Source organism: Fundulus heteroclitus, chromosome 23 (assembly GCF_011125445.2).
Source record: "Fundulus heteroclitus isolate FHET01 chromosome 23, MU-UCD_Fhet_4.1, whole genome shotgun sequence".
In the NCBI taxonomy this organism is placed as follows: Eukaryota; Metazoa; Chordata; class Actinopteri; order Cyprinodontiformes; family Fundulidae; genus Fundulus; species Fundulus heteroclitus.
The window spans coordinates 1,023,716-1,139,040 of record NC_046383.1 but is presented as its reverse complement, the minus strand read 5'-3'; the positions used below and the strand labels follow the sequence as shown (position 1 = coordinate 1,139,040).

The following is a 115,325-nucleotide window of genomic DNA, read 5'->3' as shown; positions in this document are numbered from 1 at the left end:
TCCAGCAGCATAACTACAGAGATAGCTCAAGGTAACATAAGCCACTCTAACTATAAGCTTTGTCAAAAAGGAAAGTTTTAAGATTAGTCTTAAAAGTAGACAGGGTGTCTGCCTCACGGACCAAAACTGGGAGTTGGTTCCACAGGAGAGGAGCCTGATAGCTAAAGGATCTGCCTCCCATTCTACTTTTAGAGACTCTAGGAACCACCAGCAGACCTGCAGTCAGAGCAAAGTGCTCTGTTAGGAACATACGGGGTAATCATCAGGTCTCTGAGGTGTGATGGAGCTTGATTATTAAGGGCTTTAAACGTGAGAAGGAGAATTTTGAATTATATTCTTGATTCAACAGGAAGCCAATGAAGGAAAGCTAAAATAGGAGAAATATGATCTCTCTTTTTAATCTTCATCAGAACTGCAGCTGCAGTTGTCAAATGTTTAATTGATCACTGTTGGGTGACCAACGATTCCATGTGGTCAAATGCTGACACATCATCAAAGCCACGCTCCCCTAGGAACAGGAAGATCACTTTTTTCCCGGTTGGAAAGGTCCTCTCCAACATTTGCGTGGCTTATCTTCTTCACAGTGCAATATCATAGCCCGTATATATATATATATATATATATATATATATATATATATATATATATATATATATATATATATATATATATATATAGGGTGTATTCGGATTTCTTTTATATTTTTCACTATCATGTGTTTTTGTTTGCTTCCTGCAATATCAGTGCACATAGGCAAACAGGAGTACTCTCTTTTGAATAAAAACTAAAACAGGAGAATATTTTACCTCCAATAATGACCACAGTGAGCTGCATGGTCTTCAACCCCGCTGATACATGTGTAGATTGATTAGAAAAATATTACAGTGGCTACATTTTAAACTCTGAAAAGTCTTGGGCAAAACCAAACTACGAAAAGCAAGAAATTTAAACTTTTGCTTGAACACAGATTGGTTAAAGGAGGATCTGGACTCTTAATCGCTTAAAAGTGGATTAATTTAGCTTTCCTCAACAGGTTTGAAAAACAGAAAAAAAAAACACCAACAGGGGGCGTCAAAGGATTTTGGAAAAACAATTCAGCATCTTCTGCTTACAGCTTGTCTGCCAAAATTGAAAGCAACAGCATCTACATCAAGGCGATGTACAGGTTTCAGTTAACTGAAAAGAATAAAAGAATAAAATCGGCCAACAGGTGGCACTAAAGGGTTTTTGTTCACAAGTACTGCACCTTGGGCCTACGGGGAGGCGTCCAAAACATAATGCAGTTGAATATACATACCTTGTCTCTATTCAACTTCTGATATTCTGATAGCAAGACCTCAAGACTAGGTATGGACGGTGCGTGTCTGTGTATTTGGATTTCTTTGATATTTCTCAGCATCATGTGTTTTTGTTTACTTTTTTCTATTTTAGTGCATATAGGCTAACAGGAATACTCTCTTTTGAATGAAAACCAAAACAGGAGAATATATCAGCTCCATATTGACCACAGTGAGCTGCATATACACTCTACAACCCTGCCGATTAATGTGTAGTTTGATTAGAAAAATATACAGTGACTACATTTTAAATTCAAAACAAAACTTTGAAAAGCAAGTTCAAACCTTAGTTTAAACATGGTTTATTACAGATTGGTTAAAGCATTATCTGGAATCATGTTAACCACTTAAAAGTGGATTCATTTACCTTTAATCACCAGATTTAAAAATAAATAAAAATACTGCACATAAATACATTTTACTGAAATGGAGGTGAACGTTTCAGGTCGCTGGCTGAGAGAAAAATAACTACCAACAGGGGGCGCCCAGGGATTAAAAAAATAATTCCGCGTCTTGCGTTTACCTGTCAAAACTCAATGCAACAGCAACCACATTAAGGGGGTGTATCAGTTACAGCTAAATGAAAAAAGAAAAAAAAAAAGAAAAAAAAAAAAAAAAAAGAGAGAGAGAGAGAGAGAGAGAGAGAGAGAGAGAGAGAGAGAGAGAGAGAATAATAAAATGGATCAACAGGTGGCACTGATGGACTTTTGAACTTCAGCACCTTGGGCCTACAGGGTGGCTTCCAAAATATAATGCAACAGCAACTACATGTTTTCAATCCAAAAATGCATTTTCTAGAAAGAAACACCAGAATTATTATTAACATAAACGCTGCAAGTTATGCATAAAAATACGGACTAGTGAATTGCTGTTTTAGGGCATGTTTGACACTGGTAATAACATAAAGATTTATTTCAAGTTTGAAGATAAAGAAGTAAAAAAAACAAACCAACGCTAACTTAAAACACCATAAGATATAAAACTGTTGTGTTATTTGCTTCAGAAGATGTTTAGTTTGACAACGAGACATGTCATTACAGCATCATTAAGAACATGTATAATAAATATTTCCTTTTACAGTCCCACAGAGGGAAAATTCGTCTTGCCATTTAAGCCCTCCCTTAGGGAGCAGTGGGCGGCTTACACTCAGGGTCTTGTTTAGGGCCTCGTGGTGGCAGCCTGCGGAGATCAGACCGGGTTCTTGCAGCCTTCTCAGAACGCGAGTGCAGTGCCTTAACTACTAGGCCAACACACTCCCCCACTGAAAAAGATTTCAGTCAGAGACTGAATAATACAACTTCTGCCTTCTAATGTCCACAATTGCTCAAAATTCATTTAAAAAAACAAATCAAATCAAATAAAACGTCTTAATTTTAATTTAACTAATGTGATGCAGTCAAATACATGTAATGAATACATTGATGGTGCTTCAGCTGATTTTCACACAGACCAGCCAACAGCACAGTGACAAACAAAAAGCACTGATGGAAAATGCACCACCAGTGTGGTTGTGTGGTCAGCATGAGGTGTGAATTCACATCAGGTTATTGAGATTCCGCTTCGGTGTGGTACGGCTAACACATATATACAGTTTTTTTTTTTAGCACCGGAGTGTATTAAAATAAACGCACATAACGCTTTGTGCTTCAACAGTGGCGAGCGGAATGTTTCCATTGCGGTAAATGCGGCTGTGGGTCTGTACTGCAGTCGCTATTTAGAGACGCAAAGTGCTGCTTAGTCACTATTGTGACCCACATGCTTATAAAAGGTGCAAAGAGCTGGATTACTAATCAGATTGTTGATCGTTCTCAGTCAGAAGTTTCAATCTTAAAAACACCCAGCAGACCGTCTGCAGGCCTTTATACAAAAGGCGGGCCTGCGATATGACTACCAAGAAGCTGAGAAACTATATCACCCATTTTCTGTACCTTGCCTAGACAGGTTCACGGTGCACCAGAGCCTATATAAGCAATTCAACAGATTGGGCAAGGGGTCACAAAAAGACATGTTGGTTTTAAGACGAGCATGCACAGGGAAATCATGCAAACCTTGCAGTACGGCAGTTCCAATCGAAACCTTGCTTGATGCAACAAGGCTGGACAAAACAGGAAACTATGTGCTTTCTTGCCAAAACACAGAAAAGAAGGTCAATGTTATTTTAAAGTCCATTTTCTTCAGTAATCATCCTGTTTTGGATCATTTTAGTATCCGTCGCTCTAATACCCACTGGACGGTTTCAGGGCCTATGGTCACTTTCTGACAATGCGGACAACAGATAAGGGAGTGGGTCGTCATCACTGGTTTTCCATGCAACACTGTTACGGTAGATCTTGTAGCACCTTATCATTTAATCACACCCACTAGGATCACACAGACCTCAAACATGACCTCATTTGAGCAATTACAAAACTGACCAAAATGTTTCTTAAACTCGCCAAGAAAATAGAAAAACAAACGACAACTGATGTTAGTTGATGTGGTTGTAATTATATTTTAGTTCATTGGTTTATACAGAAAAAAATGTTCTTCTGCAGACCGTCAGGTAAGTAGTTTAAGCTAAATTTAGTTTCACGAAACGTCTGGTGCACTGCCGCTACATATCCTGTTGACGCACAGAAGTTTGCACATTCTGAGTAAATATGCCGTGTGGTCTTCCAGAAGCATAGAAATGGCCAGCCACAGCCTACATCTTGCAGCTCATCCACCGCTTGTGGCTTTGTTTCTTGTTTCACAGGTAGCGAAGTGCAGACATTTGGCTCATGCAAACAAACATGTTTTCACATTTGCATTTGATTTAGTACACCTTTGGGGTCAGAGCGACAGAGTTAAAAAAAAAAAAGCAAACTTCCCATGGAGAAATACCTTTAAAGATGTATGGTGGACAGCTGTTGCACGCACTGCCTGTGAAAAGCATTTGATTGTTTAGACATTGCATGACCTGAGTCAGCAAAACATTTTCGCCAAAGCTGTCTCTTTCATTATGTACCTTTCCTTCTACGACCATGCAAACAAATCATTGTGCAATCCCCTGCACAATCTAGTTGTAGTTGACCTGTTTTGCAGCCTCTTCAATCGTCGTTCAGAATGAGCACATTGCAGTAGACAAAGTGTGGTTAAACATTCTGTTGTTTTATGTTGCTGTTTGATGCTTTTGAAATGGAAAGGTCAGCCTGACGGTCCCGTCAACCAACCTTCAGTTCCAGAAAGTCCCCTGTGGGAAATTTAATTGCTGTATAAACGTAGAGGCACAGCTGTAATAATCTTGTGCTAACCTCAACTGCATTAACGCCACAACTTTTAGGGATGAGACAGTCGGCCTGTGGGGAGAAACATGATTGGTACCCCTGGCCTAGTTAATGTGTTTATCATCATGTTAATCCTTTGAAATAAATATTTGTTGAAAAAAAATAGATGGACGTCAATCACATGCTTATTCCGGAACACTATGCACGCAAACCAATCAGACATAACATCATGACCTATGACTTTTTAGTATAGCATAGTCTTCATGACTCTTCATTCAGTAAAAACAACTTCCATCCATTAGATTACACAGAAATAACATTTGTGTCTCTCTGAGGGCATCTGTTTGTAAGATGTTCATAGATCTTTTGGCCTATGTGGGTTTTTCGGGTGGAGCTTCCTTCAAAATGACATTCAAGGAGTTTGAAGGCCACATGAACACCTCATGTCCTTTACTGTGGCATTTTACGCTGAGTAGTTTTTTTTTAAGGCTTGATGCTTTCATGCTAAGGATTGGTTGCAATTGTAGGGGAGGCTCCCCTCATGATGGGCTGTGTTACTACTCAGAGAAGGTTGGTAGTGTTTAAGTAACATCCTTATTGACAATGACTTTATGCTAAAAGCAATTGCTGTTTCACCGCTCTTTTTGAATTCATGATTTAAATATAAAATCTACTGCAAAGATAAAAATCTAATTTTACCGTCAGAATAATGGGATTAGGATTTTTTTTACACTCTTTCTGGCAGAACCTTAGACATAGACAGACTTTACTGTCATTCAGCTGCACATTCACAATGCACATTTGAGGAAAATTTTGTTGCACGGCTCCGAGTAAAAACAGAAGACAAATGAGAAACATTATAAATATGAGTATTTGTCATTTGTCAGGAATGTAGCAGCAAACCCAAAAATACATTTTATATGAACAGATATGTTATGTGTAGGACAATTTGAATAGCGCAGGCATATGTAGGTGTATTGTAACAATGAATGGACCATGTGATTGTGCAGATAGTGCAGTTAGTGCAATTTAGTTCACAGTGTCCATAAAGTGACTAGTCTTCTATGTATGGGGTGGTGGTTGGGGGTTATTGGGAGCCAGGGTAGCCAGTTGCTCTACTGAGAAAAAAAAAAAAAATTGGCCCCTATTTAGCTACCAAATGCCATTTGGTGTGCATTTCATAAATTAGTTTACGTGGCTTATTTGGGTTTTGTAGTTTTATTGCAAATTACTGGCGTAGCACGACCTGTGCATGTGTTGTCAAGGTCTGGTTAACTTTTGCAACAGATCTTGGATTCAGAGATAAAAGCATGACTCGCGTGCTCTGAAGTGGTAAGGCCAAGTAGCATGCAGGCTCACAGCAATCTTTCATCAAAGCACACATTTGTCAACCTGATTTGCTTTCAGCACATCATTTGATCAACACGGCATGCCTGCAACCTTGAAGATGCAACGCATATTTTTTTTACATAGCAAAAAAGAAACTTAACTTATGTACCCACCATAGGTGCAGCTCCACCAACGTTTCTTGGTTTGGCTTGCCCACCCGCCGCGGCTCCTCCCTACTCGGTTTACCTTCAAACCGTTTGTGTTTTTACTGGCCTAGAAATGCCTGTAAGAGGGATAAGCCTCTTGGGGGTGGCTTTAGGCCCCATCCTCCCCGCCCAACACTCTATTTTCAAATTGTATATGCAAAATTCTTGGATTGGATATTTTTTAAGGATAAAGTAATCCAGCGGGATAAATATCTGGATCACACATCAGCTTAAACTAATAATAAAATAAGTCACATCTTCTCTACTTCTGCAGGCAGACGTTCTCAACGGTTCTCAGTGTGCATGTGAGACAAAGAGATAAGCAGAGAAGAGACGAGCTCGCTGTTTGCTCCAGTTTGTCTCACAGAGTTACGATTTACAGCCATCTAAGTTACTGTAAGTAAACGTTATTTATACAGCACCTTTCACATGATAAAAACCACAAAGTGCTTCACAATAAAATCAACCATGAAACAACAAAAAAGAAAAATGCAAAAAGATAAAACAGGATGAATGCAACTAGCTTTTAACTAGCATAAAACTAGTTAAAAACTAATTGAAAAACAGTCGTAACATGTGGATCTTCAACTGCTTCTTAAAATAATGAACAGAGTCAAGACAGCACACAGATAAAGGCAACCCATCCCACAGTCTGGGGGCCACAGCTTTAAAAGGCCGATCCCCTCTGATCCTGAAATTAGTTTGTGGAATCATTAACAGCCTTTAGCTGGAGGATCTCAAACTATGAGAAGGGGAATATGGTTGTAAAAGGTTGAGGCTTACCTGATAGACTGACAACATTGTGAAGCTTCTTAATCAAAATACTGTGATCGACAGTATCAAAGACAGATGTAAGATCCAGGAGAACCATTACTGTTGATGCTCCAGAGTCTGGAGACATTAAAATGTCACTAGAAACTTTAAATAAGGCAGTTTCAGTGGAAACTGCCTTACTCAACTGCACTGACGTTCTTAAATACCAAGCCGCACATACACATGCAGAATAAACAAGAACTCTTCTTGAAAATATAAGACTTTACCAAATGAAATACTTGAACTTCAAGTTAAAATACGTCAGTGGAAAAACTCTTTAACTGGCCCTGTAACATTAATCTAAACTACTAAGTAAAAAATGAAAGAATAAAGTTTATGAATCAAGGATTGGTTTGAGAAATTTGCAATGAGGCCAAATTAGCTTTAAAAGCTAAGAAAGAACCACAAATGCTAGATATTCCCAGCTGTCCTAGAGATCACCCTACCAGGCAGATCAACACACACATTTGAAGATGGACTTTGTTAATGCAAATACTAAGAAGTCCGGTACCCCAGATCATGTGGTCTAAGGTATCCCGCTAGTTCTATTTGGTCATTTATTAATTAATTAATTTATTTGTATTACTTATTTATATATATATATATATATATATATATATATATATATATATATAGTTATTTATCTATTTATAAAGGTATCAACAATGATACAATGAAACATTTTTTCCTTTCAATATTGGTGCTCTGTAGTGTAAGTGAATAACCCAGTGGTATGTCACATATCTCTAATGGAGCCTTAGTTTACCTTTTCTTCTCGAGACTCGTCAAGTTTCAGATCATGCTAAGCTGCGTTTCCGGTGGGATGGTCAAATGTTTCATTAATCCTGATTCGAAAGTCAATCAATTTTACTTGTTCTGATATAGTCTCTGACATTAATGGAAGATATATAATCGTTACTGGCCAGTTATGGACTACTCCTGTTGCTCTCCAGGTACGGTCCTAACAGAAACAATGAGGCCTTTTTCCAGTTAGTATTTTCTAAATTAACCAACATGCACTGCAGGACTGTCCATTGATGCTGCCAAATGTGTGAAAACAACAGGCATTTGGTGGGGGAGTGTCAACTTCAGCATTATTGTTTATTACTGATTATTGTTCAGCAGCAGCCTCCGGATCAGCCACAGGGTGGCTCAGAGGTGGCTACACCATTTTCTGTGACCCATCATATTCTGTGACTCCTGGGGTTCTGATCGTTTATAATACTTGGTTTAATTTAAAAAGGAACAACGGTAGAAGAAGGTGTGGGTACGGCTTAATTTCCTTATAAAGATTGAAATGATTCAGTTATGAAATGATCCAATAGAAAAGTGCAAACTAAAGCTTATTTTAAATTACAGTAAAGGTATAGTTGGACTTTTAAAACCCAGTCATCTTTGATCAGACGTGACTAAAATTTAGTATAGTTCAAAGAGTTTTAAAGCGCTGCTCAAGCAGAGTGAATATGAAGCTCAAGACAAGAGCGGACTAAAAAAACTAAAAATGCTTACATGGACAATTTATATGTTTTGGTCTGCACCTGTCTCTCTGTATTTTCTTTCTCTCTCCTTTCTTCTCTCTCTTTCTCAAGTAGCAGAGCCACGACCCCCCCAACCATTGTCAAAATAGGCAGGAAACGCCCCCATTATTCATTTGAGAAATTGGGTCCCTTTATGGTAAGCTGCACTGCTAAGCATCAGCTATTTTACTGCTTACCTGGCTCTGGATGAGCATCATTCACCTGTGATTACAGTCCAGCTGCAGCTTGTTCCAGTCTCATCCTCAGAGTTTTAAAAATATTTACTCATAATATCCCTCAAGGTTTTGCTTTCATGTTCTCTAATCTTTTCTTTCCTGTGCACCCAACCTCTGAAAACTGGAAATTGTGATATTTTACTTGACGTAGTTATGGCACCAGTTAAATAAAACACACTACTTACATAAAACAATATGCATATAAAGGTTTTTATTAACTCAACTATGATTTTTTTTAACATAAATAATAATATTTTGAAAAAAAAAAAGACTCTTTATATTTTCATGATCAGAGCCACAATTCTGGGCCCTGGAGTGCTGACCTGTTTGTTCCCCCTGTCAGCAGGTGTGTTTTATAGATCCATATAAAGTGGAGCAGGTGAGTTGAGTTATAATGTGATGACTTAAGAAATTTAAAGCAGGTATGTAGACCTGATTTTTATCATGTTTGAGCACACTGAGGTTGCAATGAGTGCATCTCCATTAGCTGTTATGTTACTATCCCGGTAACCTATTTTGTTGCACTGATTTCACCCCCACCTCTCAGACATTGCTCGGTAGAAAAAAAAGCATATTTCACTCCTTTTCAGAGACATTAGTTGTGTCTGTAATAGTCCCCTTAGATTACAATTTTAGGTTACATTAACTGAGTTGGGTTAGTTTTCCAGTTGAAATGTTCCTGATGTAACACTGATGATCTAAACAGGGCTCTCCTGTTTGGATCCAAAGAGGTTTCATTGTTGCAGCCTGACCACACTTAACACATTTATTTGTTGTAGTCGAGAACAATTCAGGTCGTCAGTAAAGGTTTTGATGTCATTAAGTTAAAAGCAGTAGAAAACAACTTTTTTTATAAAATGAATGCACGTATAAATTCTATTTTTTGCTATTTTATAAGTTAATCTTGAATGAAACGTTTAAAAATAGTGCTTCATTCAAAAAGCTCTGTTAGGTAAAAGCTTTAGCAAGCTGTAAGTTATAGTGCTGAGTAAACATGTTAAACAACTTAAAGTCAGCACAGTTGGTTGAGAAATTTTAATTGTTCCTTTTATTATCGCGTTTTGCCACTCTCTTGACTGCAGGGTTTTTAGTCAATTTTAAAATATATACCAAAAAGTTTTTTTTGGTGATTAAACAAACAAAAAACTAAAAGAAATAACATCTTTACCTTATACAAACAGAAAAGTGTAAATAAGGTAACATTATAAGGACAAGTTGATGCTATGGCCCATTGATGAACATTTAATTTGGATACGACTAAAAATTAAATAACATCATCTTCCTATTAAAGCAAAGTTTTATTCTCTGATTAAAAATAAATAAACATTGTAAAAAATATAAATTTGAAAGAAGACATCCCTGAAATCCCATACAAGACTCGTATATGGTGAGTTAACCAAACCTTTGCATTGTTAATCTATTTTTTGTTTAAAATAATTAAAACCTATAAATGTAACCTGTTTAAAAAAAGCACAAAATTTAAAAACATCCTTACTGGGATGAAAATGGGTCATTGTTTTGCTGATTTGTGGAGTTTGCGTTCTCTACGTATTAGCCAATCAGAGTGATTTCCACCTCAACAACTTTGATATACCTCAATAGTCAAACTGAGTGAAAAGCCATCAGTTGTACAAGAGAAAGCTGACAGGATGGCAATGGTCAGAGGACTGGCTGCTTTCGTTCTTCTAAGCATAATGAGTGAGTTTAAAGAAGATAATTATTAATATGTGAAAATACAAAGAAGAAAAAGAAAAGACATTCAGTAGGTCCTCTGGATGGGTTTTTCTTTGTTAAAACGTTTTGTCTTCTCCAAAAGATTTCATCAGTTTGGAGAGTTTACCTTTAACTCTTCAGACTGACAAAGTCTCTCGAAGAGGAATCAAAACTTTCCAGTAAAAAAGAAAGAAAGAAACATCTGGAAGACCTACTCAATTTCAATTTTTTTCCTTTTCTTTACCTGGATTATTGAGATGCATCAGGAAAAGTTTTCGTTTTGTTTTCAGATTGTTTTAGAGTACTTTTCGATTGTTGTTATGTGGTTTTATTATTATTATTATTATTATTATTATTATTATTATTATTATTATTATTATTATTATTATTTTTTTATTTTTTATTTTTTTTCCCTTTAGGTGTGATTGAAACCATAAAGGTTCCTGACATCGCTCTGATTGAAGCTGGACTCGGTCAAACTGTGACTCTGAACTGTAATGCAGCTGGGTTTGAAAATGGGTTGTTTTTTTGGTACAAGATGAATTATGGCTATATGGTTCAAACAGTTGCTACAGGCAGTTTTGGCAGCTTTAGGCTTCACGAACACTTTAACAATACAAGATTTGAAGTTAAAAACACGGGGAACATGCATTATCTCACCATCAGGAATGTCAGCAAAGAGGACGAAGCAACATATTTATGTCAGGCAGGAGCAGCGTACAAACTGACATTTGTCAATGGCACAAATTTGGCTGTGAATGGTAAGATAACTTCATTTCAGTCTTTTTGCTGTCTTTTGGAATCATGCCTAATCAAAACAAGTTTTTAATTGATGGTTGGACCATTATTTTTGCTTTTTGAAACCCAGATTCCCAGAACAAGAAGTCTTCCTATGTGAAACAAACTTCAGGCATTAAGTCTGTTTCGCTTGGAACCCAACTGACTCTGCAGTGTTCACTTCTGTCAGAGAAAAAAGAAAAAGAAAACATGGACCTGTGTACCGATGAACACAAAGTGTTCTGGTTCAGAGCAGAATCAGAATCTAATCCAGGATTCATCTATGCTGATAAAAAGCGTTGCAACACACAAGCAGGAGGCAGCTGTGAATACCGCCTGTCTAAAACTATCCAGAGCCCCTCGGATACTGGAACATACTACTGTGCTGTGGTCATATGTGGGGAGATCCTGTTTGGAGAAGGAACCAAAGTGGAGACAAGTATGTATTTAGGCCTATTGTATCTGTCTAAAAGGATTAGAAATAGAAAAAAGTATTTGAAGTGAATAACAAATTAATTGCTTTAAGCCAGTTTCACAAATATCTAAAAATTGGATTGAAAAAATTGTGAAGACCTGCCCCCCAAGAGCAATAACAACCCTAGGTTGTGAGTCACTTGGCCCATATAAAAATTGTAGAAATAATTACTAATAGTTTTTATTAGTAATTATTTTCCTTGTCTAAACTCTGCAGTATTTCATTACACTTTATTGAGTTTGCAATGTAGTTGAGTACACAGTTACCACAGTGATGCTGTTTGATATTAGCTGACTTATTTTCAGGTATTGTGTTAATACACACCATGCCAAATATGACTGCAAATAATTCAGCATTAACCTTATTTTGTAACTTTTGACAGCAGAGTAATGGTAAACATTTAGCACATAAAACGCTTACATAAAACTCACTGTCCCTTTAGTAGATTTAAGAAGGCTGTTAAGATGTAACATACTAAATTACATGTAATGTATATATTATTTTACTTTTAGGACAAACGTTTTGCCTGTATGCTATTCTGCTCAGCGGACTTTTGGCCTGTTCTATCCTTGTAAACATCACTTTGATTCTCAAAAGAAGAAACCCAAAGCGGCTTCAGGAAATTCATAAAGGTAAGTTTGTGGTTTACCATATCCACACTGATTTAATTAATTAATAGCACAGTTCTTAAGCCTTATACATCAGGGCCAGATTTCAGGAGCTATTGGCAAAACATTACACACACATTGAAAATGACCCATAATTTTACAGTTGCTACTCCAGCCATGTGGGGATGTAAAGTAGCCACTAAAACACCAAATATAAAGACCCCCCCCCCCCCCCCCCCCCAAAAAAAAAAAACAGCTCCAAAAGTCAGGGTACTAAATCAGTCACCTTCATCTGGTGCATGTAAAGGTCTTTTTCCACGCCTACACTCAGACTGACTAATGAGCATTTTGTTATCGAAGACTAGAAGGAAAAAAATAGGTTAGCTAAAATGGCGATATTATCTATTTTTGATGTTTTAGTCCTAACACAGTGTTAAAGTCTTATATTTACCATATAAGATTGTAACATTATTGGGAGATTTTACCTGAAAATCGAAAGGATGATTATTGCAATTAATGTCTTTCTCTTTTAAACAGATGTAACAGCAACGACTCTTACTGAACTGGATGAGGATCAACCATGCAATATGGTAAAATAACTTTCGAAATATTCACAGCATAATACGTGAACTTGGTTTTTAGGATTACTTTGCCAAATTTTCTAGAGGTTATTTGTACATTTCTAACCTTAAATTATCGTTAATATGTTCTGTGATAAACACAATAAAAACATATATAAATTTTTAAAACAGCATCACAGACACTCCACCACTGAAGGGCAGCAAATGTTAGATGTGGCTCTAATGTGGGCTTTAAAATTGTGCAGGGAAGTATGTTTTTGTCTTCACTGCATGCAGAACAAAATAACATATGTAGGCTATAGCTCGGCTTCTTAGTTAACAAATGAATGAAAATCTTTGCTTACTAACAAAACTGTGAGAATATTGATAACCATAATTATTTGCGTACAATAATCCTGATATATATAGTCATAATTTTAATGGATTACAAATCAGTTAGATGATAAAATAAGGATTTGTGCCACTTTTCAGCACAGCGGTAATATATTTTCTCATTGGTCAAATGGGGACATCAGAGACCGAGGCTTTCTTACTCAAGACTGAGAAATCTATTAACTATTTAACATCCTTTGTGTAGCTCCTGTGACTGTTTTATGGAGATGTGACATAAATATAAAACAGTCATAAATAGGTCACATCTGGACAGCTTTGTCACTCTGGTTTTTTGCGATGAGTTTTTAATCAACTAATAGCCAAAGTGAGTTCAAAGTCAACTGTAACTTGTCCATTTTGCAGAAATTGATTTCACATTATACTGCAGTGACTCATATACATTTTAGATTTATTTCATTTATTACACTCAGAGAAAAGGGGGCAGAATACTTTTGCACACTGCACTTTTTAGTTTTTTTTTATTTGCAAAAATATGTTTTAAATCATGTATGATTTTCTTTCTTCTTTACTTTGTGTTGGTCTTTCACATAAGATTCCAATAAAATGTATTGGAGAGGAACTTGTTCGGATGAGTGACCATATGCTGAAACGCGTTCCTTACAGACAACTTAAAAAAAAAATTAAGAGAACAGAGTCTTCAATGATTCTCCTTAAAAAAGAAGTAAAACTAAATGAAAAAGCATTGAGGAAACAGCACTTTCATTTGCCAAAAGTAGCAACAATAGCTTCTTTCATGATTCTGTCCAGGAGGGCAACATTCCCTAGCATGGAAAAATGGAGGCAGAAATAGTTTTCATAGAAAGTAAAACAGAAAGCAACTATTTAAAGGTAACAGAGCGGCAATAGCTCCGTTAATGGATGTGTTTTGAAAAGAAACGTAGCACGTATCTTTTCAAAACAAAGAAGAAATATTAGAGGACAAACAGATATTGGCAGAAACATCTCAGTAAATTACTCTTTCTAAGAAAAAAAGATATAGCTAAATGCAGAAGCACTTGACCAGACATGCTTTCTATGGAAAGAAAAACAAAGACAAAACACAACATTACTGACATAATTAATAGCAAACAATGTATCAATGAAGAAGGGAAAAAAAATTGCAGTGTGGGGAGAGGATGAACATCTAGAGAAAAATACTGAGGAAATAAAACCTGTTTTATTTTGTTCAACATGTGGTGGTTATTGTAGATTAGTTTTATGTGTGAATTTGTTTAGACAAAGTGCATTCACAGCAGCATCTTAAAATCATTGCATCTAAAATGTCATTAACTGCATTGTTACGTTAAACTAAAACATTTATGTATGAGTAAACTGGATAAATAGAAAGTTAGGTATCTTTGGAATGATTGAGTGCTGATTGTAATTAAAAGTTTGTTCATTTTTCAAACGAAACCCTAAACTCTAACAAATTTTAGCAGGATGGCGAAGAGGATGGGATGAACTATGTGGCGCTAAATTTCCCGTCACGAAAACCTACAAGATGGAAGAGTAAGAGGGAGACATCGGAGGACTGCACATATTCAAACATCAATCCGTCCATAAAAGGCAGCGTCCATCAATAGGGTTCATCTAAAATGAACATATGTGCAAATATTTGACTTCTCTATATTTGATGGTAATTGATCTTGAGGGCAGATCAAATAACCTGTTTGGTGCAATTTTGTTGTAAATAGTCATGTGAGAAGCTTAGAGTGACTTTTTTCTTGTTCTTTAAACTGGACATATGTTATATATTTTTAGCAGACCGATTTTATGCTGTTTTGATAAAGTTGAAATTGAATCAACTGAAATGTGAATAAGCTTGACTTAATCGAAAGTAGAAGAAGAAACACCACGTCTTTTTCATTTAGAAAGTCATTAGCCTTTTAGTAAGCATTTTTTATAGTGCAACAGTAAGAAGAAATAGAACATTTTATTTTTATCGCAGTTTCTTGTTCTGTGTGCTGTGTTAAGAGGATTTAAATGTGTCTCGAACCCCATATGAACCCCAGTGTTTTCCCTGCTATACATTAAAGACTGGAGCTGAATATCAGCAGATCTTAATGCCGCTAATTTTTAGATGGTATTGTCTCATGTTACATTATTTTATACAGTTACATTTATTTTAAGACAAAACATAAGTATCTGTATCTAAACTGCTGTTTAATGCATTTTTTATAGTAAACTATTGTTGATTTGTTTTGACAGTCATACCTGGCTATTTCTCTCTCGTTTTTTGGCACCTTTGCATCTTGCTTCCACCTGTGACTCCTGAGCCATTTTTTTTGTTTTCCCATCTGTCATTCTGTCCTGCCAAGACCTCCTAAGTTTTTATTGTTTTCTTTTATTCATATAAATTTTGTATCGATTGGATGATTTTCATTGCATTGATAATTTTATAACCCCTACTGGTTTAGTATGGGTCACTAAAGTCTCATACTTCTTTTAAACCTGCTGTCGTGGTTATGATATGGAAGGGCAGCCTTTTAAGGGTGCACTCAATTTCTCTCCCATTGGCCACCTTGGTGAAAGAAGCACATGGAGCAGGAATAAAGCTATTAACCTCCTGGAATGGTACATTTGAGCCAACAAATTCTTACAACCTGGCACAAAATGCAGCCCATCAGTATGAGCTCTTCCTGCTGCTTGTTTTTACAGCTGATTTTACAAAAATCCAATGGAGCTTCAACAAATCACTGGAGCTGTATGAATTTCCTTCCTGCTTCCAAGCTCTACAATCATCCCAGTCCCCAAAAAAACTCTCCACCTCCGGACTAAACGATTACAGACCTGTCCCCCTGACATCTATAGCGATGAAATGCTTTGAAAGACTGGTGTTGGCCCATCACAGCACCCCCGTTTTGGACCCCTTGCAGTTTGCCCACAGGGATAACAAGTCAATGGATTATGTAGTGGACTTGGGACTGCTTTACATCTTCCAACACCTCAATGCTCCAGGGGCATATGCAAGGATCCTGTTTGTGGACTTCAGTTTACTCTATAACACCATCATCCCGGACATCCTCAGCACCAAACTCATCCAGCTCACTGTCCTCCACCTGTCAGTGGGCCACAAACTTCCTGACCATCATGAGTCAGCAGGTTAGGCTGGGGTACTTCACATCCAGCACCTGGGCTATTAACACTGGTGCCCCCCAGTGGGATGACTGCATCTCCAAAGACCCATCTGTGAAACTCCTGAAGTTTGCTGACAACACAATGGTCATCAGACAAAACTGTGGAGATGATCAAGGAGCTGTCTGGTTTGGGTCTGCCACCAAAAAAGGACAGTGACAGACTCCAACGAACAGTAAGGACTGCAGAAAAGATCCTCACTGCCAACCTGCCCTCCATTCAGGACCTGTACATTTACAAAGTCTGTCACGTTTGGTTTGTTAGAGGCAAGACCAGTTTGTAGACAAGCACTCTGAAGCAGCATGGTGACACGAGGTGTGATTTATTAAAGTTACAAAATAAAAAAACTTACAGGCAGGCAGACAAAAACAAGAAGTCAGGAACAAACGGGGGAACCAGAACGGGATAGCATGATGGAGGACCTGACCAAGAGTGTAACTAAACTAGCTGACTATACAGGAGAGGAGACGGAAAGAACAGGAGCTGGAGCTAATGGACAGAGGTGAAGGAAGAAAAGGTAATTAAGCTGAAGGACAGAGAAGGTAATGAACTGGCAGGAGCAAGAGGTGAACAGAATCTAACAAGGAAACATGATGAATGAACAGATAAGGAGAAATAGCAAACAAAACTGAGAACGGGCAGGCTAGAAAATAGGAATAAAACAGAAGTACGAAAAGAAAACAAATAACTTTTACAATGAAACAAGAAGCTACAAATGATAACCAATAATAAATAAGTGCATAACCCCTGGGGAGCCTTACAAAGTCAGAAAATGGGCATGAAACATCACTGCAGATCCATCTTACCCCGGTCACAACATGTTCCAACATCTCTCCTCTGGTAGGCGCCAAACCAACAGACTCAGGAACAGTTTCTTCCTACAACCCATCACTCTCCTATTATGATGAATGGACAGCTGACTCAGACAAAAAAGAAGAGGACCCCCCCCTAACAAAAGCAAACAAAAGAAAAACCTCAGTAATAACCCAGTATTTCTGTCTCTGTTCAGCCACCTGTTTACTGACAACCATTTACCGACTATTTATCCATTATTCTACATTTTATTCTTACCGTTCATACTGTCATATTGTATATACAGTGTACAAAATAAACCTACCTCACATACATAACACCACATATAATCAATTATTCCACCATTCTCATTCTCTGAACTCATCACGCTGTGGATATGTATGTTTGTATGTGCATGTGCACCTATACATCACCTCCAACATGTACATAATAACATTTACTCCTGCACCCTTTGCACTCTGCTCATTTTATTTATACATGTTCTCTATACTACACGGTGTTTGATTTATTTTTATTACTGCATTATTGCGATATTGTACAAGGAAGGACATTGTAAGCATTGTACAATACAGAGTGAAATTGCTCATATGTGTACAATTATCTGGAAAATAATTCACATTCTGATGAAAGGCAGTTACTGGTTGGAGGTGCTAGGAGCAGAGCTGCTGTTCCTCCACATCCAAATATGTCCCACTGGAAGGAGGCCCCAGGGTGGACCAGGACACACTGGGCACGTCTCGCTGAGACACATCGGGGCTGGGAATGACCCTTCTCCCTAGACACCTCTCCCAAAGGAGCTGGGGAGAAGGAAGACTGAATGTCTCTGTATAGTCTGCTGACCCCATGACTCATTACTAGGTGAGTGGAAGACAAATACGAGTTTATTAGGTCCCTGAAGGGCAATTAGATTGCAACAAGTAGTAGTGGCAATAATCACACTGGCAATTATACAGAAAAATTACAAGTCAGGAAGATAAACGGCTACTTCATAAAGTAGAAAAGATTAAAGTATACCTTAAAAATAGATAAATGATAAACTAGAGCTAAAACTGAAGTTAAATGTGCTGTAAGTTGATAGCAACTTTAAATCAGGTCATTATATCTACAGTTTGTTTAAAAAGCCAGTGACTGCAGAAATGACTTCTTTAGTCAGTTTGTTCTACACCTTGGTAAGGGATACCTCCGACCTGAAAGAAGGGTCTTAAACTGTGTGTAGGGGAAGGGAGGGGGCGTATTACGCTTTTGCATACATTTTAATTGTATGTTAACAGTTCGTTCAAGACAAACTATTAACAAATCTACAGGACAACAAAGGAAGTAAAGACATACAATAGCTGTGCCCACCTGCTGTGTGACAATTGGATTTGTCACGAATCGGAGCAGAGGACCCAGAATTCAGCCAGACCAGCAGAGGTTCAGTAAAATAATATTTATTAACAAAATCCAAAAACCAAAAAGGGCAGAGAAACAAACAGTCCAGTTGGGCAGACAAGGCAGGAACAGACAGAAACCGGGTGGCTCAGATCTCTGGGGACAAGGGGTCAAAAATCCAAAAGTAAACCAATAAACAGAAACTTGCAGGAGGAGACTCACCCATACTCAAACAGACGACCTGGCACTGATGTCTGGTCTCAACAGTTTATATGGAGGTGGAAGCAGGTGAAACCGGTGAGAAGTGATTGCAGCAGGGGTGGAGTTAGGCAGGTGTGCAGAATAAGTAATTAGACCAGACATCAGTGCTGAGTTTCAAAACAAGAACAGATCAGACAAATATAAATAGCTGACAAGACAAGTGGACAGAAACAAACTACACACACACACGATCTAATAAAGAACAAAACAACCCTGAAGTACAAACCTAAAACAGAAAATAAAGCTAAGACTAAAACTGATGACAAAACAGGATAAACTAACAGTAAACAAGAACCTAGACAAGACAAAACTCAAAGCAACCAGAGAACCTAAGGAAGGAGGGCAAAATACCTTAAACATAAACCAGAACGTGACAGAGCCCCTCCCTTAAGGGCGGATTCCAGACGCCCTAAAACAAGACAGACTAGACCGGGTGGGTGGAGGGAGGTACTGGACGGAGGGCCAGAGTCAAAACAAAAACAACCCAAACCGGGCGAAAGTCCGGACGACGGCCCCGGCGTGTCTGGTTCTCCGGCGGGCGTCCCGGACGACGGCCCCGGCGTGTCTGGTTCTCCGGCGGGCGTCCCGGACGACGGCCCCGGCGTGTCTGGTTCTCCGGCGGGCGTCCCGGACGACGGCCCCGGCGTGTCTGGTTCTCCGGCGGGCGTCCCGGACGACGGCCCCGGCGTGTCTGGTTCTCCGGCGGGCGTCCCGGACGACGGCCCCGGCGTGTCTGGTTCTCCGGCGGGCGTCCCGGACGACGGCCCCGGCGTGTCTGGTTCTCCGGCGGGCGTCCCGGACGACGGCCCCGGCGTGTCTGGTTCTCCGGCGGGCGTCCCGGACGACGGCCCCGGCGTGTCTGGTTCTCCGGCGGGCGTCCCGGACGGTGGAACGAGACCCTCAGAGGCCAACGCCTGGAGAGAGAGAGAACAAAAACTGGCGCCGGACTAAAGGCTACCGGAGGTGCCGAACTACAGGCTGATGGGGGAGCCTGGCTACAGGCTGCTACACACAGAGCCTGGCTACAGGCTGCTACTGACAGAGCCTGGCTACAGGCTGCTACTGACAGAGCCTGACTACAGGCGAGTGGAAAGGGAGCCTGGCTAATAGCTACGGGTGGCGGCGCCTGGCTAATAGCTACGGGTGGCGGCGCCTGGCTAATAGCTACGGGTGGCAGGGCCTGGCTAATAGCTACGGGTGGCAGGGCCTGGCTAATAGCTACGGGTGGCAGGGCCTGGCTAATAGCTACGGGTGGCAGGGCCTGGCTACAGGCTTCGGGCAGGGCCTGGCTACAGGCTTCGGGCAGGGCCTGGCTACAGGCTTTGGGCAGGGCCTGACTACAGGCTTCGGGCTGGCCCTGACTACAGGCTTCGGGCTGGGCCTGACTACAGGCTTCGGGCTGCAGTGCTTTGAAGCTACGGGGAGCTGGCACTGGAGACAGTGCGCTAAAGCTACGGGGAGCTGGCACTGGAGACGGTGCGCTAAAGCTACGGGGAGCTGGCACTGGAGACGGTGCGCTAAAGCTACGGGGAGCTGGCACTGGAGACGGTGCGCTAAAGCTACGGGGAGCTGGCACTGGAGACGGTGCGCTAAAGCTACGGGGAGCTGGCACTGGAGACGGTGCGCTAAAGCTACGGGGAGCTGGCACTGGAGACGGTGCGCTAAAGCTATGTGGAGCTGGCACTGGAGACAGTGCCTTAAAGCTACGTGGAGCTGGCACTGGAGACAGTGCCTTAAAGCTACGTGGAGCTGGCACTGGAGACAGTGCCTTGAAGCTACGTGGAGCTGGCACTGGAGACAGTGCCTTGAAGCTACGTGGAGCTGGCACTGGAGACAGTGCCTTAAAGCTACGTGGAGCCAGCACTGGAGACAGTGCCTTTAAGCTGCGGGGAGCCGGCACTGGAGACTGAGTCCTTAAGCTGCGGGGAGCCGGCACTGGAGACTGAGTCCTTAAGCTGCGGGGAGCCGGCACTGGAGACGAAATCGAGGGCGGGTCCTCCAGGACCCCTTCTTGGGGCTTGGGCAGAAGCGGTTCCTCCTGGACCCCTTCGTCGCCTGCTGGTGGCGAACCCTCTGAAGACTTGGGCAGAGGCAGACCCTCCAGGGCCCCCTCTGGAGACTTGGGCAGAGGCGGACCCTCCAGGGCCCCCTCTGGAGACTTGGGCAGAGGCGGACCCTCCAGGGCCCCCTCTGGAGACTTGGGCAGAGGCGGACCCTCCAGGGCCCCATCGGCGCCCGCTGTCGGCGGACCCTCCTGGGCCCCCACGTCGCCCGCTGGCAGTAACCCTTCAGGGACAGGAGCCGAGGCGTCAGCCAGACCAACCGCTCGCCGGCGTTTGCGGCGGCGGGGCGGCTGCGGCAGAGCGCTCCTCCCTTGGAAGTGGCGTCTGGGACCAACACCAGGGGGACAAAACGCCAGCCTGGAACCCTCAAATGAGGCCCACTGCAAATTAGCTCTGTAGGGGAAAGAGCTCCAGGGCCGCAGCAGGCTCATCATAGAGAAAAAAAAAGTCAGGGAAAAAACAACAAAAAAGTGAACGTGCTGGTCTGGCGATGGGTCCTGTGTGGGCCAGGTCGTTCTGTCACGAATCGGAGCAGAGGACCCAGAATTCAGCCAGACCAGCAGAGGTTCAGTAAAATAATATTTATTAACAAAATCCAAAAACCAAAAAGGGCAGAGAAACAAACAGTCCAGTTGGGCAGACAAGGCAGGAACAGACAGAAACCGGGTGGCTCAGATCTCTGGGGACAAGGGGTCAAAAATCCAAAAGTAAACCAATAAACAGAAACTTGCAGGAGGAGACTCACCCATACTCAAACAGACGACCTGGCACTGATGTCTGGTCTCAACAGTTTATATGGAGGTGGAAGCAGGTGAAACCGGTGAGAAGTGATTGCAGCAGGGGTGGAGTTAGGCAGGTGTGCAGAATAAGTAATTAGACCAGACATCAGTGCTGAGTTTCAAAACAAGAACAGATCAGACAAATATAAATAGCTGACAAGACAAGTGGACAGAAACAAACTACACACACACACGATCTAATAAAGAACAAAACAACCCTGAAGTACAAACCTAAAACAGAAAATAAAGCTAAGACTAAAACTGATGACAAAACAGGATAAACTAACAGTAAACAAGAACCTAGACAAGACAAAACTCAAAGCAACCAGAGAACCTAAGGAAGGAGGGCAAAATACCTTAAACATAAACCAGAACGTGACAGGATTGACTGGAAGAGAGCAATATTGAGTTATTTCTATTAAGTTGTGGTTAACTCTGGGGTTTCCATCCTGCCCTAAAATGACCCAATTTGTTGGAGGGTGTCTAAAATAAAATAGGTTGACGTACATTGATGTTGAAATTACTTTTAATGAATAACCTTGATGTGCCTACACTGCCTGCATGTCGCTGAAACTGGCAGAGTTGGCAGAGGATGTATCAGTCTGCTAGTAAGACTTCCTCAGGAATTTCCAAACAGCTACAAGAGCTGCAAAAGCCCAAAATGACAAAGTTAAAAACAGTTTCTTAAATAAGTGTAACTGTTAATAGCTTCGTTCCATTATTGTATATCTGCCTTTTTGTTTCAGTGGTGGAAGAAGACACTATACCATATCATTAATATAGTGCTCCAGCATCATGTTCATACCCATTTAACACTCATCAGCCAAGCCATGGATTTTTTTGCCTATTTGCACTGATGCACCAAAAGGCATGTGTACCACACATATGTACCACTTCTACAGAAATGCCACAATAAAAAAAACAAATATCAAACCAATAACCCTATAATAATATTTCCTAAACTCACACTGCGCTATGGAGATGCCTCACTTTGTTACACTTAAAGCACTCGTGCATAAGCACAAAATACCTTTTAATGTATCACTCGGCACATACAAAAATGAACGTTGTGTGAAAGTGTGCAGTAATCCACACAAATTTTTGACCTGCTGTGAAAACGAGAGACAACAACGCTAACTTCATCAACTGATAATAACAAACTGCTTCTTCCTGAGCCTCACCTAAATACACTGAAATATAACTCAGTTTAGTTGTATTTAACTGAATGAGCATCAAATCTGATGTTTTTTCACAATATTTGTGCCGTTATTGGTTAAACCAGTGCAAAAATAGAATCTCATTTAGCCCTATACAACAGCATAACACACTTAATAAAAAATAATGGAAAGAACCTCAATCAAATGTAAAACATTCCTCTGTTTTTGTCACATGTAGACGTAAATGAGCATCAGTCGGTGCACATATGTGCATAGAATGAACGTAGATCATCTAAGGCAGGGGTTCCCAAAATGTTCTGCCTGCAACCCCCAAAATAACAGCGGCAGAGGTTGGTGACCTCTTTGCAGGTGTTTTTTTTTTTTGGGAAGGAAATTATGAGAATAATGTCCTAATATAAAGAGAATAAAGTCGTAAAATTACGAGGATAAAGAAGTATTTTCATGAGACCTTCCCCCTGCGTCAAAACGAGAATGTCTTGTTAAGTCAAACTTCGGTATTGGTTGTGCAAAAAAGGAAATACCAAATCTTTTTACAGCACATCAGCATGAAATCATTTCGCCCTTCTCCTGACTGGGTTTGGCACGAGCTTGATCTTCCCTCACATCAACGTCACGGGTTGGTTTCGATATGAGTGGTTGAAGTGGACGACTAAACTATTTCTTCCCTCTTTTAAGGAGACGGTAGGGGCCTCAGAGAACAGCTTAGATTGTTTTTGATGCTAAATCAAATTTATCAAACACCTCACTAAGATTTATTTGAAAGCAGAAAACTGTTGCTCATTTATTAAACGTGTTTCTAAAAATCCTTAAAGACTTGTTCAGGTAGATTCCAGACTACCTTTTCGTGAAAGGTTTTAATTCCTTCATAAATCATTGCCTTCTTTACAACCAGAGCGTCTCTGTTTAGTCTATTGCTGAGAGCTGTTGTATAGAATTTAGCAGACAAAGCAAAACACGTGGTACCAAAGGAGCCTGAGCGCTCTTCTAAAACAACCCTTTAGGCTAATCAGATGCAACTCGAGTTCCTGCTGCACAGCAAAGCATAACTCTGGATCCTACAAACTCAAACTCAACAAAAAAGAAACACTCCATCATCCAAGTGTTATTCCTTGATTTCTTACATTTTCAAGGTGACATAATTTTTTTCAGTTCTTAATCAAACAGCACTACTAAAAAAAATCCTTTGCTGAAGCAGGGTGGCTCCCTTTGATAGCTGCTGTCATCTTAGAAAAAAAAACATGTTAAGAATTAATTCGAGTGAAGTTTTGTTGAAAGTCTTGCATCTAGTCCAAGTAAGATTTTTGCTATAAGTATCAATGTACAAGTTCACAGAACTGGGGCCATTGCAAATGTGCGGCATGCCAATGGAATGCTGAATCAGCAGAGTCTAGACGTTATTTAAATTATCTAGAATATGTACCAGTTAGCACGCCCACCACATTCCCTGCTCAGATGAGGCAAGAACAACAACCCTTAAGCCAACAACACAATTTATGATGACTTTTCCCAACTGCATCTAAACTGCAGATCAGTGAGTACAAATATTTTTATTATGTACATACATTAGAATTGCCACAAAATATTTCTGAATATGATTCACTGAGACACATGGGCTTGTAAATCAAAGTTAGGAACAAAGTCAAACAAAAACAATCATGGCAAGTCTTGAGTGGTAAAACATCAAATTTAACTCTGGTTTCTAATAATCTTAATGATGTGAACATAGATAAAAAAAAATACTGTGACATGCCAATTTAAGAAAAGGAAAATTTAAATTACTCGTTCAGCTGAAAAATGTTTTGTAACTGAATCCTCTTTTATCACATGTGACTTGAACGGATATATGTTCACCATAATGTTTAGGGCCACGTTTCATGTAAATAATTACAGATAAAACAGTTTAATAGAATTTTTACTATGGCAAAAATAATGTCACGGACAAAATATGAGCATTGTATTTGATTTTTTTCTCACATTTTCTATGTTTGACTGTGAGATAAACTATATGTATGTATTATTAGGTTATATATGTAATTAAAAAAAGATGGCCACATCCTCTCCTCACTCCTTACTGCTGTATCTCGTATCGGCTCTGATCTGGAGAAAGCCATCCATGTTTACATTGGAGTCTGGGATTTGCTCCATTAGGCAGGTCTCAGTTAGTATCAACAAACTAGCCTCTCTATACAGTTTCTGGTGTTTCGTTGGAGCATTCAATTCCTCTGCGTTATTTGTTAAGGAAAGAACATTTCCCATCACGATAGAAAGAGACACAGGTCTATATCTTCTTCTCCAGGTGTATCGGCTCCTACCCGCCTGTCTACCTGGGCATTATTTGTGATCTCTGTGGGAATTTCTGGCTGAGCTGCAGCTACAGAGGAGGGATTGCTAGCCAGGGCTTAGCTGGTCCCTGGAATAAACAATAGGGGCAACGTAACAACTTTATTTGTTGACCAACACGTTTTGACTCGTGGCCTTCGTCAGCGTCATCAGGGTAGACCCTAACAAAAGTCATGTGCTGAAACATGTTGGTCAGCAAATCACAATGTTTTTATCACTTCACCTGATTTTCGACTCCTTTTATGCACCTTGAGAGTCTATATAGTTGTGCCAGAAACTTTTGGATCTCTAAAATTAAGTTTGTGAAAGATCTTACACAGATAATTTTTTTTTTATTGTTTTGCTTTATTTATTCAGATGATCCATTGGATCCTCTAAATATATTATTTCAAGACAGTATTTTACCATAAATGTTGCATCAATTAAAATAAAAGCTGTAAGAGCTGTAAAAATAAAATGTAGCATGGCACAACTGATGGAGGCTGCATGTAAAAACAAAACAATTAACGTACTCAGTCACAAAGACAAAGGTGGCTTCATAATATTTTTTTCCAATAGTAATAACATTAAGTTACATTTTTGATTAAAAAGCTGTACACTATAATATAAAATAACCAGAAAGAAATATAGAAAGACCTTCTGTTACTATATATATCTGGATACAGTTTACACCAAGGCACATCCATTTAAGAAAATACATTAAACATCCCCAGACATTACGTGTAAGTTTAAAATAACCATAAAATTTATTTTCTGTACTTTTCAAATTACATTGCAGCACTGCAAATGTTATGTATTGCATCTTTATAAATAACCATATCATCAACATAGCGTCATGATCTGAAGGTGTGCAAGGAAGGCATGATCCAAAAATAAAAAATGGTCCAAAATACTTATTATTTAACCTTTAATATTGATTTATTTTTCATCTTGAGTATTTATTTAGGTAGATTGTCAGTCCATTTTATATAATTTTGTTTTATGCTCTCTTAGATTTCTCTCTGTGTTTCGTCCCTGTTCTGCCCCTGTTAATCATTCTATCGATAATTAAATGTCTTTAATTTCTTTAGGAAAAAAATCTTACAACCTCTTCTTTTTTTTGGTCAAATATTGAGATTCTGTTTATTTTTAAGATCCACATAAAGTGGAGCATGTGAGTTGAGTTATAATGTGATGACTTAAGAAATCTAAAGCAGAAATGTAGACCTGATGTTTATCACAGATGAGCACAGATGAGCAAAGAGTCCGTCTCCACAACTTGTGCGCTATTCTGGTGACCTCTTTTGTTGCACTGATTTCATCCTCATCTCTCAGACATGGTTTACTTAGAAAGAAATTCACTTTCAGAGACATTAATTGTGTCCGTAATAGTCCGGTTAGATTACAGTTTCAGGTCACATGACAATGGATTGTTGAGTTAGGTTAGTTTTCCAGCTGACGTACTCCTGATGTAACACCAACGATCTTCAGCATGGATAAACTCTGTTATAAAGAGCAGGATGCTCCTGTTGAGCCCCACACAGGTTTAATATTAGCAGCCTGATCACACCTAATAGATTATTTTTGTGTTTGAGAACAATTCCGATAAAAAAAAAAATTCAGTTAAAAAAATCCAAAATAACTTTCATATAATAGTAGACAAAGTCCTTTTTTGTTATTTTTTAAACTAAATCGTGAGTGTAATCTTTAAAAGCAACTAAGTGCTTTATTTAGAATGTCTATTGTGCTTTAGTAAACTGTAAGTGCTTAGTGTTGAGTAAACATGTTAAACTGTTCGTAAATTTACATTGTTACTTATTCTTGACTCTTGACTGCAGTTATTACTCAACTTTACAATATATAATAAGTTTTTTTCTGATTTAGCAAAGAAAAAAGAATGTTTGGATAACAAAACAACAGCTTTGCCTTATTCAACAGAAAACTGTAAATAAGGTAATATTATAGGGACACGTCGCTCAGGATGCTATGGATCATTAACGGACATTTAATTTGAAAACAACAAAAATTTAAATGACAGCTTCTTGTCAAAACAAATTTATTCTCTGGTTTAAAAGAAATAAATGTTTGTCCTTAACAATATAATTTTGAAAAAATACATAATTGAAGTGTTAAACACATAAATGTATCATAGGGTGAGTTGACCAAACCTTTGTGTTGTTGATACATTTTTGTTTAAAATAATAAAGACCTATAAATATTGATTATACATTTTTTAAATGCATAAAACAAAACTTCCCTACTGCGATGTATGTAAACATTTAACTTTTTATTTCAGATGGGATGAAAATGGGTCACTTTTTTGCTGATTTGTGGGGTGTGCGTTCTCTACGTTTTAGCCAATCAGAGTGATTTCCACCTCGTCAACTTTGATAACGTAAAAACTGGGTGGAAAGCCATCAGTTGTGCAAGAGAAAGCTGACAGGATGACAATGGCCAGAGGACTATCTGCGTTGGTTCTGCTAAGCACAATGAGTGAGTTTGAATAAGATAATTATTAAAATGTGTAAAGTTTCTATTTTGGTTTTAATCAGTTTTAGAATAATTTTCCCTGTTTTTCTATGATTTGATTATTTTTGTTATTTATCTTTTTTAGTTATGATTGAAACCCTAAAGAATCCAGACAACATCCCTCTGACTGAAGCTGGACTCGGTCAAACTGTGATTCTGAACTGTAATGCATCTGGGTTTGAAAATGGGTTGTTTTTTTGGTACAAGATGAATTATGGCTATATGGTTCAAACAGTTGCTAAAGGCAGTTTTGGCAAAGTACAACTTGAAAAACACTTGGAAAACTCAACATTCAAAGTTAATAACATGGGGAACATGCATTATCTCACCATCAGTAATGTCAGCAAAGAGGACGAAGCAACATATTTATGTCAAGCAGGAGGGGCATACAAAATGGCATTTGTTAATGGCACAAATTTAGCTGTGAATGGTAAGATAACTTCATTTCTGTGTTCTTGCTGTATTTTGGATTCATGTCTGATCAAAACAAGTTGTTAATTAACGTTTGGACCATTCTTTCTGCTTTTTGAAACTCAGATTTTCAAAATAAGAAGTCTTTCTATGTGAAACAAACTTCAGGCATAAAGTCTGTTTCACTTGGCACCGAAGTGACTCTGCAGTGTTCACTTCTCTCGGAGAAAAAAGAAAAAGAAAACACGGACCAGTGTGCTGATGAACACAACGTGTTCTGGTTCAGAGCAGAATCAGAATCTAATCCAGGATTCATCTATGTTGATAAAAAGCACTGCAGCACACAGGAAGGAGGCAGCTGTGAATACCGCCTGTCTAAAACTATCCAGAGCCCCTCGGATACTGGAACATACTACTGTGCTGTGGTCACATGTGGGGAGATCCTGTTTGGAGAAGGAACCAAAGTGGAGACAAGTAAGTATTTAGGCCTATTGTATCTATCTAAAAGGATTAGAAGTAGAAATACTTTATTTACAGTACTTAATGCCAGTTTCACAAATTACAAAAAGTTTTGCTGAAAAAGTTCTGATGTCACCCCCCCCCAAGGGTTGTGAGCCCCAGGGCCCTAATAAAAAAAATGTAACATGCACCTCTGTCCACCAACATAATGATCTTCTTCATTTCTTAAACAACACAAACCCACTATTGTGTTATTTTATTTAAAATATTGTTTACTATAAAATAAGTGTTAGGCAATATAATGGATCTGTAATGGTGTACACATTTACCACAAAAATGCTGTTTAATATTAACAGACATATTTTTTGGTATTGTTTTCTTAACATATCCCATGCCAAATATGATTGCAAATAATTCAACATAACTCTTATTTTGCAACTTTTGATTGTAGAGTAATAGTAAACATTTGGCCAAATACAAATTTTACAGAAAACTCACTGTGCCTTTAGTGGACTTAATAAAGTTGTTAAGCTGTAATAGATTTGTTGTACTACATGTAATATTTGTTCTTTTATTTTAGGACAAGAATTTTGCCTGTATGCTATTGTGCTCAGTGGATTTTTGGCCTGTTCTGTACTTGTAAACATCATTTTTATAATCACAAGAAGAAAGCCAAAGCGGCCTCAGAAAATTCCCAGAGGTAGGTTTGTTGCATACAAAATCCACACTATTTGAATTAATTAATAGCAAAGTTATTAAACCTTATATATCAGGGTGCGATTTCAGAAGATATGGGTCAAACATTACATACAAACGTACTCAGACCAACTAATAAGCATTTATTCATTGAAGACTGGAAGTAAAAATTAGATTAGCAGAAATGGTGATATTATTAGTTTGTGTTTATTTTTGTTTCTAACACACTGTTAAGGTCTTATATTTACCATATACGATTTTTACAATGTTAAGAGATTGTACCTAAAGGTCAAAAGGATGATTGTTGCAATTAATGTCTTTCTCTTTTAAACAGATGTAACAGCAACAACTCTTACGGAACTGGATGAGGATCAACCATACAATGTGGTAAAACTACTTAAAAAATATCATTAAGCATAATTGGTCAACTTGGTTTTTATGATGACTTTGACAATTTTTTCTGAGGTTAATTGTACCATTTAAAAAATAAATTACCATTAAAACATTCTGTGATAACCACCAAAAAAAAGAAAACCAAAACAAAACAAATCAATCAATCAATCAATCAATCAATCAATCAATCAATCAATCAATCAATCAATCAATCAATCAATCAATCAATCAATCAATCTTTATTGTCAATTACAATTTTCATTGTAATCGAGATTACAGTTCCAGTGCAACCGTTCATCTCATATATAAAACAAACATTTTGAGGGAACGATTGACGGAGGCCTTGTGCTGCCAAGGAAAACAGCCAGTCGGCGCAGCCACCTCCATGCTGCCGTTAGGCACATTCCTCCAAACTGCCCCAGACTTAGCTTACATGGTGCCCACAGGGCGCTGCCCTTGAATCTGTGGAAAGATAGGGTCCATAATAGGAAGGGGGAGGGAAAAACACATATATTACACTTTATCCTATTAAAGGATACAGTTTGAGATATCAAAAACCTCTTGCATGAGAAGCACAGACATAACGAGACTAGACAACATTGGAAACATTGGAGACTAGTCGCTTGTAGGTTCATATGTTATTGTGAGCGTCAGTTATGTGTGTCTGTTTGGGTGAAGTGTTTATATTTCCATGAACACTCTCCAGAGGCCATTGTCCTTGATGTTATCAACCGGCCAACAATTCAGAAAGCATCCGCAGATGTCAGCGGGGGAGGAGGGAGCAGGGGAGAGCTCTGAGCTCTCTCGCCATAACAACCAGGGAGTGTTATTGATAATCCAAATACTTTATTTGTTATGAGGACAAGCTGCACTGACTTTCTCGTCAGCTTTAAGTCATTGCTGGCTCCAAATAGCGAAATCCAATATTCTAAATTAGTTGGGCTTTTTCGCGTTTCACTTCCAGATTTTATCCCATCTCCTCTTGAGTTCAACCACTGAAGCCAGTCTGCGTTCCAGCACATCCAGCTTTTCGGGTCTGCTCCTCCAACTTCCGGGTCTGTTCGTTCACCGCCTTAGTGAGCGCGTCATATGCAGCCGGTAGACTGATCAAGGCCAAATGGCTACCGACATCCGCTGTTATTGCCGATACATCAAAAATCCATTAAATCCAACAAGTAGAAATCCAAGTATCATGAATTCAAACATGTATACGTCTCCACGTCCTGGACTGATAAAGTCAAAAGACACACCATTTTCCATCCAAGAATATAGGGTGTATCCCATGAAATGAGTCAAATCGGGACAGGATGGGTCCCCCTTTCGCTGCCTACCTGTTGAAAAAATTTGATCAGTGGCATTGAGAGACCAGCTTACCAGATCCATGGTTTTCAGAGTTTGGGTGATATGAAGAAAGTGCTCAGAAAGTCAAGACATAGCAGCAGAAGCAGGAAAGGGGGAGGGCGGGTGAAAGCTGGAGAGGAGAGAAAAACACGACCAACCTTGAAGAGAGACAGAACAGAACCAAAACTGGTGCACCTAGTGTACTAGTTTGGAAAACAGCAGCACAGACACTCCACCACTGATGGACAGCAAGTGCTAGTTGTAGCTATAATTTTGCCATTAAAATTGTGCAGGAAAAGCTTTTTTGTCTTCACTGCATGCAGAACAAAATAACATATGTGGACTATAGCTCGGCCTCTTAGGTAATTCATTGATTAAACCTTAAGCTTATTTGTTACACATTTTAACAAATCTGTGAAAATCTTGTTAATAATGATTATTTCCATACAACAATCCTGATGTTAAATGTTCATATCATTACATTCCTAGTACAGATAATTAAATACTGAACTTGAACTTTTTATTGAATTTATTTTTCAAAGAGTCATCATTTTAATTGATCACAATTTTTTTTGTCCTTAATGAATCAATTAGATGACAAAAGAAGGTTTTGTGTCTTTTTAGTTTTTTTCTTCACATGAGTCTAATGGAGGCTTTAGGGACCGAAGCTTTCTTAGTTAAGTAGACTGAGAAATCCGTTAACTGCAACATCCTTTGCGTGGCTCCTGTGGCTGTTTTACGAGAAAAAAACATTGATATAAAAAGGGTTACATACAGTCCACAGCTGGACAACTGTTTTGCTCTGGTTTCTTGCTGTGAGTTTTTTTTAATAATCAATTCAGTCAGTTCAAAGTAAACTCCAACTTTGCAATATAATGTGAAAGCAATTTCTGCAAAATAGACATTGATTCATATTCAGTATTATTCATTTTAGATTAAATTCCATTTAATCAGCTCAGTCTATAACACCTTCCAAGAGAAAGATATAGCCAAATACAGAAGTACTGGACCAGACATACTTTCCATAGAAAGAAATTCAAGAACAAAACATTATTGACAGGAATAATTGCTAATGATGTTTAAATGAAGGGGGAAAAATGGCAAGGTGGGGAATGGATGAAAATCTAGAAAAAAAAAGCGCTGGGGAAATACAACCTGTCAATTCTTCAACACCTGATGGTTTCTATAAATTGGTTTTATGTAAATGTGAATTCATATCAACAAAGCAAACATTAAAAACAGAAGCTTATCATTTGTCTTAAAACCATTGCATCTAAAGTGTTACAAACAGCGCATTAAATCAAGACCATTTCACTTTAACACTGATTGCATTATTCAAATAATTTATGTATTTGTTTTGCAAACTAAACACTAATGTCTAACAAATTTTAGCTGGATGGTGACGAGGATGGGATGAACTATGTGGCGCTAAATTTCCCGTCACGAAAAGCTACAAGATGGAAGAGTAAGAGGGAGACGTCGGATGACTGCACATATTCAAACATTAAACCGTCCATAAAAAACAGCACCCATAAATAGGGATTATCTAAAATAAACATGTTTATATGTAAACAAATATTTGATTTCTCTATACCTGATGGTATTAGATTTTGACGGCGGATCAAATACTGTATTTGGTGCAGTGTTGTTGTTCATAGTGTTGTGAGACTGCTTAGCATGACTTTTTATTGTTCTTTAAATTCGATATATGTTATAAGCATTTTTTTCTTGCCTGTTTGATGAAGAAAGTGATGTTGAAATGTGAAGAGGTTTGAGTAATAATAGATATAAGAAAAACACTATAATTTGTTCACATAGTAACGCATTAGCCTTTTAGTGAGCACGTGTTTTGTTTTCTATTAAACAGTCAGTGCATAGGTTTTATAGTGATACAGAAGATACAGAAAATTACATTTTCATTCCGGTTTCTTGTTCTGTTTGCTGTGTTAAGAGATTTTTACTTGTATTTGATAAAATAATTTGAGGCTCAATGTTTCCCCTGCTATAAATTCAGACTTGCAGCATTTTTCAAAATATGAGATCTTATTGGGGCTGCCTCTTGAATAGTTTTGTCTCCTTTTACACTGTTATTTTTTTATACAGTTAAATTTTGTTAAAGCTAAAAATATGTATCAGTATGTAAACTGCTATTTAAAGCATTTTTATAGTGTATCACTGTTTATATAATTTGTATATAATTTGTTTTGATAGTCATAACTGATTTTATCTTACTGGTGTTTTGGCACTTATGCATCTTGCTTGTGCCTTTGACCTCCTCAGCCATGGTATGTAGTCATAATCTTGTCTTTTGTCCATGAACATCATTTATTTATTTTCCTATCATATCTTTCTGTTCTGCCAAGAATTTCCGAGTTTTTGATTTATTGTTTTGTTTCATTCATGTTAAAGTTTGTGTTTAGATGGTTTTCAGTGTGCCCTGCGATAGACTGGCCACCTGTCCAGGGTGTACCCTGCCTCTCGCCCATTGACAGCTGGAGATAGGCACCAGCACCCCTCGTGACCCCAATAGGGATAAGCGTGTTAAAAAATGGATGGATGGATGGATGATTTTCAGTGCATTGCTAATTTTATAACCCCTCCTGTTTTAGTATGGTTCAGTAAAGTCTCATACTTCCTTTTAACCTGCTGTCTTGGCCCTGTCATGGAATGCCGGCCTTTTAAAGGTGCACTCATTTTCTCTCTAATTGGCTATATGGGTGGTGATGAAGCACATGGAGCAGCAATAAATGAATAAATGAACCAAATGAAGATGCAACTAGAAGACCCTGTGGGTGATGGAGAATCCAGAATTAATCTTATAAAGTCAAGAAATCTTTATCTTGGTGCTGCTTGTTTTTACAGTTGATTTGACTATAAGAGTTCTACAACCAAAACGTTAAAGACATTCGTTATTTGATGCTCTTCTAGTTTAAGCATTTCTTTGACAAGATCCAATAAAAGGCAGTTACTGACACTAAATAACAGATGAGCAAGAAAACAGTATAAATGTTGTTTTTCAAACATCAAATATATAAAATCACATAAATTTTTTTTATAGATTTAAATTTTATAGATTTAAATTTATAGATTTTTCAGATTGTAATCACGTTTTAATAAGTTCCTGTTGTTCTTTGTACAAAACCCCATGGACTGTTTGCCCTACTGCCCTCAGGTAAGAGGTTCAGCAGCTTCAAATGCAGAACAACCAGATTCCAGACATCATAAGACTAGGGGGCTGAGTGGAAAACAGCTGTCAGAACCGCTTTTGACCACTTTGAAAAGATCGTCACACATTTCAATCTAACCAATGCTCCTGCCTTTTCCAAGCCCTTATAAATCAGTTTGTGTTTGTTTATCTTGATAACATACCGAGTTATTTCAAGACTCTCCCCGATTGTTAACATGTCTGTCTGGTTCTTCAATGACCAATGGAAAATAGACTTTGGAACTGACTTTGGACTTAAACATCTGACCAAAAGTGTGTGTTTCCTGCACTTCTAAGTAATGCTGTATTCAGACGAATGTCATTTGAGCACCAGAGACGTCTGGTCTACATGCGAAGTCTATGGTGGACGCGCATTCCAGGAGCGTTGAGAGATTCTGTGGCAAGTTTCACCCATTGGGTGCGGTGCATTTAGAGAATTCAAGCATCTGAACATCCAAAGCGGCAGTTGCTAGAGTTGGAAAATCTGAATTTTTCAAAGAGAGTCCACTATGAGATGCACATTTTCTGACATTACAGAAGGACCATGAAAAGCCGGGAAGTCGACAATACAGGACAAACTCACCGTTGCCAGTTTGGTCCTCCTTAACAATATGAGGTAAAACTTTCTCTAGTCGGAAGGCCAACATTTTGGAGAGCAGTTTTTGGTCAGCGTTAAGTAGGGCTATCAGCTTGTGTGTGGAGCAGCTATCTGCACAGTTTCCTTCTCTAGGAATTGGAGAAATGTTGGCCTCCCTAAGAGATTGAGGTAAGATTGAGGTACTCTCACGATAGGACCATTTCACCCAGTAAAACAAAAAGTGTTTCTAAACAGGAATACCAACTGTAGCTTTAATGGTTCTAGTGTCTTTGGAATGAATAATTGAGACTATATTTTGATAATTTCCCTCTTCTTGATGAGATTAACAAGATATCTTCCAGGTTTATCACTAAACTCATATAACTTTTGCCTAGCAAATTTAAAGGGTTGTTTAGAGTCCTAAATCAGACTGTCATGAAACCAGGTAAGTGTTTGGCCCACATGCAGAACACACACATTTAGGAGAACAAAGATCGGGTTCTTAAAATAATGATTTAGGAAGGAAAGACCGTAACCAGGGATTACGCAGCCGGATGGAACAGAGCGAAGCGGAGGAGTGCCTACGGGAGAGTGAGAGGTTAGTGAAGGGTTTAGGAGCAGTGGTGATAACTACAAGGAATAAGGGCTTACAAAGAGTATGTCAACAATCCGCCAGGGAGGAGTGAGTGGATCTTGTGGAGCGGAGCTTGCTGGAGGCTGACCGCCAGGTCAATGAAGCAGGCGAGGCAGGGAGGCAGAGATCGGTGGAGGGTGAGCAGGGTTCGACCAGACCTCTGGAGGTTGGAGAAGGAACAGCTGCCAGCTGAGGGTTTCTTTAGGAGGATTGACACAGAGAGCCTTGGGAGGTTTCTTGGGAACACAGAGAGCTTCACATCGGGAGTCCAAAGGTGGCACAAATCATAAGGGCAGTAACACTCTGGAATAGAAGTGCTGGCAGCCTTTTGAAGTCCTCCAGAGGCGTCTGTGATGGAGAACACGTGAGGGTCTCCGCCTCCCTGCAATCAGCCTTCACCTGTGGGGAGAGGGAGAGCAGCAGCCCAACCTCGGCCCGCTCCACAGATCCTGACACAGACAAGGATTTAAAGCAGCACATGCATGCATATGACAGTTCCTTGAGCAAATTAGGACTTGGGCCAGATATGTGAATTCTTACCAATTCAGATAATAGAGATTTGAGAAGTTTACACTGTTCCCTCCACATCTTTTGGATGCACCAAAATGCATAAGTCCATGAGCGTATATTTTGCACATCCTAATTTTACAGATCTTAAATTCTGACGTAAAGTAAGAAAGAAAACATAATTTTTAAGTAGATATCATTGAAACTTCCAACACTGTTACAATCCTATGTCCTCAGCAGAACAACATGCCAAGCAAAGACACCCCCTTTGCTTGGCCCAACAACAATATTGCCTGCAAAATAATGATGAAATGAGAGACACCTTTGAGGAGTGGATGAACATTTTATAATTTCTGGTATAACTTTTGTGTGGGACAAAACAGTAGGGTGAAGCTGCCTCCACACATCAGAACATTCAATATCATGACATAATATATTAGTGACTTGCAGGTTTGCTTAAAGAAAGGTATAAGGTAGCAAAGATATGCCACACCCAACTCCTGTGCGATTTAGCATTATTCTTGTCCTTCAGGTGCGTCAACTGGAGGAACACAATACAAACATCTTTATTTTTGAAAAATTATGATACTACCATCACCTTGGCATTTTTACAAATCAGACATGGCTATAAGGCAACATTAACCATGAGGGCAGAATCAAAAAGTCAACGAGTTACACCTACCCACACCTTGTATGTGCATACCGTGATCATACCTTGTGAAATACTTAGGTTGGTTATATTTAGCAGACATAGAATGTGCCACACTGATATCCCAAATAAATCTTGTACCCTTGTCATGTCCTGAGCTAAACATACAAACTATGTTAAACAAGCACAACTAATGTGCAACAAAGAAAATCAAACTGAGGGCCTTTCCTCAAGTAAACAGAGACTGTTCACCATACGAGCACATGTTAAACTCACCAAGAGCTACCTTGGGACACAGGAGGAATAGCATGCTAAGAAAACGATAAAAGTCCTCCCAGCGGGATTGAACAGAATAAGTTGTAAACGTAATAGTCACATCAGGAGCAGGAAAGATTCAATATTTTCAATATGTAGAGTGTTCAAAAATAGACAGTGTCTAGAAAATGGAGCATGACCGTGTAATGATTATGTCTGAACCTGATATTCAACCAGACAGTAAATAAAGATTCAAAGGGTTTATTAACACAGGGGAAAGCAAAAACAGAAAACAGGGCTATATACAAAATAGTCCAGGGGAAAAAAAAGGCACTGATAAGTAGACCAAGGGGAGGTTAAAGAGGTGGCAGGGCTCCAGCGCAATCCAGGCAGGTCCAGTGAGCAAACAGACAGTCCAAAACCAAAATTAATGCAGCTCCAGGCTGGCAGACGGAATCAAAGAGGGCTCGGTAGGCTCGGAGACAAAAAATGACAGCGAGCAGGTCGGGCAACAAAAAAAACAGGCTCATAAACAAAAGTGCAGGAGGGCTCTTACCGGCGAGATGAGTAGAGACGTTCTGGCACTGGAGACTGACTAGGACAGAGCTTTTATGCAGGTGGAGACAGTTGAAGCCAGTAGAGGTTGATTGCAAGCAGTGTGGAGAGTGACCAGGTGTGTTGAGTAATAATCAGATCAGCTCCAGTGCCAGGAACGTTACAAACCGACCAGTTTGAGTGGGAAAACTACAGTCATCAAAGAATTGTCAGAAGCACAGACAAACAGAGCTACATGCCTTGCAAAGTCATCATCCAGGCAGAGTGTTAATGAGAGCGTGTGTCTCTGGGGTGAAAAACCTCTTTTTGGAGCCTCCTTGTATCACCTGAAGAGTGGTCAAGGAACTGCATACGTAGCACACAGCATCCCTTACTCTTGCAGCTGCTGTGTCGCCACATTGTACGCCTTGCATCTCTTCATTACCGACGAAGAGAACTCTCTGTAAAAGATACTGGATCCATTGTAGATTAAGCCACCATTCTGACTTGCCCAGCATGCTGCTTCCATGACCCTTTGTTTGTCTCTGAATAAGTGTCATCATAGCAGCAGCAACCTGTGGTTCCTGTTCTGGTCTGGTTTCTGTACTAGGGTGCGATGGGCTCTTTCCAGCTTTATGCGGCTGGCCTTTGTGGTCATTTTTAGGATATGTGGTTGTCATAATTCAAAAAAACTCCACCGGGAATGTTAAGGTGGACTACCTGCTGTAGTTCTCGACCATGTCCAAACTTTCTGTGAGTTTGGACATGTGCTGCCATCAGCATTTTCAGTAGCCTGGTCTCTGCTTCATCTAGCCGCTTTTGGCCAGGAGCTCCCTAGCATGCTTGTGGATAATTTCAGCCAGAAAAGTTTTTTATCAATAACTTTAATAATGTCGGATATTATTACACCCAGAGCTTTAGCAAGGGTCAAGCCCATCTGCAGTGTCGTCTATTTCAGTATACCTTATATGTTGCTGTTCAAAATAAAAACACAAATTAAAGGAAAATGCATTAACTTTACGTCATTCCAGCCAAAACATGTGAGAGTTTTACTCATTTCTGTTCTCACAGACAATACCAGAAACGTATAAGGATGGTTCCATTTTAATCACCAGCCTTAGATTAAAAGATAGTAGATAGCAAAGTTGTAGCTCATCCAAAATGATTAGAGCTTATATGGTAAGCTCCATATTTCTCTTTAAACCTATATTACTACATTATAACATAGCGTAGCAATCCAAACGGTACTCCTGAGAGACACTGTTGTGTTATTAGGCTTGGGTTTTCACGGGCCTGTTCCAGTTCTCTATGTTTTGTTCCTTTTTCTATCTGTTTAATGGTGTATGGATGCTGGGGCGGAGTTAGATAGAGACAGTTCTGCACTGTGACTTAAGAGTCACAGTTTAGTGACACACTCTATATGTTCTGCATCCCAGTTCATAAACCTGTCCTCTAAAAGCTCCTTGTGAAGCAATATAGACAACCATCAATGGAGATCAACGATGTCTTGTTTTGGGCTCACCTACACTAATCGTCTACTACAAATCCATGTGTTTATCTTCAATTGAATTCATCACTGCATGGTGTCTTCACAGGTCTGCAGTGGAAATCAATAAGACAGCTGCAGTTGATTCAGAACGCTGCTACCCACGTCCTCACCAACACATTTGAAAGTAGAGCATATCACATCAGTAATAAAGTCCCTAAACTGGCTTCCTGTATCTCAGAGTATAGAATGTAAAATATTTCTGTTAGTCTACAAATCACTGAATGCCTTAGCACCAAAATACTTTACAGACTTGATATTTGTTTAGAGTTGCTTTTGAATGTTAATATTAAAGTTTGCAGTATTCCACTGCAATGTGTTTTCCTCTGTACGTTTTTTAAAATTATGTTCTGTTCATGTACACTTTGTATAACCCGTTTTAGTAACAAGACAATTCAAATAAACTTGCTTTGCCTTGCCTTACATAGCTTTCCTCATAAAAAAATTATATACCAGCAGTAAGCCAACCCTGATTGTAGACTTCTTTAAAGAAAATGTAAACCTAACTTATGTATGGCCACTACAGGGTAGAAGTTTAACAACGTACAAAAGCTGTTCAACCATGCCACTTGCCTGGGGCATTTCCATTGTTTATTTTTGATGTTCTTTTTTTTTCTTTAACAAAGAAGTCATTCATGGGCCGGATTGCACTCACCAGTGGGCTGAAAGTGGCCCGGGGGCCTCCAGTTGATTAGCCCTGACATAGCCTCTTATCTATAAAAAATCTTATAGCACCCGGTTATCAACAGGATAATACATAAATTAACACCAAGTGGCACGGAGCTCTGGCAAAAGTGTCTGCCTAGCCAACCATCATCATGTGACCATGATATCTTCCCTATGAGGAAACAGCTCCTGTTTTATTGTATGTCAGGGTACAGTTTAAAATAAGGTACCAACATTTTTAAATAGTCTCAGCACTTTGAGTCATCTTGTTACTGAAAAGAGCTTTATAAATAAACTTGCCTTGCCTTAAAAAATACTGTAACCATCACATATTGGTACATGGAATTTTTAAATTACCATAAAATGTGTTTTCTGTACTATGCAGAGTTCTATGTATTGAATCTGTATAAGTAATTACATCATCAACATAGATTAGTTTATTTAAATCTTATCCTTTTCTTTTTTTTAAATGCTAGAGTGTCTTCTTGTTTTAATACTGGGTTCTGTTTATTTGCAAGAGCATATAAAGTGGAGTGTGTGAATTGAGTTATAATGTGATGACTTAAGAGTTATAATGTGATGACTTAAGAAACCCAAAGCAGAAATGTAGACCTGATTTTTATCACGTTTGAGCACACTCAGGCTGCAAAGAGTCCGTCTCCACAACTTGTGCGCTATTCTGGTGACCTCTTTTGTTGCACTGATTTCATCCTCACCTCTCAGTCATTGTTTGTAATAAAAAAACCAAAACCAAAAAAAAAAAAAAAACATTTCACTGCTTTTCAGGGATATTTATTGTTTTCATACAATTGTCCAAAGATTATGGTTTCAGGTCACATGAAAATTGTTTTTTGAGTTAGGTTAGTTTTCCAGTTGACGTACTCCTGATATAACACTGATGATCTTCAGCATGGATTAACTCTGTAATAAAGAACAGGGGACTCCTGTTAAAACCAAAACAGGTTTCATTGTAGCAGCCTAATCACACCTAACACTTTTTTTTTTGTGGTTGAGAACAATTTGTTGTAAAATGTTTAATATCAGTTAGTTAAAAGAATTAGAAAACGTCTTTTTTAATCAAATACCTGTATTCATGAATTTATTTTTTGTTAATTTATCAGTAAATCTTGAAATATTTAAAAATAACCAATTGCTTTATTCAGAAAGTCTGTTGTACAGATATTGTGTTGAGTACACATGTTTAAGAACTTGTGGAGAGCATAGTTTTTAGGAAAAAGTGCATTGTTACTTTTTTATAATTATTTTTTGTGGTACCAGTGGCTCAAAGTAAGCTGACAGTAAAAGGGGGGTTTGAGAAAGGGGGGAAGACATGTGGTAAAGGACTTCAGGCCAGAATCGAACCGGGGTCAGCTGCGCCGACTGTACATGGGTTGTGCTCACTACCCCCTGCACCATTGGAGACCACCCCAATTCCATTGTTACTTTTAGTTTTACTTTTTATATATATATACATGAAAAGTCTTTTCCCCGCTAAAAAACAACTAAAAAAAACAACGTTATCCTATACAACATAAAACTGTAAATAGTGTAAGATTATAGGGACACTTGGCTCAGGATGTTATACGGCAGTAACAGACAGTTATTTTGTAAATGACTAAAAATGTAATTATATAGCAATTAACTGTCAAAACAAGAATTTCTTCTCTGTGTTAAATAATTAAACATTGTTCATCCTCAACATTACCAAGTTGAAAGGAGTTAACCAAACCTTTTTTTTATATTTTTGTTTAAAATAATTTAAACTTTTAAATGTAGACTGTGACTGTTATAAAAAAAGATATATTTTTTTATTTTGACAAGGACGTTTGTAAATGTTTTACGTTTTATTTCAGATGGGATAAAAATGGGTCACATTTTTGCTGATTTGTGGGGTGTGCGTTCTCTACGTTTTAGCCAATCAGAGTAATTTCCATCTCGTCAACTTTGATAACCTAAATCTTCCAACTGAGTGGAAAGTCGTCAGTTGTGCAAGAGAAAGCTGACAGGATGACAATGGTCAGAGGACTGGCTGCTTTCGTTCTTCTAAGAACAATGAGTGAGTTTAAAGAAGACAATTCTTAAAATGTGTAAACTTTCTGTTTTGTTTTTAGACTGATTTGGAGTACTTTCCCTTGTTGTGTGGTTTTGTTATTGTTGTTATTTTTTCTTTTTAGTTGTGATTGAAACCTTAAAGGATCCTGACAACATCCCTCTGACTGAAGCTGGACTCGGTCAAACTGTGACGCTGAACTGTAATGCAGCTGGGTTTGACAATGGGTTGTTTTACTGGTACAAGATGAATTATGGATTTATGGTTCAAACAGTTGCTAAGGGCACTTTTAGCAATGTGAAACTTGAACAACACTTTCCAAACTCAACATTCAAAGTTAATAACATGGGGAACATGCATTATCTCACCATCACTAATGTCAGCAAAGAGGATGAAGCAACATATTTATGTCAGGCAGGATCAGCATACGAAATGGTATTTATTAATGGCACAAATTTAGCTGTGAATGGTAAGATAACTTCATTTCTGTCTTCTTGCTGTATTTTGGATTCATGTCTGATCAAAACAAGTTGTTAATTCATTTTTGGACCATTCTTTCTGCTTTTTGAAACTCAGATTTTCAAAATAAGAAGTTTTCTTATGTGAATCAAACTTCAGGCATGAAGTCTGTTTCGCTTGGCACCGAGGTGACTCTGCAGTGTTCACTTCAGTCAGAGAAAAAAGAAAAAGAAAGCACGGACCAGTGTGCCGATGAGCACAACGTGTTCTGGTTCAGAGCAGAATCAGAATCGAATCCAGGATTCATCTATGTTGATAAAAAGCGCTGTGACACACAACCAGGAGGCAGCTGTGAATACCGCCTGTCTAAAACCATACAGAGCCCCTCGGATACTGGAACATACTACTGTGCTGTGGTCACATGTGGAGAGATCCTGTTTGGAGAAGGAACCAAAGTGGAGACAAGTATGTATTTAGGCAATCTTAAATTATAGGCCTATTGTATCTGCCTAAAAGGATTAGAAGTACTTTATTTACAGTGCATGACAGATTGATTTCTTACAGCCAGTTTTACAAATTAACACGTGTTGAAAAAAGTTCTGACGTCAGCCCCACCCTAGAGCAATGCCGCCCTGGGTTGTGAGCCAGGGTGGCAGTTAGAATAATTGCACCTCTGTCCACCAACATAACAATCTTCATCATTTCTGAAACAACACAAGCCCATTATTGTTGTGTTTTATAATTACTTTAGGCATTTTTTTAAATAAGTATTATAATATAATGGATAATATAATGGGCAATATAATGGATCTGTAATGGTGTACACAATTAGCACACTACTGCTTCTTAATTTTAAGAGACTGATTTTCATCCCATGCCAAATCTGATTGTAGTTGAAAGTTGCAAAATAAGGGTTATGATGAATTTTTTCTGAGTAATGGTAAATATCTAGCACTTAAAAAGCTTACATAAAATCTTAGCATCCCTTTAGTAGATTTAGGTAATCAAGATGTAATAGATATGTAGAATTATATGTAATATATGTACATATATATTTTTTAGGACAAGAATTTTGCCTGTATGCTATTGTGCTCAGTGGACTTTTGGCCTGTTCTGTACTTGTAAACATCACTTTGATTCTCACAAGAAGAAAGCCTAAGCGGCTTCAGGAAATTCACAAAGGTAAGTTTGTTGTTTACAACATCCACAATCATTTAATCAACTAATAGTTCAAACGTGTAAACGTGTATATCCACACCATCACTCAGACCAGCTGATGAGCATTTCTTTATTGATGACTGAAAGTAAAAATTAGATTAGCAAAAATGGTGATAGTCTCTATTTGGTTTTTTTTTGTCCTAACACACTGTTAAACTCTCATTTTTACCATTTTTAAGAGATTATACTTGAAGGTCAAAAGGATGATTGTTGTAATTAATGTATTTTTCTTTTAAACAGATGTAACAGCCACAACTCTTACTGAACTGGATGAGGATCAACCATGCAATATGGTAAAATAACTTAAAAATATTAAAAGCATAAAAATTGACATTTTTATTTTTATAATTGCCAAATATTTTTAGTTGTACAGTTTTAAAATGAAATTATCAATAAAAGGTGATATTTTAACCAAGTGTGATATTTTAACCAAGTGTTAAATGTAGCTACACATTCCCTGCACATAAAACTGTGCAGGGAAGGCTTTTGAGGTATGTTTTTGTCCTCACTGCATACAGAACAAATTAAATTATGTGGCCTGCTGATCCACCTTATTTAATTAATCAATTAAAGAATTTCTTTAGGAAAAAATGTTGCATGTAGCTAGGAGTACTTTCAGTGGCAAATAAGAAATAATAGAGAATGAACAGGGATTGACAGAAACAGCTCAGTCAATTACACGTTCCAAGAAACAGATATAGCTAAATGCAGAAGTACTTGGCCAGACATACTGTACTTTCTATGGAAAGAAAAACAAAGACCAAACACAACATTATTGACAGGAGTAATTGCAAACAACGCATTAATGAAGGAGGAAAAAAAGAACAGCATTGGGAATAGATACAATCTAGAAAAAAATCTGAGGAAATGAAACTTGTTTTATTTTCTTCAATACGTGGTGATTATTATAGATTACTTTTATATAAAAGTGAATTTCTATACACAACACAAGCATTCACATCCGCAGCTTATGACTTGTCTTAAAACTATTGAAACAAAAGTGTCACCGACTGCATTGCTCATTAAACCAAAACCATTTCTGTATCAGTAAACTGGATAAATAGAACATCAGTTATCTTTGAATAATTGTGTTAATACATTTTTTCTTTATTTGTTTTGCAAACTAAACACTAATGTCTAACACATTTTATCAGGATGGTGAAGAGGATGGGATGAACTATGTGGCGCTAAATTTTCCATCACGAAAACCTACAAGATGGAAGAGTAAGAGGGAGACATCGGAGGACTCCACATATTCAAACATCAAACTGTCCTTAAAAAATGGCAATGTCCATCAATAGGGATTATCCAAAATGAACATATGTGCAGATATTTGATTTCTCTATAGCTGATTGTAATTGTAATTGATCTTGAGACCAAATACTGTATTTGGTGCAACGTTGTTGTTAAAGCTTAGCATGACAATTTCTTATTCTTTAAACTGGATATATGTTGTATGTTTTAAGCATATTTTTAATGTTTGTTTGATGAAGAATGTGAAGTTGAAATGCAAAGAGGTTTCACTGTTAATAGAGATTGCAAGAAGAGACACCATGCTTTGTTCATTTAGTAAGGCATTAGCCTTCTAGTGAGCATGTGTTGTGTGTTTTTTTAATTAAACAATCTATAATCAACACTAGAAGCTTCTCAGCTATGAACTGTAAACAAAGTCAGCAAAACATGAGGTCCAAATTATCACCCGACCCACACCTTTGTCTGAAAGCACATTAGATCTCAGTGTGCCACATCGTAACCAAAAAATCCCAACAGATGTTTCCCTGAGAGGAAAACTTTGCTCATCTGCCTTCAGGGTTTTGTTTCACAAAGCCGAGTTAATGGATCTCCAGAGTAATTTCTGAAGTAAATTCCTGCATACGCTGGCTTTTCCGTTTCAGAAAACTCGGAAGCTGTTACTCTGAGTCAAATTATGACATTAAATTACTCCTTCAAACAACCCTGCTACCAAGCAGGGTTGTTTGGGCTACTGTTGAGTATTTCCAGCTTTTTAGCTGCGATCTGCACAATGTCAGAAAAGGCTTTTGTGGAGGAGCCTGTATGCTGGAGGGCTCCACAGAAATATTCGAATGATGCTGAGTCCACGATAAAATGTCCTATTAAATCCAGATTAATATACTATCTTCAAGCGTTACCTTTTTCCGCCGCTGTCAGTGATTTATCTTCTCAGCCAGCACATCCCTCATATAAACACAACAAGGGGATGCTCTCAGGTCTGAATTCTTTGTGCTGCAGCTTTTTACATAATGTAAAGTGGCAGAGAAAATCTTTCAGAGGCAACTGGATGTCGCGCTGTCAGGAATGTTACTGTTCACTTACTGAGTTCAATGGTGTTCTCTAGTCACAGAACCACAAGACAAATAAAATAACTAGACAGAATGAAAGCAATAATTTACCAAATGCTGATTTACCAATCACTTCCCAACTAAAGCAACAATCATTTGGTGCTCGGCCCGGGCTTGCCTACTTTCCTGAAACGACTCAGCCAAGAACTGCTGTAATTCAATGCCTACCAGACAACCTGCTGTCACCAGAACAGGGCACATTACAAGGATTTGGGGTTTTGCAGAAATAAAGATAGATAGTTTGTATGAAGCAATATTGTTTATTTTTCATTATTTTTACTATGTATAAAGTTAAAATGGAAGCTAGTGCTAACAGGCCACAAAGCTTTGCTAAGGTGTTCATGGGTTGTGTTTTAAGGTTATGACAACCTTTATTTCCATTAGGGTTTTAAACACTGATGGGACGTTAACATTTGTGTTTTCAGATCTACTCGTTACACTGAATTATGAGTAAATAGTCAGTTTAAACAAGCTCCCTGGTGTTTCATTAGCCACTAACGCTAATAGCTTGCCGCCGCTAGTTACCAAGGCAGTACAGTTGTTTAAACCTAACATTTGTTTTTGTCTACTCCACAGCTGCCCAATAATACCACCAGCATTTGTACAACATTAATAAGGAACATTAAAGTTGATTAATGGTATTTTGGGGACCTTAAATGATTGAGCTATTTAGCTGATTGCTTTGTTAGTTTTGTTCGTATGTTTTCAAATAGTTCTATTTTGCATTTTAAAGGTTTATTCAAAACAATTATTTCCTGTAAAATAATTACATAATGTTGAGACATATTAAATACTGCAATATAGAAAAATATCCTAAAGGCTACTGATTTTAAATTTGGCAAATTATTCTTTAAAATATCATTTTCGGAAATAATGTTTTATCTAACTCTTTAACTTGCATTGTGAATGGGTGTTCTGAATTAGTTAAACCTAATTGAACATCTTTCCAAATTCTTCAAGATGAACTTTGGTTATTAAAAATAAACAACCACACTGAACATTAAAATCATTCATAATGGTTTTCAGACATTTTTAATTGTCCTTTTATTCATTTGTGTGTACATAGTTCATTAGTTTTCTTTTGTCTATAGCTAATTATTTTTGGTTAAGTTTCACTAGCCTAGGTAAAGTTTTGTTGATTGAAATATGTTTAACTTTAAGTTTAATTATTTCTGTTAATAAATTCTTATGTTTTGAAGAGAAATTGTCTCTAATTTATTCATACGTGTTCAGAGTTTGCTGTTCGAGAAATGCCAGTGCTCAAATCACTCTTTCAATCAATTTCATTGATCTAATATCATCGACAAATTGGGTTGGTATTCACAGGGCAATACTTAACAGATCGTTAAGTAGAGGTTATGTGATTAAATATTAGATAATCTAATTAATTTGAATTGCACAACAGTCAAATATATGATTTAACGGGTTTTGTCCAAGAGAACTTGACTGGTCTCACGGGATAAATGAATATACATAAATGCACATTCTGACAGAACTAAGGCTTCAAATGGTGGCCTAACATGATAAACTAGATGGATAAAGAAATTATACCACTCAAATGCTTTTATGTGTAAAGGCAATGCTCCAATACCTTTAGGAATATAGTGCATTCACTAGTAGGCGTGGTTGAGCAGCTTGAAGCAGGCAAGTTAATGACAAATCTCAAACATGTAAAAAATATCTGAAGAGAAGAATAGGGTAGCTGAGTACATCTAGGGTTATGTGTTAACATCGCCCCATGACAAAATAGACTACAAAGACAAGATCGAATACAGTAATGTGCTGAGAACAACAAGATTTGATATTGCCCAATAGTTTCAATATTTGCCTGAAAACATTTTACAAAAAGGTTCAATCTAGTGGAATACATTTCTTAGTTTCCGTGTGTTGCAGAAAAAAAATCTAACTTTTTCATTGCTTCCGTTACTTATCAAGACAGAGATTGGTGATTTTTATCAGTCAGAATTTATTATCTTCTTATAAGAAGGAGAATAGCATGGGACACATGTCCCAGAGAGGTTTTGATCTGCTCTGTTCCATTACAATCCATCCATTTTCTAACACGCTTAGAAAAGTCACAAGGGGTGCTGGTGCCTATCTCCAGCATTCAACGGGTGAGAAGCGGGGTACACCCTGGACAGGTTGCCTGTCTATCGCAAGGCAACACAGAGACAGGCAACCATTCTTTTGGTTACAAAAGAATGGTTGCAATTGCAACCATTGCCACATTCATTCATTTAACATATTAGCAGCATTATTTTGGGTATAAATCATTTTAAGAACTAAAATGTAATGACACATGGGTTCAAAAAAATATCCAATTTTGCACACTCTGCTATTTTCTGACGTTTAAAAAATTTAGGCTGTCACAGTATCTGTGCAGCAGCAGATGTCACTAGTGAGCAATGAACAAAGCATCAATTAATTAACCTTTAGACACAGCAGTGGGCTGGAAAGCTTCATTGGTCCATGAGGCTTCTTTGGCCACCACTATTTAAAAGTGCATTTACTATGCAACTTTAGCCAAATAGATTGATCAAACACTGCTACTCCAGAAACTTCTCACCCTCACACTCTTAATTAGTGAGAAGTCACAGCAGCTTGTAAACAAAACCTCTTTGCTGTCATGTAACTAAGGTGAGTTCAAGTAACCTGGGAGAGTGGGAAAATACAGTTTTTCAGCCTGGGTTACTTGAAAAATAAGTCCTTTGTTGGAAGGAGAGAGAGAGGGGGGCAAAACCGGGCCACCATACTTTCTCTAGCTGGAAGCGAGTGGAAAGAGTTGGAGATTAGGGCAAGAGAATTTCAGTTGGTGGGGAAAAAAGAAGAAATTACTGGTGTCTTGATAGTTGAATAAGTTTGAGGTTCATCAAAGTCTAACTCTTGGACTGAAAAAAATTCCTGAAAACCGTTGAATAACTTCCAGAACAAGGTAAACTTTGAATATTCATGTATCAAAAGTGTTCAAATTAAGTTTAAATATGAAATATTGCGCATTTTTTACACCGATTATGGTATTTTGCGTTTGAGTGCTGCCTCCGTTTACGATCGGCCATTTCCGACGTGTGACATCAGTTCAAGAACACCGAGAATGCGCAAAGCGAACTTGCATAGAAACACACATTGTTTACATTGTACAACCGGTATGGCGAACAAGGATATATGGATGTTTTCCAGTATCTTCTTTCACACACCAAATTTGCTGATCCACGTCTACTTTGAGCAAGCGCTTTTAAAAAAAAAACGGCGAACTAAGTCCACAATAAAATGCCTTCTAGATGCGTAGTTGGCTGTAGTGCAGACCGCGGTGAAGTTGGTTTGACATTGGACATTCAAGCTCCACGGAGTCAGCGGGATCTAGCTCACGGTTGATCCGGTTGAAGGACTCCGATTTCGGCCAGCGTCTCTCAGCTGCTCCCTTCTCCCATACGCGCCGGGACCGTCAACAAATCTGATTTGATTTTTGTTTCTCAAGAGTGCTCCGCTGACTCCGCGGAGCTTGAATATCTAATGTCAAGCCAACTTCACCGCGGTCTAATGCAGGCCAGAAAGTAGCGCTACATACTTGGCCGGTGGATCAAAAGATCCGAAAGAAATGGGATAAATTTGTAAAAGAAACGCGAAAGGACTGGATTGCCGGCAGTGACAAAAGTGTTTTATTCAATTCACACTTCACGAGCGAGGATTTTGAAGGGTACTTACAATGGAGCATGGGCTCTATGTCTTGGGCAGCGTTAGATATAGTCTCCTCAGGTTCACCTTGTTCAAACTCCGTTTCTTCGTATATATATTCGGTATCGGAGTCGCCGATGCTTGAGGTGGAGTTTGTAGATGTATCAGACATTTTTTTATGCATTTTTTTGTACGTAGAGTAAGAGTTATTAATTAAATTTAATAAAACGGTAGCGAAAGTCGTAGTGTTAGCAGCAGGATGCACGGTACTCGTTCTGTTTGTGACGTCACATTCAGAAACAGCCCGATTGAGGAATGTTCGGGCTCTTTCAATTATACAGCAAGTTTTATCGAAATTACTTCCAAACGGCGCACATAATTCACATATAATATACATTTCTTTACTCTGGTGACTATTTGAATGCATCTGCGTAAAAATACATTCAGTCCAAGAGTTAGACTTTAAGTTGTTTTGGTGTATAGGTGTTCTGAATACTGTTAGGCAGTGTGGTAAGGTTGGTTAGCTACATATGGATTTTATTCCAAGTAGAGTAAAACTTGTTTTAATGCCTCTCAATGATTATTTAACCTTTTCTAGCTGGATAAAATTCATGAGCTCACCAAGCCAGATGGATGCATTTGGTGGATTTTTTGGACTTCTGCACAGCAGTATTCTTCTACATGCAATCAGTGTAGACATTAACATTTTTTGTTTATTTTTTTTTTGTTTCAAACCTGCAAGTAAAATAATCTGTATGCAGATTTATCGTACAAAGCAAAAAGATACATGATTTGAAAAGGGGATGGTAAAGAAGTAATGCTTATAAGGATCCAACCCGCCACCTCTACACTACTCACCACCTAGGCAAAACAATACAAAACAAGTATTCATGCTGACAATCAACACCAACCAAAAGAAAGAAACAAAACAAAAACAGGGCCAAACACATTCAATCCTACATCTCTCCCCCCCAGAACATATAGCTCTGCAAAAACACAATGCTTTGCATATTTTTTTTTAGCCGTAAAACCAAAAATGGCAATTGCTGCTTTCGGTGGAATTTTAACATCAAGTGCCCCTGATAGTATTTTGAAAACTGTGGTCCAGTATGTTATCAAGGCAGTGCATGAACAAAACATGTGGGTCAGATTAGCTGGAAAATGATGACACTTATCACACATGGCATCTAACCCAGGGTTTATTCTTTCAAGTCTTGCTTGAGAAAAGTGGGCTTTCTCTACAACCTTAAACTGTATGACACTTACGGTACATCTAGCACAGGAAGTGCTATCATTTAAATCTTGGTAAAGCACAGTACCAGATGTCATCTATAACCTCTCACAATTCATTCCCCCAGTCTGTGTTGATGTTTGTTAGAGAAATATTCCTGAAAGATGCAATAAGATCCTGTAGTTTTGAGATCAAACCTTTAGAGTCAACAGGGCTCTGCAGAATGTCATATAAAACGGAGGTTCGTGAGACATTAGTAAAGTTAGGGTCCTGATGTTGCAGAAAATTACATATTTAAAAGAAAGGGAGATGAAATTTATGTACCAGACAATTAAAACGTGAAAATTTCCCTAACCTGTCCAATAATAATGGCAAAAGTTTGAAAGGCCGAGGCCACCATGCTGTTTAGGTATCTGTGAGATTTCAAGTCTTAGTCTTGGCTTTTTAATTATTCCATACGAATGCAGTAAAAGATTTATCAATGGACTTATAAAAAGATTTGGAAGGATAAAGGGGGATACATTTAAATAAGTACAGAAATGTTGGAAGCATGTTGATTTTAAAACCGTTGACTTTACCTGACAGAGATATGATGAGTGTTTTACGATCTTTTTACGTCGAGTTTGACCTTTTCAAGTAAAGAATAAAATATTTCTTGATGCAGTTTCTGCATATCTCTGCTGATATTGATACCCAGATACTTAAAGCCAGATCTGGACATGTTAAAGGGTAAAACAAACACACCCAAACTTTAACCAAGTTCATCCAGGTTTCACAACTTCTTGTTTCTGTGTGTTGCTGGTCAGTCAGTCTTGGTTCATCTCTCTGACCCTCCCATCTTTTGCACCACTAATAAAGGTTCTCCTCTTTATCACACTTGCACTTTGACTCAGCTCTCAGAGGCACAAACATAGAGTATTTTACACACATCTACATTAGACTGCTGTAAGGAATGACAGCTTCTACAGGATTTCAAAGCCATTGGTTTAATATTTTGCAGGGAGAAATCTCCAGAGATAAATAACAAGCGAAAGCAGAAGTCAAGGTCTTGGAATGAACTGAAAATTTATTTCCAGGGAAAAAGGACAGAGTTAAAAAACTTTGAGGGGTTTCAACTTTAACAGACCAAAGGTTACTTAAAGAGAGTTACAATTTTATCACAATCTGAAATATTTCATGATGGCATCTTTATACTTCATGCACTGTTGGTGGAATAGAAGATTATTTGTGCAATCTAATGTCATCTGGAAACTTTTTCCAAAGTCCAAGTCAGATTAGGACTTAATGAAGTGTTTTTAATCCCTCTTCTAACTTTCTAAAGTACATGCTGATTAAAAGATATCCTTGCCACTTTGTCAGTCTGGCCCTGAGGTCAGATAATAATTTCTTCGGTGTTAAGTATAAATTTTGAGCCTACACCACTTTCTGTAAGGCTTTTACGTTTTTTTTTATACTTTTGCTGGAAAAAGTGAGCGAGGCAGGAAATACAGTGATTCGTTAGCATAGGTGTGAAATTGCCCCACTTCCCTCAGTCTTTTATGCATCACAGAGTGTGAAGAGATGTGTCAAGATGCTCTTGTTTTGGGTCACACTACACATTCTTCTTCATCATGGAAGTAAGTGGCATTTTAGGTAATTATAAAATATAATTTAGCATTTTGTATTGTGTGTGATAACTGTATATGCAACATTTTATTTATCTTTGCATTGGCGCTGTTTCTCAATGTACAATTCCAGGAGTAAGAATTGAAGTTGCTTTCTTTTAAAATTTGTATCTTAAAACTATGAATTAAGGGATTTTCTTAACCGTTTGATAATTTCGCAGAAGCTTTTATTCCGAGGTTAAATTTATCCCCCACAGTAATGATCTCAAACTGTGGCATTGCTACATTTACTTTCTTTAAATGAAACAGGGAACTCAAAAAAAAAAACACAAAAAAAACAATAACCCAGGAACTGATAATATGCAATTCTATAGTTTATCTACTGATTAATGGTTCTTTTTAACCGTGAATGTACATATGACATCATCTGCCTACTCCGATTTCTTTTGTATTTTTATTCTTATTTTTTTCTCATTTTCTATTTGATCCACTGTATATATGAAGATACACTGTATATGACTGATGCACCTTTTCCTACTTTTGGCACCTGCTTCTGACTATTGAGCCAATGGGACAAGTTAATTTCTCCAATGTGAGATCAATAAAGCCTATCTTATCCAATCTTCTTAGCCTATAACATATTGAGAAAGGGCAACACTGGAATAATTATGACAGTAAAAAATACCAAAAGTTTCTTAGAGCTGTTTATTAGCTTTCAGTGAGGTGAAAGTTATTATTTTTTAGATAATTTGTAGGTTGATAGTTTATTTCAGAACTGAGTTGCTTCAAACATCAAACGTCATACATTGAAGCTCTGATACTGTTTATGTGAAAATGTAATTAAAGTGTTGATTAAGAATAAATTCAAAAAAAGTATAGTTCAGAAAAAAACATGAAAAAACATAAAATCAGATATTTTAATGAAAGTCCAAAACATCTATTCTTTACAAAATACATATTGCATTGAACATTAGCCTCACTGTGGCAGGAAGTGCCCTTTGATCATATTTCTAAGAAAGCCAATGAGATGCCTTTGAAAGTGGGAATTACGCAACATCTCCCTTTGATTTAAATGTCAAAGGTCTGAATGAAAAAAGTGTGAATATGTGTCTTTTCCTTCATGAAGGATCTAAGTGCTTAGTGAGCTGATATGTCATATGTAATATTCTGTTATATCTCATCATGGCAACCTGTCTTTTTATTATATGATTTTATTCCATTGTTTTTCCTAACGTAGATTTCTTTTTTTTTTCTTTAAATGCAGATTCATTGGTTCCAGTGGTAACAGTTCAACTGGGCAAACCTGTGATTTTTACATGTGCTTTCACCAAGGAGTTTCAGAGCATGGATTGGATTCACTGGTATAAGCAGAATGCAGGAGATAATCTCAAATTAATCTCAATGGCACGTCAGACTACAAACCCCATTTATGGACAAGGATTTTCCTCCACAAATTATAACACAACACTTAATGACAAAATGAGCAATCTAACAATCTTTAAAACTGCTACAGAAGATGAGGGATTGTATCACTGTGGTCATATCAGTTGGTTCCAATCTACGTGGAATGGGACTTATTTATTATTAAAAGGTAATTATGCAATTCTTTTAACAATGTAACTTTTTTATGTTTCTGTTTGTTGCTGCCTCTTATCCAGAACTCTCTTGAAAAAGAGGGTTTTAATCTCAATTGGGCTTTAGCCTGGTTAACTAAAAGGTTAGATTAAAAAAATGTATTACAACTTTTTAATAAAAAGTTTAACCAGGCCAGCCAGATTGGTAATGTGTAGCTCTCTAGTTCGGCACATTATCAATCTGGGACGGCTCCATTTGAATTTGTTTGGGGAAAGGTGGGACCTTTCAGCATTCCCTCCGAGCTGACTGGGCGAAGCAACACCTGGTGCCCGCCTACCAAAGGTTGGTTTTAGCCAATCATGGTATCAAATCAAAAACATAAGCAGCAGCAGGCGTTATGAAAAACCTGAAGAAGATAAGCTCTAGTCAAAGCTCATCTTGCAGTTCTTCTTTCAAAGATGAAATAGTAGATTCTGACAAAACAGATGTGATAGCAGCAGCTAAGCATGCGTCCTCTTGCGCTGCCATGTTTATGTTGTTCGGCTGTGGGCTCAGCCGCTCTTGCTTTTGTTGCACCAGTATGTCCTTAAACCACAATACTGCAATACGATTGGCCCAAACTGTTGCTGGTTTGGACACAAACGGTTCAAGCTGGAACGGTACAAGATGGATTCTTATGTGTTTGTGAATACTGCTAGAAATCACTTTGCAGGCAAGGTTATATAAACATAACCTGACCCTACCCAGATGGATTTCGCTCCGTCTAGCTTCACTCACATCCATCTGGGACCTCTTCCATAGAGAGTGATTTCTTCAATCCATTTTATTGTCCAGCCAATCAGGACGCAGGGCTGAAGTTTCATAGATGTGACGTTGTGGAGAAGTGACTGTGAGACTGTTTTGATTTGGACAATGGCGGCTCGCATCGAGGAAGCAAGCGTTAACATTGATGCTGCTATTTGTTCTGTGTTGTCCAATCTACCTAATATTGTTTCATTAAAAGAACATCAGAGAACGCCTCTGAAGGCTTTTGTTGGTGGAAACGATGTTTTCCCCCTTCTCCCGACTAAATTTGGCAAGTTTTGTTTTCCGGGACGCGCCCGTGGCGGAGCGGTTAGCGCGAACCATGTTAGGAGGCTTTTAGTCCTCCGACCCGTGGCGCTTTGTCTTCCCCCCTCTTCCCCCCTCTTCCTGTCAGCTCACTGTCAATAAAACGCGTGCCACTAGAGCTGCATACATATTTAAAAAAAAAAAAAAGTTTAGTTTTTTCCTAATCGGGTCAGAAAATGGATGGATAGATGGATGGATGGAACTTTTCAATTATATACACCCTAGCCTCTCGCCCATTGACTGCTGGAGATAGGCCCCAGCACCCCTCACGACACAAAGGATAGACGTGTTAGATAATGGATGGATGGATTATATTCTAGTGACTCAATTCACTAAGGAAAACACTTCAAATAAGTTAAAACAGACTGACTATATTTTAAAGCCTTTATTTCTGTTAATAATGATTGTCTTCCACCTCAAGCTAATCAAAACACAGCATATAATATTATTAGACCAATAAAAAAATCAAAAGAATTTTCATGCAAAAATGGGGGCTTATTAAGTATACTTAATACAATTTTAAAGTTTGTTTTTTTCAAAAGGTATTTTTAATTTGACGAACAAGCCTTTTGAAAATGCATATTCTAATGTATTGAATATTACTGTGTATGTTATTGTAATTCTGGAAGGCTTTGGATGCTGAACCTGATATAGTTTGTTATGGACAGCAATGTCTAGGCAGCTGACAAATATTTTATATGAAGGGTTAGGAAAAAAGCAAGATACATGCAAATAAAGCCACTTTTTTTTGACAGATTGTTTTATTTTGTGAAATAATTGTATATTTAAATAAAAAAACAACAAATTATTTTTCAAACTAATTTTGAAATGCTTTGCCATGATGACATCTGTTAGTAAAGAACTTCATCCTATCCACACATAAGATCTTACTTTAATTAAAAAATATGATCATAATCTGAAAACTAATATGTTAAGTGCTTTATGCTTTCACTAAAGCTCCAACAAATGAAACATTTAAATGTACAATATTTTTTATATTACCAACACCGCTAAATGTTTTTCTTCTTTGTTTTAATATTGTTTACTGTTACTACCACTACTAATGATAACTTTATTTATTCAGGAAACCTTGAGTCAACATCTGGCTCCCATGTCGTTCAGCAGCCAGCTGTTTTAGATCCATCTGGTCCAGCAGACTCACAGAAGCTGGAGTGCTCTCTATTCTCTCAGCCAGAGAGAAATACTTGTTCAATAGAGCCCAGCGTGTTCTGGTTCAGAGCTGGATCAGACAAGCCATTGCTAGATCTCATCTACATTGATGCAAACATATCTAAACAATGTGAGGAGACATCAAATGCTCAGAAGAAATGTAGTTATAACTTGCCTAAGCAGGTTACCTCCTTTGATGTTGGGACTTATTACTGTGCCGTGGCCACATGTGGAGAGATATTACTTGGAGACGGAACCAAAGTAGAAATTTGTAAGGATCTCTTTTACAGTGCTCTTAAACAATATATATCAATGCTGTCATCTCTTTATCAAAAACAATCGTGTCATTATCTCTCTGTTTTCTAGCTCATTCTTTCAGTTCTGAAGTCCTGTTGCTGGTGATCACAGTGATCTGCTTGGCGATTTCTTTAATTGTGAATATTGTTTTAATATTCTGCTGCCAAACTCGAAGAAAATCTTGCCAAAAGTGTAGAGGTAAGTATTGATAAAACAAAATAAATTGAAAAAGAACACAGAAAAAAATAATAATTTTATAACACAAATAGCTTTTTGATCAATGTGTCTAGAAAGCTCCTCTTCACAAGCACAGCACAACGACATGAGCCAACCAGATGATGATGTGAGTAATCACACTTATCGGCTAATCAGTTTGTTATATTAAAATATAAAAATCATCTGGATATGACAAAAATTCTGGAATTTGTTACTATGTTTCCACTCAGACAGATGATGGAGAACATCAGAACTATGCTGCGTTACATTTCTCTACAGGGACGACAAAGAAGAGAGAGTTGAAGACTGAAGAAAGCACGTATTCAAACATCAGAGAATTAATTTAAAATTGCATTGAATATGCACATGATTAGGCTTGATTGTCAGATTAAAAGTACCTTGTAGTAATGTAGTAAGTTTGTAATGTATATTACAATCATTTCTGAAGCGCTGTTGTGGGTAACAGAATTTTGTAAAGTATGTTTTGGGACCTTCCAACTTAGATAAATTACTGTCGATAATTATAATTTTTATTTTGTATTGTATTTTATGTATATATCTGATATATTACTATCATTAATATTGTTTTGTTTCATACTGTGCTTTCACAGTTTGTTGTGCATGTATGTCTATGTGTGTGTGAGACTGTGTATGTAATTTTTTAGAAATATATTTGTGATGAAAATGAAAGACACCAGGCAGAATAGCTCCTGTATCCAGTCAGGAGCAAATGAGACTCAATCAAATCAAATCAAATCAAATCAAATCAAATCAAATCAAATCAAATCAAATCAAACCTTTTGAAACTAACAACCTCTAAGCAGGTATTGGTTGTACTTTTCATTGAGCCCACATTTTCTGTTGGTCTAATTTAATATTCTAACCTTAAATGTTTTCATTTAGTGGCAAAACATATCTAACAGAAATAAAGGCTTTAAAACACAAGTCTGTGTAAATAATGTAATGTGCTGTAATGTATGGGGAAACAATGTAAGTACACAGAAGGACACAAGAAATAACTAATAAACTTAACACAAAGCAATTCAATATTTTTGCAAAGACCTGAATCATAATAATGAGCAATAGGGAATTCTATTTTTACACGGAGACTTCCAACATAATTACACTCAAATGTGCATAGTGATTGTGCCATTCTTCTTTCATTAGAAAAAATTAATGTCTTTGAAAATGGCTGAGAGTTGCAAGAAGCAAACCGCATACATTATGAGTAGAAGAGGAAGGCCTCAGTAGAAAAAAATAAGACCAGCGCAGATTTGGAAGATTTTTTTTTTCACGCAAAAGGCAAGACATTCTTGCGCCTCTAACTTTATGTGCAACACCTGTGGTCTGTTTGAATTATGGGGTTTTCTAGTTGATACAATACTGTGACGTACTGTAGGGTACATAGCTGGTGTAGCACTGACGTCATCAGAGTCATATTTACAAATATACAAATATACACTCTACAGAGTAGACTCATTGCAAAGTGCTGAAGGAGACTGAGCCAAATCAATTCACCAAAAGTCATGGAAAAAATATTATTATTTGATGAAAAAAAATAATACTAAATTTTTTGTCATTTGATTGGTAACAGTTTGAGTTATGATGGATTTCTGCATTTGTAACACATTTAAAAACTATAACCCACATTACGCACATTTCATTACAAAAACAAAACATGAGTAATTATCGCTGTCTTACCCTTTACTTATAAATGAAGTCCATGCGGCGCTCTTTCTGAACAAAAATATCGGTCATTTTCCGGTAAAAGTTCTCTTTATCTTCTTCAGTTTTAAAACTCTCTCATTCTCAATGGAGATCACTGCCAGGGAGGAAAGCCTTCCTTGATCAGTCCCGTTCCGGCTGTATGTTTAGTCTTTACTTGTTTAGCATAACTCACTAATAATACATCTATAACTTGCTGTGACCCTACAGTTTTGTGATCAGGAGCGGTACCCTTTGAGCGCCCCCTGCCTAGAGGCCAAGGAACTGCCGGCCTCACCTACAACCAGTTCTTTGCCGGTTATGATCGCTCAGCAGCACGAAAACATGTTACCTGCACACAGTTTGATGACCAAAAAACAATTTGTAATCCACATACATTAAATTGTGGTAAATCAGTTCATAACTGTTTGAACAAATGAATTTATGATCTAGAGACAGGGAGATGCATTCACAGAATGGAAGCCAGTGCAGTTAACATGGGATTGCGCAATCCCAGGGGAGGCCAAGATCGCTGCGGTCTCACCGGCTTTGCTATCAAGCGTCACCATGGATTTACGTGAAACATAACGAAAAGTCTGCGTTTTTAAATAGAATATGATAAAAAAAAATAGTAAATTAGATAAAAAAAGAACTTTTATTACAAATGACTGAGTGAATCACAGATTTATATTATGTTATCATCAATATATATTTTCTTTCTTTCCATAATGAGACCTGGCCTCACTTGCCTCCCCTGACTGCACGTCACTGATGCAATATAACACAGTGATTAGCGGTTCTATAATATTAGATGGGTAAGGTGTTGTGCAATTATACACTGTTTAAAGTTATTTAATATTTATTAAATAACTCTCTTTCTGTTAAGTATTATCTGGTGATTATCAGCTCTTAAGCTGATATCAGGACATGGGTCAAAAGGGATGAGTACTAGCAATCTTTTAACAGCAAACTCTGCACACAGAATAAAGGAGCAACAACTTCTTCAAGTTCAAGAATTTATTAACAGAAATTAAATGAACATCCAGAGAACATCACTATTTAATGCTGTTTATCTGAATTAACACTATATTTCAATCAATAAATCCTCTCTACTAGGCTAGTGAAACTACACTACTAAGAAAAATGAAGATAAAAAGAAAGCTAAGCTAAGGAAATATACACATGCGAAAGAACACAAAAGACAAAACAAAAGTGGTTGGTCATAATCAGAATAATTCAGTGAATCCAGTTCACAGCAGATCGGATTCAAAAAGGCGTGTAATTGAGGTTAAATTAGCTTAATTAATTCAGAACAACATTTGACATGTGTTTCAACCCATTCACAATGCAAATCCAGAGTTGCACAAAACGTTATTTGAGAAAATAAACATTTTAAAGAATGATTTGCCCAGTAAAATCATTTACTTTAGGAGCACTTACTTTTATTTATACGATTTTACCTCCGGGAGCTAGGGGGCGCTGTAAGGTCGCTAAAACCGGTTACTCCTAAAGTTGTCAAAATGCCTTTAAATCGACATTAATATTCAATATTAATGCGGGAATAAGGCTCATAGCTCTATCGAACGACGGCGGAGCGAAACAAAAAAAGCGTTATGCTTTAAAACAAGCTTCTTTGAATGTGCGGAAGTCGGAAGCTACCAGAAGCTAATAGTATTTTGGCTAGCGGACTTTCGGCGCTAACAAATAAAAGCTTCAGTTTTTATTTTAGTCATAATGAGTGGGCCGGATAACGTAAACATTAATGTCCCATCAATGTATAAAACCCTTGTGGAGATAACATTTGTTATAACCATAAAAACACACTCGACAATGACATGGTACCAAATGCTAGCAATGAGCTATCTCCGTTAGTTCTTTCATTGTTTAAAACCCATGCAATGCCTTACGCAAATATTTCCCAATGACTATGTAACCTTTCCCTTTTGGGTCTCTCTGTCCAACCTGTCGGTGCCTCATGTGAGTTCGGTCCACTTTGGCCATCCAAGGAAGGAGCACTGAAATGCAGGAAAAGTCGTTGGTCTGTTCAGCAGCGGAGTGCAGCCATGCAGCTATGGGCTAGCTGACAGCGTGGTCGGGCAGTTTGGAGGCCCTGCAGCCAAGCAGCAGCAACATGTGGCCATGTCCTCTGGCCTGGTCGCAGTCAAGTCCTCGGCATGCAGGGTTATATTCCCTGGGCGACGAGGGATTTCTACCAGGTGCTGGATGGTGCGTCTTTTGGGCCCATCGTGGTTCAGGCCCGTCTCCTTCCTCCTATGGCTTTGGCAGGGAGAATGTAAAGACTGGGTCCTCAAGGGCTCCAGCCAGAAGAAGCAGACTTATCTTTGAATTGGCTGGCAGTTTGTTCTGATGCCTGGGAGGAACTGAGTTTCAGAGAGGCTCATGTCTCACTCAGCTCGTGGCCTCTTCCAGGCCCATGTGTGGCTCCTGCAGGGTGCCACCCCCCCTCCTTGAGGGCTCAAGGAGAAAAGTGGTCATCATCTCTGGCCAGGGGATAGACTGAAGACTGGGGGTTTGTCCTGTGGGAGCAAGCTTTTGCACTGATCGCACCCTGCAGAGAGTGCTGTCTCTCTGGAAGTGTGAAATTCTTTTTGCTCACAAACCCCTTTAGAGTCGTCCTCCGGTTAAAGGTTCAGAACTCAATCTGACTTCATTTTTTTCATCATGGCACAACAAAGGTTTAGCAAACATTATTAAATTCCCGAACAACTGTTGGGATTAAGTACAAGTTAAAAACACCCTTTTGATAGCAGGCTATATCATGATAGTGTATATGTTTAGCAAAGTATACTCAGAAACTGTTACATTCTTTCCTGTCTGTCTGCTGTCACGCACTCCTACTCAACAATAATTAAAACAATCATCCGATGCGCATCTGAGCTGCCTTATGAGGCAACGCAATCAAGTTCATGTCCTTCACCTGTTCCTCTGACAAACATCTATGCCGGGCTTCTGTTTTCTGGACCAAGACTTGGACTACGACCATGAACCTTGCCAAGCTCCATCAGATTTGCCTGCCTTGTCCAGCCTTAATGTGCATGACCTAAGCCTGTTCTTTGGACTTATGGTGCATTCACACCAAAGTCGGTTCCAGCTAATTTTTCACCTCTTTCACATGTTGTTACTCCCTTGACATTTCGCAAGCACTTCGCATGGCCAATGGGGACAACGTTCCACTTGATTCACCATGTCATCAAATAGGAGGAGCTTCTATCCTCCTGCCTGTTGTCTGGTGAACTCAACATGACAGACTGAGATTTTACCAAGCGAGTCACAGTGCTATATTAAATGTTGAAAGCCGAACAATGGCACCGGTGTCCCTCGCCGGCACCGGTGATGCTCTAGGAATGCTCCCAGTTTAGGAAGTGGTACATCCATCTATCCAGGACCTGAAACTGTTATCCAGCTTTGGCAAGGAGGTGCCCTGGAGCTCAGAGAGGACAGTGAGAGATCAGAGTAAGAGGCCAGGTGAGAGAACCAGAGGTGGCAGCTGGCTGGGTCCAGCTCTGGAGCTACAAGAGAAGGACAAATGATTTAAGAGTCCTTTTAAAGGTTAAATTAAAGCGTCTTTTTTTCAAAGCCACCGACAAACCTCTAAAGAGCATTTCTTACTTACCTATGTCAACATGAAGTATTCCATTTTCCATTTCGAAAAAAGCTTTGACACAACAACTACAAGTCTCTGATTGGTTGAAACAACAGAAATTGACAGGAAATGTCAGATCTTCGATTCACTATTGGGCTAAATCGTGTCTTTTGCATTGCTAGAAACACATCCTTTGCATTGCTTCGCATCGGTTCGTCCCTGAACGTGCCTCTACATAGGGATAACGTAAATCACTCGCCCCAGTCATGTCACTCGCATTCATTGTGAACATACCAAAAGATCAAGCCTCACCCCACCTGCCTGTCACCTCCTGCTGAGAGTAGCTTGCTCTCAGGATCACCGGGCTCCTGCTTGCTTCTGCTGTTGGGTTGTTATGAATAAATCTTCTGAGGGCAACACCATGTCTGGTTCAAATATTGAATCCTCTGCTTGTAAGTTCATAACAAAGATGAGGTCTGTGGTTTCAATCCTTCAGATCTTCGTGACATAAGAAAAACTTAAATCTAAAATGTGTTCCTTTGGCATTAGTGGGCAAACATACATGGTGGGCGGTGTCTTAGTTGTTGCTAGGACTGCAGTCTACTGGACAGAAATAGAGATTATTTCTGAAATGTGGTCTCCCAGTTTGGGGGTTATTGACAGGACTTCAAACATACAGATATCAGTGAGGCCTTGAATTTGCAAGACTCCTCCCGTTTGTATATTTGGGTCCCCAGATATCTTTGGAGCTTCAACAGGCCTTTTTCTTAATGTTGCTTATTTCCTGTCTTCTTTTGTGACGACCGCAATGGTGGTTAACCATCAAATGGTGCACAGCCTGGATTTGCTTTTTAGCCCTTTTATTCACCACCACCGCCTGTGTACCTGACACCTTTTTGCAAACCTTTAATGTTATTCTATATTTTAAAACATTAAAATGGAAATAAAATGTTAGTTTTTAAATATGACAACAGATGCCCTATACAGACATATATAATAATTATTGTAAAGTTTATTTATTTCAGTACCTCTATTCACCAAGTGAAACATGTCATACAGATTAATTGCACACATACTAATGTTTTCAAGGTTAGACTTGAAAACATTAGACTCCAACCCGTGAACCTATGCACGTCTTCCCCCTCACTCTCAGCCCCCTTTCCTGTCAGCCTACTTTCATGCAAGGCCACTTGTGCTACAAAATATGACAAAAAAAGAAAAAGAAATGTGGGCTTGGTAAAAATTATGTTTAATTCCCATTTAACTGTTGTTGTTTTCAAAAGATGCTTTTATTTTCAGAAACGATCCTCACCTGAATGTATATCCTAGCTTAATGACTGAATGCAGTAGAAATGTATTAAATATTTGAAGTTGTCTTTTTACAAAAGGTCCTGTAACATTTGTGGCTCTAAACGTTTTATTACGCTGGGCAAAAAGGGCTTGTTTGATTGTAAAGGTTGCCGACCCCTGGTATAAACCAATGATAAATATATATATATAAAAAACATTTAATTGACTCATGCCTAAATAATGTCTTCTTATAGCTTCAACATAAAAAGGTCTATTGCTCTCTGGGAGCCTGTGAATCTCTGTGACAGACACTGTATAATAACAGTATCTGTCACAACATGTACATATTTACACGTTACATGCAATGATGTTTGGAATAATTGCCTGAACTTATTTTAAATGTCCAGGTGGGTACATTTGGAAACTTGTGTCAACACCACTAAATGTAATGGCACAACAAAGAAGAGACCTTTACTGTGGCAGGAAGTGCACTTTGATTGTATATGCTAACCTAGCCAATCAGGTGCATTTGACTGTCTGAATCCCACACCTCCCCCTCCTACTTAAGAATCAAATGTCTCAATGAAGGCAGTGTGAACATGTTTCTGTTATGGGTTACACTTTTCCTTCTTCATCAAGGGCGTAAGTAGCATGTTTTATAAGCTACACAATTGCATGGATAGCGATTAATTTTTTTTTAACATTCATGATATTTTTTTATTAAATCATGCAGATTCTTTGGTCCCTGTGGTCACAGTTCAACCTGGTGATCCTGTGACTCTGTCTTGTGCTTTTTCGGAAAAATTTAAGAGCACCACTTGGCTTCACTGGTACAAACAGAGTACAGGAGATACTTTGAAATTAATTGTGATGCAGCAGAAAACCATAACGCCAGTGTATAATCCGGACGTCTCGGACTCAAGAATAAAAGCAACAAATGACGACAAATTCAGCAATCTAACCATACTCAAGACAGTTCTACAAGATGAAGGAATGTATCACTGTGCTCATATGGATTGGACTAAATCTACTTGGACCGGGACTTATTTGTCAATAAAAGGTACCGAAATGGTTTAGTATTTTCATTGTTTGGGGATGTCTTATTTTCTCTGACAATATAAAGTGGCACTGGGGGTACACAGCAGAGAATAAAGCTAAAGTGCAAAGAAGAGTCTTTAGCATCCATCCATCTCTGTCATCAACATAATTTGTGAGCTTCTGCCATAAATGATTATTGACTCTTATTGTTTAATATACATATTCCTTCTAATGTTTATTCCCATTCACGCAAAGTGCAATGAAATGTGAGAATAAAAGGTATACTTTTTAGATAAGGGAAGCAAGATTTCACATTAATTGCTCATGTGAATCTTATAAAATCTAGACCTTTTTTTGGACGGATTGTTGCTCTGTAAACTGTACATGTACAGATAACATTTTGACTTTGTAAGAAATAATTTTATTAAAATATATCCTAATATATTTTATTCTGTTTGAGATGAAAAACATAGCGTCTCTGAGTAGGAGTAATAGGGCGATGAAAATATCAATGCGGGAGCCATAAAGAGTAGAAAAAAACTATTGGCTTTGTCACACATACACCTGAACATGTGTATAGATCTATATCTATCTATCTATCTATCTATCTATCTATCTATCTATCTATCTATCTATCTATCTATCTATCTATCTATCTATCTATCTATCTATCTATCTATCTATCTATCTATCTATCTATCTATCTATCTATCTATCTATCTATATATATATATATATAGATAGATATATAGATATATATATATACATACATACATATATATTTGGTCAAATGTATGAGCCCTAGTAAAAGTGACTTTCAGTAAGTCAACAAGTATCAATATTTAAGTTGTCATCAAGGGAAGAGAAGCACAACAGCAAAAAGGGCATTTTCTTTTTTCTTCCAGAAACATTAAGATGACATTGGGCTACACTACTGTTTAGGAAAACGGACAAATATATCAAAACTTAAAGCATCAACCACAGTTTTTTCATCTTAAATTGAGATGAAAGACTTCTTGTTTACACTGCTGTCTGTCATTTAATTTTCTCAAAGAAAACTGACAAGACCTTGAGCTACACAGTTGCTCAGCAACATTAATGAAATTTTGCTCTTATGGGTTGTTTTTGGACATTAGACATTAATTAAATTATTTTCAGCTTGAATACAAATGGAAGACCTTTTTTTCACAGTTTATGTTCTTTTATTCCTTTTTTAGGAAACTCCGGAAAGACATCGAGCTACACTGTTTTTCAGAACCCAGTTTCTGATCCCGTCCATCCGGGGGACTCAGAGACTCTGCATTGTTCGCTTTTCTCTGAGTCTGAGGACAAGGTGTGTTCAAGGGAGCTCAGTGTGTTCTGGTTCAGAGCCGGATCAAAACACTCCCTTCCACATATCATCTACACTAATGAAAAAGTACAGCAAAATTGTGAGGATATATCTACATTGAACGATCAGAAGAAATGTAGCTACAGCTTTTCTAGGAACTTCAGCTCCTCTGAAGCTGGGACGGTATACTGCGCTGTGGCAACATGTGGTGAGATATTATTTGGAAGGGGAACTAACACAACTGCAGGTATGGTTTTAGTTATTTTAGTATCATATTTCAAGCTATGCAAATGTTGTTATTTCTCCATAGACAGTGACATGTTTCGTTTCCTCCTTGTTTTTTCAGATCAATCACCAAATTCTAAAGTTAATGTGCTGATAATCATAGTAATCTGCTTTGCAATTTCCATGATTGTAAACATTGCTTTTATCTGTCACCATGCTCAAAGATCACTGCGTAGAAACCTTAAAGGTATGTTTTGTTGGCTGCATTACTTGTTTTGAAACAACATAAATGCAATAATACTACAAATACCTAAATCTTTTGCCATTAAATGAAACAAATTCTATAAATTGATGAGGAGAGCACCTATTGAGGATACTTTTTGTTGTCTTTTTTGACAGCACAACACAATGTGAGTCAACCAGATAATACTGTAAGTGAATTGTGCCAAATTACCTATCTTCTATGTGTTTCTGAATTTTTTAAATACAGCTGAATGTAATACTAAATTGTAAATGTCTTTTTCATCCCAGCCTGAAGATGGACAGGATCTGAACTATGCTGCCTTACATATCTCAGAACGAAAACCTTCAAGAGGAAAGATGAAAAATCATCTGAAAACTGAAGACAGTGTGTATTCACAAATTATGTACACAACTTAATTTTGTAAATTAAAAAAATCCAACTATAACCGCAATGACAGTTTAAGACTTTAAGATAATCCTATGTCTTTTTTTTTGTCTAAAAGAAGCTCAAGTTCACTAGGTCGTAAAAAAAGAAAAAAACAATGGAATTTTGTATCTTACATTTTCTCATGTAAACATACGTATGTTTTGGCCCAAATGTTTTTAATGATTAAAATAAGCACTAATAATAATTTCTGACTCTCATTACTTTTTTGGATACTCTCATCTTTTAATAAATAAAATAAACTGCTTTGTGGAAGAAAATCCAAAACACTATTGTTGGTTTAGTTACAATTTGTCACTGAACTTCTTTAAAACTGTATTAAGTTTTTATATTCAAGTGTGCTCAAATATAAAGCAGTAGCTCTCTAACATTTTGGACTATCTCAACTGTTTTAATCTATACGTTTATGTCGAATGACAGGTCAACATGAACTAAATTGTAATGAATCAAAAAAAAAAAAAAACGAACAAAAACTGTACTGGATTAACTTTTTAATAGTATTTGAAAAGAACAATGAAGAGACAGTTTACAATTGATACATTTTTTTTTTTTTTGCTGAAGGCGATAATGACAGCTTTTGGGATATTTAGAAAAACCGTCATTTGAATTTCTGTTCATTCCATCATACATGTTGTTTTTTAAGTCAAATAAGATCCTAAAACATATTTATGTATTTTAATTATGATTTTAATCAAATTCAAACATTTGATTAAAAGTGATTCTCTAAATATGTACTTTGTTTGATAAACTTGTTCTGTTTTACTGCCATCTTTCCAGCTCTTCCAACTTTACTAATGAGCATCTTCTATCGAGAAAAAGGCATTCATTTCTGGGGTATAAAATATTACATAGAGCCTTGAGCTTTTTTGGACTCTCATCTCCTGTTATCTGTAATAATATTTCAGTTATTCAGAACTGTATAAATAAAATGATGTGTATGTATTACTTTGAGCAAAACTGTATCCTTGTTTAATTAGATTATATAATATTCCAAATTCCAAATGTTATTAAGAAAAACAAAACAGTTAAGTAATTGGTACATTTGTGATTAATTGAAATTATTTATTTTCATTCATACTGCATCTTGAAACAACCCAGTGCTGCATTTTTACTATCAGCACAAAACCAATTTAAGAAAAGAGGGAGGCTTACTTTTACAGTCATTACTATGTCCTGCTGGCTCAACTAGATTCATTGTATTTTCCTGGTATATTGAGCAACATTGTTTTCTGTCTACAAGTAGAATGGAGCCTGATGCAAGAATGAGAAGCAATTTGTTTAATGTGTCAATTTTTTAATGTGTTTAGCTACTTTAGGAATGAATGCTTGGATTTTCACTGAACTAAGGATTATGTAGCTAAATCGAACAAACTTTACAGCCCCAATTTAGCTCTAATATATGGAGGCAAGGACCATATATTTTTCACATCATGATGCAAATCCAGCTAAAAGCTCACAAAAGGGGTTTCTACTGTTTTTTATCATAGTCAGAGCTTATAGTTTTAACTGTAGCTCAGATGAAAGTCCTTCTGCTGTCTTTTCCTCATGATGACCCTGATGGTGCTCACTGTGTAAACCTCCACCTCACATCTTGCAGGGTGAATATAAGTGATAAGCTGTAGCTTACAATCAGCCCCTTCAGAGTCAGAATTCAGTTTTTTTACTGTTAACTTCAGCCTGGGTTATGCTGCTCTGCTTCCACCTGTTCCTCTTCACCAAGGAGAGGGTATACCAATTAGAGCACCCTCCCCTTGGCTCTGCAGTTGTTCCCAAGTAAGCCCGGTTCCCCATTGTAACCCACTGTTTGGCTAATGCATGAGGCAATGCGATGGCCCTGGACTGAACGGTGCTGAACACAGGATTACATGGAATATAATGAAAAAGAGTTGGTTGTTATTAAATAAGAGAACTGAATCTAGTTATATGTTGGGGCTTGATCATCTTTTCAAAAGACATCTAAATGTTAGTGAGATCCAGAGCTGTTCGAGAGGAGGGTGTTGTCCAAGCTTACATCCATCATTGCATCATGGACAACACCTTTCACCCCTGCACCTGACTGTAGAACAGCTGAGCAGCTCCTTTAGTGACAGACTTATACACCCTGTTTGTAAAAAGGAGCGCTACCGCAGGTCATTCATCCCTGCTGCCATCAGACTTTACAATGCTGCACTATAACTGCAATAACTTGTGCAATACCTAATGTGCAATTACTATTTAATACCCTGTGCAATAACCTGTGCAATAATCCTGTTAAAAAGGAGACTTCCGCTGTTATAGTTATCTCACTTCCTCACTGTTGTTCTTACCTGGTACCACTTTAATGTACAACGTCACGTCCATATGTATATAAGTTACCTTAAATGTACATAAGTCATGTTAAATCTCTGCTTTATTTTTTTTTTTTTTTTCGAGTCACTGTATATATGTGGACGCACTGTATATACCTCATGTACCTTTTCCTCCTTTTGGCACCTTCTTTTGATTATTGAGCCGATGTGACACATTAATTTCTCCACTGTGAGATCATTAAAGTCTATCTTATCAGAAAAAACTATTTGGGTATTTAACAAATCGTTAAAAGGGAAAATAACAGAGGATGGGAAGAGGGACAAAGAGAATACAAATTAAAACACTTGAAATCTGCATCTACACCTGCAGAAAGAGAAACCAAAAGAAAAACAGCGACAAACAACAAACACATAACACTACTGAAAGGTATATGGTACAAATAATGCAAGATGTATTTAGTGACAACCACAGCTCTATATAGAGTATATCTGTACATCTGTAAGCACCTGAATCCATACACCTTTGACTGTATGCATGACCCTTGAAGTGTATAAGGTTTCTCCATAAAAATGTTCCATAGCCACAGAACCACCCCAAGACCGGTGGCAGACAAGGGAACCACCCAGTAGCCACATTACAGAAGCCTCCAGGGGAGCTGTAGTGACGAGCCCAAAGGTCCCACTGGCAGCTGACTACACCGGAGCGACTCCAGCCATGAAGCCACAGACCCAAAGGCACACCGACCCCAGCAGAGGCCCGACAGAGCCAAGGTGTCCAGGCTCTGCCAAGCAGCCACCTGGAAAAGACATTGAGAGCTCTGAGAGCATCGGCTCTCAGAGCTGATACTTGTGAGCGTGACCCATCACTAACGGTTAACCTCAATGGTTAACTTATCTGATCTTATGCGACAACAGGAGAGATGGTTAGACTCATAGAGCAAGTCTTTACACTTTGAACCACTTTGCTGTGGACATGTGCTTTACAAACTTGACTCCACCAAATCAGCGCAATCAAGGCTCCTTCCATTTCTCATTGACCATATTATCTCTGAAGGTGATAGTACCTGGGAAGCTCTCATGCTTCTCAAAGACATTGTTGAGCTTGTTGTGGCGCCAAGGCATACTGAAGAGACACTGGACATCCTGAACTGCAAAATATCAGAAAACAGACTTACAGTCCACATTTCCATAGTTCTGTTTAAGGCCCAAGCATCGCTATTTGAAAACATAGCTTCTCTAAAGAAACTATAAATAAGATATTTACAGAAAAATCAACCTAAATCTTTCTCATTTGTCACCTGGGATGGAAGTAACATTCCCTAAAAACAATCGGTCCTCTCCATCACCAATGTGATAGTCACGTTTTTCTCCTTTCAACTCTAGAGGTACGGTCCGTAACTACTTCTGTTCAGGGTGTAGTCCGTGTTTACTTCCTGGTTCCTGAGCCAATCTTATGAGAGTTCCCAGGGTTCCCAACACAGAGCGCAGCATTTGGTATTTTATCTTGGCAAAAGAGCTGCAGCCTGCAAACATGGAAGCCAGTAAGAGAAGCGGACCAGAAATAGAAAAGAATATCATATACCTATCCTGTGTTAGTAAAAATTCAGAAGGGTTTCACAACGTTTAAAAAGTGAATATTAGATTGTTGTGATTGGCAAACTGTTGTACTGATTTGAGCCACAAGGTGTCAGGTATTACTTATTGCTCCTTTAAAAGGGTAAAACATAATGCCCACAATTTTAAAAATAAACGTGGAAGGTATTCTACAAATGGTTACCATCCCAATACAGCCACTAAGAATGGATGACCAAAACCTGGAAGAAACTTGTCAGGGTTTGGTTAACGAAATGTCGAAAAAAGCCAAATGGATCCACTGTAAAGAGAGAAATTAATGTCATATTGCACTTCTCAGAAAAGAAGTTGTTTGACAAGACAAACCTACAGTCAACCAGATGGTACAGAGATGGCAAGCTCTTTTCACAGAAAGTCAGCTTATATGAATATTTCAAATGCCTTGTGTTCTTTTTGATGTTTGATCCACTTTAAATGAGTTTATGCTTGAGATCTGCTAGTGATCAAATTTTCAAAGATGGTCCTGCACCCGTCTTTCCAGCATTTTGTTTTGTATGCAATTTAAATTCAGTAATGTTGATATAAGAAATTGGATAATATTGTTTTGTCCAAATCGTATATTGAGGATAATTTTTCATCCTGTTATTCATTATTTACTATGTTTCAGATTGTTCAGGAGTTCAGCAGAATGGTGGGTAAAAGTCTCAAAGACAACATCTTCGTTGCACTTGACCGCTTCTCTGCCAGCTTGATGGTTTAGGTAGAAGAGAAGCCGAACTGAGCAGCTTCTGGAAGCACTGTTATGTCAGGCAAAGGTATTATTAGCAGTCTACACGACACTTCTCAGTATCTTCCTTCAAAGTTTTGAGATCAATAAAGTTCAATTATTTTATTATTACTATTATTTTTATTTTAGTATTTTACCTGTTGCTAAACAGATTTTGGCCAAACAATTTTATCATCTGGGTTAGTTTGATGGTCAGAAGAGTCTGTTAAAAACTATTTAAAAAATTTAGAACCGAACATTTGACGATATGCCTGTACTGTAGAAAGAAATTGAAAAATATAAGGTTCATTCTTAGTTCAAGCCTGTGAAAATGACCCTCATGTTAACGTATGTAGCATTTGAATGACAGTAGTTAATATACTTAATATGATATTTGTCTTCACGGGTAACGTTTCAGCTCCACCATGGTTTTTAAAAAAAAATAAAAATCCTAGAGGAAACCCTGGACACTATATGTGTCCCCCTGACCAGAACTAAACAAGGGGAGGTAGCATTAAGTTTCCATTGTCCTCAGCCCTTGAACAAACTATCGGAAAACCTGAGATGTACAGAAACCCTTTTAAATGTGGGCCAGAGGGCCAGCACAGCTCATACAGAACAAAATAATTGTAAATAATTAAATAATTGTATTAACACTTGTTTCCTTTCAGGTGTTTGCCATGTTAAGCTCTCTTCTTAAGGAAAACATTATAATTTTTTGTTATTTTAACATCTTTTCTCTACTTTCTCTATGATCCTTTAGATAACCTTGTATATGAATGGTGCACTACAAATCCTCCTTGGCTTTCAGCAAAGACAGCAACAATAACACTATATAAAAATATTTGCTCACTTATCCAAATCTTTGAATTTAGATGTTCTGCTTCTACAAACATTTGTGAAAGAATGGGAAGTTATACAGTATAAATAATTTCATTTAGTCACCCCCATTTGGTTATTTTCCACTTCTGCTTTTGAAAGGATTTCCTGTTCAATCACAGTTGCTTTGTTCCTGATAACAATCATTTAACGTGAAGCTCTGCACCTGTTTTTATCTCTGTGAATTGGTTTTTGTTGTGTCAGGGCGCAGCAGATGCAATGATTTTTATAGGTTTAGAAATGTCAAGTACCTAGACAAGAAGACAGCTCACCCAAAAGCATATTCAGCAATAGAATAATTTAACTAGACTCTGCCATGATTATTATTTGGATTTTTAGGAAAATGTTGAAGCTGTTTATATTGGTGCAGCTCGTGGATAAAGAAAAACTCTGACTAGCTGGTTGAGATAGAGTAAAAGCCAAGTGATTATAAAAAGCACAAGTATTATTCTTCTGGTCTTCATCAATGCAGTATGATGCATCGTAAAAAAAAACCCGATTGCAGTTTATTTGCCTTGATGAAAGAAGTATTTATGTGCTCATTTGGGTCAAATAGGAGAAAAGCAAAAAGTTAGTCAAATTTTGTGACACTAAAAGAGCTTCATTGTGGCGGCAAGCCCCCTTTGAGAGTATATTCTGAGGCAACCAATCAGATACATTTGTCATTGTGGATCACCACACCTCTCTCAGTTTCTTAGGCATTAAGTGTCCTCATGAAGACAGTGTCAACATGACTCTGCTATGGGTTATACTCTTTCTTCTTCATCAGGGATGTAAGTAGTATTTACATGAAGTAAAACATAATTAGTGTTATCCAATAATTTTATTCATGTCTGGTTTTTTTCAACTACTCTTTATTGTTTCCCCATGTTGCTTTTTATGTACTGCAGACACTTCAGTTCCTGTCGTCACAGTCCAGCTTGGGGAACCTGTGACTCTGACATGTGCCTTGACTGAGAAATTTCAGGCTGTGACATGGGTTCACTGGTACAAGCAGAGTGCGGGAAACACTCTGAAATTAATTGCAATGCTGCGTAACAAAATGCCGTCCACCTACGGACCGGGATTTTCAAGCTCAAGATTCAAAATAACACATGATGGCAACAAAAGCAGCTTGATCATTTTGGCAACAATCAAACAAGATGAGGGAATGTATCACTGTGGTCATATGGACTGGACTGAATCTACGTTTACTGGGACGTATTTGGCCCTGAAAGGTAATTAACCATTTCATTTTGTGGGTATTTCTCTGATGCTCAAAGTTTGGATTTAGGTAAAATGGGTAAGGAGTGTCTCACTTGCCTCAGGATGGCTCACTTGTTCGAACGGCAGATAAAAAGATAATACACATGCTTGTTAGGAAGATTGTTTAAAGTGTTATTTATCAATGTCTAAATAATATGAAACATGTTTAGTACAACATTTATTCGGATATTTACCATTTTCCTACAGAGTGTGTTCTCTTAGATTCCAAAAACGTTTCTAACTTAATCTATTGTGATTTGTTTTTTTACATATAAAATATATAAAAACAGACATCACAGCAATTCTGGGGTCTTGGCTGGTGGTGGACGTTGGATCAGGGGGATCGGCTGGGACTGTGGCTAGCACTTCTGCCAGCCATAGCCATGGGGCCTGGCCCCCCGTGGCTTGGTTGGGGCCCCCGCTGGGGGCGGGGGGGGGGGGGGGGGGGGGGTTGCTTCTGGGGCCCCAGGTCCCTGGGGCTCATGGTTGGATCTGCTCCGGCGCTCCCGGGGACTTCAGCATTGTGGCTGTTGGGGGGTGTTTCTGGGGCTCCTCTCTGCTCTTCCCTTAGGTGGGGGAGGCAGAGTCCCTGTGTTGGCCCCTCTTGGGTTCCTTTGCTCTGAAGGCCCATTCAGGCATCTGTGGTTTTGGTTCCCCTAGCGTCTGCCTCGGTGCTCTGGGGGCAGGTCTTTGGCTCCTCACAACCACTATTGCGCATTTTTCTCATGGATAGACCTTACGTACACAAGTGCACTCTCACAAACACCTACAGGTGCTTGGATCCAGGTACGTAGACTTCTATACATCTTTTATACAGAAACCCCCTATTATCATCTTCAGCTGTCACTTTATACATTCTGTATGAAATAATACCGTATATTCTTCAGTGATGGTATAAAGGTGTTGCTTGTTTGTACCTGTGATACTCTATATCTCTCTTTGCAGGTGAAGAAGCAGACTCAGGATATATCACTCCTTTTCTCTCCTATTTTTCTTTCATCTTTTCTCCTTTTTTTCTTCTTTTACCTTCTTGTTTCAGCATCCATGTAACATGAAATGTTCCCTGCATAAATTCTAATAAAGCTTCTTGCATGCAGGATCAAAGCGGATCATTATGGCTAAAGCAATTAGGCTCCGCTTGTGAAAATAAAATCTGTTGGGCTCTTTTTGGCAATAAGACAACAATTCTTGCTACATTGCCAGACAGGACACAAAAAAGGCACACAAAAAAGACATAGCCATTTCAAAAACTGACATTTGAATAACATTTTTGCAATTGTAACTTATTGATATCCCGTTGTGCTATTCCTCTTATTTGTTCCTATTAAGATATTTACAGAGAAAAAATATATCAAAACTAATTTGAACATAAACAGTCTTATAGATTTTAGGAAGATTCCAGGTTATGAACTGCAATAGTACGCATAAACATTGTTAAATAATAGGATTATTTTCTATAGTCATTTGTTTTGTCAAAATACTTTGGAAAGGTGTAACCATGAAGGATACATTTTTAAAAATGCATGTCATCATGGATGTCATCTATTCTTAGATTGTACCCTTTTAAAACCTACACTTAAGCTCCAAATTATTTATCCACCTGGTATATTTAGGTTTAACGTAATGTTGAAATTTGACCAACAATTTTATTCTGTTTAGAATATTAACATTTTGGAGTGGCACAGCCTTAATCTTGAGTTTGAACAAATAGTAGTTTGTCAAGGAAGCTAAAGATTAAAGTGATGGCCAAGAGGTTTTCCAAATGTAAAGCTTTGGAGTTCATGACCAAATGCAATTAATCAAAATATTTGTGGAAACATGCATGAAAAGCTGGTGAGCAATTAAGAGAAGGGTTTTGCTGCTCTTACTTCCTTGCTGATAAACATTTTTCCATTGATTATTGGGATGGAAAAAATAAGATTATCCAAGCAGGTTTATTAAATAATTTTGGAAAAGAGCAATACACAGATAATCTAAGTATTGCTCTGGCTTACAGAGTTGGCACTTGTCTTTCATATGCAAGGACAGGAGGGGTGCAAAATATTTGCAGGACTGACTGTAAGAACTAGTTTTTTCCTAGTTATTATAAAAATAAGAAAATGATGAGTAGTGGATGATGAGGCAGGCAAACAGAAGCTGGAGGCAGAACCTTGAAAAAAACCACAATGTTTCTCCAGCGTAAGCAGAGCAAACAACAGAATCGTTCAGGAATCCCCCCTTCCAAGTGGCGCACACAAACACTAGCTGATGAACTAACAGGGCAGAGTGAGGACTAGAGCCAGGGAAACACATCTTGCAACCTACATGTGTTGTTAGCACAGGCAGCGTTCCTTGGTTGCTTCTGAGACATTCTGGCCCCAAGTGAATGAGTGAGGCAGGTAGAAATAGGGAGAGTCACAGGTGGACACAATTGACTCTAATTAGCGGCAGCAGGTGGAGCTGATCTAGTGCAGAGTGGTAGCTAGGATGTGACAGCACTGATTGGCTGGTGGCTGGGAGGTGACTGAGGTATTAGGAAAATGACTGGTGCCTGATGGAAGAGAAGAATGAAACAATAAATAGTCCAGAAAGGTAAAAACACCCCCACAAAAACCCAAATCCATGACATAAATATACTTTTTCGAAATACAGACTCAATTAATGAAAAGGTTTCCTCAGTTTGTAACAAATCAGAAATAAAAAAAAAAAAAACATCTTAAAAGACAACTTTCAGCTTCATTCAGGATGGAAGGCCTCAGTTGCTTTGTTCTTTCATTTCTTCACAGAAAACTCCCAAAGGACATTGAGCTACACTGTTGTTCAGGAGTCAACATTATCTGATCCTGCCAGTCCAAAAGACTCAGAGACTCTGCAGTGTTCAGTCCTCTTTGACTCTGAGAACCCAACCTGTTCAGGAGAACCCAGTGTGTTCTGGTTCAGAGCCATATCAGATACATCCTATCCAGACATAATCTACACCGAGAAAAGAACACCGGAAAATTGTGAAAAGACGTCAGACCAGCCACATAAATGTAGTTACAACTTTTCTAAGGATGTCAGGAACTCTGAAGCTGGCACTTATTACTGTGCTGTGGCCACATGTGGACATATCTTATTTGGAAATAGAACAAACCTGGTAAAGAGCAATCAAGGTACTGTGCATATTATATCATTTATGTTGTCATAAAAATTCATGCTTTTCTCAAGCAATTATATGTTTATTTTTCTAGATATAAATCCAAATACTGAAAGGATTGTGTTGGTGATCACATTAATCTTATTGGCCATTTCCATTATCTTGAATATCATTTTCGTTTGCTGCCAAACAAAAAGATCTGCCTCTACCCTATGTAGTGGTAAGTGTAACTTACTAACCTAAACATCTTGAAGTCATTACATTATGAATTCTATCAAGGTTATTATATTGATTCATGTGTTTGTTCTTTCTACGCAGAAAGTTCTTCTCAACTAAAGCACAGAGATATTAGCCAACCAAGAGATGAGGTGAGTAATAGTACTAAATTACAGTTGTTTGAGTGTAATAATAAACAACATAGCTGGTTTCAACAAACTTAATTTGAAATAAACAAATTTTTAATTCTACTCCACAGACTGGAAATGGGCAGGATCTGAATTATGTTGCATTGAATTTCTCTGGAGGGAAAGCTCCAAGAAGCAAGAAGAAAAGAGAACTGAAGAGTGAAGAAAGTGTGTATTCGGAAGTTAAGGATAATATGATTTAATTTAGGGTCGTGTCACAATGAAGCTGACAATGTGAATTATTTAAATCCAGAAACACTTGAGTTTCATTTAAACTTTGAGAGATGAAACAGTGTGCAAAGCTACATATGGTGAATATGTTCCTAGGTTAATTGTTGTACTTTGACTATATCAGTTTAAAGAAATATCTCCAGGTTTTTACGTTTTGGAAAAATTGCCCCAAGTATAGTCATTTAAAAAAATAAATGCTTTTCTTGTGTCAGAAATAAACCCCTTTTTGAATGTTTCTCTGATGTTAACAAAAATGTACTTAAAATAAAGAGCAAATTAATGAATATTGTTTTAAGCATCAAATGTTTCAGTTGAATGGCCTACATATTGTTTTGATAACCATGCCTATCATTCTTAAAAAAAAAACTTTAAAGATGGCAGATACTGATCAAACTAATCTGTAAAAAGAAAAAAAACATATACAGTCTTAAGTTTGATTATTTTACAGATCAGACCTCTGGCAAAACATTAAGCAGTAAAAAAAAAGTAAAATTATTGTTTGAGTTATAAAGCCCTTAATAATAGGGACGTATCATATATCAATGGTTTATATAAGTGGGCTTGAACAGGAATGTCTTTCCTTAAACACTTGGCTGATTTTCACTTTTTCAGATGGAAAGTTGTTTGTGGTTACCACAGGTAAACGAGAACAAATTTTCCCGTGTTAAAATGATCACAGAGGTTTTATGAAATGCGATATGTGTAAAAGATACTGTAAACTCTTTAAGAGATGGCCTTTGTTCCTGTGCTTCAGGCTTTGCTCTTCTTTAGAGAAGGCTCAAAGGTGACTGTTGAATGAAAACAAAAGCCTGACACAAAATGTTTTGATATATTTTAAGTAACAAATGAGTTCCATCAATTACTTGCCGTATGGATTATTTTTTAACTTTAGTAAAAGGAAGACAGAAGGATGTATTCTATCGTCATTTTCACCAGGATGAAAACTGACATCAATGAAACAAAGAAAACAACACAAAGACAGATGATGTTTGCTGCAGTAAAAAAACTTCAGCCGTTAAGAAAATGCTCCATGACCTTTGTGCTGACTGATCCAGTTCAAGGTTGTGTTGAACTATACATTACAGTGTACATTAATGTATCGGATCACTTTTAATAAACATGATTACCAATTGCATTTATTAATTTAGGTATACTTCTTTCTGTTGAGGACACACAATGTGATCAACGGACGACATAGATGTGATGGAACGTTATACTATCTTTAGTAGTAAAAAAAAGAATGTTCTTTTGGGTCGGTATATAGATCGGAACACTGGTGGGTTGTGGATATGAAGCGCACCGATGCACAGTTAACTAATTTAAAAAAAACAAAAGGAATAATCACATCTGTTCTCTAAAATGTGTCTGACATGATTTTTCAGCATTCTCATTCCATTCTGGATTAATTTGAGTTTTTGTTTTTGTGTAACTCTAAGGTTGTATTTTATAATGGCGAGAGACGGCAGCCAGATGAGTGTGTATCTGTACTTTTAAATTGCTCGCTTCCATGTGACGCCTAGCTGGTCTCCAATTGGTTACTTAAAGATTCTCCTCGGGACCCAGCTCTCTGCTCCCATAGCCAATCAACGCTGTTTGTGCCATTCTTCATATAAGAAGATTAATTAACAATATGTTGTCTGTTTCTTTTATTTCTGTCATGTTTTTTAATCTCTACTGGTTTTGATCTTAACAATTATATTGATTGATTTCATCTTCTGTTATAGTTTACTGTATGTATCAGCCATTTTATGGTAGCTTTATCTGATGTTTGTTTTGTGCGGTGTCTCTTCCTGCATCCACATCAGTAAGCTTTGCTTTTTACCCAACACATCAGCTCTTGGTTTCTTCTTACCAAATGTTATTGATATTCTCATTTGTCCACTTTATTTGAGTTCTGTTCTGTGTATTTAATGACATGGGTCCTCCCACTTCCTGCAGCCCTCACTGAAAGTTAATTTTCTTTGCATCTAGATGAGTCTTTCTATGTAAATCCCCTTCACCCACACGAGACTTTGATCTTTTTTGTTAGACTAAATACATAAATATATATTTCCTTTTTTATACATTTAAAGCAAAGTGACGTCAAATTCCCTGTTTGTGTGACAAATTTGGCAATTAAAGCTGATTTTAAAACTGTGTGTTTGAGTCTGAGTTTAACTAATGAATAAGTGGTCAGGTTAATGATATGTCAGGTACTGAACAAGTAAAACAAACCACAGTTGAACCTTTATTGTGGCAGGAAGTGCACTTTGATTGTATATGCTAACCTAGCCAATCAGCATTAGACTGTCTGAATCCCACATCTCCCCCTCCTACTTAAAAATCAAATGTCTCAATGAAGTCAGTGTGAACATGTTTCTGTTATGGGTTACACTTTTCCTTCTTCACCAAGGGCGTGAGTAGCATATTTTATCAGTTACACAACTGCATGGAGAGCTATTAATTAAAAAAAAATGTTGCTCATTATCTTTTTCATTAAATCATGCAGATACTTTGGTCCCTGTGGTCACAGTTCAACCTGGTGGTGCTGTGACTCTGTCTTGTGCTTTTTCGGATAAATTTAAGAGCACCACTTGGCTTCACTGGTACAAACAGAGTACAGGAGATACTTTGAAATTAATTGTGATGCAGAAGAAAACCATAACGCCAGTGTATAATCCGGACGTCTCGGTCTCAAGAATAAAAGCGACAAATGACGACAAATTCAGCAATCTAACCATCCTGAAGACAGTTCTACAAGATGAAGGAATGTATCACTGTGCTCATATGGACTGGACTAAATCTACTTGGACCGGGACTTATTTGTCAATAGAAGGTACCGAAGTTGTTTAGTATTTTCATTGTTTGGTGATGTCTTATTTTCTCTGTCCATATAAAGTGGCACTGGGGGTACACAGTAGAGAATAAAGCTAAAGTGCAAAGAAGAGTCTTTGTGAGCTTCTGCCATAAATTATTATTGACTCTTATTGTTTCATATGCATGATCCTCCTGATGTTCATTCCCACTCATGCAGATTGAAATGCATATTTCGGAAACAAAAATATAAACTTTTTAAATCATAAAGGAAAACAAAATTGACATAAATTGCTCATGTGAACTTTAATCTTTGCTCATAAAAGGTCTATTTTTTATAAAGTTACACGCATTGTGCATAGGTGTTGGTCAAAGGGACCATCCTGGTACTGAACATCTGCTGATAACATTTTTTTATATGCAGACAATCTTCAGGTTGTGTTCATGGATAATCGGTGTCTGTACTGTGTATGTTTTTAAAATGCTATTTTTTCTTCTATATATATATATAATAACAACTTAGATGATGAAAAGCAGAATGAAGGATAAAGTAAAAAAATATAATGGGACTTTTTCTTCACATCTGGTTTATATTTGATCCTCCTTTAGAAGATTGTTAGGTACAGATATGGTGAGAGAGTATAGCCACTGTTAAATACACATTTTAAAATATAATTGATTTGGAACCAGGTTTGGGCCAAAAAAACACCACAAATTTCACACATCATCAAAAAAGGATGAGGGGAAAAAGTCAGGGAAAACCATAAAAAACATAAATTTGTGCAAAATTTAGATGTCCTTTTTTAACAAGACTATTTAAAAATCAATTTCAATTTTACTCTAGTTCTAGATATTATAATTTGGAAATGCTGTTTTGCCACAACAATAAGCCACACTATTAAAATATTTTCAAAACAACAGATCTTAAATGTGTTTAAAATATTTCTTGGTTTTGAAAATTGCCACTGTTACACAATACTTCCCTTCTGAACTGAATTTACAAGCTAAATTTTTACTTTCAGACAAATTTCTTTTGTCAGAACTTAAAAATAATGTCTTAAACCTGACATTGTTTTGTATATTACAAAGTACATCTGTGCCTCAGTAGAAACATAAATTTAGCATCCTACATTTAATTAATCCACTGTAAACATATTCTGTTCTCACCATTATTTGTTGCTGATATTATATCAGCTGTAATATGAATTTGTTTCTTAGTTGTCTGATAAAACAAATGATCACTAATAGAAAAATCTAAACATGAAAATGTAATATCCTAAATTTTAATCCACCCCTTGTACAATTATTCTAACAGTTCTCACCAATATGTTTTGTCACTTTTCTATTGCTGATACTATTTAAATAGTTGCAACAGACAGAAATTAAAAGTTTTAAGAAAATCTTGACCAAATCCAAACTACAAAGACCTGTGTTCTAGTGTTTTGCTATCTGTATTATATGTTTGTTTACTAGTTGTCTGATAAGACAAATTGTCATCTAATAGGAAAATCTGCAAGGACAGTGAGCTACACAATTGTTCAGCAGTCAACATCAGATCCTGCCTGTCCAACAGACTCAGAGACCCTGCAGTGTTCATTCCTCTCTAAATCTGAGAACCCAACCTGTTCAGGAGAACCCAGTGTCTTCTGGTTCAGAGCTGGCTCAGACAAGTCTTTGCCAGATCTCATCTACATGGATGGAAAAATATCAGAAAATTGTGAGGAGTGGTCCGACTCTACGAAGAGATGCGTTTATAATTTCTCTAAGAATTCCTCTGATGCTGGAACATATTACTGTGCTGTGGCCACATGTGGAGAGATTCTGTTTGGAAATGGAACCAACCTGGAAATTCGTGGTAAATTTAAAAGATTATTTATAAATGAAATACTTTTAGTGTGTAATAGAATAAAGATTAGATCTTTATTCTAAAACAGATGAACAAGATTATTAAAATTGTTCATTTTTTTAATGTTTATTAATTTTTTTCTCCTATAATGTTCCAGGGGCTTTAACAGTTAATTATTCACTGTCTGCTGCCTTAGCCATGAGTCTGATTTGTATGGCTCTCCTTGTATGCTCCATCAACAGGATCAAATGTGGACATCGTCAAGGTAATTCAGAATGCTTTTCTCATTCATCTGATAGTAAACTGTTGCATCTTTATTTATTTGTCTACGTTTCGTATCCAGTGTCTGGTGAGGTGGAGGAAAACTGTGGTCAGAACAGGCAACAGGTAAAGTATTATGACTCCTTTTGACAAATGTTTTGATAAATGTTTAAGCAACAAATGAGTTTCATCAATTTGTATTTGCGTTATCTCTTATTTTTTAACTTTAGACAAAGGAAGACATTAGGATGTATACTGCCGTCATTTTCACCGTGATGAAAACTAGGAACAACGAAACAAAGAAAACAGCAGAAAAACAGATGATGTTTGCTGCAGTAAAAGCCTTCAGCCTGTAAGAAAATGCTACATAACCTTTGTGCTGACTGATCCAGTTGACGGTTGTTTTGAACTATACATAACTATACATTACTGTGTGATTGTATCTGATCACTTTTAATAAACATGATAACCAATTGCTTTTGCCTGATTTAGGCATGTTTTCATTCTGTTGGTATGGACATACTGAAATCAAGCCATTGTTGAGGCTATACAATGTTATCAACAAATGAAATAGATGAAGGAACATTATGCTGTTTGCAGCAGTATAAAACAAATACTTTTTAGTCAGTATATTCTGTTTCATAGATCTGGGGTCCGTTCTTTGTACATTGCTTAAAACATCCGAAATCAAATGAAACATCCAAGATGATTTCATCCGGCTAATCAGGATCCGGCTAATTGGGTTCTTCGAACACACCTGTTGTTTATGATTAGTATGGCTGGATTGAGTTATCTGATATAACTGCGCGTTCATGCGTTTGTTTAAAAGGGGAAATGTGTCGATAGTAGAAACAATGATCAGCAACGCTGCTATTGGCTGTTCAGCATGGCCAAAGAACGCCCACAGTTTTTCTCCCAAGCAGAACAAGAGCTTTTAATGGAAGGTTATGCCGAATTTGAGTCATTAATTAAAACGACAGGGAACACCTCAAAATCTGTTAGAGCCAGGAGAGAGGGCTGGCAATAAGTAGCAGACAAATTAATGTGTAAATACTGTCCATGTTTCTATCACTTTCTACAGTATGAATTTTTGCTTTTTAATAATCTTATATTTACTTCCTCCACAGGACCCACTAGAACATGGGGACAAAGTGAAGAATATTCTACAAAATGGTAGCCTTTAATTATTATACTGTATTTTAAAAAGCCACTTGTTATGGCAACAGATCCAATATCGGTGTCATTCCTTAGACACTAGAAGTAAAGGACGCGTGCAAACTATAATAAAAGGAAGTTTTTCCTTTTCCAAGTCATACACAGTTTACACGGTAAAACTGTATTGCTCCGTGTCTAGATACTCCATCCATAGTTTTTTTCTAATACAATATACGACTTGACAGGAAGCAAGCCTTTCAAAGTAAAACTAAACTTCACAATAAAATGGCCTGAACAAATCTTCTTACTGAATATGATAAAAATAAGCAAACCATCATACAAATAACTTAAATATTTTCTATTTATGGCTCTAACAACACTTTTTCCTCTTTAAAAGCCACTGTTAAATTATGTGTTTGTCTGTTTATAACAGCCACCAAGAAAAATCTCTCTACAATTACACTGTCGCGCTGCACTACAGGATCTTGTCTATTGCGCAATACGCGATTAATTCGAAAAAGCTCTGAAATTATTCTTGCACCTTCGGCAACAGGTTGCGGTTGTAACAATGGACAAGACAGACTTCCCTATCTCCTCCGCTTATAAAGCTGCAATCTAATTCTGTTTACATGAAATAAGCCTGCTCGCGAGCTGGGGTAAGTTGGCGCACATGTTGCTATGACAGCAAGTCCAGGATAAGTTTCAAAGAATCAAACGATCCAAGATCATGCCAAATCGGCAACAATCCAATCCAGCTAACTGAGTTAGCGACGTACAAAAAACGGGCCCCAGAACAGAGGTGGCTTGTCAACGGCGTGCACTGTGGCATTGCTCTCAATAAAATTGCAGAAAAACGTGTCAATACAGTAAACATGAATTATGAAATAAAAAGAAATTATCACATTTGTTATCATTAAATATGTCTGACGTTTGATTTTTTTAGCATTACCATTTCGATTTGGATTTGAGGTAAGTTTTTTTTTATTGTGCAAGTTTAAATTTGTATTTTGTAATGGCGAGGGATACTGGACAGATGTGTATGTGTGATTTTAAAGTTTGACATCCATGTGACTCCATGCTGGTCTCCAATTGGTTACTTAAAGATTGTCCTTGGGGCCCAGCTCTCTGCTCCCATAACTGATCAGCGCTTTTTGTGCCATTCTTCATACAATCAGATTAATTCATGATGCCAATCAAAGTCACATCGTTGGCTTCTTACATGTGCAGACGGGAATGTCAAATGAAAGTGTCAAAAGACAACAAGAAGAAGGCAACAACAAAAGAAAATTCTGTTTTTGATTTACAAAATTATAATTTCATGAGAAAATTAATTTAGACCAGACTGGGAAGATTAAAAAATCCATCAGCCGGCATGTGACCTTGGATGAATTCCTGTCATCTTTGACCTCTAGTGTCAAATCTGCTTCACGCAGTCTGGTGTCCTGCAACTTTTGGACGTGACCCTGGTCCAACACGTCTGAATCAAGTGGCTGAATTACCATCTCAGCATGCAGTCAAGTCCCCCAGAGTCCTGCCAATGACCTGATTATTTGATTCAGGTGTGCAACTGTGCAACCGTCAAGTTATTATTATTATTTTTTTTGACAATGTCTCTGGTCTCAGGAGCAACGCACGCTATTTAGGGCAGATCGAATGGTGGATGTGAATCAAAGCAAAGGAGGAGCTCTTTCAATTTATATCCACAACTCCTGATGCACTTTGTCCAAAGTCGTCTGATTCTTCTGCTCACCTTACCTGGAATATCTTGCAGTTAAGTGCAGACCATTTAAACGGTCTCGAGAGCTAAGCTCAGCTTCTTCACATGCTTCAACTTTCCAAGCAGCAGGAAGCCTGAACATCTTCACAGCCAGAGGAGCACCACCAGCAGCTCCACCAAGTGACCTCTTCAATGAAAAAAGCTATGTTTATATTGGTGCAGCTCATGGAAAAAAAACTCTGACTAGATGGTTGGGATGGAGTAAAAGCCAAGTGATGATAAAAAGCACAAGTATTATTCTTCTGGTCTTCAGCAATGCAATACGATGCATTGTACAAAACCCCTGATTGCAGTTTATTTGCCATAATGAAATAAGTGATCAAGCGCTCATTTGGATTAAATAGGAGAAAAGCAAAACGTTAGTTGAATTTTGTGACGCTAAAAGAGCCTCATTGTGGCGGCAAGCCACAATGAGAGTATATTCTGAGGCAACCAATCAGATGCATTTGTCATTGTGGATCACCACACCTCTCTCTGTTTCTAAGGTATTATGTGTCCTCATGAACACAGTGTCAACATGACTCTGCTATGGGTTATACCCTTTCTTCTTCATCAGGGATGTAAGTAGTATTTACATCAAATAAAACATAAATTAGTGTTATCCAATAATTGTATTCATGTCTGATTTTTTTCAACTACTCTTTATTGTTTCCCCATGTTGCTTTTTATGTACTGCAGACACTTCAGTTCCTGTCGTCACAGTCCAGCTTGGGGAACCTGTGACTCTGACATGTGCCTTGACTGAGAAATTTCAGGCTGTGACATGGGTTCACTGGTACAAGCAGAGTGCGGGAAACACTCTGAAATTAATTGCAATGCTGCATAAACGTATGCCGTCCACCTACGGACCGGGATTTTCATTCTCAAGATTCAATATAACATATGATGGCAACAAAAGCAGCTTGATCATTTCGTCAACAAACAAACAAGATGAGGGAATGTATCACTGTGGTCATATGTACATGACTAAATCTACGTTTACTGGGACGTATTTGGCACTGAAAGGTAATTATCTATCCATTTCATTTTGTGGGTATTTCTCTGATGCTCAAAGTTTGGATTTGGGTAAAATGGTCAAGGAGTGTCTCACTTGCCTCAGGATGGCTCACTTGTTCAAGTGGCAGATAAAATGATAAAACACATTCTTGTTTGTAAGATTGTTTAAATTCTTATATATCAAGGTCTAAATAATATGAAACGTGTTTAGTACAAAATAGATTTGAATATTTACCATTTTCTTACAGAATATGTTCTCTTAGATACCAAAAAAAATCCTAATTTAATCTATTAAGGTTTGTTTTCTTACACATGCAATTTACAAAACAGACATCACAGCCATTTAAAAAATGAATATTTGACTAACTTTTTCAGTTGCGACTTATTGATATCCCGTTATGCTAGTCATCTTATTTGTTCTTGGCATAATAGTAAGATATTTACAGAAAAAAAAATTATCAAAACTGATATCTAATTTTAACAAAGTTACCAACAGCCTTATAGATTTTAGGAAGATTCCAGGTTATGAACTGCTATAGTACGCATAAACATTGTTAAATAATAGGGTTATTTTCTATAGTGATTTGTTTTGTCAAAATACTGTTGAAAGGTGCAACCGTGAATTAAGGAAAAAATCTTAATGAGGATGTATGTCATCTATTCTATGATGGTACCCTTTTAAAACCTACACTTAAGCTTCAAATTATTTATCCACCTGGTAGATTTAAGTTTAACGTAATGTTGAAATTTGACCAACAATTTTATTCTGTTTGGAAGTAATATTAAAATTTTGAAGTGGCAAAACCTTAGTTTTGAGCTCAAGCAAATAGAAATTGGAAGAAGAAGCTAAAGATTAAGGTAATGGCCAAGAGGCTTTCCAAATGTAAAGCTTTGAAGTTCATTACCAAATTGTCAAAATATTAGTGGAAACATGCATAAAGTTGATGAACAAAAAATGTTTTTGTGATTGAAAAAAATAAGATTATCCAAGCAGGTTTATGAAATAATTTTGGAAAAGAGCAATACACAGTCTAAATATTGCTCTGGCTTACAGAGTTGGCACTTGTCTTTTATATTTAAGGACAGGAGAGTGGAAAAATATTTGCAGGACTGACTGTAAGAACTAGTTTTTCTCCTAGTTATTGTGAGAACAGACTTATGGGATTCTGAATGAAACAAGGTCTGAGAGATGACCTTTAGAGTGGAAAAGCAGAGAGTATTCCACACAAAGTCCATTAGTACAGTAAAATAAGGACATAACATAGTCTGAGTTCAGCAAGTCACAAGATCTAAACTAAAAAAAAATAATAAAAAGTAAAACAATAGCATTTGCATTACATTTGTCTTGCTAGGTTCATTTCTTATGAAAAAACAAACTTCTTGTTTGAATGAAAATAATTTTCAACCTAAATCTGCCAGGAGTATAAATCATGTCAGGTTTAACGGCAGAGACAAGCTTTACCCTAAAATTTTTTTAAATAATTAAATTGTAATGTTTACAAGTATAAACTCAATATTCAACCAACACAGAGTTGGATTTTTAAAAAGTTTATTGAAGGCAGACAGAACCAGTCTGGACAGGAACACACAGATGTGCTCAGAATGACCAGAAGCCGTGGGCAGAACCTTGAAAAAAACTACACAATGTTTCTCCAGCGTAAGCAGAGCAAACAACAGAATCCCTCAGGAATCCTCCCTTCCAAGTGATGCACACAAACACTAGCTGATGAACTAGCGGGATAGAGTGAGGACTGGAGCCAGGGAAACACAGAAGCAACCAAGGACCGCTGCCTGTGGTAAAAACATATGCAGGCAGGTAGCAAGACAAAACATTCTGGGAGCAAGTGAATGAGTGAGGCAGGTAGAAATAGGGAGAGTGACAGGTGGACATAATTTACTCTAATTAGCGGCAGCAGGTGGAGCTGATCTAGTGTAGAGTGGTAGCTATGATGTGACAACGCTGATTGGCTGGTGGCTGGGAGGCATAGACATTATATACGTAGATGCCCCGTCGTCAGGTGAGAGGCGTGCCTACAGAGCGGCCATCTTAGGTCAGACCAAGCTGCGCTCAGAGAGAATACACGTCAATTCAGGAAAATGTACTTTATGTTTTCAGATAAATTAGCTGACTAAAAATGTCACCCCTTTAGGGGCTACATGAGATCAATTGATTAAATTTAATTATTGTCTAACTTTTTTGATTTACACAATACAAAATTTTGATTTTGTATTGACAGTTAGCAAACTTCCAGCTCCGTCCCAGGAGGCCTGATTTTTGCTCTGCTTATGGGTGCGCAAATAAAAGGACACTAAAATCCACATCCCGGGGAATTACCTTCCATAAGTAAGATTGTCTGATAGATAATCCTCATGCTTTAGTGTTACAGTTTTAATAATAATAATCGAACTTTATTGATCTCACAATGGAGAAATTCATTTCTGCATCTTAACCCATCCCCCTGGGGAGCAGTGGGCTGCGACTGTGCGGCGCCTGGGGAGCAATTGGGAGTTAAGGGTTTTGCTCAGGGACCCAGAATGGCAGCTTGTGGGAGTTGAACTCAGAACCTCTGGGACCGAAGCTCTGTGCTCTAACCACCCACGAGGAGTGGTGGCCCCATAAACACAATATGTGCTAATGGGTAGAAGGGATGGAAGCAGAGAGAAGTACATTAAACACCCAGATTTCTGAGAGATGTGACTGAAGATATATATATATATATATATATATATATATATATATATATATATATATATATATATATATATATTTTTTATAATAATATATATATTGTTTATAATAATATAAACAATAATATATATTGTTTTTGCTACGATTTTGTAATCTCTTTGATTCTAAGATGCATTATTCGTTTTTTGATGATTTTTTTCCCTCCGCATTGCAGTTTGTGTTAAATCATTTTTAAATGAAATCCTATGTAGATAAGTGCTGTTGTCATCACATACTCTTAAAAAGTGTCAGATGGTCACTAATGAGTATCTGTTTTTTGTACAGTTTAAAGTGTCATTTGTAAATGTGTTTACACACGAAGTAGGAAGCTACCCTGTTGGAAGAGAGGAATGAAACAATACACACAAAACCCCAAAACCATGACATAAATCCACTTTTTCAAAATTAAATATCAATTAATGAAAAGGTTTCCTCAGTTTGTAACAAATAAGAAATAAAATAAACATCTTCAAGACAACTTTCAGCTTCATTCAGGATGGAAGGCCTGACTTGTTTTATTCTTTGATTTCTTCACAGAAAACTCCCAAAGGACATTGAACTACACTGTTGTTCAGGAGTCAACATTATCTGATCCCGCCAGTCCAAAAGAGTCAGAGACTCTGCAGTGTTCAGTCCTCTTTGACTCTGAGAACCCAACCTGTTCAGGAGAACCCAGTGTGTTCTGGTTCAGAGCCATATCAGACACATCCTATCCAGAAATGATCTACACCGAGGGAAGAACACCGGACAATTGTGAAAAGACATCAGACCAGCCACATAAATGTAGTTACAACTTTTCTAGAGATGTCAGGAACTCTGAAGCTGGCACTTATTACTGTGCTGTGGCCACTTGTGGACATATCTTATTTGGAAATAGAACAAACCTGGTAAAGAGCAATCAAGGTACTGTGCATATTATATTGTTTATGTTGTCATAAAAATTCATGCTTTTCTCAAGCAATTATATGTTTATTTTTCTAGATACAAATCCAAACACTGAAAGGATTGTGTTGGTGATCACATTAATCTTATTGGCCATTTCCATTATCTTGAATATCATTTTTGTTTCCTGCCAAACAAAAAGATCTGCCTCTACTCTATTTAGTGGTAAGTGTAACTTACTAACCTAAATGTCTTGAAGCAATTACATTATGAATTCTATCAAGGTTATTATATTGATTCATGTGTTTGTTCTTTCTACGCAGAAAGTTCTTCTCCTCAACTAAAGCACAGAGATATTAGCCAACCAAGAGATGAGGTGAGTAATAGTACTAAATTACAGTTGTTTGACTGTAATAATAAACAACACAGCTGGTTTCAACAAATAAACACATTTTTAATTCTACTCAACAGACTGAAAATGGGAAGGATCTGAATTATGCTGCATTAAAGTTCTCTGAAGGGAAAGCACCAAGAAGAAAGAAGAAGAGAGAACTGAAGAGTGAAGAAAGTGTGTATTCGGAAGTTAAGGATAATATGATTTAATTTAGGCTCGTGTCACAATGAAGCTGACAATGTGAATTATTTAAATCCAGAAACAGGTGAATGTCTTGAGTTTCATTTAAACTTTGAGAGATAAGAAAGTGTGCAAAGCTACATATGGTGAATATGTTCCTAGGTGAAGTGTTGTACTTTGACTACATCAGTTTAAAGAAATATCTCAGAAAATTTTTCCAAGAAATTTTTCCAAGACATGTCTTGGAAAAATTGCCCCAAGTAGAGTCATATAAAAAAATAAATGCTTTTCTTGTGTTAGAAATAAACCCCTTTTGGAATGTTTTTCAGGTTAACAAAAATTTACTTTAATACCAAATTAATGAATATTGTTTTGAGCATCAAATATTTTAGTTGAATGGCCTACATATTGGTTTGATAACCATGCCTATCATTTTTTTTAAATGTAAAAATGGCAGATACTGATGAAATTAATCTGTAAAAAGAAAATACATATGCTGTCCTAGGTTTGACTATTTTACAGATCAGAACCCTGGCAAAAACTTCAGTGAAATATAATATAAAATATTGTTTTAGATACAAAGCCCTTAATAATAAGGACGTATCATATATCAATGCTTTTTATAAGTGGGCTTGAATAGGAATGTCTTTCCTTAAACACTTGGCTGATTTTCACTTATTCAGGTGGAAAGTTTTTTGTGGTTACCACAGATAAACCAGAACAATCTTCCCCTGTTAAAATGATCACAGAGGTTTTTTGGAATGCAATATGTAAAAAAGATACTGTAAACTCTTTAAGAGATGACCTTTTTTCCTGTGCTTCAGGCCTTGATCTTCTTTAGAGAAGGCTCAAAGGTGAACGTTAAATGAAAACAAAAGTATGACACAATTTTTAGCTCCATATTTATTCTGGTGACATCTGCATTACAAAAGGTAACATTTATATTTTAATTACTGTTTAACATTTGCCTGTAACAGTTCAATCCTTTTTCAGATTGCGCTGAAATAAATATTATTATTCCATCACTTTATTTTCTTAAACTTGCTACAGTGGAATAACTATTGAGGATTTATCATTTCAAAAAGAAATTTGGACAGTATATTTATATTGAAGAAGGAAAAAGATTTGACCCACTGGTGGTGCAATAGGAAAAGCCACTGGATGAAAACATAGCGTAAATTGAATATATTCTTTGGACCTCACATACTGAGCATAATTTCTCTGATCAGCGATTTGTGTCTAAGTGTGAATTCTGAGCTGACGTCTCATCAATATTTCAGTATTGTTACATATAGACAATAAAAACTCTTTATTCTTGATTCTTCTTGATTATGTCTATTATGTTGTTTGATTGATATATTGATATATTGAGAGAGAGAGAGAGAGAGAGAGAGAGAGAGAGAGAGAGAGAGAGAGAGAGGTGACCAAATACAAGGAACCAAAAAAACAGCAGTTCATGGTAACAGGAAACGCTCTTTGGGTTTTCTGCAATAACCAATCGGATGCGTCTGCGTCTGACAGCTAGGATCGCCACACTTCCCTGTCTTACAGAAGGGTCTACTCTTTAAATGAAGACTGTCAAAATGACTCTGTTTTGGCTCACACTGTTGCTTTTTCCTCAAGGATGTAAGTACAATTTGCAGAATTTGACACAGAATATTTTTATTATTTAAGCACAGGCTTTCACGCCATTACAGCTGATGTTGTTGTTTTTTTGTTTTATGTGCTACTTTTATTTGTCCACAACATATATACTAGTGTTCCAGTGGTTTCAGATGAACTGGATCAATCTGTGACTTTATTGTGTATTTTTAGTATGAAATATTAGAGTAGCACGGGACTTTACAGGTACAAGCAGGGTGTGGGAGATACTCTGAATTTAATCAGCAGAGAACGAAATTCCCCAAGTATCAACCAGAATTCTCTCAGTCAAGATGTAACATACACTGGGGATATTAAGAATCTCACAATTTTCTTAACAATTCCCTGCTTTTTATTACATGAGTTTGTCCCATTACCTTTTCTTATATTAAACTTCTATTTTTCTTTAAATGCAGATTCATTGGTTCCAGTGGTAACAGTTCAACTGGGCAAACCTGTGATTTTTACGTGTGCTTTCACCAAGGAGTTTCAGAGCATGGATTGGATTTACTGGTATAAGCAGAATGCAGGAGATAATCTCAAATTAATCTCAATGGCACGTGAGAATACAAACCCCATTTATGGACAAGGATTTTCCTCCACAAATTTCAACACAACACTTAATGACAAAATGAGCAATCTAACAATCTTGAAGACCGCTACAGAAGATGAGGGAATGTATCACTGTGGTCATATCAGCTGGTTTCAATCTATGTGGAATGGAACTTATTTATCAATAAAAGGTAAACAGATTATGGTCTTCTTCCACTATTTAAGGAAAAAGTCAGTGAAACCCTAATAACTATATTTTTGCAAAAAATGTGAAACCTGAAATTTTATAAGGGATTTGTTTTTATTTTAACAGTAGGTTTTATTTCCAGTAGGTTATCGATTGGGCGCGCTGGTGGCGCAGCAGGTAGTGCGACCCATGTATGGAGGCTTTAGTCCTCGGCGCAAACGACCCAGGTTTAACAATGACCCGCAGTCCTTTGCCGCATTTCTCTGCCCCTCCTCCACCCCCTTCCTGTCAGCCCACTGTGTTAAAAGACAAGCCACTAGAGCTGTGAAAAATTTCAAAAAAAAAAGTGAAACTATAAAACAATTTGTTTTGATTTTAAATATTAGAATTTAGAATTATGTTTTTTTGCCTGGACAACAACGAGTAACTCTATCAAAATATTTTTCAACAGAGCTTTAATAGTTTTAAAATATTGATGAAATAAGATGAAAATTGACATTGTAATGTATTTCTTTCCTCTTGAATCTTTACAAGCTAAATCTTACTTTTAGACAAATTTCTTTTATCTCGAACCATTAGAGGTTAAAGAAGGCAAAATGTGAAACCTGACATTGTTTTGTATGTCATAAACACGCCTGTCCCCAGAAGAAACATGAAAGTGTAATATCCTATGTTTAATCCACCCCCTGTAAAATTAATCTAACAGTTCTCACCAATATTTGTCAATGATGTCACTTTTCTATTCCCAATACTATTTCAATAGATGCAATAAACAGAAATCAAACGTTTTAAGAAAATCTTGACCAAATCCAAATTTCAAAGGCCTGTGTTCTAGTGTTTTGTTAGCTGTAATACATGAGTTTGTTTACTGGTTGTCTGATAAAACAAATTATAATTATCTAATAGGAAAATCTGCAAGGACAGCGAGCTACACAGTTGTTCAGCAGTCAACATCAGATCCTGCCCGTTCAACAGACTCAGAGACTCTGCAGTGTTCATTCCTCTCTAAATCTGAGAACCCAACCTGTTCAGGAGAACCCAGTGTTTTTTGGTTCAGATCCAGATCAGATGAGTCTTTGCCAGATCTCATTTACATGGATGGAAAAATATCAGAAAATTGTGAGGAGGGGTCCGACTCTCCGAAGAGATGCGTTTATAATTTCTCTAAGAACATCAGCTCCTCTGATGCTGGGACATATTACTGTGCTGTGGCCACATGTGGAGAGATTCTGTTTGGAAATGGAGCTAACCTAGACATTCATGGTAAATATATACAATTATTTATAAATGAAATACTCTTTGTGTAATAGAATAAAGATTAGATGTTTATTCTAAGACAGATGATAGCCAATCAAGGATGAATAAAATTGTTCACATTTTTAATGTTTATAATTTTTTTTCTACTATAATGTTCCAGAGTCCAGTATTGGGTCACCAAAAGCTTCAATAGTTAATTATTCACTGTCTGCTGCCTTAGCCATGAGTCTGATTTGTATGGCTCTCCTCATATGCTCCATCAACAGGATGAAATGTGAACATCATCAAGGTAATTCAAAATGCTTTTTTGTACATATTTGATAGTAAATTGTTGCATCTTTATTTATTTGTCACATTTCTTATCCAGCGTCTGGTGAGGTGGAGGAAAACTGCGGTCAGGTAAAGTATTATAACTCCTCTTAACAAATGTTTTGATACATTTTAAAGTAACAAATGAGTTTATTTGCCTTATCTATTATTTTTTAACTTTAGAAAAAGGAAGACATTAGGATGTATACTGCCGTCATTTTCACCATGATGAAAACTAGGAACATTGAAACAAAGAAAACAGCAGAAAGACAGATGACATTTGCTGCAGTTAAAGCCTTTGGCCTTTAAGAAAATGTTCTATGACCTTTGTGCTGACTGATCCAGTTCACGGTTGTTTTGAACTATACATTACTGTGTACATTAATGTATCGGATCACTTTGAATAAACATGATTACCAATTGCTTTTACCTAATTTAGGCATGTGTTCATTCTGTTGGTATGGACATGCCGAAATCAAGCCATTGTTGAGGCTATACAATGTGATCAAAGAATAAAATAGATGAAGGAACATTATGCTGTTTGCAGCAGTATAAAACAAGTATTTTTGAGTCAGTATATTCTGTTTTATAGATCTGAGCAGAGGCGGCTTGTTACTGTGGCACTGCCCTCAACAAAAATGCAGAAAAATGTGTCAATACAGTAAACATCAATTATTAAATAAAAATAAATCACATTTGTTCTAAAAAATTATGTCTGACTTTTGATTTGTTAGCAATGCCAGTTCGATTTGGATTTGAGTTTAAATTTGTATTTTGTAATGGCGAGGGATACTGGCCAGATGTGTATGTGTGCTTGTCCATGTGACTCCATGCTGCTCTCCAATTGGTTACTTAAAGATTGTCCTCGGGGATCAGCTCTCTGCTCCCATAACTGATAAGCGCTGTTTGTGCCATTCTTCATACAATCAGATTAATTCATGATGCTAATCAAAGTCACATCGTTGGCAGCTTAGATGTACAAGCGGGAATGTCAAATGAAAGTGTCAGATGATGACAACAACAACAACAAGACATGAGAGAATGGCAACAGCAAAAGAAAATTCTGTCATCGATTTACAAAATTATAATTTCATGAGAAAGCAAATTTAGACCAGACTGGCCAGATTAAAAAAATCCACCAGCTGGCAAGTGACCTTGGATGGATTTATTTTTAAGTCATTTATTATTCTTTTGTCTTCCCTGACCTCGAGTGTGACCTCCCACTGCATATTTTGTTACCAGCCACCTCTTGATCTGAGTAAAAATGTTTTCTTTCTTTACAAACAATGTCAATGTCAACAATGTTGATTTGGTCACATTGTGAATATTTTCTGTTTCTTTGATTTCTGTCATGTTTTTGTAATCTCTTTTGGTTTTGGACTTGAAAATATTATGCTCACTGATTTAGTTCTCTGCTATATTTTGTGGTTGCTTTATTTGACGTTTATTCGTTTAGTGTCTGTTCTTGCATCCACATCAGTAAGCTTTTGCTTTATACTCAACACATCACCACTTGGTTTCTAAAAATATTTTCTATTTGTGATTACTGCATTTGTTTGATGATCTCATTGGTCCTTCTTTGCTCTCTATTCCTGTTCTTTGTATTTAATTTCTTGGGTAATCCTACCACTACCTGCAGCCCTGTAATAAAGGTTAATCATCTTTACATTTGCTCCCCATGCTCCACTTATCTGGAACAAACTTCCAGAGTTCCTTTAAATCAAGATTAAAAACACATTTGTTTAGGATTGCCTTCAAATGTTCTTATTGAACTGTATTACTGAAACATCATTAGCTCACTTTGTAGTCCAACTGTTTTTACTTGTTTGCTTTTAATTTCTATTCTCCCATGTTCAATTTTGTTTCTGCATTTTATTCCTGCTTGCTTTTATTTTGTTTTATTTTCCTATATTTTAATCATGTAAAGCACTTTGCATTGTCTCTGTACTGAAATGTGCTATATAAGTAAATTTGCCTCGTCTTGCCTTACATCTAGTGTCTACAGTTCATGTTTTTTTTATTTGTATTTAGATCCTCTTCATCCACATCAGACTGTGATCGTTTTACAATCAAACATTAATGGTTAAGTAAATTCAAGAAATTACATTTGAAAATCACAGTTCCATAGTTTCTGTAACATTTGCAAAAGATTAGCATCATAGATGCCAAGACCTTCGTAATCACACAGACAGCACTTAAGAGGGTACGCATCCCCGGCAAAACAATTATCTATTTTTACCAAAATTAGGCTTGTTCTCCTTGCTGATTAATTAGATCCAAAGCTGTCTAATCTCTGAAAAACTTTGAATAAGTATCCTTAACAGCTACTCTGAGCATAACTGACCAGCTGCAACATAGAAAAATAACAGCACAGAAAATGGACTTGGGGACGTTCCAAAAATGTGTCTGTCATTGAAAAATACAAAATTTATTTCACTCATTTGAGAAAGAGACACTTTTCTATAGATCAGTGGTCCTCAAAGGTTTGGTGTCCTGGTCCAACACATCTGAATCAAGTGGCTGAATTACCACCTCAGCATGCAGTCAAGTTCCCCAGAGTCCTGCTAATGACCTGATTATTTGATTTAGGTGTGCAACTGTGCAACAGTCCAGTTATTTTTTTCCACAATGTCTCTGGTTCAGAAGAGCTGATCATGAGGAATACAACATTTGTAGCCCATGTGTAAGCTTCATCTGTATGTGTGAATAAGGCTTTACCCTCCTTGTGGAGGGTGTCAATGACTTCTGGGTATCTGTCTACAATCTTCCCCATAACTGTATAGCCTACTGACCCAGACTGATAGACCGTTAAGAGGCTCCGGAAACCTTTACAAATGTTTTTGTCATGGTTTTAAGTTATTTGGCCCACATGCAGGACGCACCAAGGAGATCGAGAGAAAGTTTAGCAGGTTTATTCCGGGTATCGAGCACTACAGTGGAGGTGACGGCTGGATCTACAGTGCAGGTGTACGCCAAGGGCTGTGGAAGGTGCAGGAGTTAATTCAGCCTGCGGACAGAGAGCGATAGGTTAGTCCCCGCGTCAGCAGGGCAGAAAACACGACTGGCCAAGAGGCTTGCCTCGAGAGTGTCTAGGATCCTCCCGGGGGAGGATGAGAGTGGACTCAGTGAACAGCTTCCAGATGTGGAGCGTCAGGATTTCGGTGGAGACGGTGGCCATAAGGCAGGCAGGCAGGTTGATGGAGGGTGAGCGGGACCTGATCAGCGTGGCAGGTGAGAGCGAGTGGCCTGCTGTCAGCTGGGGAACCAGGAGGGAGTTCCTACGGTGAAACTTGGCTTGAGACTTCTCGGGATCGAGGGAGCCTCAGCTTCGGAGAGTGATCCGAAGCTGAGGCAAACAAGGGAACCCGGCTAGAGACTCTGCAGGATCGAGGGAGCACTTCGGAGCCTCCCTGCAAAACTGCAGCCACCTGTGGAGAGAAAAAAAAGGCAGAGTGGGCAGAGGCCTGACCGGTGCTCTCCACTGAGTCCTGACAGTTTTGAGTTAATTAGTTGATTAGGGTGTAACACCATGTGTTTCAAATATTCTACTTTTTTTTTTTTACAATATTTTAACTTTTTGAGACAATGAAGTTTGGTCTTAATTATCTTTAGGCCATAATCATCAAAATTACAAGAAATCAAGGTTTGAACTATGTCTCTCTATGTGTAACAAATCTATATATTATGAGCTTCATTTTCTGATATGAGTAGTGTGCGATTTGCAAAAAAACCAGAGGGGGGATCATTTCAAAAGTTTTATTAATGAATAAAAGTTTTATTAATAATGGTTAGCTAGCAGGTGCTCTTTCAGGTAGCTAGCTAGATCCAGTAGGTTAGACTATTGTTTTTAAACTTGCACCATATACTGTCAGCACTCGGGAGTCGGTATTAGTTTACTTTAACCGCTTTGAGCAGAAAACGTAGTAATACTCTTTAAAAACAAACAAAAAAATTAATTTACAAATGTGAAGGACACAAGACATGTATTAATATAAATTTTGAAAAATCGACAATATATTACTTATTCAGATCAGAGGGGGGAGGATATTTCTAGAGAATTTAAAAAATTACTTTTCTTAAATTCTGAAGTTTACAAATCACTAACATGACAAACAGAACAAAATAGCTATTAGTAATTTGTCCAAATTGCATTTTAAAGTGTATGACCCGGATCAAACGTTTAGGCTATTCTTACACAAGCTTCTCACAATACTTGAGTTATATGACACCAGTATTAACAATTTTTTTTCTTGTAGGTGCAAAATTTGTGTCAGACTCACTTTATATTAACATATATTTATATATTTTAAGTTGAAGTAAAGGTGGCGTTAGACCAATAGACTAACAAAACTCCTGGATACAGTTGTAGTCTTAATAACCCAAACGTGCTTTTATAATGGATTAGTGTAACCTCAATTTTTTTTCATTATGGGCCGATAATGAAGACATTTTGTCTGCTGCCACAGAGAGGGAACAGACAGATTCTTACTGAGGTCTGGCCCGTGAAAGTGTAATCTAACAGTTTTATGTGTATATACTTTTTAGTGTGCAGCAGAATAATAGTTGCACATTTTCCCTAACAGAACTATTTTGGACCTGTAGGATAAGAGTGTAAAAATCATGCTTGTACAAAAAATACTTTTATTTTTTATTTTCAAGCACTTTTCAGAACTGGAATGAAAACATCCTGGTGCCATAAAATGTTAAACTCTGGCCAATAATGGCTAAATCACAAATCATAACGCCCTGATGTTCACACAATGTGTGAATAAATACATATTTCATGCCGAAATATTTTTTTTTGCCTCTTAAACAAAGATAGACATGGTATTAAGCATTTACCCATTTTTATACTAATTTTACATTTTAATAAAGTCACAAGTTTTATGGTTAATGTTTTTACTCTCTCACACACATATATTCCTGAACTTTCAAACCAACAACAATAATTTCTTTGTATGTTTTTGCATTTTGTTTATATCCACATTCATACAGATTTTTTAAAGCCAGGAAAAAGGTTTTAAATTTCCAGGTCATTCCAGAGTCTTACACTTTGCTTCCAACTGGGGCAAGAGCTTAATACCCTTGAAAGGGAACTGTTTAGCACAGCTTCATGTGCTGACACTGTAACTCCAGGGTATATCTTTTGGCAATGTGATTCAGCCTTAGTTTGTCAAATACAGAGACAACAATTTAATAAGTATTAAGTATGGTTTATGGGTTGGGATTATGTCATTTTATCAGCGTGTAAAAACTCATCTTCAGAACCATCCTCTGCTCAAAATAGGGATCTGCACCGTGTAATCTACTTTCAGCAGTTATCACTGCTTATTGCAGCCGTAAACTGCAGAAAAGTACGAGCAGAGCTGCTCCCTCTGCTTTTACTACCGTCCGTCAGCTCCTATGTCATTCTAGAGGAGGATGCGCTCCAGCGCGTTACGAGATGGAGGGATATTTCAGCTGCTTATACTGTAGTGTAAGCAGGTCTCTTAATAACTCCTGTTTATCATCACTTATTTTGGAGCCCAAATAAGGTTTATCACTTTCAGAAAGAAGCCCAAAAAACCGCAACCTGCGGCTTATGAAATTTACAAGCGATTTTAGTAAAAAGAAGCTCAAAGTCGCATAAAATAAACAGTGAGCGCGGGTCTGTCTTGCTATAGTCTCTAGCATTCTTGAAACTACGGAAAGCGCACATTAGAAACAGTGTGTGTGTTTTGACGCAAGATTAACGCACGTTAAAAAATGTTGTCACCATTATGGTCTAACAAAGTTTAACGTGTTGATAATGCATTAAAACTGACATCCCTAATAATCAGAATCAGAATCAGACATACTCTAATAGTCCCAGAGGGAAATTACTTAAATATATATATATATATATATATATATATATATATATATATATATATATATATATATATATATACGCCCGCTGACGAGGGGGGACAAACGAGTCAGTTGTCCCGGGCCCAGGACAGAGGGGGGGCCCAAAACTGACACTCTGATCATTAACATACAGGCAGAAGTAATTATCCAGAAAATATTTGTGTGAAAAATATTTAATGTTAGAGTAACTAAATATAGTTATATATCTGCATTAGGTATATGTATAATATGTTTTCTTTAAATAAGGGACCATTATAATTTCCCCCACCCCAACATAAAATGGTTTGACCAATAGGACAACGGCTGGCTGCAACTTTGAAAGTTCGTTTCAAAAAAAAAAAAAAAAGTTTGTTTCGCTGCAAACATGTCTTGTTTTCAGAAGTCCGGCACACAGAAAAGAAAAAATAAGAGAAAAAGAGAAGACAAAACTAAAGGCTTGAAGATTTTTATGACCAAATATCTAAAAAAAACTGAGGATGAGTCTGGAACGGAATTGCAGAGGGATGGTGCACATTCAGAGCCATGTAAGAAGCAATGTGTTTATCAATGTGATTTTAAAGTATAGCGTCCGCTAGCTAGTGTAAGGGGGAAAGCATCTTTTCTTTTACAGAAATATTTGAGCTTAGCGAAAGGGCAGAAAGCAGAGAGAGTGCAGAGGTCCAGATGCAGGCTGAAAGACAGGGCGAAGCAGGAGAGCCAGCTGAGGCGGGGAGCTTGGTGGACAGAGAGAAAGGACAACATAGCAGTTCTCCCCTCGCAGCATGTGCTTCAGGAGGGGGGGAGAGGCAGCATGCGTTTGTGGAAGAGACAGAGAGAGCCATCCCTACCGATAAAAGAGACAGGGCAGGTGGAGGAGCTTGCTGCCCGATCGGAGAGTCTGAGCACAGTGGCTTAAAGACGGATCATAATTTTAATGATCCCGCGTCATGGCCAACACAGATGACGGATTTTGATAGAGTGAATGTTGTGCGATTTATGGCAACAAGGAAGCCTTTTTCGGAGATGGCAAGTAAACTGCCAGCAGATTCAGAGGGCAGAGAATTCCCAAAGTATCTAACATATTCTGCCTCCCACAATGGAAGGGAAAAAATTGTTAGGGACTGGCTAATATATAGCAGGTCAAAAAAAGCCATGTTTTGCCTGCCGTGCTTGCTTTTCTCTTATGAAGAAGAGAAAAGATCAACTAGTGCACTACATTCAACAGATGGGATTAAAATATCCAACATAAAATACAGAAAGCTTTATGAAAGATTTCCAGGGCATGAAAGAAACTATGCACACAAACATTGTTATTGGAAATGGAAGAACCTACAGCATTCTGTCTTGCAGAGTTCTGGAATCGACAGCAAAGAACAAAAACTGATGGAGACAGAAATTGAAAAAAAAAAACAAATTACTACTGAAGCAAATTTTGGATGTGACGCTGTATTTGGCCTTTAGGAATCTGCCTTTCAGGGGCAGCACAAATACACTCGATGAACCAGACAATGGAAATTTTCTTGGTTTAATTGAGCTATTGGCAAAGTATGATAGCCTCCTAAATGACCATTTACAAAACATTACAGAGCACCATCAACAGGGAAAAAGAGTCGAAGCTCATTACCTTTCATCTGACAGCCAAAATGAATTTATTGAACTCCGTGCTCCGCTTGTCCTCAACACTATTCTGAAGGAAAGGCAAGAAACAATATTTAATTCCATAATATGTAATGCAACCCCAGATGTGTCAAACTTGGAGCAAAAATATTCTGTTGCTGAGGTACGTCAGCCAGACATCCCCTGAGGATGGGTGGGAAATAAATGAACGTTTCCTTGGATTTAAAGCATTTTCCAAAAAGACAGGAGAAGAAATTGCTGCAATGATCCACCAATCATTATGTGAACATGACATAGATATAGCTGATTGCAGAGGGCAGTGTTATGATAACGGAGCTAATATGGCAGGAAAAAAAACTCTAAATAGCTGCACTGTCAACTACATTCATATTTATTAAGTGTATTTAGGCCTACCTGCACATTAACAATGTAAAACTTCTTATTCACATAATCTCCTTCATTTAGTTAAGGACCTGTGATAGGAATATGAATGCCATCTATGCAGCTAATTATGCCTGGAAAACCTAAAATATATGAATGAAAAATTTGTGCTTGAACTCAGAATTTGTCACAAAATTTGATGACAAATAAGTCATTGCTTTCACTTACATCTCCAATTCGGTGTTCTTCTAGTCTTGTGGGTCTGTGACTAGAGAACACCACTAAAGTCTACAGTAACTGAGTGCAACAGTAACATTCTTGAAAGTTGCCTCTGAAATTAAGCACCACATACGTTATATAAAAAGCCGCTGTTAGCATAGAAACAAAGTGGAGCACAAATAATTTGTTTTGAACTAACAGCAAGCCCTTGTTGTGTTATATGAGTGATATGTGGGCTATGAATACTAAGACAAATTATTGACCACATCAAAAAATGCTGATAAGATATTTAATTGTGTTTTGATGAGTCTTCTCTGACAGAGACTTATGCAGAGTATTTGTGGTCCAACGTCTACAGGCTTCTCCAGTAAGGACACGCCTTTTCTGACACTTCCTAATGTAGAGCTCAACTAAAATGTGAGGCAATGCAAGGCAAGGCAAGTTTATTTATAAAGCACTTTTTAGTAGGAAAAGCCTGGGTTTCCAAACAATAAAATAAAAAATAAAAACTCCTACTGAGCAGGGTTGTTTCAAGGATTTATGTGATGGCATAATTTGACTCAGGGTGATAACTTTCTTACTTTCTAAAACAGAGAAGTCAAGGTATGCCAAACTTTACCCCAGTTACTCTGGCTTACCACTAACCCTGCTAAGTGAAATGTGGCCCAGGTATTCAAAATGCTAAACAAAGGCACACAAACAGATCAGAGGGTCATTTTACATACAGGAAATGCCCTTTTGATTGTATAGTCTACGATAACCAATCAAATACATTTGACAGTCAGGATCGCCCCACCTCCCCCTGTTACAAAAGCTTGAGTGTCTGAATGAAGACAGTGGCAACATGACTCTGTTATGGTTCACATTATTATTTCTTCATCAAGGATGTAAGTACAGTTTTTTTTAATTGATACAGAACATTTTCTCATTCAAGCATGCTAAGGATTTGCCTGACCTTATTCAAATCTAAAAGTTTTATTCATGCTAATTGATTTTTTTCACCTGCTACTTTTTTCTCCAATGTAGATACTTTGGTTCCACTGGTGACCGTTGAACTTGGTCAACATGTGACTTTAAAATGTGATTTTCCTGAAAAGGTTGGAAGTATGACAGCGTTTTACTGGTACAGGCAAAGTGCTGGAGATTCTCTGAAATTAATACGGATGCCGCAGAAAACATCCCAGTATGAACCTGAACCACCTACCTCACGATTCAGTGCAACATACACTGAGAACAGTAGTAATCTTACAATTTTCACAACAGTTGAAGAGGATGAAGGAATGTATCACTGTGCTCACAGGGACTGGCAGGAAATTACCTGGAGTGGGACTTATTTGTCAATAAAAGGTAAATAAGTTATCTCCTATTCCAGTGATTTTTGTTTATTCGTTAATACATCAAGATGAACATCCTTTTGCTGAATGAAGGGAATCTATCATGAATGTGTTTCTTAAAGATTTATGATCTTTAAGGCAGCTTTAATAGAGGTCAGAGGCATCCTGGTCCTTAGATTTAGCTGGTTTAGTTCTTTTTCTGACCAGCTTGCAGTTTATAGTCTAGGCTACTGATGACCAATACCTCTAATCTTCTTCTTAATGCACAAACAACTTAGAAAATAAAAGCAGAGTTGAATAGAATTTCTCACAGCTAGATGTATTGACAATTGGGTGTTGTTCAGTCAGCTTATTCTTCAGTTTTTAGATTAATTTTCCAAAATATTTCTTCTCAATCACATGTGGAAAGAAAATGTGAAGATGTCATACTTTTAATGAGCTTACTACTAAAGTGGAGCACTTTGCCATATAAGAATAGATCATATTACAAACCTGTGGTTTCAATGTAAATTATCTGATCTTTACCATATTCTAAAATATTTAAAATGACTTCACCTGAGCAATACAAAACCACACACCAAAAATGTCTACAAAAAGTGTTCCCCTCCTAACCATCAGCATCCTTTTAGTACTGAACCTGTTTGATCTTAAAGGTTTAAAACATCTCAGTTGTATTAAAAAAGGCATTTATGTTTTGTTTTTGTTGGACCTGCTGGTTCCTTTGCCCATCCTCTTCTTGCAAAAGTATCATCATTTGAATCTTTTCAAAATTTTGTCCTGCTACAATTAAAACATTTTATTTGTTTTCGTTGGATTTTATCTGACAGACCAACACAAAGTAGTGCAGAATAAAAGTAATACATTGTTTTAAATGAAAAAAGGATGATGATTTTATATTTAGCCTTGGTAACTCAACAAAGCAGCCCATGGTAACTATGGAGGAGTTGCTGGTGAGCCTCAGGTTAGTTGGGAAAATCTGCGAAAATGACAACAAGAAGAAAGAATTTATGGAAGAATAGCAAGAAAAAAAGATATTGTTTAAGGAAGCCATCAGAAGTCCTCCTTAAGCTTTGCTGTGTAAGAACCACACCAAACAAGTGGAAAATAGTGCTCTGTTCCAAGACCAAAACAGAGCAACACTGTGGTTGGTTGAAAACTAGCACGTTGATTTATCGGAAAATGTCAGCTTCAGGCTGCAGGGATAATATTATTCGGTTATGACAGGAAAGATGGTCAGAGTTGATGGGAGGATAGATGGAGATAAATGTAGCACAATCCTTAATGAAAACATGTTAGGACCGAAGAAGACACTAATGCTCCACCGGTTCTCATTGGTGCTGCACGGCAAATAAAGAAAAAAATGTATACGTTTTGGATTTTTGAATTAATTCCTGTCAGGGATAATCTGTCCTGTTTGCTCTGATCACACACCGGCACAAACACACCGCCACACGTCGCATCGACCAAGGCTGTGATCAGGTGCATGTTCATGTGTACATTTCAGGTTGCACCGCAGCCACAAACCTGTAGCAGCTTCATTATTGTTTTTTTTTTTTAAATGTGGTAGTCTATACCAAGGCAGATAAATAATTTGGACTCCAAAGCATTTTTTCTTCCTGTTGGGTTTCTTTTTTTTTTTGCACCTACAGCGGCCTTTGATGTACTGTCTTGGGAAAATCTCTTATTTATTATTATTTATGAAAGGACATTGACATTTGATTTATCTGATTCATCTAAGGAGAACTCTTTAATTTATTATGGGACAACTGTTTTAGTAGACTTATTTGATTGTCGTTTTGTTTTGAATGGATTTGGGATTGAAGAATGGAGCATGCGGCTGAACAGAAGATTTAGTTTGTTTATATTAAATACAACTGGTGCTTTAGATGGATGGCAGATGCTGATATGGTGCACACTGATGAAGTTTATTACTGTTGTACATCGTGAGCGATTTAGTACTAAACGGTGATCGTATAATGTCCATACATTAAACTTAATGTTGTACCAAAGATTATTAAATCCCCGTCACACAGAATGTCATGGAGTAGTCTTATATGATTGCTAAAATAATACAGTTTATTCCAGGCCTAAGGCAGGGGTTTATCTTCCTGTATGACACTGATTCTAAACATACAGCCGAAGTGTTGATCAAACAATATTTGTGTTAGAATGGTCATACATTTAGTTTTATCCACCTATTATAAAAGCATTCTCACTTAATATAGAATTTCCACCATTTTCAAGTCTCTTTATTATTGTTGTCATTGTTATACAATGTTTTCCACAGGAAACTCTGAGAGGGAATCAAGCTACACAGTTGTTCAGCGGCCAACATTGCCTGATCCATCCCATAAAGCAGACTCAGACACTCTGCAGTGTTCACTCCTCTCTGACTCTGAGATCCCAACCTGTTCAGCAGAGCCCAGTGTGTTCTGGTTCAGAGCAAGCTCAGTAAAGTCTTTCCCTGATATTATCTACACGGATGGAAATGGATTTGAAAACTGTGAGAAGACATCTGACTCTCAGAAGAGATGTGTTTACAATTTCTCTAAGAACGTCAGCTCCTATGATGCTGGGACGTATTACTGTGCTGTGGCCACATGTGGACGGATACTCTTTGGAAATGGAGCTGATCTTCAAATGGGTATGATTGTTTACATAACTAGTGGCTTTACAAAAATAAGCCAAAGACAGTAATTCAGACATATTTCTTTGTTTTCTAGATGAAGCATTTGAAATCAAGATGCTGGTGGTTACAGTTATCTGCCTGATAATTTCTGTGATTATTAATATAATTTTCATCTGTTGCCAAACACAAAGATGTGCATATCAACAATATAAAGGTATGACTTAAGTAGTGAATTATATCTTAGACAAATATACATTTGCTATTATACAATCAGCAGGTCCATATTTTCATATCTAAAGATTCTGACAATCAGTGAGTAAAATTTAAGTTTTACCATTTGTTCCTTGTATACAGAAAGATCTTCACAGAGAGGACATAACTTTGGCCAGAGAAGGGATGATATAGTAAGCACTAACATAAAATCTGATTGTAGTTTGCAACTTAACAGCTTAATATAACAGTGTAATTCTGAGATGAACTTTTTCCAAACAGGCTGAAGATGGACCAGATCTGAACTACGCTGCGTTACATTTCTCTGAAGGGAGAGCATCAAGAGGAAAGAAGAGAACAGAGTTGATGACTGAAAGTTTGTATTCACAAGTTAAAGGATAATTTTTAATGTGTGTTTTTGTAACATGTACAGCACACTTAAACTGCTACATTTATTCATACATGCAAATTGTGGATACAAATTTGACTCCTAATTAAAGGGAGCAATGAAACAAATTAACTGTATTTTCAATATATTGAGTATTAATATTTTAAACTACATATTTACTTATTCCAGTGTTTGGAAAAAATAAACCATCTGGCTTCATGATGTAATGACATATTTATGTTGTGTCAACAATTTTAATCTGTAAAGTCTGCATTTCCATCTAAATTAAAAACAAAATGCATTCTGTTTGTATTTAGTTAAACTTCCTGTGTTCATTCTGTGTTTTTATTATCCCTCATCTCCCCTGCTTGGCACCATCCCACAGTTGTTCTGCATACCTCTGATTAGACTCATCTGGTTTCAATCTTTATTATTCATGAACTCATTATTTAAGCTCTGTCCACGTGAAGTCGAAGACAGTAAACTTTCAGAAACAATTAAGAAAAAATGTGCGTCCACACGAGAGGTCGCAACAGTAGTGAAAATGCTGTAGTAGGTAAGCCGGGCCAATTGGTGGGGCTGTGACGCTGCCACAGAAACATTTAGAAACACGGACAACTCGTGAAGTCAACTCAGCAATATCTCAGGGGATCAGAAACAAACATTTAAGCATGTTTAATGTGATTTTTGTGTGGGGTTGGACGGGAACGCGGTGTGTAGAGTGAGCTTGTTAGAAAGGAAGAGTTCAAGGATGGTACCAACAGCCTTAACAAATCCAATATTTACCGTACCATAAACACAACACCGTACAGCATCATGTTTGTTGTGATTTGTGAGAGTGAAGCACATTACAGTGAAAGATGGAGCTACAACATCATCGTTGAAGAAAAGATGCTGCAATTATGTACACGCAAAGGGTTGTGGGATACCTTTAAGCTTCTTAGCATCGTAACAGACGTTGTGGGGTTCCTAGGCAAAACTAGCCGTGGGAAAGAACAAATAGGCCCCTTTTCCTACCTCCTTCCTTACTGATTGCACTATTCAGACAGCACTTATCATGGTGACCACTGATGCACTCCCACTTTGGCTGACGGGTCCTTACTCTATGATAGTATTCAGATTGAGCCTAAGTTTTTTTTTGTTTCCTTAATAAATGTTTGTATACCTTTTACTGCTTATAGTTTGCAAGTGTTTGGTTCCTTCAACACCATGACATCTCAATCATAAAATGTTCAAGTTTTTTTAAACCTTCACAAATAATGCAGGCAATGACTCTCACTGCATTGATATCCTATAAATTACAGGTTATTATTTGTAGATTTACAGGAGAAGGTGTTGCAGAAATGGATATTTGGGTCTACTGGGCATATTGCCTCCCTAAAGTAATTAAATTCTAATGCCTATTAGCTTTTGTTCTGTTTATACCAGTTTACTTTTTCCGATTTAAAGAGAGAGGCACAGTAATTATGAAATAATTCTTCATAGGTAAAACAAAACAGGGTTGCAAAAGTATGTGGTGGTTAGCCCTGTTGTATTGTTAGTTTGAAACTTGTCTCTGGTCTTTATATGTATGGGTTGCAAGCAAGGGTTTTCCCCAAGCACTCAAGCTTCCTTCCACAGTGCAAGCACCATCCATACAAACAATAAAATCCAGGGCACACTCCTGGATCGAGGAATTCCTGAAGATTTTTAGTGGACATGTACGTATTGCAATTGGTGGTGTGAGATTTGGCTTAGCAGCTTACCTGGAACCGCATTAGGTACACACCATTGAGGTACATTTTTGACAAAGGCTTATGGCCCTTAGAGGACTTTGTGTCTAAAAACATTAAGCATATATATATATATATATATATATATATATATATATATATATATATATATATATATATATATATATATATATATATATCAACGCAACATTATTTTTTTTAGCAGTTGTTGTAACCGGGCCTTTTGGGGCTGTGAGATTGCATACCAAGTATGTGCACTTGACGGATACTATGTTTGTTCTGGATGAGTCAGCGAAACAGTGGCATCTAGAGTCACACAATCTGATAGGTCGCGGAAAATGGTGCAACTCTGAACTTTATTGACACTACCTTTGCTCCTTTATCAGCCATGTGTCTAATCCCTTCAACACACGCACTAGTCTATTAAAGGCCTTTCTGTCAGTTTCCATTCCTGAGAAGGTCAACGAGGACACTTAGGTTGGTCTGCAAGCCGTTGCTGGGCTCACCCAACGACCTCAGCATCCAGGGCCTCATCGAGACGCCAAGCATCCAGGGCTCCATGGTTTTAAGGTGCCTAGGTTGTTGCAGGAGTTTTTGTATTCGAGTTGTTGAGTTGGATTCCAGAGCTGCTGCACAACAAGCCACTTCCTGAGTTACTGCGTGTGATTCAGTTAGCAGATGTCCTGCAAGGTCTGCTTAAATGGTTCCTGGGCATCAGACTTCTGGGTGCTCCTCAGCTCAAACTTCAGAACACGTAGGTCCCCAAGTTCCAGGTCTCGTCTGATGCCCTACTCCAAGTCCCATCTGAAGCCAAACTCGATATTCAGAAGTATTTGTCTGAGTTTTTGATGCCTGTTAAGAGCCCTGCACTGTCGCCAGCCTCCAAGGATCCTACTCCGCCCAGAGAGTCCCCAGAGTCGCCCATCTGAGCCCCTGCTGCTCCAGGGAAGGTCTCCAGAAACTCTGATGTGTCAAGGTCTGCCTCCCTCTGAGCTGCCCGCCAGAGATCCTGCCACGCCAAGGTCTACCTCTGGGAGGCCCACCTGAGCCCCCTTTATCAGGGAGAGCAGAACCAGGCTAGGTGTGAACGGTCATCTGCCTCGACCGAATGGGAAGACAGAAGACAGAGCAGAGACACAAAAAAAGCACAGGGGCACATATTGATCCAGGAATCCCTTTCTATGTTATTGTCATGAATTGAGGTTTTTGTTGAGGACCCACGGTGCAGAAGAAGCGGTGAGGAGACATCGGTAAGCAGGTAAGAGGTTTTTAATCCAGAAAGCACATCAAGGAGGTTACAAAGGGGAGGCTTCAGACTGGGACAAAATACCAAAGAGAAAACTAACTGACAAGAAATGAACACAGACTAGGATGAAAAATAGACTAACGATCCAGCAAAGACTGAACAGAAACCCGGAACTTAAATACACAGGAGATAATTGAACTAAACAGGACACAGGTGTGGGATAATCAAAGGTAACAGAACAGCTGGAAGGCAACTTAAGAAGAGACGTGAGAAACGATCAATGAATGTAAACACAATAACAGAACAAATGCACGATCCAAAGATAAAAAACTCAAACATAAATAATCACAACTGCCTAGGGATCGTGACAGTTATAGGGTAAAGGCAGAAGATCTGCCCCACTGGATGCTGTCAGCTAACAGAACGCCAAACAGTGTACCTGCTACTATGAAGAGAAAAAAGACAGTGAGAATAAAAAGTTAAAAGTTGAAATAACAACAAACAATGCAAATTGGAGAACAGTAGGAGAACTCAGCAGAGTGAGAAAAATAGGTTGTGTTTCCCTCCAGCAGCCTAAGCCTATAGCAGCATAACTACAGTGATAGCTCAGGATAACCTAAGCCACACTAACTATAAGCTTTGCCAAAAAGGAAAGTTTTAAGCCTAGTTATAAAAGTAGACAGGGTGTCTGCCCAACGGACCAAAACTGGGAGTTGATTCCACAGGAGAGGAGCCTGATAACTAAAGGATCGAGTCATCTATGGCCCTTCTTCCAACAGCTTTCACTGAACATGCCCACACATGCCTCTTGTTTCAGCCTGTCTATGCATAAAATCCTAAGACAAATACTTTATTAAAAATAGTCATATTTAAATGATTTAATTTGATTTCAATACATAAGTGCTTGAGCCTTTAAAAATAAGAGAAAGAAAAACAGTTAATCACCCAAACAGTTTTAAGTGCTTTTTTTGTCTTTGCTGCATTGGACTGCATAAACATGGTTTTTGTGAAACAGTTTTGTGAAACAATATTTATTCATTTATTTAGCGCTATTGTATCCTTAACAAGAAACTTGTCTCTGACCTTTCTACGTATGTTTTGCAAGCAAGCGTTTCTCCAAGCTCTCAAGCTTCCTTCCACAGTGCAACATCACCCACAAAAACTGTAAAAACAGAGCAGAACAGGAACAAAAAATGCGTGGATACCTTCAAGCAAATGGATTTGTTATTGTGCATGTTCCTTACTTTTTCACTCGTATGCAATGGGTTATGATGGGACCAGGAACCCTCTATCTTCACTGTAAAATGCAACAATCTACCAAGATTAAAAGCTACTCCTTAAATTGTGTATAATTTTATGTGGACGCCAACTTAAAAATAATGTTAAAAAAATGAAACAGGGATTTAGAATTTTAGTTAATTTAGGACACTGGATCTGACTAATTAAGACCTCAAGCAAAGTGATACAGATGAATCAGATAGACATTTACTTCACATAACAAATGGTTACAGGGAATATATTTATCTCTGAAAAGTAGCCCATTGTAGCAGGATGTCCTCTTTGAATTTTTATTATGAAATAACCAATCAGATGAATTTTAGACATCTACATAACCACACCTCTCTCTGTTACTTCAGTGTGAGGTTTCCTAATGTAGACATTGCCAACATGATTCTGTTGTGGGTTACCCTAATTCTACTTCATCGAGGGCGTAAGTAGTACTCATGTGAAGTAAAACTTTCTCATTCAAGTATGTAAATGATGGCTTATTTTATTTAACTAACTTTTATTGTGTATCTCTAATCTAATACAGATACTTTGGTTCCAGTAGTCACAGTTCACACTGGTCAACCTGTGACTTTGACATGTTTTTTTACCAGGATAATTGAGAGCATGGATTGGATTCAGTGGTACAAGCAGAGTGCAGGAGATTCTCTCCAATTAATTTTAATGCTGCGTAAAAACACAGACCCCGTTTATGGACCAGGATATTCTTCCTCAAGTTACAAGACAACTTATGAAAACAAAACGAGCAATCTGACAATTTTGAAGACTGACGCAGAAAATGAAGGAATGTATCACTGTGCTCATACCAATTGGCTTGAATCTACGTGGAGTGGAACTTATTTATCAATAAAAGGTAAAAATGTAAAAAAGATATTCACAGTTTTGAAAACTATCACAGAACGACCTAAAAACACTTTGTGTGGATTTTTTCAGCGTGAACTTAAGGCAGTTTAATGTGACCAAATAGAAATATTAAATGTTTTTATCTCTCTGAGAATCAAATTAAAAAACATGAAGTTTTAAAATCTTAAACTTGTTATGATGTAACATTTTCGTCTAAATATTACCCGCATAAAAAAGTATTTGTCAATTTTTTTCCTTGAGAAAAATAACCTAATTAAAATGTGTGTTAGTTTATTTTAAGGTAAAAAGAAGCTGTTATCTCATTGCAGCCTTTTTAGCAGCTAAACTGAATACAAACATGGATAGATGTATGCTAGAATAAACTTATTTTTAATTATCCAAAGAAAGGGATCCTGATGAGCTCTGTCAATTTGACAACAGCCTTGTAAACCAATGTGATGTGATTATTTAAAAAACCCTTTCTTCATTACAATATTTTGACAACAAGGTAAAATACAGAAGTAAAAAATAATATTTGTTGGTATTTTTTAACACAGAAACAAGAACATCAAACATTGTTGTTCAGCAGCCAGCGGTTTCACATTCTGCTTATCCAGGAGACTTGGTGTCTCTAAAGTGTTCACTCCTCACTGACTCTGACCAAAAGTCATGCTCAGGAGAACCCGACGTGTTCTGGATTCGATCTGGATCTGACAAATCTTACCCAGATAGCATCTACATTGATGGGGAAAGATCATCTTACTGTGAAAAGAGAGCCGACATTCAGCAGAGATGCGTTTATAACTTCTCCAAGAACGTGAACGCCTCTGATGCGGGAACTTACTACTGTGCTGTGGCCACGTGTGGAGAAATATTATTTGGAATCGGAAGTAACCTGAATATTCAAGGTACCATTTATTTTTTTGTTGTTAAATTATTTGAATGTGTGTCACAATAAGAAGCCAACATCAGTTGTTTTATCATTTGAATTCCTTTAGTCTGTTCTCAGTCAAATCAAATTTAAGATGACAATTCTGATATATATTCTTAAATTTATAATTTTTTTTTTTTTGCTCTTTCTTCATTAATGCTACAGAATCAAGTCTGTCTCCACTGGACACCATCACAATCATTTGTCTCCTATCCACAGTTTTAGCCATAAGTTTAGCAGTCATACTTGTCCTCATCTGCCTCATCAACAAAAACAAATGTGAACATTGTCGAGGTAATATAAGATACTCATCCCCTACGTATGTAATTAAAAAAGTGTTGTTTCTCTATTTTAATATTTCTTTTACTGTCCAGCTGCTGTCAAGCTGCAAAAACGAAACAGTGAGAAAAGCCAACAGGTAAAGTATTAATACTGCTGTTATTAAATATGTCTACACATTTTAAGACAGATAAATAAGAATATAATGACACATTTTTTCTGATATATTATTTTGTCATTTTTATCCTTAGAAAGATGAAGACAGAAGATCATATTCTGTTGCAATTTTCTCCATGATCAAATCTGATAACACCGAAACAAAACAAGCACCAGAAAGACAGCTGTTCACTGCAGTAAAAGCCTTTGGTCTTTAAAATATGTCGTACAACCTTTGTACTGATTAATCTAAATTCAAATTTTAGAGCTGCATTTCAATTCTTTGTACAAAGTATTAGTTTAAGTTTGCAGAAATAGTGAATAGTAGACCTCTTGAACATTTTCTGAGTATGGACCTTTTCCTTTCTCTACCACCAAAGGGCTTTCTGTTGGGATACAAACAAGAAACAAACCAGATCAGGAAGGGGTTTCTTTAATTAAGACCTTAGCAGTCAGTCATTTGGACCTTGATGTGTTATGTGGTGCTGGTTTTATAAAATGGTGGCATATCCATTGATGGCGATGTCATTGGGAAACCGTGTCCCTAATGTTTAAATGGATCGGGAGTGTCGGTTACTTTTATGTACAGTAAGTTACAAAATAAATGTTTTCCCCTGGAGACATTATGATTTAAAGAGATGTGCTGTGATATTATATATAATCACAAAATAGATTTACTTAAATAATCCAAATATATACAAACATAGGAAACAGTGCAACACTCTTCAATCCTTATTCCCTGTCCCACTTAAATTCCCTACCTCCTTCATGACTACTTTATTCAGATTTAAATATTAATAAAAAATCAATTAGCAATTTGTGAATAATACAGAATCTTACTATATATGTTTTTAATTTTTTTAAACTTGGAAATTACTGATGTTTTAATCCAACCAAAGAAAGGAAAAGAGGTCTAGGAACAAAACTGATTTTGATATTATAGGTCAGCTCTGGATAAAGTGTGTACATTTCTCTTTACTAAAATATTATTTAGCTTTTTTGTGGATCCTGTACTTCTGTGACTTGGAATTAAGACAGTCTTGGTAATATGTTCATTGAGTTTGTTTTGCTTTGGTTCACAGTTAGTTAGTTGTATGCATTGTCTCTATATGTATAGGATATGTACAACAATAGTAAAGTTATAAATACAAAAGGAAATATCATGTTTTGTGGTGGTTTTGTAGCAACAGTGACTTGGGGGACTTCATGAAACACATACAATCATTTGCGTCATGACAAAAAAAAAACATAATTTTGTTGAAACATCTCAAGACATTAAACAAGAAGTTAAAGCTTGTACAAAAAGGGTCTTCAAAATGGTCAATGAGCTTAATACACCACCAAATAATTTAGAAAATGTCTTTAGAGAACCAATATCAATGTTTTAGAGCGGCCATCACAAAGCCCGGATCTAAGTGCTTTGAAAATTGTTTAGTAGAATTAAAAAGTTGCAACAAAGGCAGCCTACTAACCTGAATTATTTTACTGCACATTGCGGTTGCGGATAAAGCAGAAGACAGCGTAGCAGTGATAGATCTACTGATCATGGACGAGAGCATAAACAGGAAGAAACACGAGAAAATTGAAACACCAGCATGTTAAAGAGGAAATGGCAAGATTGAGGTTATTGGCACATTTACAGCTTTGACCCCCAAATCAAGAATTTGTTTCAGCAGATTTCAGGAAAACCCATGCCATCTAAAAGTGGAGTGCTAAGAACTGTTTAGTTACTTTGCAGAAGTCTCCCAGGCCTCAGCAGAAGGGTAAAAAATATTGTACTTTCTGGTTTAAGACTCAAAAGGCAAAGTTTAAAACTTTAGACTATGACAATCTAAACCTTCCACATCTAAATTTAACAATCTACTTGGGACCTCATGTCTTGACTTTGGATTAGAAGTAAAACTTGACTTAAAAGACCTGACCAGTTTTGACAAATTGTTGCAAACACAACACCGAGCAACAGCAGTGAAACACAATTACAAACAACCTTTCAAATTAAAGCCCAAGCCCCGCTCTTTCCAGCAGTACAAGTATCCCCATTTGTGATACAAAACTCACTGAACCAGCTGCAAAAGAAGAGGAAAAACAAGGCTTGTTTTATATTTCATATTTGAAATACCAATACAAATCCTAGTTAGTTTCACAACAACGTGAAAAAAAAAAATCAGTCAGTAAAAGTGGGTCATAGTAGTGCAGAATAGTGGGGTGTGCATTTTCCAGTGGTTCAACCAATCACCATGATTTGAGCTAAGCATTGCTAACTTAAATCTTCTGTCTGGGTAGGAAGGTGTCAGTTGTGTAAGAGAAAGGTAACTAGAAACAATGATCAGAGGACTGACTGCTTTCTCTTTTCTAAGCACATTGGGTGAGTTCAC

General features: G+C 37.4%; 7 protein-coding genes and 1 long non-coding RNA gene across 8 annotated transcripts; all 8 read left to right on the top strand.

Annotated features, from left to right (window-relative positions):
• Positions 1–10,324: 10,324 nt before the first annotated feature.
• Positions 10,325–15,468, top strand: LOC118557406. The gene is made up of 6 exons (XM_036127366.1): positions 10,325–10,381; positions 10,816–11,157; positions 11,265–11,612; positions 12,161–12,280; positions 12,794–12,846; positions 14,646–15,468. The coding sequence occupies exons 1-6, from the start codon at positions 10,333–10,335 to the stop codon at positions 14,790–14,792; spliced, it is 1,059 nt and encodes a 352-aa protein (XP_035983259.1). The 5' UTR covers positions 10,325–10,332; the 3' UTR covers positions 14,793–15,468.
• A 12,104-nt stretch (positions 15,469–27,572) lies between these two features.
• Positions 27,573–29,262, top strand: LOC105922374. Its single transcript, XM_036127659.1, has 4 exons — positions 27,573–27,621; positions 27,743–28,087; positions 28,195–28,542; positions 29,108–29,262. Exons 1-4 carry the CDS (start codon positions 27,573–27,575, stop codon positions 29,260–29,262), a joined length of 897 nt encoding a protein of 298 aa, XP_035983552.1.
• Positions 29,263–42,200: 12,938 nt separating this feature from the next.
• On the top strand, positions 42,201–44,680 carry LOC118557525. Its single transcript, XM_036127658.1, has 4 exons — positions 42,201–42,504; positions 43,102–43,221; positions 43,498–43,550; positions 44,412–44,680. Exons 1-4 carry the CDS (start codon positions 42,201–42,203, stop codon positions 44,556–44,558), a joined length of 624 nt encoding a protein of 207 aa, XP_035983551.1. The 3' UTR covers positions 44,559–44,680.
• Positions 44,681–52,083: 7,403 nt separating this feature from the next.
• Positions 52,084–56,046, top strand: LOC105922375. Its single transcript, XR_004927923.1, has 3 exons — positions 52,084–52,136; positions 53,389–53,715; positions 55,894–56,046. It is a non-coding gene; the product is annotated as an uncharacterized LOC105922375 (long non-coding RNA).
• A 16,560-nt stretch (positions 56,047–72,606) lies between these two features.
• On the top strand, positions 72,607–77,034 carry LOC118557524. Its single transcript, XM_036127657.1, has 6 exons — positions 72,607–72,649; positions 72,767–73,093; positions 75,887–76,252; positions 76,331–76,456; positions 76,555–76,604; positions 76,712–77,034. Exons 1-6 carry the CDS (start codon positions 72,607–72,609, stop codon positions 76,841–76,843), a joined length of 1,044 nt encoding a protein of 347 aa, XP_035983550.1. The 3' UTR covers positions 76,844–77,034.
• An 8,174-nt stretch (positions 77,035–85,208) lies between these two features.
• Positions 85,209–97,116, top strand: LOC118557523. The gene is made up of 6 exons (XM_036127656.1): positions 85,209–85,263; positions 85,382–85,708; positions 88,965–89,330; positions 89,409–89,534; positions 96,705–96,817; positions 96,877–97,116. Exons 1-6 carry the CDS (start codon positions 85,221–85,223, stop codon positions 97,114–97,116), a joined length of 1,215 nt encoding a protein of 404 aa, XP_035983549.1. The 5' UTR covers positions 85,209–85,220.
• A 5,904-nt stretch (positions 97,117–103,020) lies between these two features.
• Positions 103,021–106,572, top strand: LOC105922976. Its single transcript, XM_036127655.1, has 5 exons — positions 103,021–103,261; positions 105,536–105,892; positions 105,972–106,091; positions 106,232–106,281; positions 106,370–106,572. The coding sequence occupies exons 1-5, from the start codon at positions 103,021–103,023 to the stop codon at positions 106,487–106,489; spliced, it is 888 nt and encodes a 295-aa protein (XP_035983548.1). The 3' UTR covers positions 106,490–106,572.
• Positions 106,573–111,148: 4,576 nt separating this feature from the next.
• Positions 111,149–112,945, top strand: LOC118557522. The gene is made up of 5 exons (XM_036127654.1): positions 111,149–111,165; positions 111,335–111,594; positions 112,142–112,492; positions 112,681–112,794; positions 112,890–112,945. The coding sequence occupies exons 2-5, from the start codon at positions 111,348–111,350 to the stop codon at positions 112,943–112,945; spliced, it is 768 nt and encodes a 255-aa protein (XP_035983547.1). The 5' UTR covers positions 111,149–111,165; positions 111,335–111,347.
• Positions 112,946–115,325: the final 2,380 nt, after the last annotated feature.

What these genes read in the sequence shown, in the direction of transcription:
- LOC118557406 (XM_036127366.1), top strand. Translation starts at nt 10,333, where the DNA reads ATGGCAATGGTCAGAGGACTGGCTGCTTTCGTTCTTCTAAGCATAATG. An exon ending in CGTTCTTCTAAGCATAATGA is followed by an intron (nt 10,382 to 10,815) that starts GTGAGTTTAAAG and finishes TTTTCCCTTTAG; the next exon opens with GTGTGATTGAAACCATAAAG. An exon ending in AGGATCAACCATGCAATATG is followed by an intron (nt 12,847 to 14,645) that starts GTAAAATAACTT and finishes AACAAATTTTAG; the next exon opens with CAGGATGGCGAAGAGGATGG.
- LOC105922374 (XM_036127659.1), top strand. Translation starts at nt 27,573, where the DNA reads ATGACAATGGCCAGAGGACTATCTGCGTTGGTTCTGCTAAGCACAATG. An exon ending in GGTTCTGCTAAGCACAATGA is followed by an intron (nt 27,622 to 27,742) that starts GTGAGTTTGAAT and finishes TATCTTTTTTAG; the next exon opens with TTATGATTGAAACCCTAAAG. An exon ending in CACAAATTTAGCTGTGAATG is followed by an intron (nt 28,088 to 28,194) that starts GTAAGATAACTT and finishes TTTGAAACTCAG; the next exon opens with ATTTTCAAAATAAGAAGTCT.
- LOC118557525 (XM_036127658.1), top strand. Translation starts at nt 42,201, where the DNA reads ATGAAGTCTGTTTCGCTTGGCACCGAGGTGACTCTGCAGTGTTCACTT. An exon ending in GCTTCAGGAAATTCACAAAG is followed by an intron (nt 43,222 to 43,497) that starts GTAAGTTTGTTG and finishes TCTTTTAAACAG; the next exon opens with ATGTAACAGCCACAACTCTT. An exon ending in AGGATCAACCATGCAATATG is followed by an intron (nt 43,551 to 44,411) that starts GTAAAATAACTT and finishes ACATTTTATCAG; the next exon opens with GATGGTGAAGAGGATGGGAT.
- LOC118557524 (XM_036127657.1), top strand. Translation starts at nt 72,607, where the DNA reads ATGACTCTGCTATGGGTTATACTCTTTCTTCTTCATCAGGGAT. An exon ending in TGCCTCTACCCTATGTAGTG is followed by an intron (nt 76,457 to 76,554) that starts GTAAGTGTAACT and finishes CTTTCTACGCAG; the next exon opens with AAAGTTCTTCTCAACTAAAG. An exon ending in TTAGCCAACCAAGAGATGAG is followed by an intron (nt 76,605 to 76,711) that starts GTGAGTAATAGT and finishes TCTACTCCACAG; the next exon opens with ACTGGAAATGGGCAGGATCT.
- LOC118557523 (XM_036127656.1), top strand. Translation starts at nt 85,221, where the DNA reads ATGACTCTGCTATGGGTTATACCCTTTCTTCTTCATCAGGGAT. An exon ending in CCTGGTAAAGAGCAATCAAG is followed by an intron (nt 89,331 to 89,408) that starts GTACTGTGCATA and finishes TTATTTTTCTAG; the next exon opens with ATACAAATCCAAACACTGAA. An exon ending in TACGCCAAGGGCTGTGGAAG is followed by an intron (nt 96,818 to 96,876) that starts GTGCAGGAGTTA and finishes CCGCGTCAGCAG; the next exon opens with GGCAGAAAACACGACTGGCC.
- LOC105922976 (XM_036127655.1), top strand. Translation starts at nt 103,021, where the DNA reads ATGACAGCGTTTTACTGGTACAGGCAAAGTGCTGGAGATTCTCTGAAA. An exon ending in GACTTATTTGTCAATAAAAG is followed by an intron (nt 103,262 to 105,535) that starts GTAAATAAGTTA and finishes TGTTTTCCACAG; the next exon opens with GAAACTCTGAGAGGGAATCA. An exon ending in TGCATATCAACAATATAAAG is followed by an intron (nt 106,092 to 106,231) that starts GTATGACTTAAG and finishes CCTTGTATACAG; the next exon opens with AAAGATCTTCACAGAGAGGA.
- LOC118557522 (XM_036127654.1), top strand. Translation starts at nt 111,348, where the DNA reads ATGGATTGGATTCAGTGGTACAAGCAGAGTGCAGGAGATTCTCTCCAA. An exon ending in AACTTATTTATCAATAAAAG is followed by an intron (nt 111,595 to 112,141) that starts GTAAAAATGTAA and finishes TTTTTAACACAG; the next exon opens with AAACAAGAACATCAAACATT. An exon ending in AAGTAACCTGAATATTCAAG is followed by an intron (nt 112,493 to 112,680) that starts GTACCATTTATT and finishes TTAATGCTACAG; the next exon opens with AATCAAGTCTGTCTCCACTG.